The sequence below is a fragment of the Chenopodium album genome, chromosome 25 (genome assembly GCF_948465745.1).
Source record: "Chenopodium album chromosome 25, dcCheAlbu1.1, whole genome shotgun sequence".
NCBI classification, from domain to species: Eukaryota; Viridiplantae; Streptophyta; class Magnoliopsida; order Caryophyllales; family Amaranthaceae; genus Chenopodium; species Chenopodium album.
Genome location: NC_137858.1, coordinates 12,860,551 through 12,982,446, shown reverse-complemented (window position 1 = coordinate 12,982,446; position 121,896 = coordinate 12,860,551). Strand labels below are relative to the sequence as shown.

General features: G+C 33.4%; 7 protein-coding genes across 7 annotated transcripts; 1 reads left to right on the top strand and 6 right to left on the bottom strand.

Moving 5' to 3' along the window:
- Positions 1-3,972: 3,972 nt before the first annotated feature.
- On the bottom strand, positions 3,973-7,954 carry LOC145614988 (protein WHAT'S THIS FACTOR 1 homolog, chloroplastic-like). The gene is made up of 3 exons (XM_081670072.1): positions 6,465-7,954; positions 4,497-4,590; positions 3,973-4,301 (listed from the first exon to the last, which is right to left on the bottom strand). Exon 1 carries the CDS (start codon positions 7,866-7,868, stop codon positions 6,522-6,524), a length of 1,347 nt encoding a protein of 448 aa, XP_081526198.1. The 5' UTR covers positions 7,869-7,954; the 3' UTR covers positions 3,973-4,301; positions 4,497-4,590; positions 6,465-6,521.
- A 1,134-nt stretch (positions 7,955-9,088) lies between these two features.
- LOC145613176 (serine decarboxylase-like) lies at positions 9,089-15,189 on the bottom strand. The gene is made up of 6 exons (XM_081668240.1): positions 15,032-15,189; positions 14,519-14,901; positions 11,758-11,989; positions 11,478-11,671; positions 10,861-10,997; positions 9,089-10,060 (listed from the first exon to the last, which is right to left on the bottom strand). Exons 2-6 carry the CDS (start codon positions 14,838-14,840, stop codon positions 9,494-9,496), a joined length of 1,452 nt encoding a protein of 483 aa, XP_081524366.1. The 5' UTR covers positions 14,841-14,901; positions 15,032-15,189; the 3' UTR covers positions 9,089-9,493.
- An 8,326-nt stretch (positions 15,190-23,515) lies between these two features.
- On the bottom strand, positions 23,516-30,776 carry LOC145613718 (protein FAR1-RELATED SEQUENCE 5-like). Its single transcript, XM_081668792.1, has 8 exons — positions 30,662-30,776; positions 29,788-30,167; positions 28,951-29,669; positions 27,914-28,591; positions 27,352-27,577; positions 26,156-26,234; positions 25,982-26,041; positions 23,516-23,673 (listed from the first exon to the last, which is right to left on the bottom strand). Exons 1-8 carry the CDS (start codon positions 30,774-30,776, stop codon positions 23,516-23,518), a joined length of 2,415 nt encoding a protein of 804 aa, XP_081524918.1.
- A 909-nt stretch (positions 30,777-31,685) lies between these two features.
- LOC145614117 (nuclear pore complex protein NUP96-like) lies at positions 31,686-39,632 on the bottom strand. Its single transcript, XM_081669118.1, has 5 exons — positions 36,782-39,632; positions 36,231-36,354; positions 32,868-33,016; positions 32,563-32,660; positions 31,686-32,304 (listed from the first exon to the last, which is right to left on the bottom strand). The coding sequence occupies exons 1-5, from the start codon at positions 39,362-39,364 to the stop codon at positions 32,109-32,111; spliced, it is 3,150 nt and encodes a 1,049-aa protein (XP_081525244.1). The 5' UTR covers positions 39,365-39,632; the 3' UTR covers positions 31,686-32,108.
- Positions 39,633-43,340: 3,708 nt separating this feature from the next.
- LOC145614180 (serine/threonine-protein kinase STY46-like) lies at positions 43,341-65,324 on the top strand. Its single transcript, XM_081669193.1, has 17 exons — positions 43,341-43,587; positions 43,686-43,929; positions 45,167-45,281; positions 46,446-46,546; positions 46,769-46,855; positions 48,174-48,246; positions 49,181-49,291; positions 52,320-52,370; positions 57,070-57,209; positions 57,285-57,392; positions 58,431-58,504; positions 61,776-61,951; positions 63,191-63,286; positions 63,715-63,795; positions 63,889-63,939; positions 64,738-64,878; positions 64,957-65,324. The coding sequence occupies exons 2-17, from the start codon at positions 43,730-43,732 to the stop codon at positions 64,981-64,983; spliced, it is 1,632 nt and encodes a 543-aa protein (XP_081525319.1). The 5' UTR covers positions 43,341-43,587; positions 43,686-43,729; the 3' UTR covers positions 64,984-65,324.
- Positions 65,325-69,340: 4,016 nt separating this feature from the next.
- Positions 69,341-81,122, bottom strand: LOC145613717 (uncharacterized). Its single transcript, XM_081668790.1, has 3 exons — positions 79,914-81,122; positions 69,867-70,901; positions 69,341-69,622 (listed from the first exon to the last, which is right to left on the bottom strand). Exons 1-2 carry the CDS (start codon positions 81,103-81,105, stop codon positions 69,889-69,891), a joined length of 2,205 nt encoding a protein of 734 aa, XP_081524916.1. The 5' UTR covers positions 81,106-81,122; the 3' UTR covers positions 69,341-69,622; positions 69,867-69,888.
- Positions 81,123-103,220: 22,098 nt separating this feature from the next.
- LOC145614364 (RNA-binding protein 2-like) lies at positions 103,221-111,359 on the bottom strand. The gene is made up of 6 exons (XM_081669413.1): positions 111,088-111,359; positions 106,133-106,269; positions 105,739-106,012; positions 105,583-105,644; positions 104,354-104,435; positions 103,221-103,786 (listed from the first exon to the last, which is right to left on the bottom strand). The coding sequence occupies exons 1-6, from the start codon at positions 111,164-111,166 to the stop codon at positions 103,683-103,685; spliced, it is 738 nt and encodes a 245-aa protein (XP_081525539.1). The 5' UTR covers positions 111,167-111,359; the 3' UTR covers positions 103,221-103,682.
- Between the last annotated feature and the right edge of the window lie 10,537 nt (positions 111,360-121,896).

Sequence of the window (121,896 nt, the reverse complement as noted above, 5' to 3'; positions counted from 1 at the left end):
GCATTTAAAAATCATTAAATTTGGATGATCCAAAGGAAAGAAGATATATGTAGATGATTTCAAAGAAGATTTTGTGTCAAAAGCATGTGCACTTCCCTTGATTTACCACTTGGTGATTTAATTTAGAAAGCAACCCAATTCTATTTTGTCTTGGTCGTACAAGTTAAAGTTAGCAATTTCCAATGAAAAACCCAAATTACCGGAAACTACTCTAATTAACTTTGTTTTTTTTTTTGTTTGCAACTTCTTTAATTATCTCAAATTGCACGGTATCAACCAATTAGGTGTACCAATGAAGTCTTAACATTGGTAATTCAGTATACTTAACATATTAACAAGTATACATTCATGATTTTTTAATTGTTGCTTTCTTTCATTTGGTTTATTTAATTGACACTTTTGACTACTTTTTAGATATAGTCGGTTTATTTTTCAATTTCATTTTCTTACCTTTTATTGTGGGAATTTTTCCAAGCACTACATATATAATCTACAACTTCCAATTCATATTAGTTGACCTACTAGTACTACGATTTATTTAATTAATTAATTTTTCAGGTTATATAATTAAAATATATTATCTTGTGATGAATAATATGGTCGGTGATTTACTTCGTCCAACTTTGAAAGAGGGGAAAAAGTTCAACTAATATCACACAATCAAACCCACACACTTACAAGTTAATAATAGTACTAGTGCTCCCTCCTATCCTTTTGTAAATCATGTTGGTTTGATTGGATTATTTTACCATTTTACGCGATAATTGTAAAAAAAATTAATATTTCCAAATGAGTCAAACATTAAAAAATAATAATAATAAATAAATAAATAAAATAAAATAAAAAAATAATTGTTTTGCTGAAAAGGTAAAAAAAAAAATAATAATTGTAGACGAAACTAATAAGATTTTGTATGAGTTTTTTATTTCTTAAATGTATCTTCAAATGAGACAATAAAAATTGAAAGAGTATATAACATTGCACCTGCCTAAATGTCTAATAATTTTTCTTTTTATATAACTTCTAATTTATTTAAAGTGATGTAAGAAAACTTAAATAAAAATATTTAAAAAAAAATAAAATTGGCAAGCCTTATTATTATTATTATATTTTTTTATTAATAAAATAAAATTCTTAGAATGAGAAAAAGAAGACGAGAGATGTGGGGTAGCCATAAAATAAATAATAAAAAGAAAGAAAGAAAAAGGATAGCCATAAAAAAAATTTAAAAAAAGAAAAAGAAAAGAAATATACAAGGATATTTGATAATTATAGAGTTGTAAAGATGTAATAGGGTTAGTAAATTATTGAAAAATCCAAAAATTTGATTTGATATTTGATTCAAGTTTTCTAGGTACTCGGTTTGAAATCCATTTTATATATTAAAAGGCGTTCCTAAAGAAATTAGGTGTCACGTGGCGCTCTCCTCATTTAATCCGATTTTCACTCCATGGTTCTTACAAGATTTGTACCCACAACCACAAGTTTAAATTCAAACGTGTTAGCCACTAAGCTATTACCACATTACATGTCATTCAATAAAAAATTAGATATTAATAAAGATTTTTGTCATGGAAATAATGCAGTAACTCGAGGCATCGCCCGAACCTAACACTAGTTGAATATTAAAAGCAATAAATTTTATACGGAAACCCGTAAATAAATTTTTTAAAGTGTTACTCCCTCCGTCCCCTTTTGATAGTCCCTTATGGGCATTTTTCACGGGAATTAATAAACACAAATAAGAATAGTAAAAATATATTGAAAAAGTAAATTGACATTGGGTATGCAAAAAAGTAGAGAGAGAAAGTAATAAAAGTACATGGGAAAACAAAATTTACATGGGAAATTTACATTTGCACAAATATTGTTGCAAATTGAAGGGAGTTTTGGTAAAAAATTGATATTAATGGTTGTTGGAAAAAACAAATGGGGTGAACATTTTGGGACTAAAATTTGCCCATAAGGGACTATCAAAAGGGGACGGAGAGAGTATTTGATTTTATTTGGTGTATAAGTAATAAGTGTATTTGAAACAAATTTCGTGTATTCCCTACCTTATAAAAAGTGGAAGAATACTCTTATGAATAGTGCATGGACATTTATATCCCTAAAAATGTTCTTTTACTTATTTACCCCTACTGAATTCAAAAGCCTTAAAATTGTCTCTTGAATCATCAAAAATGATTAATTATTTGTGTTTATTTCAATATTCAAAGCATTTTTTAGACTCTCCATTTTTTAAAAAATATATAATTACATGATGACTTGTTTAATTTATTTAATTCGTCTCATCAACAAGTACTTAAAAATTACTATGCGAATAGATATAATAAAATATCATGCAAATATGCATAAGACATAAAGACCACCGATAATAATTCTCCTTAAAAGACTAGCTATCTGCGCGCATCGCGCGCGTTAGAATCCCTAGTAATATTAAATGTTGGAAAACATTAGAGCGAAAACTATTTACTCCATATGTTCTATGATAAATGCACATATTTTCAACATGTAGTCCAAAGGTATAAGTACGCTCAACTTTGTTCAGATCGGCCCATGCATCTGACCCGCTTATCAAGGGCTATTAAAACTTATTGGTGCCTTTAAAGTTAGCTCAAGTTGGCTTCCTATCCAAAGCTCAATTATATCGATCTCTTTTTCTTGGGTAATAACGCGCGGAGAATTACACAGGTTTTTTTGGTCGGATGTACTCCCTCCGTTTTTAAATACTACCTCCGTTTCACATAATCTGCAACAAACTCCCTTTCACATTCCCCAAGACAAAATTTCTTAAGCAAAGATTAGTAAAATAAAAACATGTGATTAATTGGATGAGAGAGAAAGTAAACACCACCAGCACCCACCCTCTCACCACCACTAAGATCTGAAACCCCACCACACCACCACCCAAAACCCACCTGACCAAATCGCACCACCACCAATTAGTTCACACCACCACCCAAAACCCACCCAACCAATCGCACCACCACCTAGTAACTCGCACCACCGCCCAAAATCCACCCAACCAACCCAACCAGCCACCAATCAACTAGCACGGTCGCACCACAACCCAACAAAACCACCCAACCAACCTGACGAGCCACCAATCAACTCGCACCACAACCCAACAAACCCACCCAACCAACCCGACCAGCCAATGAACCCACCAAACCAACCAACCTGACCACTACTAATTTAGATCTAAAACCACAATTTACCACCATCCAATTTCGATTTTGAAAAGGGGCTAATTTTGAATAGGGGAAAAGAGGCGGCGGCGGCGAACTTGCAAGGTGAAATATTCGGTGGTGCGGTGGAAAAGAGAGAAGATAGATGAGAAAGAACAGAGAGAAGAGATGGTGTGGTGGTGGTGCGGTGGAATGGTCAGTGGTGTGGTGGATCTGGGTGGTGGTGGTGCGTTGGCTGTGCGAGAAGAGAGTGAAGAGAGATAAAGGTTGCTGCTGGTGGTGGTTTACAGGGAGGAGAGAGAAAAAATGGTGATGGTGGTGATGGATATGGTTGTGAGGGAGGAGAGAGAATGTGGGTTAGGGTTTTATTAATGGGTAAATTAATTTGGGTTAAAGAGTTAATATGTTGTTTATTAAAGTTAAGTGCAATTTAGTAAGGGTATGGTGGTAATTTTACACAGAAAAATTTACTAAAAGAGGAAACTTTTTTTTTGTTGCACATAATATGAAGCTTCCCTAAATGGAAATTGTTGCAGATAATGCGAAACGGAGGTAGTACTTGCTCCATTTCTCCATACGCGGAGTTTTAGGAAAAATTGGAGAAAATAATAAAATATTGAGGTAGTGGGATTGGTGGAAGAGTAAAAAATTATAAAAGGCCAAAGTAGTGGAGAAAATTGGAGGAGAGAGAATATATATTGGGACCACTAGGTGAGAGAAATTATTTAAATATTGTTAAAGCTTTCTAAATAAGGAAATGAAGCAAGTATTTAAAAACGGCCGCAAATAAAAAGTGGAGCAAGTATTTAAAAACGGAGGGAGTAATAAATTTCGAGTAAAAACTATTTACAACGATTTATGTTTGACAAGAAAGCAGAGCAAATTGTGACCGTATGGCCTCTGCTGGTGATGGTGAATTCGGAAATTGTGATGCATCAAGGAAAGGGGCAAAGTTTACTCATCTTTCTCTGGTGCTAGGACTGCTGATAGTTGTCTCAGTCCTCAGGAGCAATGTCAAAAGCCTTCAAACTCTGACCTTCTGCTTGAATATTAACTCCAAATCTGGTGATTCAAACATGAACATCAAGGACAACAGCATACACATGGTTCCTGCATAAATGAAGCCTATGAAGGTATGCCACTCAAGCAATTTTCAAAACTTTAACATGCGTCGAAGTTTTAATGCTTGGCTTTTTAAAACAAAAGCATAAGCCAGAACAAGATACAGAAACTCCACGAGTCTCAAGTTAATTCCCTAAAAATCCAATCAGTTTCCAGGTAGATAAATCATAAGTTGATTCATACCTGTGATGCTGCTGGTTTTGCCAGTTTGACAATGGTATGGAATTGAAAACTGCTTAGAAAGCAACTTTTTATAACCAGCCATGCCATCAATTTTCTGTCCGCAGAATTACAAGAGAATGTTACTAGCTGGTTTCAGGTTCATAAGTAAATACATAGCATACAAAAAAGTGAATAAACTAGCAACATAATGAAGTTGACAGAACAAGGAAAGGTGCACTATATGCACAGTTTTTTTAAAAAAAAAATTACCAATGATATTAATCTGTTAATATTTGACATCTGAAGAAGAATAAATAAGATCAATATCAGACATAGATAAGTCAAGAATAATATATGCGAAAGCAGGAATAGCAAGATACGACTATATGAGATGCTTAGCAATTTAACAATTTTAAGGCCAAATTGGCCACCCATTCATCCATTCACCTGATGTGAAGCATCCTAAAACTACTTGTTTAGACATTAGGTAGTGACAGATGACGAGTATAAGCAAACTAAAGTTAAGGAAAGCGATAGACGTTCTCACTTCTTGGGTAAAATGTGGGCTCTAACGTACATAGCAATTCGTACATGATTTATCAAAGCATATTTGCAAACCTATGAGTTAGAGGGGAAATGACAACACACCCAAGTATCAAGATTTAAGAAGGGACATCTATATTAAACTGTAAAATTGTATATCTTCAGAAATCAAGCATCACAGTTCACTCCTCCAGAAAGGCTACATATATGAGGTTTGTTTTCTCCACACCCTATTTCCTCAACAACTATTGCTGGAATTAGGTGCAGTTTGTAAAAGAGGAGAGGAAAAGAGGTGCTTAGATCAAGTATAGCCACATGAATCGCAAACTATTACCAGAACTATACAGCTAACAAGTTCAAAAATTAAGTTTTCTGTAGAGGGTAAAAATTCAAACTTTAAGACAACTGAGCTGGGTTTTCATCAACATATTAATATATTATAATCTCTGGTACTTAAAAACAGATACACGGCAGTTGCAGAAAAGGTTACCACGCATTTAAACCACCCCTATCAAATCAGTGGTATATATATCACCAACTGTGAGTGTATAACCAATTAGTAAGAGGCCACAGTGGAGCAATTGACTTCAAACAAAGTTTCTATTAATATAAACGTTGCAGGTTGATACTAGAGAGAGCAGGAAAAAGACATTGAGGATAGCAGACCACAATCCAGAAATAATAAGATGACAATACAATTATACAAATAGGGAACCAAAATTGCAAAGAAGAGAGACTGAACGCTATGTTTTGGGCATCAGAAAAATCGAGCAGCACAGTGCACAAAAAGTTCTCCAACTGGTATTGTTATCAGTACCAAAGACACATCTGACCTTGAAATTGATCAAATAAGACCAGGTAATAAGAATATCTAAGTAATCCTGTTCTTAAATGTCACAATAAAAAAGAACAGGAAGTATTCATCATCAAGATGAACTGAACAAGATATAATAGGTTGATTATTGAGACTGCTAGAAGCTACTAAATTTACTATGGCTGTTGTCTAGCTCCAAATATTAGTTTATGAGGTAAGACAGATTTTTTTGGACCACTGATTATAAAAAAGAACTTATGAAGAGGAATGCGTAGCAAAGAACTCCTTCAAGCTATAACTATTCCACTGGAAATAGTTTTTGTCCAGTTATATGCTAAGACAGTTAGCTGATGAATCTAGAAAAATACTTATTGGCTCAGGTATAGCATATAAGGTGAAAAGAGAGTATCACATATCATCAGACTTCCCTCAAAAATTATAAGGTTAATAGACTAAATACCGTCACAGAAATATACATATACATATATCTCTCCAATGAGCAACCTAATTTAACTATAAAGCCAATTATAGCACTTGAACACCATTACAGGCCTTACAGCAAATGCAACAAAGCTAAAATAATATAATTTGATGTCAAAAAATTCTATAGTATAAACTTCAAAAAGTCTTACAGTAGTATTAGGCATGCAGCCAAAAAGCATCCATCGCAAATAATGACCGGATGATGGTTAAGCATCCTTATAAGCACTAGAAACTTCCTCAATATCCATCTCAGCGTCATTTGCAAGCACATCATCATCTAAACCATCCAATGTACTCTCTTGCTCTAAGTTCACTTGGAGTCTCTCATCATCAGAATCACTCTTGAACAAGTTTTCATCCTCAATATCAGAAAATTCGTCGAAAGAGGCAGCCTTCTTCTTCTTCCCTCTATAACCAATCAGATTCATAACCTTTTCCTTCCAAAGAACCAAAGGGGATTTCTCAATCAACTCCGGCCCATTATATGCCTCATTCAAAAACACATGAAACCGCTTCCCTCTCTCTGAAACATAAAATATACCAAAATGCTTCAACAACAACCTCATCAACTTCTGTGGCATCACAAGCTCACGTCGAAAATGAGTTAAGTGGTCAGTAACCAACCGCTTCTCAAGTGTAAAACTAAGCAATTCATGCATAACCGCAACTGCTCGTTTATCAAATTCTTGTGATCCGGCTGCAAGCCCTCGAGCATCAGCATAAGGGGATAAATACTCCCTCTTCTGAAAATGCTCCAATGTCCCACCAAACCTAAACAACTTCTTAAAATTCGGCGGAAACTTCATTGGAAATGCCAATGAAAGCTTCCCTGGAGAATGCAAATTCAACTCATCCCCACTAAAATTCTTCCCTCTTTTCTCCAATTCAGTAATTGCCCACTCATTTTTCCAATTCACCAATTCCAAAAACTCATGATCAACACCACCATCATCTGCCTCTACCTTAACTAACCTAAAAAGATCAGGATAATTATGCACCCAATTGTTCCTAAAATCAAATGGCAACCCAAAATCCCTCCTAAAATGGGCAATCTTATCAACCCGAATTCGCTTATCAATCGACATCATCAAAATCCTAGTAACATACTCAGCTAATTTATCACTATGTGCTTCAATTTCTCTCTCTTCTTCCTCAAGCAAATCCTCAGCTTCTGGGGTCATTCCAACCCACAAAGTCCCTTTTCTATCTTTATACAAATCAAACAATTTCGGTGATTTTCGAAGAAAATCAGATAATTTATGGGGTTTAGGGAGGTTAATTTGACGGCGTTCTTGTTCAAGATATCGAATTGAAATTACATGTTCAGGTTCAGATTTGATTACCTCCATTAAATGGTGGATTTTGGAGAAAATTTTCCATCTTTCTGTGACAATTTCAAGGTCGTGAACTCGCTTCTTCTTGCTCCTGTCTTGTACTCTTTTGCTTGTTGTCATTTGACGATTTTGGTGGGTATTTGATGAATTGAGGATATTGTAAGATATTTCATGAAATTTTTTGTTGGGTTTGAGTTTTTGGATTAATTTCATTGACATTTTTTAATGAAAGTATGCAAAAATTTCCCCTTTTTTCTCTCTTTGAGAGGGTTTAAGGGTGCAGGGTTTTACAGTCTGGAGGAGGATGAAGATGTTGAGAACTTGAGAAGAACTGGGAGGAGCATCCAGTGTATAAGCCTAAATTGTAAATTAGGGGTAATTTTGTCATTTTAGCCAATAAAAAGAGTAGTTTGTCATTTTTAGCCGATAAAAAAGGGATAGTTTTGCCATTTCATATAATAAATGGAAAATTTTGTCCTTTGTAATTTTTATTGAGAACTTAATAAATTTGAATTTTTCTTCAATTTAATTACTACCTCCGTTTCATTTTTTGAAACTTTGGAATTTTTATATCTCACAAATTATACCCAAAGTTGCAAAAAATATGAAACAGAGGTAATATAAAAATATTAAAACACAGTAATCGTCAAAAATTGATTTTTTATTTAATTATAAAAAGTTAAAATACGGTAATTGTCAAAGGTTTTTTTAAAAAAAAAATTTGATTAACAAATAATTGCAAAAGTTTTTTACATTTAATTATAAATTATTAAAAAGAAAAACAGTTTTTATTGAATTTGAAGTTTCTTACTATGTATTGAATTTTTAATTGAACTATAGAAAAATGTTTTTTTATGGTTTACATCAAATTATGCTAAGACCCTATTCACTCCACCAGTCCACTCATATGGCCTTATTGAATAAGATCAATAAAATTATTTAATTAAAAAAATAAGTAAAGTTCAGCATAAATAAATTCAATTCAATAAAAATAAGTTAATATAAAAAACAAATCAAAAGTTATTGTTTTAACTTGGAAAAATAATTTAAGTTCGGCAAAATTAAGTTAAAAATAAAATTAAAAAAAAATAGCTTAGATAAATTTCATCCAAAAAACACTAAATTTTTACAAAAATTTATTAAAGGAAAATTTTGAAAAAAAAAAAAAAAAAACGTTTTCAATAAAATTAAGCTCTTTTTTTTTTTTTTTTAAATATTCAACCACCACATAACAGTTTTTGTTTCATACTTGTAGCATGTACCAAGCATTTTTGTTGCTTTTTTTTGGTAATTAAAAATATTAGTGATTGAAGCATAAATAGAAAATTGTTGAAATAAAAAAGTATTAGCGACTGCCAATTGCCAACTTTCATAGACGGCCATCATAAGAGAGGCACCATTGAACCATTGAATATTGAATACATAGCCACTATTTGTGGTTTGATCAAAAGAAATCTACATATATATAATTTAAACTTCTAGCTTCAAGATAGCTCACAAACTCTAGAATACACTGATAGATATCACATTGGATTGTCAATTACAGCACGGCTACATTTACGCGGTGCGTAATTTAAGTACACGAAACAAGCATACAATAGTATTACGTAGATGGGTGGGATTGCGCAAACCCCATCTTTAACAAACATCTCACTTCTTATTTATGCCACATGAAATGCTATCTATCACTATGTAGATTACTTCTCTTCAACCTTGAAATAGAAGGCCCCGAGCATGAAAAGAAATACAGACACCATTAATGGCAACAACAATGATACACTGCTGTAAGAAAATCTGAATGAGATACTTCGGTCCAGTAGAAAACTAGTTAAGCAAGCAAATTCTCACTCATGCATAGGGCAAGCGCAGTTCTCCTTGCCTAACTCAGATGCAAGACATGGAGGTTGGTTGCCACCATCTTTGTACCAAGTTGAACGTTTCTCAACTAGCTCGTCAAGGAAAGTATTGAGCTTATCTATTGTAACACTAGGCATCACAACCACATGAGCTATGCTTCCTTGGCAAGCCAGCTGCCAACGTCGGATAAAATCTTCATCGTGAGGACGCTCAAACACCACCGTGCTGCTTAGCTCATTGAGCATAGCACTAATTCCAGCATCTCTAAGCCGGTCTTTAAGGTAGTGGGCATTGCGAAGGCACTTTTGAACCTCTTTCTGGAAACCGCGATATCCTTTTCTGTTCAAGGTACACCATAGAAATAGAGGAGCATGGCCATTCCTGCTCCCCATGATTGTAGCATCCCTTGAAGCAAGATACTCCACGTTACTAGACAGAGTGTTGATGTGCTCCATCCTTGTTATCTGAACACCACAGGGCATTGGGCACCCTACAAATTTGTGGCCAGATACACTGACACTACCTATGGGCTTCTTGAATGTAACTTGAGGTGCCTGCATAGTGTAATACTGATGAGCAGTAGCACAAATTATGTAATAATAATAGCTCAAAAAATCAATAACTTGCACAATAGCTTGACACAACCTAGCATGTAAGACAATTAGACAGTTCTCCAAAATACTTTGTATTAATGTAGCTGCTTTTGAAAGGAATAAACTTGGGCTACAACTCAAAGTGTGATGGAAAATGAACAGTTCCAAGGACCACAAAGATCAACAATGCAACACCCTGGTACGGACATGAACCTAAAAAGATGGAGCCACCAGCTTTTACCAATTAGGCCAACATCTTTACCAAGCAGCCAGCCATATCATAACGAGAACCCAGACCCATGAGTACATGACTTTGGGTGTGTTATGTTTGCTCAACTGATTTTAGCTTATTTCAGACAAAATAAGTTAAATAAAAATTCAAACAAAATAGCTTCTAAGTTTAGACAAGTTCATATGTTCAGATCAAGTGTAAGGAAAAATGTTCAAATAGAACAAGAATAGAAATATAAGTTTAGAAAAGTAAGGGTGAATAGAATACATCCTACGTGTATATATGTCAAAGTAAGATGAAGAGAACACACCCTTATTTACTAATGCAACCAGTAGTTTCACCAACACTTTGTCAGCAGTAAAAGGGGAGAAAAAAAAACACCAAGACAATACATGGTTGACAGTACCATGTACCAAGTGCCTAAAAACTGAATTCATATGTCACCAGTTTTTTGTGAGGCGGAAAAATGTCTTTAAGATAGCTACTTTATTTTCTTTAACAAATGGTAAAAATAAAGATAACTACTTACTCGAGTAACAAATGGTAACATAAGACCAAACAAGGCTCCATCACAGTGGATATAGAACCGATTGTGGGGGAAGCCACATTCTTCAAGAGTCTGTATCACTAGATCAAGATCATCAACAGCTCCTTTTACAGTAGTTCCTGCAATAAAAGCATTAGATAAGACACAGAAAGGTGTCAAACATGTTAATTTTGTAATTTAAGGAAAAAAAAAATTTACTCAAAAGATATCAAAGTTTGTTTGTTTGTTTTTTTTTTTTTTTGGGTGGGTGTATGTAAAAAGTGTTTGATAAATATTTGATGGCTACGTTATGTATTAAAATGGCTAATACGGACATTGGAAAAATTATTCCTAGGAAAATTATCTAGAAATCTTGTTAAACGTTTACAAAAAGCTCCTACAAACATCTTTTTCAAACTTATCCTTTTGGGCTCAAACCTCTCTCCTAATTTTCTCTCAACCAAACTATCCTATAAAAGATTTGATATAATCAAACCTCTCTTCAATATCTATATTTGGCCCCATAAAATTTAGATAGACAAAAAAATTTATATAAAAAAATAATAATAATTTTCCAAAACTAACATGTTCAAACTTTGAGGAAAAGTAAAAGGATCTACCTATGTTGACATTGATGATGGCTGGTTTATCCTTGTTCTGGAGAAGCTTGGCTCTGAAATCATCACAATCAACTTCTCCGGATGATAACGTCTCAATCTTAACACAATCCATCCTATACATGCGTGCAGCTTTGAAGATTGAGTAGTGTGACTCTTTTGAGGCATATAAAATGCCATCAGGAAACACTTCTCTCCTGAAAATCCATAAACCAGCGGAGAATTAGAAGACCATGTCCACCCTGATGTTCCAAATAGATTAATGGACGTTAAGTATACTTACCCCACCAGGATGCCATGAAGGTTTCCTTCTGTCCCACAGTTTGTAATATATCCCCAGTACTGGTCCTTCTCAATCTCCCAAAGACGTGCAAACCAATCTAACACACCCACTTCAAATTGCCTGGAATGCACACCATAGTTGCTCTCGATAAATGGATCACCGAGGTTGTTTATTGAAAAATGTTGCAATTGACTCAAAGCGCCATAGTCAAAGTCCAAGTTGTAAGGATATCCTGCAACAAGGTGAAGCAGCCACATCACAACAGTGCATGCATACAATCAAAAGAAGCCCAACAATATAAATCAAGTATTTCAATGTCAGTATTGGAAGCAAGGGCAGGCTGGCCTGGGGGGCAAGGACACATACTATCCACCTCCATATAATTTTTTGTACTACAAAGTATTTAATCAGTAAATGCAGCCCAACACATATTAAAGAAAAGCCTTAAGACTTTGTTGTCGAGCCATAACCAGAATTCTCGGTTTCATATATCTCAGACCACAAATTCTTCAGGCACAATCATGCTTTCTCCTTGACAGATGAATAATGATAAGGATATCAAAAACATAATCATCTGGCATAGAATATGCTAAGAAGAAAACTCAGGAGAAAAAAAGTACATAAAAAAGGATAGACTATTAAGAAATGTTTTATTCTTTTGCAGCTAACAATTTACAATTATCTTCTGTTTCATACGAAGTACACAGCTTTTCTTTTATTATAGTTTGTTCATACTTCAGTCACTATTCTGTTTAACTTTTGTTCTCATTTTCAACTTTTTTTGTGGTTAGAATTTATATTGTGATTGTAACAAAAGTTTTAATTGTTTTAAAAGTATTTGCATCAAATCGAAGACTCGTGTTAGCCATCAATAAGGAGCGCAGAACATTGCAGCATATAGAAAAAGTACAACCTCAGTCGGTGTGCATGTAGGCCTGATATACAAAGGTAAAACCATAAGAGGAACAAAGATCCACTTAAAATCTCGGCTTTCTAATACTTCAAACATGTCAGCGTTTCCATCTTCAGAAAAACATGTCTTTCTAGAAAAGAAGATTACAAACAAACACGATTTCTGCCACTCTAAAAGTTAAGATGACATGAAATAGCCCTCCATAAGATTGATCAATTAATATGGTTGGTAGACCCTGATTTCAGGCTACCCAAAAGTTAAGAAAAAAAAAAGACATCCACAAAATACGTATACTCCATTTATGTGATCTCAAATGATACTAATGGCATTTATAGTCCAAGGTTCAACAGGCACGATGTAGAATATTTAGAGGACACAACATCTCCATCGTGATTGAGAAATCTAGCACAAAACAACCATGGAGTTGTGGATCATACTTCATAATTTACAGGAACCATACAATTTGGACAGCTCACTAGTTACTATTTCTCCAAATGTTCAATGATAAAGTGGTGGTCCCTATAAAATTACAAACTCAAACTAAATTTAATTTTTTTTAAAGTAAGAAAATGACTACCACTAATGGACCATACTTTTGCAGTAAATGGCTAAAAAAGAGAAAAGTGCAACAATTCCCCATGATTTCGATGATTTTGATCTTCAGAAGTCTAAAGAATCTTTCATTTTTAATAAGAAAAAGAGCCCTGTTTTGCAGAACTACATCAACATGCTGAACAACTTAGAAGCATGACACCAGAACTGAAATCATATGATCTTTTAGTTAGCAGCTTGGCACCCTCTGGTATCGATCCCTTTGACCTTTCCCAGATCACAAATTGTAAATTTATGTACCAAAGGATGTTTACAAAAGTTATTTCTTCCTATTATCTCATTATAACTTTATCAAGATCTTTTGATCAAAGAGGACAAAGACGGCAATAACCCCCTTCCCCCCCCCCCCCCCCCTCCCCCCTCCTTCCCCTCTTCCCCCAATTATTGAAAAACAAAAAAGAAAGAAAACAAAATATTAAATATTATTAATAAAAAACAAAAAAGAAACCATAAAGAGCAAATATCACCATATTCTACCATATAAGTGATATAACCACCCTTTTCAAGTGTGGCAAAGAATTAATTCTAGACTTTCTAGTATTAAGTCCAAAAGTGTTATTAGCTTTTCATATTGCAAATAGAACTATCAGCTGAAATTTCACCAAAAAAAAAAAAAAAAAAAAAAGGAAAAACAATTTGCTTTCTAAACTCACCATGACTGTGATGGCAGTCACAAAGAGCATTAACAGCAGTATAATTACTATAGTTGTAATTCATATGCTACAGAGAATACAGAAATTCATTACTTGAACAAACCACCTATCTGTCCAAACAATCATCACAAAGCTTTGTTTTTTGCTACAATAAAGACTATCTGATGCAAAAAATTCCCAAATTTCCCCTTAATCTGATGACTTAACTTCATACTCGTAGCTCTTTCAAAAATAAACTAAATTGACACTAATCGACTAATTCCATTAAGGTTCAAAGCTTAATGGGTATATCAAGTGCAAATTCATAATTAAACCGAAATCACTATGCAATGAGATGATTTAATATACAATTTACCTATATAAATAAACAGTAGTCATAATAAAAAATACAATAGTAACATATAAATCAAGAAAATTAACTGTATGGAGCTCAGAAAAACAAAATCTAAGTTACATATAAATAAAAAATCATCATTAATACATACAATAGAAACAAAATAATTAAAAAAAATTAACTAAATGGAGCTTCCAAAATGCTTGAAAAAACCAAATAAAACAAGAAAACAAAGGAAATGATGATTACCCAAATGATGTTTAGTCCTCTCAAGCAAACTTTGCCTGTATCTAGCCAAAACTCCAGCCATATACGCCTCTTTATCGCCAGTAACCCCGTCATTATCCTCGGGTTCGGTAATATCAAAGCAAGACGAGTGAATATTCCGACCCAAAACAATCTCTCTCTCACCATTTTCACCAGTCTTCATCTTCTTCACCGCCCCATTTTCGCCATTACAAACAACGGGCGGAATCGGCTCTAAAACCACCGCCATCGGATCTAAATCCTCTCGGTTCAACAGATCAACATCATTGTTCAATTCTTGGGGCAATGTTGCTAGTCCCGCCATTTTTGGGTCAAAATTTGGGATTTTCAAAACCCTAATTTGTCGATTGAACCTGAAATTAGGTCTGAAAGTTTCAACAAATTGAAGTCAGATTAAGATCATCAAAATCAATCACAATAATTAATTAAAATTAACAAATTGGTGATTTTTAAATTATTAATTGATTGATTAAGATTGTGGGAGTAAATGATGACCTGCGAAAATTGGGGAAAAGTTGATCCGAAATGCCAGGAAAGAGAAAGAAGAGAGAGATTTCTGGAAATGTTTGGATCTAAAGAACGAGGTGAAGATGAAGAATAGCGTGGAGTTGTGTATATATAGTGTGCGAGTACGAGTATCCGAGTATAACTGGTATCCCACTGTCTTATAGGAGTTGCGTAAGTTACTTGTCCTTGTTGCATTTATCAATTGCAATTTGCTGCATAAGTTACTACTCGCTACCCCGATAGGCCATTTAAAAGGGTGCGTATTAAGTAGAGGTGTAAGAAAATGACTCGATTTGATCTAATTTGAAAGTGGTCTGATTTTGATTGGCATAGGTATAATAATTTAGCATGATTTCGGGTAAAGCTAGATCCGACTGAATGACCCAATCACCCAAATTGACACCTCTAGCACTGAGATTATTATATACCCGATGTTTGTAGAGTTTTCAACTGGATCTAGTGTGGGTTTTGGATCGGCTACGAACGGCTTGGGCTGCATCATAATCGGATAATGTCGGGTTGTTTTTTTAGTTGGGCCAATATGGATCTATTCGAGTCACTCTGATATTGGGTCATTCTAATTTTAGACCATTCTAAGTTTCTAACAAGGTATACAGCTATGGATGGAATTCTAAGCAAGGTAATGTTTACTACAATCACTTATACTACCTCCACTAATTATTATCTGCAATTTTAGGGTATTATTTATGAGATATAAAATATTCTAAAATTGCAAATACCCCCTCCATTTTTAAATAGTTGCTCCACTTTTTATTTGCAGCCGTTTTTAAATACTTATTCCATTTCCTTATTTAGAAAGTTATTACACTATTTAATTCATTTCTTTCAACTAGTGGACCCACCATAAATTATATTCTATTAATAAATCTTGCTAACGAACGCCCTAGGGCGTTAAATTATCATTGAAATATTTCCTAAAATGGTATTAATTTGCTGGGAATTTATGCCAAAATCATGCGTCGATTGATATAATTAATGTTCATTTTAATCTAATTTTTCTACTTTAGCTATCTTATCCAACGCCCTTGGGGCATTCATTAGTTTTTGCCTTTATTAATTTCATATTCTCTTTCCTCCAATCTCAACTATTTTTGCTTTTTATATTTTTTTTTATTCTTCCACCTACCCCACTACCTTTATATTTTATTATTTTCTCCAAGTGTTTTTTAAACTCCACGCATAGAGAAATAGAGCAAATATTTAAAAATGAAGGGAGTTATAATTAGCAGAAGTAGTATTTCATTATTACCATGTAGTATTGGGTGTAGCTATTAGGAGTTTCACCTAGGTCATGACTTTGATTCGTAACTGTTCTTGGGGATAAAGATTCTCTTATCCTCTCCACTAGGGATGTCAGTGGGGCGGGTCAAGTAGGAGACTCGCCCCATCCCCGCCCCAATGGGGCGGGGATGGGTCTCGGTTTGGCGGGTGGTGGCGCGGGGATGGGGATAAAAATCATACCCGCCATGGGTGATGGGGCGGGGGTGGATTTTAAGTTATCCCCGCCCCACCCGCCCCACTTCGTACCCGCCCCATCCCCACCTCATACCCACATCTATATATCTTTTAAAGCAAAATTACATACTTTTATTCTATTTATAAAATAATTACATGAAATACAATATTAATTATAATACTTTGTACGACATTTATATTATAACACAAAAATGTGTATATAATGTTTTATTTTATAATTCGTATTAATTATGTAAGATTGTGTATTTGATATACGGATATTAGGTGGATCTTGGGTGAGGATTAGGCGGGTTTTTGGTGGGGATTAGGTGGGGATGGATATCCAAGTGGGGGGTGGGGCGGGGATGGTTTTGGAGTTGTACCCGGTGGGGCGGGGATGGGGATGAAAATTGGACCCGCCGCGGGGATGGGGATGGGGATGGGAATGAAAATATTAGGTGGGGATGGGGATGGGAAGGCCAACATCCGCCCCGCCCCGCCCCATTGACATCCCTACTCTCCACCCCCCCCCCCCCCCCCAAGTCCTCAAGAGTCTAACCTGCGTTATATTAGGGTCGTTTTCCTTACAAAAAAAATTGATTATTTCCTTATTAGTGTCTTTATATAGATCTTTCAATTGAGCCCAAAAAAACCTTGGTTATACAATATGCATAGTATAATGGAAATTGTATAGAAAGCCAACTTATAGCCTATTTTTCTTAACAATAATAATAAGTTAAAAAAATCTAATATGGATTTTTTTTAATTAAATACTATGAACTTATTTTTTGACTTTGATGTAAGCTGGTTTGAAATAGGAGGTGAACTAACTAATCCAAGCTTATATAGTTAAATGTGTGTGTCGACTGTCGAGCGTACTTAAATTCAACAAATATTTGGCAATGAATATGAAACAAAAAAATTTGGGGGATAATTCACAACAAAAACTTCCAATACAGTGTATATGTGTGTGTCAAGCGTGCTTAAATTAAACAAATTAAAGAAGCAATTTATTAATGAACCAACATTCAGTTGTTAAAAAAAATGAACCAACATTCTAAGTGCAATAATTGTGACTAGACTTTGTGCTCATTTAATTGTTTTTGTTAGTGGACCATCTCAACCAAAAGCTTAAACTGATGGTTGAGGCCCAGGAATATGTTTTATACTCTATCACGCCCCCTCACGCGAGAGCCCGTTGGGCTAGAAGTGTGGATGCAGCATGGGCCCTCCTCATACCCTGCGCTTAATATTCCACTTGAAAGTGGGGGGTGGATGAGATTCGAACCCGTGACTTTTGTGTCACGATGGCTCCGATACCATGTTAGTGGACTATCTCAACCAAAAGCTTAAGCTTATGGATGAGATTCGAACCCGTGACCTTTGTGTCACGCTGGCTCTTGATACCATGTTAGTGGACCATCTCAACCAAAAACTTAAACTAATGGTTGAGGCCCAGGAATATGTTTTATACTCTATCAGTTTTCTTACATAAGGTCATATAAGTCCAAATGAACCACAATAACCAATCTACATATAGTATACACTTAGGGTCTGTTCTCATTGATTGAACTGAACTGAACTGAACTGAGCTGAACTGAGCTGAACTGAAATGAATATTTTATAAGAGAAGGAAATTAGGAGCTGAACTGAGCTGAACTAAACTGAATTTCAACGTAAGAGAACAGACCCTTAAGCTAAAACAATAGTCTAGCAAAGTAACAAGTAAATAGGTTGCATGTATCATGTTCGTGTTTGAAATTCAACCCAAACACAATCCATCTAGTAAAGGGGAAGTGTTGGATCAACCCATTTAACACAAGTTGATTACATACTTTGTTGTAAACTCGCTAATTTTGTGTCAGGTTTGAATCGATCTAGTTGTTAACTACTCTATTTATTGGACCATCTTTATTTGATATAATAATCTAGAAAATACCTAGCTTATGTACACTTGGCAAATTTGGTGAATGAATCATGTTCGTGTTTAATTTCTTAACAATTTCAAGTTGTTCGAATTGAGCTCATAATGTGTTTTTTTTTTCTTAACGATTTCATATCGGCTTGACTCGTACTCATGACTTCATGAGTCATGTTGTTTCATGCCATATTCATGTTTTACCAAGTAACTTTAGTTCGTGAGCTCATGCCATATTCAATTTTGTTTGTACAAATTATGTGATGCTTTATGTAATTAAAACTATGGCTATAGCCTGATTATATAATATGTCCAGTTTATGTTAAAAAAGAGTCAGGGATCAACCAAATGCTACCTAGCCATATTAAAAACAAGTTTAATTATCGAAATTGGTTCTTAATTTGGGATTGTGCACAAGCTGCACATGGTGCAGTTGATTCTCTGAAAATTTATACAATTAATACACAACTTACGTTGTAGTTTTTCCATGATACTCTGATTCTATTTTTAATTTATATTAGAGCCTTTATATGGTACTCCCTCCATTCCACAATGATGTTCCTTTTTGGAATCTTTGACTTTTTTAAGAAAGAGAGAATCTTCTAAATTTCTCCTAATCTATAAGAGCAAATATAGTCATGTGGGATCTAGTTTGATTCGTCTTGGAGTAGATTATTAATATCTAACATTTATAATTTTTGCTAGTGTGAGATTAAAAATATTTGCGGTCAAAGATGGGTAAAATTGTGCATCAATTTGCAAAATAGGAACATCATTATGATACGGAGGGAGTAGATATGTGCTTCTGTCTTCCCTAGACGAGTACACCAACAAAACACTTTCTATGAGGGCTTTAATCATAACATGTGAAATCCATACTAATCTATCAATACTATATACTAAAAGACATACCAGGAATGACACATGTCATCTCCTGGTGTGTCCTTAATTATTTTTTTTCTTTTTCTAAAAAAAATAATATTTCAATTAAGGAAACAAATCATTTACAAAAATTGTATTATTTTTTTTTTTTAATTTTTTTTTACATATTCCATATTAACATGTAGTAATTATTATATTTAAAATAAAATATTTATTCACAAATCTTTCTAAAAAAAATGGGCAATTATATACCAAAAATCAAAATTTTAAATAAATCTTACAATAAGAAAAAATATTGCTCAGATTTTTTGCCTACTTTTGTTTTAATTGTGTATTGGAAGCTACAATTAAAATTGCAAATACCAAATTAACATATTTCATACTTTTATTATTTCTCAACTAATTTATGATTATACGGAGTATAGTAATACTTCTCAATCAATACTATATAACTATATATATAACTAAAGATCACCGTCCATGGCACGGGATCTAACCTAGTACTAATATATTTAAATGTGTTTCTAAACATGTTTATGTGTTGTCAAACTATATACGAAGTATATATTACTAGAGATGACTCGAACATCAGTTAATTATAGTTTTATCCTAAAGCTTCTCATCGGTCAATCCTATAACATTTCATAAATCACCTTATGTGGAGTTTTTGTGTATTTTTTCAAGGGAAAGATTCACAGAAAGTATCTCATAACTAACTCTTAGCTTATCAAAATACTTCATATGTAACTCGGAGTAGTATATTAATAATAATAAAAAAAATTATTATTATTACTACCTATGAGACTAATGAAAGGATCAATTGCATTTTGAAGTAATTGAGTGTCTAGCTTTCTGCAAACATGGAAAATTCATTATTCATATGAAATTAGGATTATCTTAAGAAGGTTTTTTGAGCTATAGGATGAACGATTATGGAAGATAAAAGTAATACAAGTAACTATTTATTCATTCTCTGCCATAATTATAGAATCTACTTGACAAGAATATTAGCCATTGATTTGGATATTTTACAAAGTAATTAACGGTGTAGATTGAAAAAGGGTCCAACAAAAAGACAGATATTGAATATTCAATTAAATTGAATGAGGACCATTTGATTCTTTTTTACACGTTTGTTGGTGAAGATATTGGTTTGTATTATTGCCTCTTTGCACGTGTATGGTTGCACATTTTTTGATTGTGATGGCTTGACACATTTCATATGTCTGACAAATTAATCCATCACTGTAGAGGTTTGTAATGGATCGGATAGGCTGTGTCTAGTCCGGTTGTATGCATTTCGGGTTTAAGTCATGCTAAATCATTATCTTATACAGTATGTCCGTACAGATTAGATTTTATAAACAGGTTATTATCATATTAATTTGGTCGGGTTAATTATTGACACTTCTTTACTATTATATAAAATTAATAGTAATAATATACAGATTGAATTCTAATCGGATTATTATCATATTCAATTTGGTCGGGTTAATTTTATTTCTTTCATTGTTGAATTCAAAAAAGAAACGAAAACGCGAATGAGAGGTGTGGAACACGAAAGTAAAAGAAATGTTACAATCATCTATCAATGAATTAGACTAGACAACAAGCACTTAGTGTGATAAATTTGCATGCCAACAAAAAAAATAATAATTGTGTGATGGATTTTCCATAAATATCACTTCGTGTCTCATATAACGATATAAATCATTTATTGCTATTGTCAAAAAAAAAAAAAAAAAAAAGATATAAATCATTTAGAAACATTGTTACCCTATTTAATACAAGTACAATAATTAAAAATAACAATTGTAACTTTGCTTGCATTATGAATTTTTTTAACTACATTTGGTCATTAATCCCCAAATTTAGTGATAAGTGAGTAATACTAAATGAAATAAAATAAGATCGAATTGAATACAATTATAAAATTTAGCTACCACTATATTGTTTACTTCACTGAACTTAAATTATTTTTGTTAAATTGAAATTATTTTTCTTGGAATTAAGCTATGTTTATAAATTTAGTTTTATAGAAAAAATTATTATTATTGAACTTAAGTTATTTAAACAAATTACGACTTATTTTTACCGATTTACAAATCTATTTGTTCTTTATATTTTTAATTTTTATTGATTATACCTTACTTTTATCGAACTTAACTTATTTTTGCTCAATTGAACTTAATTTTTGCTAAAATTAATATATTTATTAATGCAGATTGAGACACATAAAATATTATACTTGTCCTTTATTTTTTCTTCTTTTTCTTTTATTTTTTTTCTTGTCTTGTACGTATTTGATTAGTGAGAGTGAGTAGCTAGAAATCAAAGATATAAAGTAGTAGAACAAAGACACATAACATGGTAGCATTCTCTTTTCTCCCTTTCTTTTTCATAAGCCAACATTAGTATGTAGTAAAATTAGGAAATGCCTTGTAAATAAAGTTTTGGCAAGTCTTCTTATCCACAAACAAATACGTTAACTTGTCAATAATCGGGAAAAGACTTTTTTAAAAAAAGGTTTGATAAAGTAATACCTCCTTCAGTCCTTTGTTCCTATTTTAGGAAAAGTTGAGGTGAGTATTACAGCGTAAGAAATTTATACTGACCATAAAAAACTGATGTCCCATAACTCCATAAGTATAAAAATACTTGTCTTTAAAAGACCGCGCCACCTGTTAATTACAGTAGTATATTTCTCACTTACAATTCCACTTGTTCTTTCTCTTTTCTCATTACTAGGGTGGCTAACGCGCGCAATGCGTGCTATAGCTAGCCATGCTTAAAGAGCTAGGTTTGACTTTATGTCATAACTTTAGTTGTTGACAGCATTGATGCGGAAAAATATGTAAACAAAATGTTTTTATGGGTATAAATATCCGTATACTATTTTTAATATTTTTGACCTTATGTCATAACTTCTTTTTTTTTTTCGTGTCAAAAAAAAAAAAAATTTGTCTTCTCTCAAAATTGTAACATAACGTATCAAAATACTTCTTTCATCCGTCCATCCCATAATAATTGACACATTTGACCTTTTTTCACTAAGTTTGAGTGTTTGACCATAGTTTTTTAGTTTCTTATATGAAAAAACAAATTTTATCATGAAATATGTTGCTAAATAGGTACGGAGTAAAATAGTAAAAAAAATATTATAGTGATCAAATAAAATATACAAGTTATTCTACAAAAAACTGTACACCGCATAGGCTTAAATCTAGTTATAAATTTAAAGTCAAATTAGTGTATTGAAATGTTGTTCAGTTTAAATATGTCAGTTATTCTGAAATAGAAAGGGTACTCTTTTTAAAAGATACTGTGATTTGATATCGGTCTAAAAATGCAAAATATAATCTATTGCATGATTGCCTAATTGGTTTTACAGTAGATATGACGAGAATAACACCAATCTAAATCTTCTAAGGGCACTGGACCTTACCTAATATTAATGGGCCTAGTCATGGATAAACTGGTTATGCAATGTCCAATTTCAGAAAATGGACCATAATAACTCCATGCCACATTGCCACCCCACCACTACCCATATTACATTTCCTTCTAGTCTCTTTCATAAAGCACTATTCCAATTTTCCTTCACAAAAAAAGAAAAAAAAAAGAAAAAAAAAGCACTATTCCAATTTCCAAACACACCCCAAGTGTAAAGTGTTATCTATTAAGCACTATTCATTATTCCAATTTCCACTACAAGCATTATATTCATGGCTAGCAAGTGATAGATTGAGATAATTGAAGAATGGTTTATTTATTAAGTTTGAACTTTTAAACCTTTTAGGCCCTGTTTAATTCGTCATATATTTGCTTATCTGAACTTATCTGATCTATTCTGATATGATTTGATTTGATTTGATCTGGTCTGGTCTGGTCTAATTTGAAATCTGAACTGATTTAATTGTCTAATTTGATCTAACTTTGATCTTAAGTGTACGATAATCTATAAAGAAAAAATATATCAAGTGGGATCTTGTTAGATTTGGAATAATGTGTATTAATGGGTAATTTTCATAATTTTTTCATTACAAAATTAAAGGTATTTAGCGATAAAAAACTGCACATAAAACGATGATTTGTTCAAACTTATTTTTTCTGATCTGATCTGATTTGAACTTATTTTTTCTAAAATAAGCAAAAATAAGGTGAACATTATTAAATTTGCTTGAAAAGCCAATAAACTAGGAGTTATCCCCATTGCGATTGACACCTCCACCTGCAGCTACATTAATGCTTCTCCACGAATCATCAATACTAATTCTCTTATAGCAAGGAGGGGGAGGAATCCAAGCCTCTATCGAAGAAGAGAAGAGGAGGTAGCAACATCCTTTCCTTTTTCCTACAATAATTTGTTAGTAATCTGATAATCATTGGAAAATCACATATAAACTTATATAACAAAGATGTGTTGCTTATAAATTCAATATTCACATTTTTTTTATCATTATTTTCCTTTATTCAATTTGTTTGTACCTAAGTTCTTTTGAATCATAACTAGGCACATGAAATACTGACAAAACAAACATTTTTACAAGTGGTTTCAAATCAATCAAACTTATTTTAATGCTAAACATATGTTGCATGTATACTATACAAATTACACATGTATAAAACAATGTATCTTCAAACAAAACCGTGCAAGAATTATGCATTAATCGCATTTATCTGAAATACAGGCAAGTATTTGTTCATAGTGATAATTTATCATGAAATAAACTAACAAGACGAATACCCAAAGACTTTCCATCTTATTTTTTTTAAGCAAATAATGCTGATATAACATTCCTATAAATGATTAAGCCATAACTTTATCCCAAAATTCACATATTTTGCATTACTATGTAAACACATGACAAGTGATCCTTTTACATCTATAACTAAAAGTGTGGAAGTTCCACAACAAGCAAGTACACAAAGAAATTAAAGTAAACACATTTATTATGTAATATAGATTTGACAATTATCAATAATGAAATCACTTTTCTATTATTAAGGCTATTTATTATGATATATAGTTCAGTTCAAAGGTCTTAAGACACATCAATTTGGCAATTATTAGTCTCCTTTACAATAAGCTATCTCAATGCTACAATAGGAACGACATGATATATATCACCCTTCTAGATCTATTCTATAACTATAACCTTGATATATTTAATAAACTATATCTTTTATATATAAAAAAAACTAGAGAAAGTTAAGATAGATATAGTGATGAAGCTAGCCGATTTTTATAAGGGGATCATATCAATAAATTTTAGCTTTTAAGGTTACCAACATTAATAATTGAGGTTACTTATATTAATAAATAATGATTAATTTATATATAAATGTGGTCACACAGTCATATTATGTGTAATGTGATATTGTAAAATATGTTAAGTATATATTGCAGAAATATTGCACATATACACGTATTATATTATGTGTACTTTAATTTGTAAAATATTTTAAATTTGCATATTGTCAAGCATTTAAATTTAATCCAGAAAATGTAATAGGCATGGTCGCATGGAAGGGTTTTTGGAAAGAATTTCATGCAATCGTTTATATCAAACAATACACAAGAGATTGACGAATATTATACTTTTATAACATAGGACTCTAGTTATCTTTGGTTACCAAGCCACATCATACAAGTATCAACTGCCATATTAGGGCTCTAGGTAATACTCAACATTGAATTTTACAAGCATTCCCATAGGTTAACATGTTTCGACTTTTCGCAATCAATGATGATTACCAGAGGCCTTTACGTTACATTGGATGCAATTTTAAATTTGCCAAATGGTTGGATGGAGGTCTCTACAACTAGGCATATAAAGAATGTTGGGTCCACACTTTCAATGACGTAAGACTACTACAAAGTATCATCACTACAAGCATTTCAACAGTTAGCTTGCAAACTAAACAATTTTGTTTTTTTTTTTATTGTTCAGTTTTTGGGATGTCATAGTAAGTATATTCATTGTCTTTTTGTAACCGAAACATCTAACATCAAAGATTTAGAAGTAGCTAGTAATTAAGGTCAAGATTAGGCATTGGTTGAGCTAGAGACATTGTGGAACCAAGGAGAGGCTAGTGTGGGCCATGGCGACATGGCCTCCCTCTTGGTTTTGGCCGGTTATGTATTAAATATTACAATAGTTTATGTTAGATGTATAATGTTGAGTTGGTATACATTAGAGTATGAGATTGATATTGGAGGTCTCATGTTCAAAGCTTATTCCTTACATTTACATTTTTGTAGATTATTATTACATTTTTAATAATACTTGGTCTCATTATATTTTCACATTTCAACATTATATTTGTGTACAAGATACAAGGACGTATTCCATATATTAAGTTTGGCCTTAATAAAAAAAACTCTTGGTTCCGCCTCTAGCTAGAGACACATATGACTAGATAAGAAAAAAAAAATTAATAAGAACTAAGTTAATCCGCCACCAAATAAAAATAGTTAAATTATCTTGGCATCGTTGCTAAGGACACGGCTAGATTCCATTAGTTTTAATTTGATTATTTGAAATGTTTCCATCATCTCATTGGAACTTTTAGTTCAATTAAGACATTATCATTGCTTCCGATCCTGTTCTTTTTGTTTATGCCCAGGTTAAAACGAATAAGTGATTTTGTCCCTATACGGATCCCAACTTGAGCAAGACCCTTAGGCAACAAACTCAAACAGCAAGGGAAATAGAAAACTGAAAAAGACTCAATAGCAAAATCCACATCAAGGTTCCAAGAAGAGTCCTACGACACATTCTAACGTACAACAAGAGATAACTAACATAGGTCTCTTAATTCTTTTAAGATACCGTCCCAATATGGTATTCCAACAGGGCTCAAAATGCCAAAAATCCTTGCAGGGAACTTTGAGATCAAATCCAAACTACTCTATATGGTTCAACAAAATCAATTAAGCGATCATCCTACTAACGAGTTAATCAATCACTTCCAACGATTTCAACAATTATGCTCCACTGTTCATCATAAAGGAGTTACTAAAGATCAGTCGAAAGTAATGTTGTTCAAATTTTCACTTTGTGATAATGCTCGAAAGTGATTGAATATCGTCGAAGAGATGGAGTGGAGTAAGATTTCTCAAACATTCCTTAAAGAGTACTTTCCTCCCAAAACACTGAAACGATTTGCCAACTTTTGCTCAAAAACAAGGGGAATCTCTTAGGGAAGCTTGGGATAGATTCATGGATCCCAACTTTGAAAAGTGGAATCCTATTCATATCTTCAATAACAGACTAAGACCACATGTATCGTTGACTCGCTATGAATGAAGGAGGGTCCGCTAATCATATTTTTACACATTTCTAATCCAGATAATAAATAAAATTGAAGGAGTAGTGTCCTACACTCCTATGGCCAAGTGTACTGTATTATTCAATTATCTGGTTTAGTTAATTGCAGAGTAAATTATTCAGTGTAGTCAAGTAATCGGAATGTCAAGAGGCCACCTCCGATCCATGAGAATAATATAATTAATCTCATAGCTTATTCTTGGTTGAGCCTATTAGAGCACACCCTAATTTAAGCACAAAATCAAACCATGAGACGGATTGGGCCAAAGGCCCTAAACGTCGAATTAATATAGATTAGATCACAATGTTGGATGTTGGGCTTAGACATGTCAAGTTACGTTCAAGCATACATCGCCAATTAGATCAAATGGGTCGTAAAAGATAAATCAAGCCAAGCAACAACGAAAAAGGCCTAGTGCACTCAGGTGTGGCCATAAGGCCATGTCAATGCTAAGGGAGCTAAGGCTGAGACTCGCTGCTAGGCCACAAGCTCGCAAGGGCAACATCTACGTCAGCAGTGCGTTGGTTTCCCTTTTAAGTCCATTGTAAGTCCTTCAAAACCAAATTAATTATTCAAAACCAATGATCGTTAATAAGTCCAAGACAATAAAATTTAACTCAAATATGTTTTATGTGACTTGTCTAGCTTAATAGAGAAGTAGATTGATAAGAAATGGCGAAAAGGGAAATTTACATACAATTTCAGCACAAATATGTGAACCGGGCAAGATGTAAAGTTGTAAGCCTCTTAGAGCATATCCATTGGTTTCCCTTTTGTAGTGGGCATGAGGAGAGAGAAGATTCATCAATTTTGGAGAGAGAAATGTCATGATCAGGTCATGGCCATGACCTTTGGCAAAAGATGGGCAAAGAATTAGAGTCCGGCAGTCCGCTACTTGTCCTGCTATAATTGGCTGATAGTATCTATTTTTTATATTCTTTTTAGTCACTTAGTAAAAGTAAAATTAAGAATTATTTATGACTATGGCAAGTAGTGGGCAACCAATGAGAGTATATGGGATGAGAATTGGGCATAAATGAGATGGAAGAGAGGGATATGTATTAAATATTTGATGACCATTGACCACCATTGGCTTGGGCAACCAATGGCTTTACTCTTTTTATATATGGCAATAGTGACATGATCATTCCCATATACTAATAGCTTAACCATCCTCGTGTAATCCGTGGTTTATACACACACGGATATGATCATTCCCATATACTAATGGCTTTACTCTTTTTATACGAATATGATACAATCTCCATACACTACAAGGAGTGACACCCATTTCAGCAACATCATTGTCATCAACTCTAGTGCACATAGCAGCTTTTGTCCATCTCTTGCAAATGTATCTCTTCGGTATGTAAGTAATGTTGTTTAAGTGTAAGACACGAAGTGAGTGCTTGCACAACAAACCTACCTCACCAAAATATTTGCAAGTACACTCAACTGTAACTGTTGATTCATCAAATGCAACAGTATGCATGATCAAATCCTTTTTAGGATGCCCAACATGATATTCATAAAGTGGAGGTTGAAATCCTATTAACTTGGCTGTGCAAGGAACACCATTGACAAAATTGTCTTCAAAATGTAAATAGATTTGAATAGTATAAATCTTCCTTGCATGCTCCAACAATCCAATATCTGCCCAAACTAAATGACGATTTCCAGTCATACTATCATAATCATTACTACCTTCTCTACTCCTCCACTCATCAACAACCTCAATAAAAGTAGTGTAGAAATCACATAGACCATGAGTGGCATGTAGTCGACGGGAAACTGATTTGTTAGTAGTTTCACTCCTCTGAGATGACATAACACCGCCACTAAAATAATCTTTGGAATATGCAGGACACCACATCTCTTTGATATTATACAGATTTTGCAGCCATTTATTATCTGTGCATTTGTACGTTTTCTGCATGCTGTAAAATAAAAGAACATCATACTAAGTGAAAAGAATGTCAAATATAATAGAAAAGAACATCTGTCTACTTAATTCCAGCACATTTTCATTTCAGAAGAACATCAAATATATGATAGAAGAACATTAAACGAACAACACAAGGAACATTATTTTAAGTAAAAAGAATGTCACATGTAATAAAAAAGAACATCTCTCTATATTAATCCAGCATATTGGGTGTACTTGAGAAGTACATCAAATAAGGTACAAAAGAACATAAACATGAAAATAAAGAACATCGTCTAGCAATTTAAAGAACATTGAATCAGTAAAATATTTAAATAACATAAATTTAAAATTATTAATTCATAGCGTTACCTTGACCAATAGTGCTCGAATTCTTGAATAGTATCAGTATACTTCAAAACAATATCAAACAAATCATTAAAACCTTCCTTTGCTCTAAGTCCTTTGATATTTTTCTTTGCATTCTCCCCAATATGCCACGTACATAGTCGATGTATGGAATTTGGGAAGACAACCTTAATTGCTTTGGCCATTGCTTGAGCTTGGTCAGTCATTATTGTCACAGGATGTTTGCCACCCATGGATTTCAAAAAAGTATTGAACAGCCACTCAAAAGATTCCCATTTTTCATTGATCAAGAAGCCAATACCAAACATAACATTATTGTTATGATGATTCATACCAACAAAAGGTCCATAAATCATACCATATTTGTTTGTACGGTACGTTGTATCATGGACTAATAAATCACCAAAAGCATCATAATCTACCTTCATTCTATTATCACGAAAGAAGAAAGATTGCAAATGACCTTTTTCATCAACATCAAAGTCATAAAAAAAGTCATACTCACTAGATTTCCTCTCCTTAAAATAGCTAAGCAAGCGCTTTGCATCACAACCATCAAACTTCATTTTCTTATGTTGGGATAAAGCACCATACGCATCCCTACAAAGAAATGAAAGATTTGCCTCTCCACCAGCTTGATGTTTTAAAACACGCACTGCATCAGCAACAGGTATACTACTCTCAGTCAAGCTACTCATCATCACAACTTGTTCATTAGTAACCTGTGTACATACAAAAAAACACATTGTTTCAAAAAAGAGAACATCATGTATTTGTTAAAAAACATATATTGCGCATTTAAGAACATGATATAAAATAATTTTAAAATTGTACCATTACCTTCCTATGAGACCTAATCAAATGTCTCTTTGAAACAGGAACCCTACTATGATTATAAACCATAGTGTGATTGACCACGACATACAAACCAGACACCTTATCAATATCAAACTGTATATGAGCCTTGCAACCTGTGCGAAAATTCCTCTTTTGGTAAACTTTTGGTTGTTCACCATGCTTCTTCTCTTGCTTAAAGCCAGCAAAAGAACACACCAAAAAGCGTTGCCTAGGTGTCCTATCTTTGTCATCTCTACGATTCAACCTATCTTTACGTATACCAAAACCATGTTTAAATGCATAACTATTATACAAATCATAAGCCTCTGCATCAGACTTAACTTTTCTATCAAATAATTCTGATTTAGTTGCCTCGGTAAAACCTGAAATAGGATATCAAAATACATATATATTAAGCTGATGTTCTTACATAATAACATGATGTTCTTTTAAAGGTATAAAATGTTATTTAATATATTTGTAATGTTCTTTATTAAATGCACATTGATAACGGCACATTAATTACAGATAATACAAAACAGAGTACAACAAAAGTACATGACTCTTTCAGAAGAGTACATTCCATTACAATAAAAGTATACAAAGAGTACTACAAAGTACATATATAATTAACAATTGCACATGCACTAATAAATAAAATCAACATTGATTTCACCAAAGATTACATATAATAACAAATAAAAAAAGAACATATGTAAATAATAAAAGAACTTCATCTTCAACCTCATGAAAATCACTGTGAAATTAAAAATATAATGTAATTCGATGATAAAATTAAAATTATTAGCAATAACTAAATCTAATAATCAAAATTAATGATTAACAAATGAAAAATATAATCAATTAAACAATTCACCTTCATTGAGGTTTACGATACCCTCGACTTCACCTTCATCGTTGATATCATAATCATTTGCATCATCGACAAATCTAGCATTAGAATCATGGCGAAATTCAGATTGATAAACCATTATTAACTTCTTCTACAATGAATTCAAATGATTGATCCTCACACAATTTTCTCTGTAATTCTCTCTCTGTAATTTTCTCTCACTAAAAAGTTTGAAATCACTATGATTTTCTCTCTCTAAATCTTTTTTGAAAATATCAGTTAACAAAAATTACCAAAAACTGAAAGCTATAAAATCGGCAACAATTTATCAAAATCCACGTGATATTAAACTGTCTCCTTTTTTTTTTTTTTAAATTCATGTAATTAGAAATTAATGGAATTAATCCTGCCAACTCAGCAGGTGTACCATGAGCATGGTACACCCTTGTGTACTATCAAACTTTCAATCCTCGTGCAGGTAGATTGATCTTTATAACACACATATCTTGATATGAGAGAAGTTCCACGACAGGAATTAAGATTGCCCAAGGAGAACTAGCAAAAGTCAATTATTGGCGAGAATGAGCCATAAACGGCCACCTTAAGAACGAGGGCGATGTGTACTCAGTGTGGTTGTCTAAGGTAGTGATCGTTGTTAGGTAGAGAATAGATGGGGCAAACACATTAATAACTTGACTATCAAATGTCAGACTTGAGTCTGAAGTCTCAACACTACCACCACCACAACAATAACCAACTGTAATATAGGACCAATGGAAGAAAGGTGAAAAGTTAGAAAACTAAAAGCAGACAGAATGCGGAAGCACCTCATCCTGATAAAGGAAGGCAACAATAGTATATCGCCGTGGGCAGGGGGCGAGGTTATTATCTCTCATCATAGAATAGCTATAAACATCCTTCCTTATGAATTCCATCCTACATACGCCTAAGTGTAATTTTACATCCTCTACATCTTTAATATTCTTCCCGTGCGTTTCTCTCCACGTGATCATATATGAAGCATTGTAATATAAAAGGGTGTAATTACAATTGTATGTGACATTGTAAGAGTATGTATATATGTAATTGGACCTGTTAAAAACAATCTGTATACATACATCTCAGATTTAAACATGGCCTCAACCATATACATACATTTTGTACAAATTAAATTATCAAAATTGGCAATTTAATCCATTTTACACACCAATCCACTAAAACATTGTTAAAAAAACCCAACCACAATAAAATTAAAGGAGAAAGACCAAACCAACTAAACTTCAGGAATGCTCTTCAACCAAGGCTTTCAAGACTTGTGATGCATCTCAATTGAACCCCAAATTTCATCAACACTTCCAATGTTTGTTCAATACACAACCCTTTATCTTCCCCAGCCATTCTACATATTGCTTCTTTGCACGTGGAGTGCATTTTGTGTATCAATTAGTAATTTTCAAGCCTGGAAAAAGAGTTACGTAGTTGTTTCTGAAAGAAAAGTGGTGAAAAGTGACACTGCTTCCTGCAGATGACAAGAACGGAGATCTTCAGGGATTGGGGCAACAGCTATGGTGTCAAAGCAGCTCAACTGAGTCTCACGTGTTGAATCTTCTCCACTATCAGACACTAGTAAACTGCATATCTCCTCTGACATCTTTGAATAGGCCACCCTAAAAAAATAAAAAATAAAAAATAAAAAATAAAAAATAAATAATAAAAAAATCATTGAACATTAAATTTTTGTCCTAGCATGATAAAAGGACACTAATGAAAACAAAATACGGAGTATCATTTTTTTTCCCTTGCAGTAGTTCAATGCATGTCATGTAATATTAACAACTAACCAAAGAAGATAAACAATTATTACAACAGTAAAAAATTAAAAGATCCAGAGAATAACAAATCAGCCAACACAAAAAAATGCATACTTTGCATCTGTAGGTAGTTTGCTTTCCAGTACTTCTAGAGACTTGTTCAGGCAATCAAAAAACTCCCTACAAGCTGCTTCTTTACTCTCAAGAGAATCCTATAAGATATAGTACACATTTAAGCACATGCTGCGCAGCAGTCTATATGATATCGTTTCTGATACATAGAAGAAATAGTTTGTGGGAAAGCTGCTAATTATGAAAATGAACTTTTACAGGTTCAAGATACGAAATAACCACAACAAGTTAAGCTGAATACAATCCAAGTTTCCACAAAGAATCATAATGTAGGAGAATATACTTACCAATTTGTTTATATCATCATCAGCACCCTGCAGAGAGCTTCTTAATAGATAAAATGAGATATAAATTCCAGCTCCCAAGTCCCAGTCTTCAATCTCTGACTTGTGATCCTCCATTGAAGTTGCCAATCTCCATATTTCAGAGTTTTTGGCTGCATTTAAGTAAAGCCACTATAACCATTAGCTCTAACAATGCCTAGACAACTATACCAAGTTGTGAATCAGTCCACAAGTTCAGTTTTGGAACAATTAGTAAAAGCGACGCAATACGTAGGAAAGACTTCCAAGAAGTCTATAAAGCAAATTGCACATGGTTATGCAAATTCAAATATTTATAATAAGAGACGCAATGTGATAATGTAATCATGCAACGAAGTGATAAGAATCATAAGATCAATAGAGTCTAACTTCAAATATCAAAAGTTAAAGTGGAGATATAAGGTGGCACACTCGCAGTTACAAGCTGAAACCCGAAAAGCAAAACTTGCATGATCTTATTAGCTTAGGACTTATTATCCTTTCTGCAAATCTAATACTTCCTCCGTTCATAAAGAATTGCACCATATTCCTAAAACAGATACATCAAATAGTAGCACCATTTCCCTATTTAGTAAATATATTTATAAGAAAATTACCATTATACCCCTCAGTTAAAAGTTACTACTCTGCTTTTCACATCTTTACTTTCGCCTACTCTTTCTCCTCACCCTCTCCCCTCATTGTTTATCTGGTAATCTCCATTGTCATAACCAATAACAGTGACCAAGTCCACCTGCACCACCACCACTATTACCATCTTCTCTAATGGGCCACCACCATATTCAAGATCTAAAGGTAATATGTCAGCCGTGTCAGTAGAATATATGATAATTTAATTACCTAAAGTATAGCCAGTACAGAATCAGTTCAAAGCCCAGTCTTTTTTCGGAGGAATCCTACCTCCATGTGTTGTTCCGCACTTTGTAGTTCAAGAAACTTTGACAAAATTACAATTGATAAGGGCGCATTTAGTTCACAAAGTGGTATGGGTTCGAAATTAGGAATGAATTATAGGGTTGGAACGTAATTCTTAATACCTAGTGTTTGGTTGTTATTTGAGAATGGAATTTTCCTTTTTATTTGATACCTAGAGGTGTGGTATGAGCCATACCCACCTCCCCCCTTGGTTTTCTCATACCGTGGGTCGGTCTAAAAGATATTTTAGAGGCTCATAAAGGTCCATTTACAGGCCAGGGGCATTTGAGGTATGGATTTAGAAATTAGATTTATTTTTTTTCTTAAAATCATTCCAAGCCCATACCTCATACTTAAAACCTGCTAACTTAACACCCACTAAGCTCTACTATTACTAATAATCCACCAGGTTGACCAGGTATTCACAATCCCCCACCCACTTATATGTTAAATTTCACACACGGGAAAAGAAAAGAAAAAAAGTAGGGTAAAAAAAATAGAGAAAAGAAAAGAAAAGTGCAAGGTGTAAGTGCAAGGTGTAACCCCATACCATTAACAATAGGTCCAAAAAGACAAGGTATATAAAATAGATTATTTTTGTCACTTTTACCAGGAAGATGACACAAAGAATGAGCATTTAAAATAAATCACAACGTGCCTATATTTCTTTCTTGCTTCATACACATTCTAACCCTATTGCTGCACATATAGTGCCTTCAATATATAGCAAAAATTGGATATATTCAGCATAGTCAAGATATAATAACAGCAATCGATGCATGATTTAGTCATGCAATCCTAAATTAACACCTTCAGAAAAAAAATGTGTTAAATGCTTATTAAAGGGTTTATACATCATTACCCTTTATTAATAGGTATTTACTCCTAGTTGACGTGATTTATCCATAGGATCAACTCAGACCAATTTCTTGGAGAACTTGAGTTAATGGTAGTTTAATCAAATATAACATCTAACTACTTAAGAGGAAAGGACAATAGAGATCCACAAGGTCTTGTTATAAAATGTTGTTTCAATTTATCAGTCCTTTAGAAGAGAGAGCCCAAGTTAAGATGTCAGTTCAGATTTGCTCCAGACATATTACAAGGAGGTGAGGGCAATGAGGCCCTGAAAGACTATAAATTGTATCAGATTTACAGTCAAAACATCTGACTCCCAATCTGGGAGACAGTGCATGAAGGATTTGGAATTTGGTAACACGTGTAGGAACTAGTATAAATTAGGTTATATAAAGGTTAGATATTAAGAGACTATTCAGCACTGACTTGTTGATACAGATGAGATCATGAGACACATTATAAAACCTTTAAACAAAAGATCTGAAAAAGAGGAGGACAAGACGAAAGATAGATAAAATGAGTAAAACTATTATAATGTTCATCATATAGGAATTAAGGAACAAGAGATTACTCGGGGATTGCTGATATACTTCATATATAAAAGGCAGAGAGGAAACTTGGCAAAGATCTATAAACAAAGCAACTGAAGCAGCACAGGACTAGTCAAGGAATGATTTGGAAGACTTGATGTAACTACTAGTAATTTAGTAAATACTGATAGAGAGAAGAAATGTGTCAAATAGCAACTTGAGGTAGTTCTATAAGGCTGTGAATAAAAGGAGACAGTTAACATGATACAGAAATACAGGATTTAATATGAAGATCATCAACTTTGATTTCTCATTCCCTTTCCTCCACTTAAATTTGAATCTACCAAAACACGCAAATGTCAGAACCCAATGTTACAACCTCTTAGACATGCTTTAGTTTCCAAACACCGCATAATGTGAAATGTCCCAATAATACCAGCCAGTGCTTTGAAATTTCATGCTAGGAAAAATTCCCATAGAAGATTGTTTTGAAACCCACGGTAAATCTCAAACGCACTTCTAATAAAAAGGACAAAAAAAATTATGAAAGAATGCAAAGCTAAGCGATAGAGGGGAGGAGCTGTCAAATTACTTCTAGGCCCTAAGCATGGTAAAAAAATCTCACTACTCGGCCAAAATCTCACGAGTGCAAAAGAAACATGACGGAGTATGATTGTAACAGCTATGCAATATGGAGTATAACAGTAAATTTATTTTCATATTATAATCTAGTGAAGTTTCATCTATCAGCCCAATACACTAGCAACAGTGAGAGTGGTGAGCCAGGATACTGATACGACCTTAAGACAGTTATTGCTCATGCAAAAGTTAATGAGATCTAAGTCTCACACAGCTAAAACACAGCAGCTTACCAAGAATATATGAATAACAGCAGCCTCGGTGACTATTACAAACAAAGATGATATTAACACTTTAACAGCAATGCTAACATCATTAGTAAATCAGCAAGAACACATGCATAACTATACCAAGCACACACCTGATTGAGGACTAAATATATTACCTGACAAAAATAAAGAATGGACAACTGATGTAATAAAAATTGAATGAGCTTTCTGCCACTTTGAGCTTTGAATGTAGTGCTCCAGAGCATTTGACATATCACCGTAATATTGAAAATACACAGCCTATAATAGATACAAAACATAAACACTCAGAGAAGGAAAAATAGAGCAACATAGAAAGGAGTTGCTTTTAAAACAATGATTGAAGGTATATAAGGTTGAAAAAAAACACATACGTATTTTAGAATAAGAGGATAGTAATATTAGTCAAACACCTCAAACCATATCATAAAGCATGTAAGGTGCAAGAATACATCTAATCAAATCACCGCTTTTGCAAAAATGCTAATTAAAACCCTTTTCCTTTGTCCAACCAAACAAAATGGGTAATAAAGATGGTGTTCAAAAGTGGCATATAATATTGGCATTAGTACTTTAACTGACAAGTACTAGTATTGTATTGTAGCAAATTAATATTACACGCGATGTGGAATAACAACAGTCAGTTAAATGGACATAAAATGTGGAGTAGAGGAATAAAAAAATGTACCATAGCCTCGTGCAACCACTGTGATGGAATACCCAGCTCCTCAATAAATTTGCGCTGCTCCTCTTGCGAACTCCAGGTATCACAATATTGGAACAAGATTTCCCGAATAACTGTAGAGTGGAGATAGGGAAAATCTTCACAATAAGGCATGTGGAGGACAACATAGATGGCCCAATGGCAATTCCCTAGACAAAGAAGTTGGGAAACATATGCCATGTCAAGAATATGGAGATCACTAGAACTAAAGGCACCAATTGCTTCAAGAATTCCACGCTGATGCCAGATCATATGGTAGTCAAGTGGATCATTGGTTGATGCAAAAGCACTGAACATGGATTTCAGGCCATCAAATTTACCATCTTCACAGGCATGAAGCAGCATCAGATAATAAGCAAGATCATACCGTCCCTCTGGGGCAACGTTAACAGTCTCCTCAACTGGTCCCTCATCAATATAAACTGGAACAGGATATGGAGCCTTTCCTTTAATAAGAAGATGTTGGTAAGTGTGAAAAACAGCAGGTAAGGCAGTGCCTGGTGGTAACTCATACCACATCAACAAACCCAAGAACCTTTTCCAGTCAATGCTTTTTCCAGCCAAAGCATTGTGAATATTACCTGAAAGCAATTCAAAAAGCTGTATCCTGTCCTTCTCAATAAAGTTAAAGTCCATACCATTAATTCTCCACACCTCCAACTGTTGAGCTATATCAGAACGATTCACCATAGACCCACCAGCCTCTCCAAGTAAACAGGCTAGCCTCACATCCCCCCTAGAAGCAGCCAATTCAACAGCTGCATCCAACTGTCGCCCAGTCAGGAAAAGAAATATCTGTTCCAAATCATCCGACTCACTCAAAGAGCCCAAATCTTCTTGCACCCGGTGGTACACACTCTCTTGCAACCAATAACTAAACTCTGCCCTTCGCATCAAAGGGAGTGCTTCAGGGTCAATACCTGAGCGACTGGCTTTTCCATCCAGCATCATCTCTTCCTCAGGGTCATCTACTCCAAACACAGTCTGCTCACTGGTCTCCTTTTCAGAAAAAAGGACCTTAATCAGCTCCCATACAATCACTTGGTGCATCATTGACATACGAACAGATGGCAACGTGCCAGAAACCTCAAGTTGCTTCTCAACTACTTCTATATAGCGCCGACATATGGCTGAGAGAGCTAGACGATCACATACAACCTTTTGGAGGCTTAATTTGAAGGATCCAACTTCAACTTCAAGTATTCTATGATCCAAAGACTTGTGTAGCTCCAATGGAGATTTAAAAAGTGAATCAACAGCATCCTTTTTCACTTCATTAGTTTCATCTCTAGTGACCCTATCTATTGCAACCTTTTCAAGAGTAATTACAGAAGATAATACTCCTTGGCCGCCATTACTGCTGATAGGCACACCACTATGAACAAGGAAACCATTAGGTCCCCATCCAACACGAAATGATCGACCCATAAACAATCCTGCATCAACTATATTTCGTGAATGATAACCAGATACAGGTGTCTCCTTCTTATACTCCAGATTAAAGCCTTCCGGTTTAATTACCCTCATAGGTGATCCTTTATGTTGTTGTGCTAGTACAAGTGTCCCAGGAGCATTCACATCAAAACTGTTTGACTTGTACTCAAGCAAAGGTACTGGAGTCTTCCTAGGAGGGGGAGGACTCGGTTTATAATTAACCTTAAACCCTGAATTATATAAAGGAAACTTTTCTCCATAAGTTGCTTGTTTTTCGCGAGAAGGGATGTCATCATAACTATCATCCTCATCACCTTCACCGGAAAACATCAACATTCTCATCTCCTTCATTCGAGCGGGATCAAGTCCAAGATGAGCTGGAAGTGAGTGAGAAAGTTCAGCACTATTCTCACCCATATCAAACCCATCACTACCAAAACCATCATCCTCACCTACACCAACATCATCATTCATCCTAACAGAATCCTCACCTAAGTCCACATCCGCGTCATCCATCACAATGTCATCCTCATCATCCAAACTCAACCCAAATCGACTAAAATGCCGAACCGAAAACTTCCACTCCCCATTCGTCGGTTCATATGAAATAAACTCCGCTCCCTGCCTATCAGCACTAGCTCTCAACCTATCAACAACCCTACAAAACCTAAAACGATCGAAACCCGGCATTCCAAACTTCAAAAACAATGTAACAACAGCAGGCTTATTCAACCCTTCCCCAACAGGAGGCTTACTACTCTCATCTTCATAAACAACAACTTCATTCCTATTAAACTTAACAATCTCAACTAAATCCAACCCTCTAACATCAGTCTCCCCCAAAAACTTAACACTCCCAAACCCCACCCTCCCAACAACAAAATCCCTAATTTTTCTACAATACCCAGGATTAATCCCCTCAAATTCAGCTAATTCCTTCAATGAAGGTTCAGTATAATAATCCGAAGATCGCAAAATTGGGAGGAAATACCCATCATATTGAACCCAATTTGTCTTTCTTTTCTTACATGGTGATGAAATTTGCAATGAAGAAGAATCATCAAAAGAGAAGATTGTTGGGGGAAAAGGGTCACGAAAAACACTACATTCCATAACTAGAAGAGGAGAGAGAAAAGGAAGTTAACCTTGCTTGCTGTCGCCGTCGTATGCGGAGGTTTCCGGTGTTCAATGGTGGTCGGAGGAGAGAGAAAAGTAGGGCTTTGAGACGAGAGTGCGGTGTGTTGAGCGAAGTAGAGTGAGGTTTTAGGAGAGAGAGTGAGAGGGCTAGGCGGTACTTTTGCTACTCTCGATTCTCGAACTTGATTTTTCGGAGCCCGCCTTCTCTAGTTTATGCTCTTTCAGTCTTTCTAGACTCGTATTCCGTCCGTTTTGTAATAATCTACCTCTACATTGTCAAATTTGGCACACGAAGTTTTTCAACTTTCGAAAAAGTTTAAGAGAAATCTCTAATGTCCATCTCAAATTTCCTCTTTGTTTGGGACAAATCTTAGAAAAGGGTTTCTAGAAATTTGTTAAAGGTTTTATGGGGTTTTAATAATCTAATTTGCCAAAAGAAATAAACACAACCTCCAAATGAATTAGTTAAGAGCAATAAAACAATAGAACTATAATATTAATTATAAATCAAAGAACAAAGATCAAGATAAAAGAGGCATTTCTGAGTAAGGACGAACTGATGTCAGTAAGGACGAACTGGTGTCAGTAAGGACGACATAAATCAGAGATTTAAGTATAAAAGTGTAGTAAATTATATTAGATAATGTATAAATGTGTGAATGAATTATATTACATTGAACTTCCTATTTATAATGATTTATAAGTCTAATAAAGGTAAGGATCCTCGCTATTATGGTAATGTTGACAATATTAATTGACATCTTCATATCTTAGGAAATGTTGACTTGGTGATTGATATCTCCTTGATTCGCTCCTTTAATCATGGGACTTGGTTGTGCTTGTCGCCCAAGCATTCATTTCATGTCTTCAAATGGTTCGAACTTTGAAGGGAAGCTGCCTCACTCAAAAAGGATCAGTAAGGCAATTGACTTACTCAGAAAGGTGCACCTGAGTCCGTACTGTCCGTACTCAGCAGGGACCACTGCGCGGATAATATTCCATCAATCAAGTTATTCATATCCCGATTTAGCTTTATTTGATTGATTCCATAGTCTTCATAAGATCTTTGATTAATTATTGACTTCTTAATTGGACTAATTAAATCCTTGATTATTATTCTTTAATATCTTTGACCATGTATGCTTCCTCGTTTCTTATTGAGTGTAATTGATTCTTTTATTATTATCCTTTTCCTAATTTGTAGCTTGCTTGGAATCCACTCCCAACACTCTTGAAATGGTCGAATTTTTCGAATAATTTCTCAAATAGAGCGTTTTGGGGAATGGGTGTGAATATGAGGGGAGAGAATTCAGCAACAAAGCAAAAGAATAGGAAATGTCATGGTATTGGGTCTGCTTTAGGGAAGACCGCTTGGCATGGTGGGGTTGGGGTGTCGGGGTGGGGGTCTTTGGCGAGGGGCAGTTGGCGCCGGCAAGGAAGCTTGGGGGCGAGGGCCGATGGGGAGGGCACTGGCAATGGGTTGGAGTACTTTTAGATTATTTAATTCTTAAAACAAATAACAATAGTCAAACATTTTATACAAAAAAATGTAAAATCTTATTAATGTCACGAGTAACTTAATATAATAATTTATGATTACCAAAGATAAGAACTTTTTTTTACCAATTTACCAAAGATAACAATAAAAGTTGAGTGTTACTAAAGACAATTTTCTTAAAATTTATTAGTTTAAAAAATCTTTCTCAAAATTTATTAAATTAAAGTAAAGATAAATACTAAACTACTGAAAGACAGACTATTAAAAACACTCAAAACTCACGATATTACACAAACGAATTACGGCTTGTGAATCTAGGTGTATTGTTTTGAAAGTTAGAGAGGAATGTCATGCGAGCACAATAAATTTTTTAAACAAGTAGTTATTGCAGGTTTGTAACAAATCTCCAAACCTGCTTCATGAGGAGTGTCATGTTTATAGTGGAGACAACTAACCCCCAAACCGCCCATTCCTCGAGAAAGAAGCATAGTTTTCCATCAACCCAATGCGTGCATTCCTTTGCTATCAGAATGTGCCCGGAAGAAGCGCATAACTAAGGAGTCTGTTACTAATTCTGGTAGCTCAAAACATGAAATAACCTTATAAGCTAAGGTTACAAGTATAGAGCATTAGACCTAATAAACATTAACTTTTTTCAGACTGTGAAAGTTTGATAGAATTAAAACAATTAATTCCACCGGTATTTTTGTTTATGATAAACTTAAAGTGATCCTTCTCTTTCCATAAGAAGTCAATTGGAGTACCAAGATGGTGGTGAAACACATAACATTATTGCTTCATTCGAAAGATGGATTTGAATTCTTCTTCAAAGCGTGTACTTGTATTCGCCCTAAGCTTAATTAGAGTTTTGGACATGTTAAGCTCCTCTCCATAAATATTAGTAAAACGATGGTTGATATGAACAATCTAAAGTTGATTTTGTTCAAAATAAAATTGAAGCATCATCCACAAAGAAAAGATGTGAAATAGTTGGATTTGTTCTTGAAAGATTGACTCCTATAATATATGTAAATCTTGACCCAGATGTAGCATGTGGGAGAAAATATTCATATGGAAAAGAAAAGGTATAAAGAAAGCGGATAACCTTGTCGCAAAACCGTAGAATGCGTGGTTTAAAGGAATCTGAAGTAGTGCTATTGATGAGTGTGTTATGGGTAATCGTATAGATACATTGTTGAATCATTTCTAACCATTGATCTAGACAGGCGTAAGCTTTTAGACCTTAGTAAGAAATTATAGTAGTGGATCCTATCATAAGCCTTATTCATATTTATTTTGATCGATGATAGCTAGTTATTACCTCTACTTTTGATGGTTTATTTTCACGATCAATTCATGGCTTAATAAAAATGTTGTTAGCCATAACTCTTCCTCGTACAATGGCACATTGTAAGTCTGAGATAAGACAAAAAGATATTGACGGAGTCTGGCTAGCAAGTATTTAGAAGCACATTTGTAAATCGTGTTACAAAGGCTAATAGGACGAAGATGTCCCACCTCATTTTGGAGCAACAATATTTGGAATCATTACTTGTAAAGATAGTTCCATTATTTCAAAATAAAATCTGTTTGAAAGAAACTTTAGATAACCGAAATAACATAATCCCCAACGATGTCCATGTTTATTTTAAAGAATTCCGTTGTAAACCGATATGGACCCGTAACTTAACAATTCGCTAAGTCAAACATAACATTACATATTTCATAACTAGAAAAAGATCGATCCATATTATTAAGCTGAGAGGAAGTTATCTAAGGAAAATGTAGTTTTTCTAATCGTTGTATCAATTGTTGTGTCATAAGGTGAGATTGAATCATTTTTGGAAAGTTTTATTGAGCAAATGAACGATGCTTTGCACTTCTTGTCCACCATGTTGTAGTAGCCCTTGGTCATTTAGTAAGGAACTAATCTCATTTTTCTTTTGCCGACTCTTGACTAATGAGTTTGTAAGGAACATGCATTTAATAAATACCAAGTAGTGTACACAATTAATTAAAGATAATATTAATCACATGTTGGCTTTAAAGGTTTTAAAAATGTAAACATAAGCATTTTATCGAAACGTAGGAATAACATTGAAAATGCCATTATTTTTTTATACTTTGTATAATAGTAAGCCCCAAAGAGATAGACGTCGTGGACAATTTCATAGGAAGGAGGTGATGAGCCAACTTGTACCTAGACACGACATATCAAAGGTAGAAACAATTACCAAATTTAATGATTTTTAAATACACTATTTTCCTTTTTGTTAGTTTAAAACAAAGCAACTCGAGAGCAACTCCAACACAAATCCAAAAAACAAAAGTAGAGAAATACTAATATACTAATAATGGCAAATGGACTAAAATTGGCAATATAAATAAAAATAGACCTGCCAAATTTCCCCTTATCCACTCCAATGTGCCCGGGCCCTATTCTACTGATTCTTTTTCTATTCAAATCAAATAAACCCAAATAAAAACCAGAGTCTTCAAGTCTTCTTCATTCTTCAATGCCCTTTCTCTCTCCTACCAGAATTCTTTCTCTCTCTTCCTTCTTCTCCAAGAATTTCTGCAGATTACACTTTTGTCTTAATAACTCCACAACTTTCTCACTCTACCACTTTCTCTCTCCTCTGAAATTGATCATTTCCTCCAAGTTTCTCCGATTCTTCATTAATGGCGGACTTCATATATCGTCAGTTTTCTCTCTCTTTCTCTCTTCATTTTTCATGTTACCTGTATATTTTACTTATTACTTAGTTTTTTTCTTGAATTTTTTTGATTGTTTTGTAGTTTGATTTTTGGAAGGAATTGCTTTGGTTTGAAATTGGTGAATAATGGAGTTGATTGAAGGAGTAGGAGAGAGTTCGTCACCACCTCGGAGCTTCGGCGGTGGTGGTGGAATAAACGGAGGTGTATTGTGTGATATTCGAAACGATGTGTATAATCGGTTGATTGAAAATGGAAATGATGAAGCTGTTTCTAATCCTGGTTTTCGTGAGATATTGGATGCTCATTTCAATAGATTGCCTCCTAGGTATATTGCTCTCTCATTTTAAAAATTTTGTTACGAATTTTCTTTGTACGAGTGTTTCTTGATGATTTGTGGTTGAATTTGATTTACTACGTTCGGAATAGTGTAATTTGAAGTAGTATTGTGACAATACCTAGTGAGAGTGTAGTTTTTGTGTATGTGGAGTAATTCGAGCGAATTTTCAATTTGATGAATGTTTCTTTGTCATTTGAGCTTGAATTCGAGGTTATCTTTGTTTTTACTCTGTCGGTTTAAGTAGTCATGTCTGTTGTGTATGTTGAACAAAGTAATGTGAATGAAATCTGGACAGGGAGAGTGTGTAGTTTGTTCGCGATTCTTGATATCTAGCTAAACCAAGCGAAAAAGATCTTTACAGTTTGTTTTTGTGTATGTTCTTCAATTGTTGAATGTTATGTTGTGCTATTTCCTATTTTGTCATAGCTTGCTCCATTTTTGTAACTCTTTTACAGTTGTAGCACAGCTAATTTGACTTGATAGTTGATACATTGAATTAGTGCATAATTTGCAGATGCTGTGTTTCAATAAACAAATAAAAAACGGTTGCTATGTTGTTAGTGTCATGATGTGTTGGTAATTTGAGTTGATACATTGAATGAGTGCATAGGTGTTTGGTGTATGTTGAGAAATTTGAGCAAATTTATGTTTGACGAATATTCTTGTTAATATTCTTGCAAATTTATGTGGTGAGATTGAATTGAACGTTGTCTATGTATATACTCCCCAGTTTGGAATTAATAGTTAGGTTTGCTGTGTAAGTTGAACAAAGTAATATGACATTGAAAGTTGGACACAGAGAGAGAGAGTAGTTATTTTGTGTTGCTGAAATTGAGCTATAATCCTATGCAAAACAATCTTCACATTTAGATCTGTGAATGTTCTAATAACTGTAGAAATGTAGAATGTAATGCTGTGTTTTTTTTTCCTTTTCTTGTCATTGTTTACTCCTTTAGTAACTTATTTATTTATTTATTTACAGTTGTAGCACATCTAGTTTGACTTGATAGGTTGACTTAGTGCAATATTGGAGATGCTGTGTTTCAATAAACAAATAAATGGATTGCTAATCTTGCTGTGTTGTTAGTGTCATGACGTGTTGCTATCAGCTGTGTTTTTCTTGCTTTGACTCTCTATATACATTGAATGAGTGTAGAAACTGCAGATGCTAGGATCTCATGTTGATTGTTTAGCTAATTTTTGTTGCAATATCATATTGCTGCAGTTATGGTTTGGATATAAATATCGATAGAGCAGAAGACGTATTGTTACATCGAAAGCTTCTTGCATTGGCCAAGGACCCTGAAAAGAGACCTGTTTTCCATGTCCGTGCTTTGGAGGTACTAAATTTTTGGTCAATGTTGTAATAATCTTCAATTCATGTAAATCAGAAAAAGTTAAAATCAAATAGATTTAGTCCAAAACTTTTAATATTGTCTGTAGACCTTGTTTTATTTCTTTTAGATTGGTATGTATTTTAAGTTATACGTAAGAAATGATTCAGCATATAGGAATGTTGTGCGAAAGGTATGATATGTGTAATTGTGTATTGATCATACTCATCATAGTGACAAGCTCCTTTATCGCTGCGAATTTTTCATTTTTAGTGTTCTGGATGGCTGTTCAGAGACTTCAGACCATACAAGGTCAATGCGAATTATTTACTTCTCATGTGTTGAATATCATCTGGTCATTGCCTCATCGGAGTTGTTATTTGTTTGTTAATCATTAACCTGAGTTGTTATGAGGCATTAATAATAGTTGTAAAATAGATTTATAACATTCATCTGGGAAAAAAGGCTCTGTTTTTGTTTTTCTTGTTGTAAATGATGATCTCCTACACAAATTTCTCTTAACCATCATTTTTAGGTGCGAAACCCTGTTCCTTTGGGAATAAGGCTTTGTGTTTGTTGTTGTAAATAATGATTTCCTATGCCAATTTTTCTTAACAATCATTTTTGGGAGCACAGTCTTGTTCTGTGTCTGATGAAGGTCAAGCAATGGGGAAATTAGCAATGAGAGAATAACTAACACAAACTAAGAGTTGTGTTCTAGATATAGACTATCTAGCTGCCTGTCACAGTGTCACCAAGATCCAAATTATACCTCTCTGATTTTCAATTGTGTCAAGATTTAAAGAACCAATCCCCTACCCCTTCCCCTCATCCTACACGGGAAAAAAAACAAACACGAGGCTTCTGCTTTATAACCTCTGAATATTGGAGCTATCTTTCACTAGAAATGGGTAATGGAACATCATTGATGCATTTGGATATTATGGTAGTAGAATTGAATTGGATTGAGATGTAGGCTTTGACTTAAATGAGTATGCATACGTCGCAAAGGGTTGTCAGTCTTATGGTTGTCATATACTTCCTTCATTCTATAAATATTGCAACACGAGGAAGGGGGGAGGCCTTATTGGGGGGATGTATTGCGGTAAATTTTCTGTTGTTTTGTAATGTTTTGTCCATTCAATAAGTGCTAATTTTTTTTTTTGGTAGAACTTTAAACCAGAGGGTGGTGAAGAGCATCAGGCTGAGGGCTATTTATCTGTTTCAATGCCGCCTTCCGATGCCAATCATGGAGAACCTTTGCAGAACAAGTAATCTGGCTCTTTCAAAGTTTCAATTGTATTCCTTATCTCTTTTTGGTTAATGAGAAGTGCTTACTTACCCAAAAAAATTCCATAATTTTTTTTATTAACTCCTTTTGCTGTTAATACTAACAATTTACAACTTTTTATTTTTTATTTTTATTTTTTATTTATTTATTTTTTTTACTGTTTTCCACTTTTCCAGTGTGATTCTGATCTCTTTTGTTTCAGGGAAGAAGGAAAGGCTTTTGAACCCTGTTCCAAGCTGGAAGACCTTAATTTGGAGGTTAGACAGAACTCTGGATTGATGGAAAAGAGGTATCTACTCCACTCCTACTAATTCAGACCTTAGAAGTTTGCTAAGGGAATTTTGTAATTCAGTGAAAGCTTGAGTCTATTACTTATAACCTTTATGCCTGCTGTCAGCAGCTTATAATTTTATATCTTATGAGTTCCGATCCCACTGTCCCACTGCCGGATTTTAGTTTCTATAGTATCTCCTGGGTTACAAAAGATTTTTTGTGCTTTGTTATTCTAATTCACTCTAGCAGTTAATAACTTTGTACCATTTGTTGCACATATGTATTAACCAATGGTTAGATTTGATATATGAGGTTTGGGACCTTTGGGTGTTATGTATTTTTTCAGGCACAACTAGGATTTATAACGTATGCCATGGTAGGATGGAAGGAACACATAAATATATAGTGATAATTGATAAACATGTCAACTGCTTGAACACAGATCAATTGGGAATTATCGCGGATGACCTAGAGTCATTAGTAGCATGAGAGTTCAAGGAGTTACTAATGTCATGCATAGACAATTCACCATCTATATTATCTTATTTGAAAGGCTTTTTGAGATTCTGGAATTTGATTTTAAGTTTTCAAGCTTTTGCAAGTTTCAGCATGCTGAAAAGCAGGGCTAGGTCAACATTAAAGCTGAGGCATATGGACCTTGCAGTGCTACTTTATGTGGTACTTTTATATGCAACATTTGGGACAAGTTGTATTCTTTTGCTTCTCAATTCTATAATTTTGTCTTCAGTTGTTTTTTTCCTTGAATAGGAGTGAGTTAGATTTTTTGCCCTCCTTCAGAATTATTGCGTTTTAAGGGGTGCTACTTGCTGCTCAATGAACTTTTTTTCCAATACCATAGCTTCCCTAGATCCTTGCGTACCAATTGAATGTCCTAGAAGATTCTGACTAATTATTTTGACGTTCAATTTGGCTTATATGGCTTTAGCTACTTTATTGTTTTACTCTGATATGGCTTTAGGTACTTGATTGGTCTTGGCAATTATCTTACTAACTTGATTAATTAGTATTAGATTATGGTTAATGATTTTTCAATTGGCTGAAAATCTGGAATGGCTTTTTCTCATTGGCTTTGTTTTGCCCAGAATTTGTTGTTTTTGTTACCATACTTCTAGCTGACTAAATAGCCAATACAAACAGCTAATAAACTGGTCTCCAAAAAAAGATCCTTGATGGCTTGATATGAAACTTTGCTTAAAATTGTCATTTATTTTATCTACTCTAGTTGGTAACCTACAGTGTGTATTTTGAGTACTGTACACTGTTCTTTGTGGTATATCTTTCAGCGAGGAGGTAATCTAGAATTAATGTTGCAGGCCAGAGACTTCTCATGCTCCAGTTCATGAAGTAATATGCTCAACACCAGATAAACCCAAACTTCTTAGTCAGGTAAACAAATAAGAGTCTTCGTTGTTCAGTTTCATTCCTTTTTGTTTTTGTTTCTGGAGCTTGTAGGATAGTATTTTATGATAGCAATTCCGGTCCTTGATATCATTTGAAGTAATATGCTGCTAAAAATTCATCACTTAGTTTGTCCTTGGCTGTGTTCTATTAAAATAACTTGCAAACACCCCAACAAAGTTGCAATCAGATTAAGGCTCAACTAACCGTGCTGAGAGTGGGACTTTACAATTCATCTAGAGTAACGATAGGGTATGCTAAAACATGAAGATGTCTTTGGCACAGTAAGAATTTGATTCTTTTTGAACAAGAGTTTAGGTTTCAAATTTCTGATTGCATGCTACAGAGTGTTCTACATCATTTTGTTTCTGATTCTGATTTCTGAACCATAACCATAATGTTATTGCTTGTCACCTCTGACCTGTCGCTGCATGTCTGTAGTATAGTAGCTGTCAGCTATTGCATCAGCATTAGCTAAGTTTAAGTTTTGTCTGCCCTACATGCTAGCAATAGACTAGATCACTTTTTGCATATCTTCACCATAGAGCTGTCAAATTGGGTCTATGGTTGGTTTAATCCCCCACAAACCACAGAAAAAAATAAAATACAACATCTTGGTTTAATCCTCCACCAGTACCACAAACCACTACCTGACCCCTCCTCACGCACTGCCTACACAACAAACCCTACTACTGAGGGTTAGTTGAATGAATGGAATTTTTGTATTTATTTTTATTTTCATATTAAGTGTAAGATTTAAGAAGTTAGCTGGCAATGATTCATTATGATCCATCATTGTGCTCTATATGGTCCTTCAATCCTTCATGTTATTTGAAATATTCATATATTTTTATTTTAGTTTGATTGTTTGACAGTTCCTAGAGTCTATTTTAACTGCCAACGTTGTGTGATCTCTTTGCAGCTATCTGCATTGCTTTCTGACATAGGGCTTAACATTCGCGAAGCACATGTATTCTCAACCACTGATGGCTACTCCTTGGATGTATTTGTAGTGGATGGATGGCCTTTGGAGGTATTCTCTGTTCATTAGCCACTGTTATGAACAGATCTTTACTTTAAAATAAATCTCATTTGTTAAACAAATGGAATATATTTTCAACTATATTGGATGATGTGTGTCTACAAGTAAGATGAGCACTTGCCTCTGAAATTTCAAGCTTATGCTGAGACTTGATTTTTTTTTTTTTATTTTCACCTCGAAAATTTCTTGCATGTCTGTCTTATGCCTCCATGTTCTTTAGAGCTGTTCTGTATATATGCGTGTTTGTGTATGTCCATAGGTGGCTGGGTTTTTGTTGTTGCTTGTTTGTACATAAATGTTTGCATACATTTATGAAATGCAATCTGTTTTCTACTTTAAAGATTATACTCTCAGGGCTACTAGTCCTCAAAGCTCAATCTCTCTATAGTTCTCTATATGTATTGAATGTGGAATAATTGTTTCAAATTTTTGTTATTACCAGGACTCTGTAATGTATTCCTTTTATCTCAAAATAACAAATGATCAACTCAAATATTCACTGGGTTACTATAGCAATTGGAAATATATTAGTTTACATTGCAATAAATGACACTCTCTTCACATACATCTTTCTAAATATTGGATACTTTTTGAGACGGATATAAAATTTCTCTCTTTGGAACATCCTATGAACCCTTTGTGAATTTAGAACTTTGTATTTTGTTTTCTTTTCCACAAACTTTTCTATTTAACAAGCTGTTGGTTGCAAATCATAATGGAATCTTTCTTATTTAATTATTGCACGGTTGCCTTCTTTATTCATTTTTTCTTGTATTAGGCTAATCAGTCATCATACACTAATATTTCTTAAGTAATCCTAATTTCCTATACGTACTTTCCCAAGTTCCAATTGGTATGATTACGTTTTCTTTATTTTTTTGATGCTTATTGATCTCTAGTTTGTTTATTCAGATGCACTTTTTCACCATTAGCTCGTTCATTATTGTTTCTGTTCATATTTTTGTATGCGTCTCCTTTGATCTATTGTTGTAATAAATTTAGAGCCACACATTGATCTGTTATGCTGAAAGTTTAAAATATAATGGGGTTATAGAAGTAAAGTTATCCTAAACCCTTAATATCATCAGTAGTCTTATCATCTTCCACTCCCCCCTCCCCCCTCCCCTTCCGCGACCATCCACTGCTTATGAGTCACAACCAGATCTAAAATCATGTATTTATTTAATGTTGGTAGGCATGGCTGTATAGATTCAGTAATTAATCCCGAAATCCATAGAATTCTTAAATTGTTAAAGCTTAGAAACCAAACAATGGAAGGATATTTATCTTAAAACAAAAGTAGATTGTGGTTAAGTTGTACTCCCTCCGTCCCATAATATAGTTTCTGTTTTCTTATTTTGGATATCTAAAATGTTGTTCCTTTTTCTATTTTTGGACAGTATGTAAAGACCATTATACCCTCACTTTTTTTTTTAACTTTATTCATTGTACTTCCTAATTTACCCTTGAAGTTTGCACATGCCTTGTACTTTTTTCCATTCTCTCTCTAACTTTTGTCTATAATTGTACTTTTCATTTTTATTAATGTACCTCGTCCACTTTTTTCTCCTATTTCTTAAATACCGTGAAAAAAACACAAACAAGAAGTCAAGAACTATATTATGGGACGGAGGGAGTAGATATATATATTTACATGTAACTTTGGGGGTGGAAAATGGGGTTTATCTTGGTGATGACTTGTTGATTTGCTTGAATTAGAAGTGAGTACGTGACATAAGTGAAGAGTTTTTTTTTTTTTTTTTTTTTTTTTTTTTTTTTTTTTTTTTTTTTTTTTGTGGGGTGGGGGGTGGGGTTGGGGAGGGATGGACAAGGTAGGTCAATGAACAGAAAAATATACTTTGTATAAATTTATTTATTACCATTTTTGGGCCAGTGGGAGTAGGGAATAGCATTGGTGGAAAGAGATGGCAGCTGGGAGGGGAGAGTGTAATAAGAGTTATTTTCTTCCTTTTTTTGTTTGTTTGTTTGTTTTACCTTATCGTGGCACTTGTGAGGTAGTTTGGTTTATATCTCTGTATAGCAGGCCGAGTTGGGTTCATTGGGCCAGAATTTTCCAGTGATCATCTTTATTTGATGAACTAATTGTGGATTGCTCCATCTGCACTTATCAATTCTCTACACTGAGATATATTTTAGCCAACCACCATACTCGCTGCAAACTTTATACTTCCTCCGTTCTTTTATTATTGCACCACTTGCCTTTTTGGGAAGTTTCACAAATATTGCACCATTTCCTCTTTAGGAAAAATATTATTTGTGTTCACACTACAAATACCCAACATACCCTTGCTTTTTCACACTTACTTTTTAGTTTATCAATATGTCACATGGCAATTTTGTATTTTTACCTTTCTCTCTCTTACTTTTTTCCACTACCAAAATATTTGTACCCAACCCCTATGGTGCAATAATAAAAAAACGGAGAAGTATAACTTTAAGATACAATATGGAGCCAGAGTAGCATTTTGTACAGCACGGTAGGTTACAAAAGCCTTAATATACACATGTAGCTGATAAGCAATTCTCAGATTACAATGTAACTAATACAAAGAAGCCTTAGCCTCTGTACCACTTGCTATACTAATTGTTTGTCAGATGTTCTCCCTTGTATTGCTTGTTTTTAGATGTCTGTTAAAGTCTCTGCTTTTGGGGCTTGTATTGTTACATGTCTGATAATCGCTACCAGACTATCTTCCCTGGCTAGATTCTACTGCCCTTTTATAAAATGAAAATCATTACTCCGTCAGTGCCTCAAGCAGACATGTTATTTTGCAGATTGATTCTTTCTTAGGATTGTGAATTTGTTGTAAAATGCAAAATATGTCTTCTAGATCAGGTTTAAGCTTTACAGGAATTGAGAACCAGTTGCTTGTCGATAGGGGAAACAGTTTTTCTGCTTTGTGAGCTTGCCTTTAATAGGACATTGTAATTATACTTTTATGAAGCAGGTATCTGTGCTGAGTCAAATTTGTTGCTGACTTTGCGATGTTGTGATCAGGATGCTGATAGCTTGCGCAAAGCTATGGAAGAAGCGATAGATAAGAGTGAGGTAGAGATCCTACTCTAATGATTTTTTGTTCTTTATCATGTTATTTGTGATATGGAAGTGACTATATGGTTCATGCAATATGTTTGTGTTTATTTTGGCATGGATGCTGTTTATTTTAAATTGGTGCCTTGGTACGTAGTTAATATTTCCTCCTTGCAATTCCATTATTTCCTCCTTGCAATTCCATTATTTCCTCCTTGCAATTCCATTATTTTAAGAATCTGTTAGTCCCTGTAAATTTATTTTATAAGTCTCTTTGCTTTTATTTCCTTGGGTTTGATGAATGGCTTGCAAATAGTAGTATTAGCTTTTGGAAAATTCGAGCAGCAGCGTATGCAATAAATTTTCTTTCCTATTTTGAATTTTTGCTGTGTGTCATGATTAGACCTAGTTATTGGACATGGTAGCGGGGTTTAGGGTTTGGGCTAAGGCTAAAGGGTTATTTATTGGACATGGCCAAAATTCTAGCCCAAATTAATAGACAAAGAAAATAGATAACTTTTTTTTTTTTTTTTTTAAAAATTAATTTTTTAATTTTTAGTTTTTTATGTAGCTCTGTATTTACATGTCCTTAATTTGTCTCTCCTCTACTCTTTCTTTGCTCGTTTGTTGGCTCACCCATTATCTACTTGCTATAGATCTTCATATGGTCTTTATTGATTTAGAGAAGGCATATGACAAGGTGCCAAGAGAGATACTTTGGTGGGCAATGTTGAAGAAAGGTATCCCACGAAGGTATGTAGACCTAGTTAAGGATATGTATCGGGATGTGTCAACAAATGTGAGGACATGCGGAGGGTTGACAAAAGATTTCCCTATTACAATCGGATTGCATCAAGGGTCTGCATTAAGCCCTTTTCTTTTTGCAACGGTTCTAGACGAATTAACTAGACCAATTCAAGATGAGGTTCCATGGTGTATGCTGTTCGCAGATGATATCGTTTTGGTGGATGAGACTAAGGATGGGGTTAATGTCAAGTTGGAGCAATGGAGGCAAAGGTTGGAATCTAGAGGGTTTAAGCTAAGTCGGAGTAAGACTGAATATTTGGTATGTCGTTTTGGCACTCAGAGGGGGACAAGCAATGAAGTGGTGAGTTTGGATGGAAAGGATTTGACCATGAGTGAATGTTTTAAGTACCTAGGGTCGATCATCCAGAAGAATGGTGACATTGATCAAGACGTGACCCACAGGATTAAGTCAGGGTGGCTTAAATGGAGAGCGGCCACGGGAGTGCTATGCGACCGCAGCATTCCCTTAAAGTTGAAGGGAAAATTCTACAGGACTGCCATAAGACCAGTGTTGCTCTATGGTACAGAATGTTGGGCTTCTAAGAAAGAGCATATTAAAAAGATGGAGGTTACGGAAATGCGCATGTTAAGGTGGATGTGTGGAAACACTTTAAGAGATAGAATCAGAAATGAGGTTATTCGCAAGAAAGTAGGTGTGGCGGGCATTGTAGATAAATTAAGGGAAAATCGTCTGCGTTGGTTTGGACATGTAAGACGGAGACCCGAGGGTGCACCGGTGCGAAGAGTGGAAGAGTGGGACCATGGAGGGATTAAACGAGGAAGAGGGAGACCAAAGATGACTTGGTTGGAAGGAGTGAGGAAGGATATGAAGTGCATGGATTTACGTGAGGATGAAGTTTTGGATCGTAAGGGATGGAGGAGAAAGATTTATGTTGATGACTACACGGAATAATCAAATTTGGTTCATGTTAGCCGACCCCACTTTTGGGATTAAGGCTTTGATTGATTGATTGATTGATTGATATTGATTTGCAATCCGCATTGGCCCGACCCGCTTTGACCCAATAAGAAGTGACCCATTTTTTACCCAACCTGATATCGACTTGCACCGATTGCTACTAGACCTTTCCAATAACCAGGTCTAGTCATGATGCAAATGCTAGTTCTGAGCATAGATCGAAATACTTTTGGAAATGTCTCATGGCTAATCATGTGGTTTGTCCGAGAATTCAATGTGGAGGTGAGGTGGGACAAATCTTTTGAATCAGGTGAAGGCACCTGATTAGCTGTGGTTACAATGGTGCTTTCTGAAGATTGTTGGATGTGCTTTAAGGAAGACCTCGTAACACTTTTTGGGGAGTTTCCATAAATTGGTGATATTGTGTAGAGCATAATCTTCAAAACTATTCCTCATCCAAAGAAGGTTGATCCATCAAGGCTGTTCAAGATTATTGTACTTGTAGGATTGTCATAGAGATGTGGTTAGCATTGTGCTTCCTAATAGTGCAGTTTTGTGGAGGTAAGATAGTTCGTGGAGGTGGCTTGTGCTGCTTGACCATGGATGAAGTTGTTGGAAAGGATTAAGCTAGTATTACTATGTGGAGTTAGATTTTTGGATGGCTTATGTCCAGATGATTTCAGATTTTTAAGAAACCTTGGTGGTGGAAGGGTTTTGGTGGGTGTTGGTATCATACTATCATATTTGTTTGAATGTGTTGGTAATTGGTGCTTTTAGAGAGTATCTTCATTTGGGTGAATATTGCAGGGATTTTTTTTTGTCACCTTTCCCTTTTAGTGCCGAAATTGATGTGCTTGCTAGATGCTTACAGATGGCTCTAGTTGGGTCTGCTGAAGCAATTCACAACCTGACACATAAGTCATGGCACATGAAAGGCACAGAGCAGGCCTGAGGTATGTTCCATGATGACACTGTGTTTGAAAAGTCACTGTTTTTGGCTGATAAACACGCTTTGGTACAAGGCATTAACTTTGGCATGACAAAGCACAACAATAGCAGGATAATTAAGCTTAGGCATTAGGGCATGGTATGACTCTGTTTGACAGGTATATGGGGCCATGGGTCATAATCTAGACCAACCCTTGAATTTGACATAGCAGCATGAGGCAACAGTACGGTGCTGTTTCTGTGCTTGGCCAATTGTTGGCTTGAAGGTATTCATCGTTAAGGACGCTAGAGAAGGTATGCTAAGGCATGATTGAGCGGTTTGAGGTGGGAGAAAAGAGGCATAGGTGTTCTATTTGTAGTATGTGAATGACAACGCTTACTCTTTGGGTGCTGACCTTGATAATTTGATGCAGGAGTGATGATTAACCTGATTAAAATGTAGCTTACTAGGATTAGTGTTGACCATGATGCCTTTTGGAGTCTGCTGTTCTGGTGGGATGTGAAACTAGATTGTTCTCTTTGTTTATCTTGGTCTGTTATATTGGAGGTAATATGCACCTGGAGACTCTTTGACAGCTGTAGATTATGAGACTTTTGAGGAAATCAGTGGAATGATTTGCTTCCTTGAATGGTAGAATATTTTGTTATAGGGCATTAATTAGCCCAAGAAAATATTGAGGGGTTTTTTAGGCTGCTGAGGAGAAAAAAGGACTATCTTGATTAGGTTAAAAGTGGAAGGAGGCTTGGGGTGTATGAAGTCGGTGTCTATAAGTTTTCCTCCAGTAAGAAAGCTGTTGTGGTGTTTTCCTTTTGAACTTGAGTTAGTATGACATTGTGTTATCAACATTGAGTATAAATTGTGACTATGACATCATGCTATCAACTGTGGATATTGATTGTGCTTAATTTGGTAGAGATGCTTAATATCCACTGAGCTAGTGAGCTGACATTGTGTCACATGCTTGTCTGTAGTATACCTGTTGGTTAGGCATAAGAGAGGATAGGATACACATTAGATTCCATGAAGATGGTTAAAGAGTAGAGTTTCCTTGCAATGTTTGTTTCCCATGTTTATTGATTGTATTGATGCTACGTTATGCTTCTATGGCCATTTTCTAGTAACAGTGCTTGGTTCTTTATTTACATTAAAGGGAGTGAGGGAGATAACTTTGATAGTCAGGAATCTTCAGGGATCTTTTCATTCAGAAGGCTAAGTACCATTTAAGGGAGAGCTTATATGTGGATGTTAGTGTTGGTAAGATACTGCTATAATAGGTTTTAATAGAGAAGTGTTAGAAGGCCAACCTGAAGATCTCTTGGAACTTTACTTGGATCCTTTCTCTACGCTAAGTGAGGCAGTAATAGATTTTTTAGCACAGTGATTTGTAGATTTTAATGTGAAAGGTGAGCTTGATGATGGAGGCTTCAACAACCTGTGATATTAGGATTGAAGACATAAGTGTCTCTCTTTTGGCACAACAGAATAATTATATTTTCTAATTGGCTGGATGCCTTGTGGAGTTGATCGCAGGTCCTTGCTTTTTTGTCCATTGATAGGTGGTGCATTATCATTTAGGATGCTCATTTTCTATCTCTGGGAAGTTTTGAGTTGGCTCTTTGACTGTCTTGGATTATTACAAACATACAAGTAAGCTTTGTGGGGATTGGAGGGTCCAAGGAGAAAAGCTTGTGGCTGCGCAGATGCACAATGTTATGGGAATTATGTTAGACTATACCGTGGGTGTCTTTTAGGATCTACTTCATCAAGCTTTTGTTGGGCTGTCGGGGTAAAGTACGTTGACATTCTTGGCTAATGAAGCTGGGGCATTGATGAGATACCTGGAATAATCTGAAGGGGTTGGGTTAACTTGCAGATATTTGGGGTTGAAGAAATCTTATTGTCTTATCTTTGTCATCACATACGTGCATGCATGTACATATTTATGTACGCAGTCAGGGTTTTTTTTTTTTTTTTTCTAGACCCTGCTTCTTTGTTTATATCCTGTAAGGGAAAACAGTTCAATGAAGTTCTATAAATTATAGGGTTCGTGGTCTGGCTCATCGCATTCAAAATTTTCGGTGAAGAAAGCACTAGCTGCACACGGAGAACCTGGAAATTGGGAAATAGATAGAAGGTTGTTGAAGATTGGGGACAAAGTTGCATCTGGATCGTGCGGTGATCTGTAAGTGGAATCGCTTCTTGTACCAATATTAAATTTCCCTTCTGTTGCTTATCTTTGTTTTGATCTTTTTCCAAGGTATCGAGGTGTGTACCTTGGTCAGGAGGTGGCTGTCAAGATTCTTAGATCTGAGCATCTAACTGAAGCATCAGAGGAAGAGTTTGCTCAAGAAGTTGCTATTTTAAGGTGAGCATTAATGTGTTATCACTGCTATCTTGTCTTTTTGCAATCTAAGGGGAAAATAAGGATTGCAAAAGGATATGTTTTGGTGAAGTTGTTGCAAATGAATTTATTGTGGTCTGTGTGCCATACTTTCAATCTTCCTATAAGTATTGATGATGTTGTACATTGGGAAGCGTGAAATTGTACGAGTGCAATTAGTATGGAGCTGAGGAAGAATTGGGTTTTCTTGTAGAGGCCGTTTTATTTGAATTTGAGGTCCAACTGGTAATTTAATGTAGTGTCAGCTACTAATGTTCATTGATTTTGAATGCTTTGGGACAAGGAAACAAGGTGTTGCTCATACGCAACACATAAATTTGATTTACTTCGGTAATAAGAGCTCCAAATTGGCCTTTTTAGTGTCTCAAGAATGTGGGGAGACTGACTCTTGAATTTCGATGAGGTATCAAGGAACTGAAAGTTGCCAGACAGTCAATAATAGTTATTATGTCTTTTTAACCAGCTAATTCAGCATTACTGGGTGGAAATTTTAGTTTGCCTCATTTTATATTGCTATGGGGCTTTGTGCTACCTGTGGAGTTGAGTTTGTAAGACATTCTTTTATGTATGGATCTGATGTAAAAGTGGGAAAGAGAGAGTTGCTGGATTGTTGGTGTTTCAGAGCTACTATTTTAGCCAGGCGCTTTGGATAAGAAGAGCTGATGCAGTAATGATGAACATGGATTATTCTTTTCCATTCAATCTGCTCGTTCAGGCTTTGCTGGTGTCAATGCTAAATTTGCGAACAGTGTCTTTAATTTCCTTTGTCAATTGAGAGCTGAGTACAAATTCATAGAACACTAATATAGAAATAGTTATAGCAGCATATTTATGATGATTCACTATATGTAATATGCATCATATTAGAAAGACCTTAAAATCCACACAGCCCCTAAAGGAAAAAGAATTTAATATGATTGTGTGAAGTGTTTCTCCTCTTCCCCCCTCTCTCCCATCCTCCCCGTTTATTTGTGTACCGATGTTAGTTGGTTTTCTATGCAGGGAGGTGCAACATGAAAACGTTGTTCGGTTTATTGGTGCATGTACAAAGTCTCCTGATTTATGCATTGTAACAGGTATCATATCTGTTTGTTCAATAGTTCAAAGGAAGTTAATTTATGAGTTTATCTACATTTTAAAGAGTTTCTGCTGGGCTTATGGTTGGTTCAATAATTCCATTCATATAGAATACTATCATGATTATTGAATTAAGTTGTGCTTGTCAGAAGTAATATTTGTAATGCATTATTTTATGCTCTACTAATATCTCACGTCCTGAAATTTTCTTGATTTTTTTGTCTGTTTAAATGTCCTTTACAAGTCTGCAAGGCTTGTGATTGATTTAGTTACCGGTTTTGAAGATTTAAAGTGACTTCATTAATTGGCAATCTTGATATTTTTGTTACACCTTTTTACTATGCTACATGAGTACTTGTTTTATTTATGGGCGGCCGACGTAGTGCTTACTTGGTTGCAAAATAAAAGCTTCAATCAAAAAATTGATTGGATCATTTAAAATTTGGCTTGAGTTAAAAATTTAATGGTAAACATAGAATATATTCCTTCTTAAAAGAAAGTTGACCATTCTGACTTCTCTAGTAGAAGATAGCTGTTTGTTGCTATTAATATTATTACTCGTATTTTTTTTTTTTTGGAAATATTAAAATTGATAATCCCATCTCTAACCGGTCCACTTAACATATTCCCACCATCACGTAAATAATTCTACCTTTCTTCCGAATCTTCTAAAATAAGTTATTTTTACTTACAACTTGGTTTATAGGGTAAATTCATTTTCTCTCTCCTCATGATTGGTGTAATGATCAAATTAGAATGAAATTTGTAAGTTGGTTCGAGACTAGCGTGTTTGGTAAGTACTTGCAAGTTGAAGTGTATCACGATAGGAGCATTTTATTCACTTGATTTCTCTTACTACATATTGTATTTATCTAAACTTTATGGAACTCACTTGAACATACTTTTACATACCTTCTCCATCACCGTAACCACCACCATCTCCACCGCCTCCGTTGAAATCAGCCTCACCTCCTTCAACATTGCCCCAACTGTGAAAGTCTTTTGGTCTTCAAAATTGTTCCTATTAGTTGGTTGAGTATGTTTCTCTTCCTCCACCTTCAGATTGTGAAAGAATTCTTTGTGTTGTTCATGATCGCCATTGATTTACATACCTTGAAATGATGTTGTCGGGGATAACAATGGAAACCCAAGCTCCCTAAAGAAGGTTTAGAAGGGACGAATTTGGAACTCACGACCGCCTACACCATGGAAATGTAATGAAGCCGCCATATTTGTTTGTATTACAAGGATGTTGACTAATATGATAGGAGTTTCACCATTTTACAATTATTTTTTGGGTTGGTGGTTTTTATGGGTGAGTTATTTTCAGGGTGGGGGTTTTCTGAGTGGGTGGGAGGGTTATCCGGTTGGGTGCTGGGGTGGCAGCGGCAAGTTGGTGTGTTAGGATGTTGTGGGGGTGGCTAGCCGATGGGTGTGATGGAGTGGTGGGGTTTTCTGATTGAGTGGGAGGGTGTTCCGGTTGGGTGCTGGGGTGATATGGTGGCAGCGTCGAGTTGGTGGGAGTGTTTGGGTGGTGGTTATGGTGGTGGGTATGGCAAGTTGATGATTATGATGGGGTGGTGGTTATGGTGGTTGTGACGGGGGAGGAGAGGGGATTTTTTCCTTTTCTCGGAAGAGGGAGTATATTGGTTAATTTTAGTTCTAACCTTTGCTGCCATACATGTGGCTTTAGAGTTAAAGTATCTGGTACATATGATAAAATTATGTGCTATGGAAGATGCAATTAGCTCAGTTGGGAAAGTCTTTGAGACTATTATCCATGGATTGAATCTGGTCTATATCTACTGCTCTTGTAGACCCCATGTATAAATCTTATGACTAGATTTGTGGAATCATGTGTTGGATGTGTTTAAGGTTTTTTAGGAAGTAGAGGAGAGTGAAAAAGAATTATCTATAAATGACAGTGAAAAATTTTCAAACTGATGATCCACCAGGCCACTTAGCAAAATCGTACGGGTCCCTAAAACTGTCAAGCTACACTGCACATTAGTGTGAGGGTGTCAATTTTGAAACCACATGGTTTTGATCTAGATCTCTTTGTGTCTACAGTGAGTTTTCTTTTTGGAAGTGGCTTCACATCATTCGGTTGTTTGTAAAGGGGTTTATGTGCCAAAGACTACTCAGATATCAGTGTTAAAAAGCTTTAAGTAAATGAACGTATCATTTTGTGTTTAAATTGGTTAGGGATTCTATTATGTTGTTGGTGAGAGCTACTTGGAAAGGATAGACAATGTTGTCAGTGTTTGAATAATTAGTAAACGATTGTATCATTTTTGTCTTGAATTTGTTTGGGACTATATCATGTCTTACTCAAAGGTGAAACCAAGTTGGAAGGGTATACATTTATCCATCCATTTAGGGTTTATGGGCTGAATCCTAAGCTGTATGAATGAATGATGAAATGGGCAGAATCTATTTAGGGTGTATGAATGATACGCGAAAGTGATAATATGCAAAGGCAAGTCACTGAATTTGTCACATCCAGTATTAGTTGCCCTTCTGAGGTTTTGATCCCTCTGTCTTGATTTTGACCAAATTGGGTTGAAAAATGATGAGTTACTAGGGGAATGAATTTTTTTTACTCCTTTAAGAGGCAATCTAGATGCACTTTCGGAAATTTGAGATTGCTTTAGACTTGGTAACATTGATTATATACAGTCCCTTATGTTGAAAACTAGTTGCCTGTTGTCATTGGGTGTTCTCAGGGACAAAAGTAATTATCTATTAGTAGTATGAAATTTGACATTGCTAGAACATGGAACTTTTATACTTAATCATGGATTAGAACTTGCTACTTTTGTTGATCATGAATTTTGAAGAATTCCCTCTTTTTATTCTGCCATTTTTGCTAGCATTCATTTGAAAATTATAGGATGGTGTGATATTTGGAAAAACAATCAAGAAATATATTGGTTTCCCATTTTGATGACTTGTTTCTTTTACTGTTTTCTATAGTAATTAGACTGAGAAGAATATATAAGTCAATCTTGTGTTAGCGTGGCATTGTTGTTCACTTCCAATCCTTTTTCATATGGATTATGTTTTGAGTTCTCGTTATAAAAATGCATGCCTGCTTTTTTTTTTTTTTTTTTTTTTGGTTGGTAGCAGTACCTGTTGTGCATAGATTTCAAGCTTTGCCATTGCCTTCCAGATTTCCAGCCAACAAGCAATTCTTGGCATCTTATCATTTTGTTACCTTCTTTGGCTGGTTAGACAAATCTGCTGATGTTCCTTCAATAATTTTTGCAGAGTACATGCCTGGTGGAAGTCTGTATAACTACCTGCACAAAAATAGAAGAGCTTTGAAGCTTTCCGAGCTGTTAAAATTTGCGATTGATGTCTCCAAAGGGATGAGATACTTGCATCAGAATGACATAATTCATAGAGATCTGAAATCAGCAAATTTGCTTATGGATACTCTTCAAGTATGTACTACAACCTTTTCTTGCTGCTGCTGTCACTAGTCTCTGTTCCAGTCAGTGCCATACTGTAATTTCGTAGTTGGTTTCTCACTGAATTTTTGGTTTGATTTGGAAGAAGTTTGGAAATCCATGTTAAAAAAATAAAATAAAAAAATTCTTAGCATTTGGGTTTTGGGCTTGTTAATTATTTTTTAATTGTAAGTTCAAACCAATTTTGTTTTCTTTAATGGAAGCCTCCAGAATCAGTAGCCATTTATAATTAATGCACCTGATTAATGATTTTTATAAGGTTTGGTAGCCTTATTGCATCTTCTTATACTCTTATATGATTTGCACCTTTTAAATTTCTCCTCTGGATTAGATTAGATCCTAATTGTCCCTTTTGAAATTTTGGGAAATGAATCCATATATCCTATAGTTTACACCAGTTTAACAGTCACATTACATAATTTGGGAGATGAATCCATGCATCCTATACTGTATATGTGCCTTGCTCCTTTGGTCTGTCCCTAACAAGCTCTAGATGCGGCTACCTAGAATCCAGGATAAGGCTATGAAGGTAATAAGGTATTAACTTGGACCTTGGGCTGAAATCTGGCTTAATTTTGACAAATCTATTGCATCTTGTTAGCTATGAGGCTTTTATTTTCTTTGGTAGTCCAAATTTTTTTTTTTTGATGAAGTTTATGTGTATACATATGTAGTTCATATAAACATACAGCTTCCTCAGTTCTGTTCCAGGTGCCCAAGTATCAGAAATCTTATTTTCCTTGCTCATTCCCCTTCTAAGTTTGGTTCCTTGATGTTTGATGCTTTAGCACAAGGATTTAAAGTTACTGTATTTGGTTCAGTTTCTGTTCTAACACTAATCCTAACCTAATACAATTTAATTTTCAAACCTCTTTTTTTATTTGCCACTCATTGTTCGGAAATTGGATAATTACGGCTTTCTTTGAGTCTCTAATTGGAGGTAGATCCAAGCCTTCTTTTTCTGAGAAAATGCTCTCTAAGCAAGAACTATTTAGCAAGAAAAACAAATTGAACATAGAGTATAGATCCTCTTGAAATTTTCCAAAAGTTGTCTGGCATTTTCGTTCAGAACCTGCGCTTCCAAAGTTTAGGAAGGCTAAGCTCCTCTTTAAAAATTTGCCTAAAGTTGTCTAAATTTTTGTGTCCTAATTTATGAGTTTATGCTGTCTTCATGGACTAGTTTTTAAAATTTGAATTACTTTGTTTCTCTAGGTTGTCAAAGTGGCAGACTTTGGTGTTGCTCGCTTTCTGCATCAGGAAGGTGTTATGACAGCAGAAACAGGAACATACAGATGGATGGCACCTGAGGTTGGTGAAAGCTGATTTCTCCTAGGTTTATTATAGCACAATATTCTTTCTATACACTGAAGAATTTTATGTGCCTTTTTTTTCCTATTATATGAGTTGCCTGTGTGTGCAACACAAAATGGGACTTGTAAATATCAGACAAACCCCCCGGAGAGCCATCTTTTAATGACATATTTTGAGGGTAGCTTTTGTTAAATATGAAAACTGAATTTTAAGCTGTTCTTTTGACATTGCTGAATATTCACCTGCTTTTGCAACATTGCCTAACATGGTAGTTTTTTTTTGGTGCATGCTTACTGCATATTCATGTTTTGGACCTTTCATTTTATTTAACTTTTATCTAAACATGAAATTCTGTTATCATGGCATATAGATTGTGGACTGATAACCTCTTTTCTTCTGCGTTTTTTTTCCACCCTTTTGTCAAGGTGATAAACCATCAGCCCTATGACCAGAATGCTGATATTTTTAGTTTTGCTATTGTACTATGGGAGCTTTTGACAGCCAAGGTATTTTCTAATATGCCTCTTGTTTTTGTGATTCTGTGAAAACTTTCATGGTGTGAAAATCCAGTTGTGTTGAGGGGTTTTTGTGGTCTGCAGATTCCGTATGAGAACAGGACTCCACTGCAAGCTGCATTAGGTGTTAGACAGGTATGTTCCATGATAGTTGAATATAATAATATTTGACCGTGGCATTCTGTTTATGTACTTCGTTTACCTATGAACTAATGTGTAACGTACATAAAAATTTTGTACTGCTAGTGTCTAAAGGTGAATGGAGTTATAATTTGAACAACTGACAATTAAATCCGTACCTTATTAAGCCTGTGGTTGCGTAGCTTCTTGTTCCATCATTTGTCACACTGAATGGAGTTAAAACTGTTTTATGGTTTTGCCTTTGTAGTTTGTTCTGGACAACTGTGTAAACCGAAATACGTGTTTATTAAACTTGTGATTTGATAGCTTGATTTTCCATACAAGTGCCACCCTGAAATGAATTTATGTAATTCTGTCACGGGATCGCCTAAGAATACATTATTTGGTTGGAATGTTTACTATCTCACCATATAAGTTGTGTTGTGAAGAGATGCGCCTGTTTAACTTAATGAATAATAAGCCATTAGTGTAGTTATCTGATTAATGAGGGTTTCAGATAAATTCTATGAATGGAATGAGGGAAATAATGACCTCCAATTTCAAGTGTTAATGGTGTTAACGGCAGTATGGTTGCGTCTAAACACCATCACCAGTACACGTCAGTAGCTCTCTAATTCAGGAGTATATCTAATTTTCTCTCACCACAGCATTCCTTGTTAGTCTAGTAAAGAAGTGCACTATCAACATTAACCTTTTCAACTTCCATGATCTTCATTTGTAGCTTACTACTTTTGATTTAAACAGAATATGAACGTATATTTTCTTTGTTTGAATTCCCCTTCCGAATTTCAGGGACTCCGTCCAGAGATTCCAAAGGACATACACCCTAGACTTGGCGATTTAATGCAGAGATGTTGGGATGAGGCTCCTCTTAAACGGCCACCCTTTTCCATTATAAGAGCAGAGCTTGAAGATATCTTAAAGAATGTTCAGGTAAAATATTTGAGCAAAATCTTTGCATTAGGTACTTGTACGTTTACCAATTTGGTTTTAAATTTAAACTGTTTGTAGGAAACTGCCGCAACAAGTCAACAATAGTAGCTGGTAACGGTACATCGTGGAATATATTGTGAATTATAGAGATGGCTGAATTGGTAAACGACACAAGAGATTTTTTCTTCTTCTACTTTTGTGTTTGTTTTTGGGATGGTTTGGGGGATTGAGAGACAACATATTGACTATGCTAGAAACATATACTTAATGTACAATCACAGAAAGAGTGATAGCGAGGTTATCTTAGAAGATAATACTTTACTAGTTTCATTGTAAAAACTAGAGTAGTCCCACGATTGAAATACAAATATTCTCAAAGAATTATGTATTCTACGTGCCTTGTTGAAGATCATGTATTCTACCTGTGGCTGAGTTAGATTTGCAAATGATAGCACTCTTTATGGCCTTTTTAGTACTATTGCATGATGCGTCTTTAGGATGTGTTGGGTCTTGGGTGTTATTTTTTTATTATTTTTTATAAAAATAAATTCTCCGTATTTTTTTTAAGATAATAATTTATTTAATTATGTATTATTTCTTAGATGTCAGAAAATGAACTATCTCCCATAGTCCTATGTGTCCCTAAAAGATCGTCCCTTGCACCTTTTTTTTTTTCCTTATATTTTATTTTACTTTGCTAACTTTTTGTTGGGTGAAGTTGAGGCAAAAGTGTTTAGGTAAAAGTATTTTATGTGAGATTTTGAGAGTTAATGTGCGGTCTCGTGATCAATAATTGCAATAGAGTAATCTTTTAGGGTCTTCCATTTTTTATACAAGTATATGGAACAAAAATTTAGGGACGGAGGGTTTTTGGTTTACTTGATTTTTATTGAAATCCACCTATGGTTCATTTGTTTTTTTAGTATTTAATTTGAAATGGTACAAATTAAGTGTTTGAATTTTGGTTGATGAAATGCTATCGTGTTTGAAGTTCTCAACATACACTAGCAGCGTCAATGCGTCATATTTGAGCAATTTTTGGTCAACTTTGAAATACAATAACCAATATAGTAAAAAGAAATAAAATAAAAAAATGAATAAAACTTTGATTGAAAATTAAAAAGGGTTCGTTTCTCCAAATTCAAGTCAAGAGGCCAAGAGTCCATTCAAATTGTAACCCCGTACTGATTTTATTGACTAAGAGGCTTTTACACACACGCAACATTCAACAATACTCTGAACTACTAAATAAAATAAAATTTATTCTTGATTGTTCTTGCCATACATTGAAGATATGCTTACACGATAGAAGTGAGGATGATTCGTGAAACCTCACTCTTATTGGAGGAATATCACTTAATTTCATATATAATTGCTTGTACTTTGATTATAATACAGATAAAGTAATTACTTTGTTCATGTACTTGTACCTTACGAGCATGTATGATTTAGGTGAATCATAACTTTAATTGTACGTACTTAAGGCAAAGGATCACCTCTATACTACCCTTCAATTGTCATCTACGAGTATATAAGTAAACTTAACACGATATTAGGAGATGCCCTTCATTATGTGAACGAAATAACAAATGACCAAAACTTAGAGGTTAATAATGATTGTGTAACGCCTAAAGAGAATGAGAAGTCCTAATTATCTGTCTATTGCGCTAAGATTCATCAAATTAACGAATTCTGGCTATATAGTCATCAAATCTAATCATATTTATGATTTTGATGGCAGACAATAATAAACATCAAGTTGGTAAATCACACTTGATTTTCTTCGCGCACAAACATTATTTCCAGACATCAAAATTGATTATATTTAAATGTTTAGTTAAAATGTTAGGCAGATTTTGAATTTTTGCAAGAATTTATTGAATATATAATAATTAATTCGCGTGCGTACCACTAAATCACGATCCTTGTTCGTAATTTTCCAGTGACTTTTGATAGTCTAAATTATCTAACTCCTTTTAGTCCTTCCTAGCTAGTGCACATGTCGATAATTGCTTAAAATAGATGCCAATTTATGAGTTTTGAACAATATGTGATTCGAAAATAAATAATTCATGTTGAACAAAATATTTTATGCTGGGCTGTTCGCTAGGCCATACACTTTTGCTCCCCTAAACAAGCAAAGACTTTTGTTAATTAAATGGTTGTGCATAAACTGCTATGTTATGTCTTCAAAAAAAAAAAAAATAAAATAAAAAATGCTATGTTATATTCGAGTTATTTTGTCACTACTTATCGTATTTGAGCTAAACTTAATTAAATTATTTAAATTTATTTTTGTTTGAAATGATCTTATTTATTTGTCAAATTAAAACTTATTTTAACTTATTGTATGTAATAAGTAAAAATGAGTTGAGCATATATAACAGAAGCCAAATATCTCTCACTTATTCCATTAGCTAAATTGTTTGGTAGGTCAATAGATTTAATCAAAACAAAATGATTAAATTTGATCATACTCTAAGTTTATAGATTTCGTATAATCCATTAGTAGATAGCATTTTACAACCTCTTAGATATGATAATCTCAATCTGTAAACACTTGCTACGTCCATTAACTTCCAGTTGCAACTTTAGAGTATTATTTGTGAGAAATAAAATATTCCAAAGTTGTAACTAAAAGTTAACGGGTGTAGTATGTCCTCAGTGATGTCCTCCACAGTTTGGTGGGAGTACCATATATTATGACAATAAAATATTAATACCGTCTCATGTTCTTATATCAAAAAGTGCATAAAATGGAATTTTGCAAGGAAACATAGAAAGTAAATTATACGAAGTATTTGGCTAAGTTGTTCAAAATCATGTCTAGTTGTTAGGTTGGTTGTCACAATTCTGTATAGGAGTATGAGATAATAGTAAATTACGAGTAACGTATTAAATCCACTAGACGTAGCTTGGCCACATAAATTTATGTGTAGTTTTACGTTTTCCCGTTTGATTTTGGCTAATTAATTAAATGTTTGTTTGGATGCAATGAGATATCAATTTCCATGGAAATTTGCGTTAGTGGTAATCACTTGAAATGTAAAAGGAAATTGACAAATCCTAAATAACTAAAGAGATAAGTAATAATTAGGTTAGAAAAAAAAAAAAAAGTCTGTTATGTGGAAATTTTAGGGCTTGTTTGACATCGTTTTTTGTTTTTAGTTTTCGGTTTTTTTGAAAACAAAAAACCAAAAACAGGAAACAAGAAAAAGGTGTTTCTACTTTTTTGTTGTCAGTTTTCAAGATTACCATGAGTTTAATAAAATTGACTGTTTTTTTATTCATTATATGACATATATCATATCATTTTGAAAAACAAAAAACCAAAAAACAGAAAACCACAGTAATGCCAAACGAACCCTTAAAGTTCCAATTCTTCATTTGGAAAATTTACGTGACAGAATAATAAGTCAAGAATTTTTTAGGAACTTCTATTTAAAGAGTTTGATATTAGGGCACATAAAATGACTAAACAACCTTATTTTCAACGTATTCTTTTAAATCGATTGCTGTGTATATACATTACTCATATATTTTTCAAATTTAAAGTACATTGGGTGAGCATTTACGTCTAGTTTTTATTAGTTAAAGTAGAACTATTTATTAGAGAACAAAGTTGGGATTTCTAGTTGATTTGCACGACATCAAATTAGGTATAGCGAAAGCTTTCTGTTAGATAATATGTTAATATTATCTCGTAAATATTCTGTAAAATATATCTTGTGTATTTTAGTTTATTCTCATGATTAGGTTGTAAACCCTATATATATTGATTTAATGAGAATGCCTCCGTCAAGGAGAATTACACAATTCTACATGGTATCAGATTCCTTTCAATAGGCTAATAGTGAATCATATCATTGATTGTCTAATTAGGTTTATTTTCTATTAAAAGTGGGTAATGAAACCCATAACGTACTTATAGAATTTTCTTTTAAGTCGTTACTAATGAATTCCCTTTGATCCTTAATCCCCGTATTAAATTACTTGTAACTTTGTAAGTTTAGTGTATAAAACAATGTACTTATACCCACTGTTACTTGCATTACATGTATTCATATATTTTGTATTGTTGACACTTTAATATATGGGTGCAATATATTAATTCTTCATTTAGGACCTATTTATTATTTTTCTTCATAAAATTGCAGTTAGATCAGACACTTGAAGACATATTTGTGTCAGATATGAGTTTTAAAGTCCAAACAATAGATCGAGCTTTTGCATTTTTGCATTCGAGGGGTAATCTTTTTATTTTTGACACTTTAATATAAAGCTCAATAGCCATCAAAATTCAAAAGTTGGATCTTGTTAAAAAAAAAAAAGGTTGGATCAGAGAGGGAGAGAAAGAGAGACAATTATTGATTGATTGTATAATTATAAGGAGTAAGTCAATAATATTCTCCAACTTTGTTAAAGGGATACAAAACATTGTCAAAAAGTTAAGAACCTTACGTACCAAAAGGAGAGTAACAATTTATTATGTCAACATGAACTTACAAAATAATATTACAAAATTGTATCCAAGCCATGCAGATCATGCAAAGCACTGGATTACAACTAGATCACATGATATTATTATACAACTTTAATTATCTTTCTTATACTAATTCCTTTATTTATTGTTTCAAATAAAAATTTAAATCTCAAAGCAAAACAACAAACTTTATATATCATCTCAAGAATCTCATATTCTAGCTCTTTCGACAAAGATATGTCCTCCAATTTGTTTCATTACCTGTAAAAGATTAAAAAAAATTAATAAGAGTTAATATTATTCCGATGTGTAGTAGGGAAGTTAAACAACATTTATTTTGATATAATAATACGTACAAATTGTAAAAGCTTGTTAAGGAAAATAGAGAAATCATTGCTTCAAATAAATTCGGATGTCAAAGTTTCAGTCTTTATCCCAAGTTGTAATGTCGGAAAATTAAATATCTTATGCATGTAAAAAACTAGTGAAATTATATGAAACTGACCTCATCAATTAAATTGAAACGTTTAGTAAGGGGGTGGAGGAGAAGCGTATATATAAGGGGAAGGAGTGGGATGCTCATGATGGATTGGTGGAGATTTGTAGACTGGACTAGATGATGGTGGGGACTTGTGAACAGGTGGAGACTTATAAACGGGGGTGGGAGGTGGGTACTTGTGAACTGGTGGGGACTTGTAAACTGGGGTGTGTGGTGGGTACTCATGAACAGGTGGAGACTTGTAAACTGGCGTGGGTGGTGGGTACTTGTGTACAGGTGGAGACTTGTAAACTGGGGTGGGTGGTTGGTATTTGTGCACCGGTGGTGACTTGTAAACTGGGGTGGGTGGTTGGTATTTGTGCACCGGTGGTGACTTGTAAACTGGGGTGGGTGGTTGGTATTTGTGCACCGGTGGTGACTTGTACACTGGGGTGGGTGGTGAGATTGGTGGAGACTTGTAAACTGGGGTGGGTGGTGGATATTTATGAACTGGTGGGGACTTGTAAATTGGAGTTGGTGGTGGATACTTGTGTACAGGTGGAGATTTGTATACTGGTGATGGCGTTGGATACTCGTGAACAGGTGGGGACTTGTATACAGGGGTGGGTGGTGGATATTTGTGAACTGGTGGAGACTTATAAACTGGGGTAGGTGGTGAGACTGGTGGAGACTTGTAGATAGGGGTGGGTGTTGGATATTCATGAACTGGGGGAGACTTGTGAACGGGAGTTGGTGGTGGATACTTGTGTACAGGTGGAGACTTGTACACTGGTGAAGGTGTTGGATACTCATGAACAGGTGGTGGTGACTTGTAAGAAGGTGTGGTCGGTGGAGGTGAATAATGCTCCTTGGGTGGCTTCTCGTGGTGGACCGGAGGTGGTGGGGAGGTGTAATGGTAGGCTGGTGGTGGTGAGGGAGAAGCATAAGTGTAATCAGCATTGGTTAGTGAAGGCACACTCAATGAGACAAATGCCACTAACAGAGTGACTATAAGAGAAGCCATCTTTCCCATGTTGATGTTTGATTGGAGAAATGTTTTATCTTATGATTTTAGCTATACATCTCGACCCCTTTATATAAGCTTGTTTTATACCATTTGACCACCTAATATAGTAATATCATTAGACAATTGGATTAAAAAAACACACTTTATTTTGACAAACATTACATCTCTTTATCAGTGTATTCAAATGGAATAGATTTGCTCACCGCTGTGTGAACGCAATTCTAAAGAAAGAAAAAGGAAGAAACAATAAAGGGTAAAGACTAAAGAAGATGATAGTGGTCAATGATTATTAGTCGGTGAATTAGTGAGCTTGATGGATGGCATAATACTAACATTATTTCTTTGGAATTAGATCCATCTATCTACCATATATAATTTGATGAATCATATAAATATGGAAGATATATTAATGTATTTTCTTGTATATCTAATCATAATAAGTAGTATTTTGTAATTTTGTATACATGAAAATAAATACACTAATATCTAATTGTATCAACTAAACATATAGTCACATACTCTATAATTTTGAAACTTATTAGGTGCATAAGGGATCACTCTTCGCCATACTTTTAGTACTACTCTTGGATTTTTGTAGAAAAAAAATATCACAAAGTTTCATAAAAAATAACTAGCTAGTTGGTCATAGTTTTGAAATTAAAATGAATACGCTTGAAAGTTGAAAATAATAAACTGATGAATAAAAATTAACATTGCATTGATTATTTGAAATTAAACTAACATGACGACGAACAAAAATTTAAATACGAAGCAAATTCATAAAATGTTTATGTATTTCACAAATTTAACATGCATAAGAAATAAAATGTTAGTTAATTTCAATAGAATATGTCATATTTTGTAAATGTTCATGCTATTTTTATATGTATATATATATATATATATATATGTGTGTGTACATATATATATATATGTGTGTATATATATATATATATATATATATATATATATATATATATATATATATATATACTACCCGATTCACCCTTTGGACTAATTCAGATTCGGGGATCAGTTTTGGGTAGTTAGCTTCCAATCCCCTCCCAATTGTTGTTGCGGGGGATCAAACACAGGTCCCCCCTACCAAGTATAGTCCAATCACCACTACACCAACATCCAATTGGTATCTTAAACTATAATTTGGCTCACATATCATTTGTATGTTAAAATTTGTTTTTTGAATATTTTTTTATAATATTGTACTTTGTTTCAATTTTTTTAAAAAAATTTATGGCAAACCTAAGTCACACTTGAGTAAAAAAAAAAGTAAACTATATAACTAACACGACAAATTAAAACCAAGCAACAATTTGTAACTATTAGTCTATTACTACTATTAGAAATTGCGTAGTAATTGAATGTTTGTGTTTTTGATAGAAGATCATTTATTACGTATCATATTGTAGTGAAAGCATATTAATTCAGATTTGGCTTAAGTTAGCTTCAAAGATTTAGCTTAAGTTGATTATACTATTGAAAATAAGTGGTGAAATAAAAATGCCGCATAAATGTTGAAGAATTGGTGGATGTGTCTCGGTCACCAAGAAAGAATGACGACGTTACTTAATCATATTTTTGTCTTATGGGAAAATAGCAGAAGAGTTCAAGATAATAGGAAGTGGTGAACAACATCAAAACATAACTTATATGAACAATATTAAGAGGGTAATTAACATAATTGAATGTTTGTCTCATAACCAAATTATAAGTCATCACCTAATATCTTGTTCCACTCACATTATTTCATTTATTATTGGAGAAAAAATATTCAAATAAGTTTACGGTCGGATCTATTTTGTTCACCTTATTTTCATATTTTTAAATTACTAGGCATGATGAATGTCAAAATTAATGTTGGATGGATTATTAATTTCTCTGATTTTGCAATTTTCATGATTTATTACTTTAAATAATGATATGTGGATATGAATCTACTAGCTTAGCTTAGTAAGAAAACTATGTAAGATTTAAGAACGGTGTATCAATAACTTGAATACTTAGTACCTAATTTTATCAATGTATGTTTAATCGGATTTTTACTAACTCATGGATCATAGAGTCCATCCTAACTTTTATGTGAGTAGGATCATAACTAAGATCCTAAAAACATTAAGATCCTATGTATAAGATATAAATTAGTGATCATATATTGTTAATCGTAAAGTCGTAGTATCATAATAAGATCCAGATCGAGATTTTAACAACTATGTCATCATCATCAATAATATAAGCTAAATTTTGGAAGTTCTTGTTTGATTTATGTGATTGTAATTTAGAGACGCTTGCATTGCAATTGTTTAGTAAAGAAATTAAGTATGATTAATAGTAAGTTTAGTACTTTTTGGTTGGAGCATTTACAATCTAATGAAAATCTAATTTATGCCATGAATTAATAAAATATAATTGCTTAGTTACGGGTCAATTTTCAGTATTATTTAATTTTTTTGTAGGCAGTTTTCAGTACCTACTACGCACTGTCGTTTTGCAACAGTTTATTTATTTATTTATTTTTTAACCATTGACAATAGTGTTGATTGTTGAACATTGGACTTTTAATTTGCGCGTTTTTCTACCTCCTTTGAAACACAAAGCCCCAAAAGAAACAAACAAGAATGAGGTAAATAATAGATATTATTGTTATTATTACTATTATTATTGAGAGGATGATAATGAAATGGAGTAAACAACTTGCAGAAGAGATTAATGAATGCTTGATCCGGAACTAAAGATATATGGATCAAATAAAAGCACGCACAACAAGTGAATTAGGATGCATTTTATTCACTTAATTTTACTTATTAGTACTTATTTTATCTTATGGAGTATTTTAACTTATTAGTACGTTATATTAGTAGTATATTGAACTTGGATAATTCTTTTTATAACTTATTTTTCCTAAACTTATCTTATCTTAATGTATTTTTCTGAAATAAGTGAATACTTCCCCCGTTTCTTTTTAGTTGACATGTTTCTTTAGTCACGTTTGTCAATGCACTTATTCAATCAATAATATCTTTAATTATCGATAAACAAAAATTATGAAAAGTTGATATTTTGAAAGTATATAACGTGACGAATCTAACAAGATCCCACGTGATTACATTTTTCATTACGTATAAAGCACAAAACACGGTCAAAGGGAGGTGTGTGAATAGTGCTAAAGTCAAAACGTATCAACTAAATAAAAACGGAGGTAGTATAATAAGTTAACTCTAACAGAACCTTAAACTCAAGAACGAATATGGTGATTAAAGAGAATTGTGTCAATTGTGTTAAAAATTGAAACATAATTAAGGATATACTTAAAATTCAAGAAGTGGAAAGAATGAAAGAAAACGATCTATAAGTCACATTTCTTGAGTTTCCAGCTGGTAGCTTAGTCACAATATAATTAGTATATGTCGATCTCATAATCTTTAATCTAGAATGCTCTAGCTTAATAATTAACTTAAAATTAATACGAATTTGATACTTTAAAGTCTTATACTAAGGCCTTGCTTTAGTTTGCCGTCATCTAGATACTTCATACATACCTTATTAAAACTGTTTTTTTGTAAATAATTAAGCTTTAGTTAGAGAAAAAGTTTCATTAATATGAAAATATTGGTTAAATCAAAGTCCTAAGAAGAATGTACTGTAAAGTGAAACCTTAACTAAAGATGATTTTATAGACTTCACGAAGGAAACTAAATGCATTATTGAGATTTCATAAGTACGTATATAGTAGTACGCCAAAATGAGAAGGTTCTATGCATCATCTATCGTCAAAGAAAATGATCAATAAAGGTTTATTTTATGTATCAAATTTCGTACTATGTTATTATAAATTGCGTGCTATTTATGCGATTATTATTTGCGAAAATTTTATGGAAAAAAAAAATAGAATTGAAAGGGTATTATAACAAAAATCTTACTAATTTACTACTATAATTATGTGCATAGTTTTTGTGTGGTGCATCATGTATTCATGTGCGAATTATATGCTAAAGTGTTTGATTGCAATAAGAATGTACTACTTTCTCAATATTTTTTGTTATACTCCATATTTGCTATTTGGATTTTTATACTATTTGTGAAATAACACACTACGCTTTGAATCTTAGATGACGATTACTTATATTTTGGCGTTTAGATTAAATAAATAATTAACACAGAATAAATAAATTTAGCTAATTGCTAAATGTGTAGTAAAATAAACATAAAAGAACGAAGAGATTTTAGTTAATATATCAATGTTAGAATAATATCCATACCATGACAACTGATGAAGGTAGCTCTAATCCATAACCCCAAGCTCATGCATGGAGGCTCACACATACTTTCTCTATTTCCTATTTTATATAATATACCCACGCACGTTATTTAAGAATTACTCCCTCTATTTTGTAAGTGACACACTAGCACTTTTACACATGTCATTGTGGTATATGTTTGGCCTTTAATAATTTTAACCGGATGTAAGCCCGTGCAATGGACGGTTCTAGTAAATCATTTTATTTGATTTAAGATTTTGAATATTTATTTACTGATCATTCATTAGATGTTTGGATAAAGTTCCTAATCCCATAAGATAATTTTTTATTTTATTTTATTTTAACACTAAAATTATCTTTCGTAGCTTTATTTATTTTACGTGATGCTTGAATTTAATTTTTTTTTTATTTGCTAGGGAGTAGGGAGAGATTAAAGATATTTGCGATCAAAGATTTGCATCCATATATGTAAAAAAAAAGATAATTATTAGTTTTTTTTAAAAAATAATTTAAATTTTAATTATTCATCATTCATTGTTTTTACCTAGGTGGCAAAATTCTTAAATCTTATTTGTCATTTTTGCTTAGGTGGCGAGTGAATTTTTTAATTCTAAAATAAATTGTTAATCTAATTTTTCATTGGTCAAAATAATACCTTTTCAAATGTGGCGCGCCGAATGCTCCCGAAAATGCCTACTTTATATATATATATATATATATATATATATATATATATATATATATATATATATATATATATATATATATATCAGATTGTGTATTAGTAAAAATTATAAAATGATAAATATACATTTGGTCTAATCTAATACGAAGTAATATTTTATACAACTGTATTAAGTTATTAAATATAAGTAAAAAAAAAATAAAGTCAAACTAGTATATAAATAGTTCATAGAGTCAAAATATGTCACTTAAAAAAATGAAGGGAGTACAGTTTTACGAATTTGTCTAAAAACAAAATAGTATAGAGAGAAAATGATGTTATTAGATGTACAGTCTTAATCAAAACTTATTGATTATGGCCTTGTCATCATCATCTAATCTTTGTTATGATTGACAATAACGAACATCAAGTTGGTGAATCACACTCGATTTTCTTCAAGCAGGAACATTATTTTCAGACATCAAATTAAAATTGATTAGTTTGTTAAATTGTTAGGCAGATTTTGAATTATGCATGCCGGAAATTATTGGATATAATAGCCATCGTCGGCATACCCCACAATTCTAATTAAGCTTAGATTTAATTTATGTGTAAAGTTTTACTAAAATCACGTGGGAACCACAAAAATCATGATCCTTGTTCTTTATTTTCTTGCAATTGTGATAATTTTTAGTCCACATGTCGAAAATTGATTCGATTGAATATTACCTTAAATCAATGATAGAAAAAATGGGTGGTCTAGAAAAAGGTTTTAGAATTATTTAATCACTTCTTTAAAACACTCATAAATTTGAAGATATTGCAACACATCTTACTAACATAGTAACATACATGCTCTAAATTTTGGAAAAAATATTACGAAAGGTAAACAGATAAATGAATTAAAATGATGTTAACATTGAAAGAAGAAAAGATATAAATCATTAACGTTTAACTTATATTTAATTATTTAATTAATTCGTGTACAATTTTTAATCACTTCTTTAAAAAAATTGGTAGAAAAGATGTATCTTTGTCTTTGTTTTGCAATTTTTAAAAAACATAATCAATAAATCACGTTGTCCGTCGTTTTAAAGTGGTCTTATATAGTCATATTACCTAAGTAAGTTGCCTAGTCTGTAAGTCGAATATACTGGCTGGATTGTTGATTATCTTGTATTCATGTCAAGTCATATTTTTTTTTGACAATAATAAAAAAAAAAAACAAGAAAAAAAGAAAAAAAAAAGATTTACGTGTAGTACATTAGCTTGTATAATCGGTCATAAATAATGGTGATGGGAATAGATTTGTATGTGAATTTAGAAAGAAAACCAATATTTATATCCATGGTCAATCAAGATTTCAAAATGCATGATGAGATTTCAAAATACAATAGATTTGTATGTGAATTTTCATCTAACGGAATACATTTTAAGGGGTAATGGATGTTAATAATGAAAAAATAATATGAAAAACACATGCTTGGGTGATGAGATTGTGTTGTTTTTATGGAGATTATAAATTGTTTAATAACAAAATTATATTAACTTAAACTTCATTTTCATTACCACAATTTACTACAACCGGCTACCTAACTTGGCTTAGATTATTTCGCTCTAACATTGCGATTGGTCCTACGAAATAAATAAGCCTGAAGTTCATCATTATTATGTACTTCATTCTACATATAACAAAGTAAAAACTCTGTAGAAGAACACTTTTGGTACTTCAGGTTAGATTATCATCAATTTAGATACACGAAAAACATACAATACTTTAAACGGGATTTATTATATCATTACAATTGTCCAAAATTAGGTTTCTTCCAAAAGTGGGTTAGCTACTTAACTGTATAAGTTAATGTTTTAATATGGTTTCATTTTGAGTCCTAAATAATTTGTTGCCCTAGTAAACAATTCTTTCCATCTTGAGGAATTAGATAATTCAGGAGATCCTTTAACCCTTTCTCCATTTTATCCTTATTTGTTTAGCTCATTGAGGTGTATGTTTAATTTAAAGGCCGTACTTCTAATATTGAGACATTGAGTGTAGTGTTAATTTTATGCTAAAATGCTAAATTATTACTCTATCTCCATTTCTCTAACTATAGCAGAATATATTGATGTTAAAAACTGACCTGACCGACCTAATTTGTAAATGATCCGAAAAAATCAATTCAGGTTTTAACTTGCAACTTGACTCAACTTTATAATATGCTTAATTTGACCTGATCAATGAACCCGACCTAAATATCAAATTGACACCCGAATAAGAGTTATTCTAATTAAGAATATAAACGAAGATTCATCATCTCATGGTCTGTATGATAAATGTCCGTTTATAAATGATGATAGTAAAAGTAAATTAAATATGTATGATATATTTGTAACAAAAGTGAAAGTAAAAGTGAAACTAACAGTAAAAGTATAATATATTTGTAACAAAAGTGAAAGTAATCTATCTCTGGCTTTTCGATCTTCTCAAATTTCATTTTCATCGATTGCCTTTGGGGATGGTATTGGGTTGTCGGTGGTAGATTGAAAATGGACATTTATGAAGAAAAACACAAGTTTAGAGATGAGATCATATGACTAATGATCATTAGCATGCTACTTGGCTAGCTAAGTACACACTAAATTAGGCTGATACGATTTTTGCATTCTTGTAGAATTATTAATCCCTTTGTCCCATTTTACTTGCAACATTTTGACTAGACATGCTTGTTAATGCACATGTTTGACCGTCGATATCTTTTATTGTATATTTATAAAATCTATAAAAAGTTTATATTAAGAAACTATATACATTAAAATAGACCCAACAACATCTTACATGATTACATTGACTTCCATATATAGTTATAAAAGATGGTCAAAGTAAGATGCCTGAATAATGTAAAAAGTCAAAACGTTGCGAGTAATTTGAGACGGAGGAAAACTCTCCTTATTGTTAACTCAATTTTCTCTTTTAGTCAATTAAATTTTAACAATTTTGATAACGAATTTCCATTGCTTCATAAGAAAAAAATATTTAATATATAGTCATCAGAAGTCATAATAGATTCATTATAACATGTATATATAGAAGTATTTAAAAAAAAAAAAAAAAAAAACCCATGACTTTTTATAATCTTATTTTTACTCAATAAGATGTTCATGGATCATGGTTAAAATTATTTAATTACTTCTTCCGTTCTTTTTTACTTGACCTGTTTCTTTAATCGCACTTGCCAATGCAAAACTTTAACGACAAATATGAGACGAAGGGAGTACTTTTTTGAGACAATTATTTTTATTTTACGAGTGTTTTATGTCATGATATTCTCTCCTCTCTTTGTAAAAAAAGCAAAACTTTGTTAGAAAACTAGGAAACCACGTACCAAAAGGAAGAAAACGTACACTTTTATGTCAAAACAATAATTGTTTGGCCATTATTCTATATGATTCTTGAAATTAAACATCAACTTGAGTACTATAATTGAACTTTGTAATTTATTTTATTAATACAAATCTTTGATGATAAAAATACAAAATTATATTATCTAAGCCATCTCAATTATGCCCCATGCCATGCAAAGCATTGAGCTACAAGTAGAGCACATGATCCAAATAATTTTACAAACTTTTTCCTGGTAATATTTATTTATTTTTATTTAAAGTAAAGGTTCCAAAATCTCTAAGAAAAACGACAAGCTTTATATATTATCTCAAGGATTACAAATTCTAGCTCTTTCGACAAAGATAGGTCCTCTACTTTGACTTTCTCTTGTTGGTTGTCACGAAACTTTTCACCTGTAAATTTTTGAAACAGTAAAAATTAGTATATTTTCATAATTAATGCTTAAAAAAGAAATTTGATTTGCATATTTTGTTTTGGTTATTATTGGAAAGGATTTAATGACAAACTTTTCAACCTAGTAATAGTAATAAAGATGATTGAACGTCCAAATGTAATATGCATGATATCTTATGCACTTTATGTCATTGTCTTACGTCGTAACATAGGAACATTAAATTTCTTATGCATGTAAATACTAGTGAATGAAGTTTTATGAAACTGACCTTGGCAGAAATATATAACACTATTTAAAGTGACACTTTTGTTTAGTAGTGATATGGGGGTGGAGGAGAAGTGTAGACATAGGGAGGAGTAGGATGCATTGGTGGAGATTTGTGGACTGGAGTAGGAGATGGATACCCATGAGCAGGTGATGGTGGAGACTTGTAAACCGGGGTAGGAGGTGGGTACTTGTGCACTGGTGGAGATTTGTAAACAGGAGTGGGTGGTGGGTATTCATGAACTGGGGGAGACTTGTAAACGGGGGTGGGTGGAGGGTACTTGTGAACAGGTGGCGACTTGTATGTTGGAGTTGGAGGTGGGTATTCATGAACAGGTGGAGACTTGTAAACAGGGGTGGGTGGTGGGTACTTGTGAACTGGTGGAGACTTGTAAACTGGGGTGGGTGGTGGGTACTCATGCACGGGTGGTGACTTGTACACTGGGGTGGGTGGTGAGACTGGTGGTGACTTGTAAACTGGGGTGGGTGGTGGGTACTCATGGACTGGTGGAGACTTGTAAACCGGAGTGGGTGGTGGGTACTTGTGCACTGGTGGTGACTTGTAGATTGGGGTAGGGGATGGATACTCATGCACTGGTGGAGATTTGTACACCGGGGTGGGTGGTGGATATTTGTGCACTGGTGGTGACTTGTACACTGGGGTGGGTGGTGGGTACTCGTGAACTGGGGGTGATTTGTACACCGGGGTGGGTGGTGGGTATTTGTGCACTGGTGGTGACTTGTACACCGGGGTGGGTGGTGGGTACTCATGAACTGGGGGTGATTTGTACACCGGGGTGGGTGGTGGGTACTTGTGAACTGGCGGAGACTTGTACACTGGGGTAGGTGGTGACACTGGTGGGGACTTGTAAACAGGGGTGGGTGGAGGGTATTTATGAACTGGGGGAGACTTGTAAACAGGAGTTGGTGGTGGATACTTGTGTACAGGTGGTGACTTGTACACTGGTGACGGTGTTGGATACTCATGCACAGGAGGTGGTGGAGATTTGTAAACTGGGGAAGGTGGTGGTGACTTGTAAGTAGGTGTGGTCGGTGGAGGTGAATAATGCTCCTTGGGTGGCTTCTCGTGGTGGACTGGAGGTGGTGGGGAGGAGTAATGATAGGCTGGTGGTGGTGGTGGCGAGGAATATGTGTAGTCAGCTGTGGTTAGTGAAGGCACACTCAATGAGACAAACACTACTAGAGTGGCTACAATAGAAGCCATTCCTCCAAACTTTCCCATGTTTATGATTGATTAGAGAAAGGATTTTTGTTATGCTTCTTGCTCTAGATCTCAACCCCTTTATATAAGCTTGTTTTTTTTACCATATGACCCACCTACCATCTATAGTAAACCGGGAAAAAACAAACGAAAAAGTTACCCAAAAAAATAACAACTTTAGAATAGTCTCTTTATCAGGAAATAGAATAAGGTAGATTTGCTCACCGTTGTGTGAACACAATATCTAACGATAGAAAATACTCATTTACTCGGTGGTATACGTACGTAGTCAATGATTAGTCGGTGAATATTGTTATACACTTATATTGATGAGAAAGCATATAAATACTACACATCGTATAAATTAGACCCTTCTACCATATCTCAATTACACTAAAAAAAAATTGAAGCAATATCTATTATAATTATAAATTACTTGATATATTAACCAAACTCATTTACTATACCTTGATTGCGTACACATAAGTAATAGTAATAATTGTCTCCTTTGTGAGCTAAAACTAAAGATGTTAGAATATTTTCAAGAATTTTGTATTTTTCTTCTTGTTTTTACATTACCTAGAGCAAAATCGACAAAGGATAGATACATTATTATGTTTTATGTTTTTTATAACTAGGGGTTGCGTAATGTTCGAAACGTTTGTGTTTTGACAGAAAATGATCAATCGTTTAACTTGTTATAGAAGTACATTAGATGTACTTCGTCGGTATAGAAATTTGTATGGTTAAAATAACGACGCATATGTGAAAGAAATTATGGATGCGTCTAGGGCACCACCAAGTTACGGTGAAGGGGATGGGATAGGTTTGATAAGAAACTAGTGTATGTTACGGCAATACTGATCAGGTTATTAATTTTGTAAATATCGAAAATGCATGTATTAATAGAATTACAAACATACTAAGGGCATGTTCTCTTCAGCTTAATTTCAGTTCAGTTCGGTTCAGTTCAAATCTTAATTTCCTTCTCTCATAAACAATTCATTTTATGCTCGATCTATTTAGTTCAGTTCAGTTCAGTTCAGTTTAATTCAGCTCAGTTCAGTAAATATGAACAGACTCTTAAAGGAAATTATGTAATGAGAATTAGCAAATTATATAAGAAATTATGGAAATAAAAACCCACGAGAACAAGAACTCCCCTAATAAAACTAAGTTAAACATACTCTCTCCTTGTCCATTTTTCTAATTGAAATGTCCTAATTTTCTTGCATTATTTCCTATTTTAGAGTTCTTTTTCTTCAACTGGCCGTCCCACACATACTCGACTATACTTTTAATTTCTCTCTACTTTTTCACTTGCATAAAATACTAAGAAATACTTCCTCCGTTCTTTATTACTTGACCCGCTTTGACTTTTACACTATTCACCACCGCTCCTTTGACCGTCTTTTGTGAATAATATGTAACAAAAAACATATTCATGTGAGATCTTTTTGAATTCGTCTCGATAAGTACTATCATAATATTTAACTTTTATAATTTTTACTTACGAAAAATTAAAGTTATTAATCGTTAAAGTTTTGCATTGGCAAGCGTGATAAAAGAAACAGGTCAAGTAAAAAAGAACAGAGGAAGTATGTGATAAGCAATAGGGCACTTAATTTGAGTTGGATATGAAAGAAAAATTAAGATGTCATTATCTTTTCATTTTTTTTTTTTTTTTTTTTTTTGACAACAGCACAAAGAAACTAAACTAAGTAGTAAAGCTAGTTAAATTAGTTCTACATCCATTAGCAATCAGGTGAGCTCCGTGAACTTGGTCTCTACTCACCTTCCACACCACACAGCGCTGAAAGCTAGCAGCCTCTTTTTGTATATCCCTTATGGTCCACAGTATATTGATGTCCGGATGTTGAATATTGCCCAGGATACTGACCAGGTTTGCCGAGTCTGAGTACATAACAATTTCCAGCCAGTTTTTCCTCTTAGCCCACCTAATAGCCAATAGGCAAGCAAGAGCTTCCGCATGGATAGCCGAAATTGCTTTACAGTAGTGCCCTCCACCTGCTTGAAACTTCCCATTCTCGCTGAGAAGCCCCCACCCTAATCCTGCATTCCCCGTGCTTTTCTGCCAAGAACCATCGATGAGAATTTTAATTCCTTGAGTACTAACCCCAACTGTCTGGAGCTGGTAGACCTCTTTCCCTAAGGATGTGAAGCTAAATCCCGGTGGGGTTGAAACAGGGGCAGTAGCTCCTTGATTCCCCGCCCTATCCCTGAAAATACCAAGATCTTCCCTTGCCTTGTCAATATCTGCAACTCCATCTAACCCTTTTTCCTTTGTATTCATTTTTTTTGTACATTGTAAAACTCAAAGTGAGAAACAAAGGATTATAATGATTCGAGTATTATTTAGGCTCCATTCTCTTCACCTTAATTTTGCTGAACTGAAATTATTTTTACTGAACTAAAATTATTTTTGCTAAACTTAAATGATTTTTACTGAACTTAAATTAATTTTACTGAACTGAAATTATTTTTGCTAAACTAAAATTATTTTTTTTACTGATTTTCTATTATAATTCTTCTTTAAGAAAACTTAATTTTACTGAAATGAACTTATTTTTACTGAACTGAAACTATTTTTACTGAACTGAAATTAATTTTACTGCACTGAACTTATTTTTACTAAACTGAAATTAATTTTACTTAATATTATTTTTTTAAAGTGAAGAGAACAGGGCCTTAGTTGTGAAACAAATTTTCAAAATTGATGAATATTGCAAAAGTCAAATGCATTGATAAAAGAATACAATAATTAAGGAGTATGTTGATAGATTTTAGAATTTCTTGTCTGATTCTGTTAGTAACATTGGAAAATTGCAAAGCTACAATTGATTTCTTAAGATATAGTATTAAGCAAGATGAAATCAATTAATAGTAATTTTAGTACTTGTTATGTTGAAGGATATGCTTAATGCCAAGAAATAATTGTATAGTACTATTAGATTAGTTATGGGTCGATTTTCCATATTATTATTAAATTTGTTATTCTTTTAGGTAGTCCCTAGTAAAGAAGTACCTACTGCCGTCGTCGTCGTGTTGCAATAATTTTATTATTTGTTAATATATTTACCATTGACAATAATATTGATAATTGGACTTTAATTGACGCGTTTAACTGCCTCCATTGAACACAAAATCCCAAAATAATTCTACGTATTATAAAGCTACGATATAATGAAATGATTGAGAACATGGCTATGTTTATTTTTTTCTTCTTTTATTTTAATCCTTAAAGGCTTCTATTATTCATAATTTTAAGTATGAGTCGAGGATAAAAATGGCTTACCTAGTGCAATTGCAATTTACGTGACCGCATAGGGCCTAAAAACTAATAGCGACCTTAAATCATTTGTAACATATCATAATGTTTGAGTTTATGGTATAGAGCTCCTAAGATAATTGATACAAGAGTGGCCTCGCAAAGTCACAATGTTTAAGATGCGCTTATCGAGAGGTACAGACGGACTCACGTGAGTCCACTATCATGTTTTTAGTGTTGCGGGTCTCGCGATCGGGTTTAGTTAGCCCGCGCCTTTTTATTGGACTTTTGTTATTGAGCCCGGTCTCACGTGAGTCCGGTCTCACACAAAACCTTTTGTTTTTTTTTTTGCTTTTCATTACATATTTTCATCTTAGGATCTTACTCATAACTCGAATCATTTTATGCAGATGTTTAGTAATACAAAGTTCATGCTAATTGAAAAAAGCCAACTAGTAAAGAAAATTAGAAAATTGAATTTGACAATTTATCAACAAAAATAAACAAAAATCAACAAAACAATTTAAAAATTTAACTCAAAATCTAAGAAGAGGAAGACAATAAAGAGAAAACACAAACTTTTAAATAAAACGGATGTTCAGTAAATTACTGAACATCCGTTATAAAGTGACAATAAAATGTGCAAAAGTTACACTAAAACGCACAAAAGTTACCCTGACATATATAAGAGTTATTTATGCTTTATTGATAAATTTGACAAAAGTAACACTAAATTTGACAAAAGTGACACTAAATCTGACAAAAGTGTACCCGATCTACAGTATATTACTGAAAACCGGATGTATACAAAAGTTTTCCAAGAGAAAAAGATAAAGGTAAGACGTCAATATCTTGAGTTTCCGGTTGTCATCACAAATCTCATTACATTGGTCTCGTACTATACAGTACCTTTGCTCAATGATACTCCCTCTGTCCCTAAATTACATTCCTACTTCTAGCATTTATTCTTCACATAATAGAGAGAAGTATAAATGTAATTTAAGGACGACGAAGTGAGTACTTTAAATTTTTTGACACTCATAAAATCTTATATACTAAAGCGTTGCCTTCCCTTCATGCATCTAGATACTTCATAATTTAATAACTTTATTTTTTCTCTATTTTCCAATAATTTGAAAATTATTGACAATATTTACGATGACATTAGTATGAAAATAATGGTTAAAGTCATAAAAAGTATCAAGTATGTACTGTAAAGTGGAATTATGAGACATAATAAAAAGATGGGTTTATAGACTTCACGAAGAAAACTAGAGGAATCAGGAATCATTGAAAATTAAGATCATAGGTATTTTTCTACGCTATATTGAGAAAGTTGTATTCATCATCTTCAAAGAAATAATAATTGATCAATGATCATAAAAGGTGTTAATGTGTTATTTGTCATGAACTCTGGAAAGTGTATTACGTGAACGTGTTTTAGTTTCGACTTTCAATTTATTCCTTTTATATTGACAATTTGGAAGAGGAATAGAGAATGCATTAGGTAGTACGAAGTTAATAACACATCATGATCGATGTGTATGTTTTAGCCCATGACCTATGTTAATGGGTCTTTCCATATACATACATAGCCCTTGCATCTATTGTCGGTTCGCACCACCAGACCATACACTAGTTTCGTAAGGGTTCAACATGGACTCTATTTTACACGGCTAGTTATTTTGACCTTAAATGTTAGTTTTACTAATGCTCTTAAAAGCTAGTCAAAGACTAGTCTAACCACTAAGCATCACAAAATATGTATACTTGTTCTTTGTTAAACACTTCTATATTACTCCCTCCGTCCCCTTTTATTTGTATTATGAGCCCACTTTATATGAGTACTTTATGAGTCATACGGTGCAAACAAAAAGGGACACAAGGATTAGTAACTGGTGTTACATTGATTTGGTCAAACAACAAAAAGCTATAATAAAGGCTATTATCGAATTGGACCTTTATAGTGGTCCATGAGTCGAGTTAATGGAGAAAAGTTGTTTGTTAGTGACAAATGCTAAAACCCTAGTCATTGAATTGAATTGAAACTCATTAATTGCATTCTTAGCATGTGGATTGCAGATTGAGAAGAATTGTCCATATAGGGATGTCAGTGGGGCGGGTCAAGTAGGAGACCCGCCCCACTATAAAAACCATACCCGCCATGGGTGATGGGGCGGGGGTGGATTTTAAGTTGTACCCGCCCTATCCCCGCCCCGCCCCACTTCGTACCCGCCCCATCCCCACCTCATACCCAAATCTATATATCTTTTAAAACAAAATTACATACTTTTATTCTATTTATGAAATAATTACGTTAAATACAATATTAATTATAATACTTTGTACGACACTTATATTATGACACAAAAATGTGTGTAGAATGTTTTATTTTATAATTCGTATTAATTATGTAGGATTGTGTATTTAAAATACGGAGATTAGGTGGATCTTTGGTGGGGATTAGGTGGGGATGGATATCCAAGTGGGGGGTGGGGCGGGGATGGTTTTGGAGTTGTATCCGGTGGGGCGGGGATGGGGATGAAAATTGGACCCGCCGTGGGGATGGGAATGGGGATGGGGATGGGGATGAAAATATTCGGTGGGGATGGGGATGGGAAGGCCAACACCCGCCCCGCCCCGCCCCATTGACATCCCTATATATATATATATATATATATATATATATATATATATATATATATATTAAATACATATTTTTTGTGAAACGATATATATTAAATATTTGAATTTACTATAATAAATATTATTATATGCTTAAGGGAGTGTAACAGTTAAATAAAAATGAAAAACAAAAGAATAGTGTAAGAATTAGTGTAACACCCTTATTACATAAAACTTTATAATCTCAATTACATAAACCTAATTCATTAAAACACTAATCTAATGGATAACAGATCTAGAAGAATAACTATAAAAAAATAATTAGTTTCCTACAAATTAGAGACAAGTATAAGATAATAATACTCACTCTAAAATTTGCTATGATACTTCCTTTATCATACATATAAAACTTTCCTTAGCATAAAACAATAAAATTATAGTTTTTTAAGCATATTAAAATTTAAATTTCATTTTTCTTACGTTTTTTCTTTCATAGATATAACATTATCTTTTATTTCATTTTTCCAACTTTTTTCTCTCTATTGCTTTTTTAACTTGTCCTATCTCATTTACATCATTTTATCAAATCGGCTACGTTATTAAAATTTCACTAAAATTTTCATTCAAATCATTTTATTATATATAATTATTACTTTTACCAGTTGTTACTATATAACAAACTTGAGAATTCAACATGTACATGACATATGTACTATTCCACATAATTACAAAAATTTTACCTAAAGCAATGACGAGAATCCTCTTAAGTCAATAAAAGGGAAAAGACAGATCAAAGGAACAAGATGAAAAATTTAGGGTTTTGAATGCGTAGCAAAAGAAAAAACGAGAAGTATTAATAGGAAGATAAATAAAGGCAAAAAATGTAATTAAGATGGACACAACATCAAATAAAGGGAATACCTAATTAGTAGTAGAGAGGGTAAATATTATATGAGGTTAGTATATACTGTGTACGCATGTAGGAACTTGTGTCTGAGTGTGACTTGTGTATATACTTTGGTTGAATCAACAAACTATATTTATAGATGAGAATGAAGGCTGAAAGATATGGCTAGAAGATTCTAGAACTTTATTCATAATTTGATACATAATGTTTAGAATTTCCACGAACTATTTAATTTATTTAAATTGTTTCCAATTTCAAGATTTTTCTACAACGTTCATGGAACTTGCACTAACTATGCTACACTTATTTGGAAGCTTATAAACATGTACAAACAGCGCAAATTACCTTGGTGCATCTTAAACTGTGTGCTCCACCACTAGTTTGACACTACGTGTTTAATAGTTTGCCAGCTACTTTCTATTATTTAATCTCAATGTTCTTCCCCTTTCTATTTCACGCTTCTTTCATTTTTCTATTATTTCCTTATTTCTCAATTTCTTCTCTTCAATCCTCTCCTTCTTAAACTTTTCCGATTTTTGAAATATCATACTTAATTTCTCACTTCTCAATTTTCTCTCTCCTCTATTTTTCTCTCTTCTTTTCCATTGTTGATTCCTCAATTTTGCTTGAATTTGTTCATTATTGCTGTTTATTTCCATGGATTTAGTTTCTAGATATAAAGTTCTCAACAATGCAGGTTTGATTTCTTATTTCAATTGCTAATTTTCGTTGATTAGGTTTTTATTGTGAATGCTATTTGTTGATTTTACATTTGCTATTGATTCTATTAATGTTTTTGAGCAATTTTTGATTCGAACTCATTGTATAATTATTAGCTTTAATTATTTGTAATTTCATATAATGCAATTGATTAATTGATGAACTAGTTAAACGATTGATTAGTTTTAATTAAGTTGCTGAAATTTGAGATTGGATTTTGATTTTTCATTGTATTATTATTAATTTGTGATTAATTTGATCACTTGTTGATTAAACTATTGATGCATTCTGTTTGAGTTTAATATGATTTTGAACATGGTGTAATTGTAAGGTTTAATTAGTTCTAATTTCATATAATTCAATTGATTGATTGATGAACTAATCAAAGGATTAGCAATTTTAAATAAGCTGTTGGAATTTATGATGAGATTTTGATTTCTCTATTTTTATTAATTTGTGATGAATTTGATCACTTGTTGATTAAACTATTCATGAATTTTGTTTTATATGATTCTGAACATTCGGTTCATATGATTTCTAAAGTTAATTTTGATATTTGATTATAATTGCTTATTTTTTCCCGTATTTGAACTTTTAATGTTTTATTTTTGAACTCCAGTAACGGTTATTATGAACTGTGTTTGTTTATTGCAGTTAGACCGTATGAAGTTGTTTATAAGGAAAGTTTGAAGGCTGAGCAGCATTCTAAGAAGTGTCTTCAGGTACAGAAGTTTTTGAACGGTGTTCAGTGGTTTATAGTTGGGGTTCAGAAGATATTGTAGGGGGTTCATAGGTTTTTGTAGTGTGTTTAGTGGTTTGTGGTTGGGATTCAGAAGCTTTTATAGGGGATTCAGAGGTTTTTGTAGGATGTTTAGTGGTTTGTGGTTGGGGTTCAATGTTTTTTGTAGGGTATTCAGTGGTTTGTGATTAAGGTTCAGAAGTTTATGTAGGGTGTTTAGTGGTTTGTGGTTGGGGTTTAGAAGTTTTTGTAGGGCGTTTAGTGGTTTGTAGTTGGGGTTCAAAAGTTTTTATAGGGGGTTTAGAGGTTTTAGTAGGGTGTTCAATGGTTTGTGGTTGGGGTTCAGAAGTTTTTGTAGGGGGTTCACAGATTTTTATAGGGTGTTCAGTGGTTTGCGGTTGGGCTTCAGAAGTTTTTATAGGGGGTTCAGAGGTTTTTGTGGGGTGTTTAGTGTTTCGTGGTTGGGGTTCATAAGTTTTTATAAGGGGTTCAAAGGTTAATGTAGGGTGTTCAGTGGTTCATGGTTGGGTTCAAAAATATTTTTAGAGTGTTCGGTGGTTTGTTGTTGGGGTTCAAAAATTTTTGTAGGGGGTTCAGGGGTTTTGGTAACGTGGACTACACTTTGGGGGTCAAAGGGTTACACTAAAGCCCCGCTTGGGGGCGAGGTCTCTCAGGAGATACACGATAAGTATGGTCCTTTTGCAATTGGGGAGCTTTGAATGCTTGTATCGGAGTTTGGAGGGTTTGTTCGTTGTGATTACGTTACTATTGGGTTCTTTTGCTCAGCTATGATTAAGTATGTTCCTTTTGCTATGGTCTCATCTCTTGTTGTAGCAATACTATTCAAATATTTGATTTATATAACATAGGATAATACTTCATGAATAAATTGTTAGCTGCTACCACTTGTGAATTTTGATGTAACCTTGAGGAATAATTAAGTTGAAGTTAATTGTGTTGATTTTAAATAATAGTAATAAAATCCATGTTTAGTTTTTCCTTAATAGCTAAGGGTTTTAATGATGAAATTGAAAGAGAGAGAAAATGAGATATGAAGTGATAGACTATCAAATGAAGTGGCACGACTAGGGGTTTTAATAATGAAATTGAAAGTGAGAGAAATAGAGATATGAAGTGATAGACTCTCAATGTAGCATTTTTGTTGCAGTTTGGATTGAATTCCAGACCAATCCGAATTTGAATTGGAGGTATAAAAAATAACCTGACTAATTTGATTTGAAATCACTCCGAAAAAAAAATCAAATTTAAATTTCGATTTGTATGGATACATTAATTGAGAATGATTTAAATATAAAATAATTCCTACCCAACTTAATTATTTTCCAAGGACATAACTCTTATGTGACGTAAGGATGCTACTTATAACTCAGATGATTGTTCAGAAGTCTGTGAACTATTAATTTATTTTCCTATTACTCAATTGAATTAACAAATTATGTAAGTGTACTCTATAATTTATTAACAAAAAAACTCCTCTCCTCTCTTCGATCAAAACCCTAGCCTCTATTTTTGAATTTTGAAGGGGCTTCCATCGGTTTTAACCGGTGAAAAGCCCTAATCTTTGTTTCTTTAAAAGTTTCTTTTTAAGTTTATAATAATGCTTACTCCTTTGGGAGAAACTTTTCTCCCTCGAAATAAAGGGTTTCCGATCTCCTTCGAAATACAAGGGTTTTTTTACCGCCTTCGAAAGACAAGGTTTATCTCATCTTTTTGGGAGAGAAATTTCTTAGTTTTGAATCCATGATATTAGATCTAATGGATTGTCGTGAAATTATCTTGTTGCTGAAAAATTTATCAAGTTTTCGAATACAGACAGATGAATCAGAAGGAAAACATGGCTACAAAGGATCGTTAGATTGTCTCTCCAACAAGGCTGTATTTTCCAGCGATATAAGCGGGAGATGTACCACAGTGCAACATCTACTCGACGATCATAGTTTTTATGAAGGAAATTTTTATTTACATAATATCTTATGTATTTGTTAACGTCGAATCTTTATTGTAGATGTCGTATGACTTTAAATTAATAAAATATTTTTGCTATTAAAAAAAATAATAATAAATCCTTCCCGACTTCATTGAATTCGACCTGCACACTTGAATTGACACCTCTATTGATAAAGTATGATACTTTTAAGTCCAAAACATATAGCTATAGTATAAATAGGGGTGAATAAAAAAGTAGGGTACCTTGAAATCTTAAATTAGAATCGGAATTTGTTTGGCATAAAATTTAAAAACTTTGACCACAAAATTCCATTAATCAAGAAACAAGAGATAATATAGTCATATGGGGTACGGTCTTGTTAGCTTTGTCTCACTGCATAATTAATTAGCGCCTGTTCACTTCAACTTAATTTTATTTCAGTTCAGTTCAGCTCCAATCAGTTTAGTTCAGTTCAGCTCCTAATTTGTTTTTCTCATAAAATATTCACTTAAGCTCTATTCAGTTCAGTTCATTTTAGTTCAGCTCCAATCAGTTCAGTTTAGTAAACGTGAACAGGTCCTTACTCTTTCAGTTTTTAAATACTTGCTTCATTTCTCCATGCGCAGAGTTTTAGTAGAAATTGGATAAAGTCATAAAATATAGAGGTAGTAGGGTAGGTAAAAGAATAAAAAATTGTCAAAAAGCAAAAGTAGTGGAGAGAATTGGAGGAGAGAGAATATGAAATTAATAAAATATGATTCATGATGAGTCTATTAGGTGAGAGAAATGAATTAAATATTGTAAATGCTTTCCAAATAAGAAAGTGGAGCAAATATTTTAAAACGACCATAAATGGAAAGTGAAGCAAGTATTTACAAATGGAGGGAATAATATGGTGTCAGGTTTTTATAATTTATACGCTTATAAAAATGGAGTTATATTCGTTTTAAAACACATCTTGTAGACCATGAAGTTTTAATTTGTGCAATTCCATGCTTCCTAATTTAAAATTTTCGCCATTTCATCTCACTTTCTACGGGTTTCCATATTCCATTGTCCTCAACTTTCTACTAACGCAGTAACGCCAATGTTACAAATATGGACCTTGTTTGCTATAAGGCCATGTAGTCAACTGGCCCCTTTTACATTTTGGGCCAGATTTATGGAAAGAGTCATCAAACCCAAATTTTGTAAAATACTTACTCTCCTTCGTTTCCGAAAGATGTGCCCATTTATTATAGTCTCGAGAAAAAAAAAGTCTTATATTTGTTCACGAATTTACACCAATATGGGAAAGAAAATACAATGTCATTCGGAGTGTTTTTTTTTTTTTTTTTTTTTTGAGGAAAATACGGAGTTTTATTAGAATAGTCTCTACATGCATATAGTTTCCAAAAAGTAAATTTTATTTTATTTTTATTAAAGATATTGATGATCAAAAAGGCATCGAAAATATAAAAAATAGGTAGCACTGAGAAAAACAAAGGAAATATAATCTAATCTAATATATATATATAAAGGGGAGTTTTTTCCCGAGTTTTTAGAGAGCCACGTATGATTTAATTTTCTTAGCGCGCCACGTAGGATTATAAAGTTTAGTTGTAGCCAATTAAATAAGTGATTATTAAAATCTTTCATAATTAAATAATTCAAATGCCACGTAAGCAAAATTGACAAATGATATTTTTAAGTTTAAATTAATTAAATATAAAATATTATCTTTTGATATTAAGAATTTTATCAAAATGTATAACCAATTTTAGCACATAAATTAAAAAAATATATATTTAAAAAAAATTCAAACAAACCGTGCATTGCACGGGATTCATCTAGTACTAATTAAATAGATGTTAAGGAGTACGATGGATGCACACCCCTTGATAAACTAGGGAAAATATTGGAGAAAACGGCTTAACCTTTGTATTGATAATACTCACATATATCTACACAATACATAACTTGCCTAAAACTCCTAACAAGATAAACTTAACATAAATACAATATTAACAAATATAACCAAACCGACTCTAATACCCCTACCAATGAGTATGTTTGGAGGAGAGATCTAATAAAAAAAAAAATTAATTTTTTTTTAAAAAAAAAACACTATAATTCTTCCTCAGATCCATTTTGCTCTTTACACTTTGACTTGTTTTATCTCATAAAAAAAATTTAAAAAAAAAAAAAGGAAGAATTAAAATGATCAGAGGAAAAAATAAATTAAATTGTTAATAATTGGTGGAGAGCCATGGGATTGAAGCCTTAAAGGCTTCTAATGTCAGCTATGGTCTCTTAATTTCATTAGTTTGAAGGCACCCAGCCTTAATTAATCTGATATAAGAAGGACGATTATAGTGAATCTGATTAGGGTTTGAATAAAAAACAATGATTAAATAATCCGAGCAAATTATTACTAGTTCAACAATGAAATTATTACAAGATAACATTAATCATGTACTCCGTATTAGGTATATTGATATAAATTTAACACATTAAAATATTATAAGCTTTTGAGCATATACTTCGATATTATAGTGTTAGATTGAACAATAATTTATCTTCAAGGTCAGATCTATAAACCTCAATTTAAATTATAAATTTGTGAATGTAGCTATGTCTAGATCAAAGCACACATCATAGTTGCACTAGCACTAGATATCAAAAATTGTACACATTCATTCTAATGTTTACTTGTCATATTCTTCTTGGCAGATTCTATACAACTCAGTATACATTTGTAAAGAAGTGACATATATACGATAGAAGCAAAAAAATTGCTGAATTTGGCGATAAAATTTTGGACCACTCAAATTATGAAGGATATAAAATTGACAATTTGACATATCCAATTAAAGTGGTAAATCTCGATACGTATAGCACGTTAGCTAGGCTACTCAAACTCCATTATTTTAGTAACGAATATGAACTTTTACCATGTTTTGTGTTTATTTGCTTAGTCTTTTACTCAATAAAAGAAGGTGCTTCCTAAACTCATTGATGCTAAAGAGGTTGCATGACAACTACACCTTTTTCTCTCATTATTTTTCCGTTCACAAATTATCTTCTTGTTAAAGTATAGCATGCACGCACATTCACAGTTTTAGTAGGGATGCGTATATATGTGTGCTCTATGGACTTATGGAGGATAAAATACGATTTGTTAAGATTTTACAAATCGATATGATGAGAATGTATTCAAAACTTGAGTGAAAAATGATTGACGTAATATATAGTTTGAATGATATTTATTAACTCGGATGCTTTTGTTGGTCCATATGATAGGTTGAGTGAAACAATTCATGAATCTAAGAATAATTCGATTACCGATTAAGATGCTTTTATTAATTTGATTTTTTTTAAGGCAAATGGATAATTTTTGGATAAATGAGATGGCAAATCTTAGCATTTCTATTTGTTTGGATTAGAAGGACAGAATTGCAACAATTTTTATTTTATTTTTTTTTTCCAAATAATAGGAAACTCATAGCATGAAGGGTATAATGAACTCTAAAATGCATCTTCTTAGAATGAATTAGGTTCTGATTTATTTTTTTATTTTTTTATTTTTTTATTTTTTAAGTGACGATTTTATCAAGTTGCATTCTCATGTATCAAGTTTGAAGTTGGAATATAAAAATCCACTCTCACGCAAAGAATATATTTTTTAGCTCCAAGCCAATAGCTAGCATTCAGTAATTTGCACTAATGTGTGCATGGCACAAAGATCAAACCAAAAGACCTATATAAAGTTAACTAGTGTTATGTATCGAGTAACTGAGAACAAAGGAGAAGAAATACAAAATATATGGAAAGGATCAAAGGATATGTTAACAAAAAAGGAAGTTGTTGAGATTGTCATTACACATACTGAATATGTCTTATTTTACTTGTCTCATTTTTAACCTTACGAACATAGAGCAAATGGGACAAGTATCATGAAACGACTAGATCAAACTCGTCCATACGCATTGTAATAGGATCCATGTGCATGTCCAAGGTGTACCTACACATATACTAGTAATATATTTACGGACGTGCGAAGTGAGTGGTTGATTTGTGTGATTGTATGTGTGTAATAACAATGTTTAGTTGTTGTTTAGAAGGGATAAGAAATTAAGATCTTTGGAGTATGTACTGCCAACAGTCCGACACCTTCATGGATTCATTTTGTTTCCTTTTTGTAGCGAAAAGATGTATGTAGTATGTACTGTGTCTTACGCTACATTTCTAATACAAGTGTAAGATAATAATGCTATCTGCATTAATTAGGGTAAATAAGAAAAAAGATGCAATTGTCATACTAAGCCAGAAAAGGGGGGACAAGATCATCATGATTTATGATACTCTAATACAGTTGTCTAAACACCAATACGAAAAAAATAATACTCCCTCCGTCCCTAAATAAAAGCCTCTTTCTCTTTATTATGTGAGTAATAAATGCTAGAAAGATGCTTTGTATTAAGGGACGGAGGGAGTATAACTAAATAAATACTGGTAGTAATTATGCTTACAATTTCACTTAGCTTTTCAAAATTGGATATCATATAATATTGAGTAACCATTTCAAATTTGGATATCATATATACTGAGTAACCTAAATCCAATTTGAACATTTATGTTATTGAATTTCATGGAATTCAATCTTTTATCAGTTTAAATCAAATTTACTATTTGTGTACGAATTATAGTGTTACTAGTTAGTGATAACCAATCCAACAACGATATTGATTTGATTACCCAATTCGATCAAAACCGTCATTTAGGGCTTGTTCTCATCAGCTTATTTTCAGTTGAATTCGGTTCAGTTCAGATTCAATAAGTTCATTTCAGTTCAGTTCTTATCTTAATTTCCTTCTCTAATAAAAATATAAAATATTTAGTTCACTTCAGTTCAGTTCAGTCAATCAGAACAGACCCTACAGACCCTTAGTAATAATCTTTTGTGAGTTTGTCTATAACGTAAAAATTATCATCGATTACTAATTATCCGGTTATTCCTACCTCTCTTGATTTGCGCATAGAACCCAAGATGGTGGATGGCCGATTAATGATGAGCTTGGTCTATACCTAACACTTTGCATCTTACGCATTTTATGGCAATAGTTGTTTCAAACCACGTGATCATGCAACTTTGGCTATAGTAGCACTGTAGGTGCATCAACATTAGTTGACAATAAGGGTTTTTTTCTTCTTTTTTTTTATTTTATTTTTTTTAAGGGTGATGAATTTAGAGATAATGGGGCTATTTAATTTATTAATTTAAGATAACATGCAACTTTAATACTTCAGAAAGATTTTTTTTTTTTTTTTTTTACAACGTACATATACGATATACTACGTAATTACAATACGGAGTATCATGTTATATCATTTTGTTACAATGTGCTCTAAAGATTAACTTTAACTTTTCTTTTCTTAATGAGTCTGGTTTGTCAATTACTGTAGTACTTTTTATTTTTACTTTCAACTATTTTTAATTCAATTTATATTCACCTATATACATGGTATATATATTTTTTGCATACTTAATATCATTTGGGTTGAGTTCCAAGTAATTGAGTTTACATTATGCTTCAATTGTTAGCAAATATTTTGAAAATTGCTAACAAAGTTGCTCAGCACACATACCATGCAAAATACAAAGTTTTTTAAATAAAATAAAATAAAGGGATGGGGATGAATAATCTAATAATGAAATAAATCTTAGAACAAAATCACATAATAAATTCATTAGTCATTAATCGCCATTTATTCGAACTAATAATGAATTGAATTTCTGGTTGGTGTGAGTCGTGTGAATTTACAAAACAAAAACACAACTAACCTAAGTTCATATTAGACGTTTAGACCCTACAAAAAATATTTTCAAAAAATCCTAAGTGTAGACCACGAAAGCTGGAATACTCTTCTATGCATTGTAAGATATGATGAATACTCTTTTGTTTTAGTATATGTAAATATCTAAAGCTTTTCTCTGAAATACAGAACTGCTAATGCACCTTGAGACTGTATTATTAATAGTTGCTTATATTAAATTGTGACTCGAAATCTAATGGGTCTGACTTTGGATGCAAACCCCTTGGTGTAACTATCATCCCCAAGAGGAGGGTAACAGTTTCCCTTTCTTCACCTATTATGACACCACCATACATAAAACTCCATACAATCATTCCATCACTATCTGTTTATCTTCCCATTCCTTATATTTACTTTTATTTTGTTTTTTTTTTTTGACTTTTACTACCTAGTAATACATTACTCTCAATCCAAACATGTCGTTAGCTTTATAACTAAACGAGTAATTCATTATTCATACGATAAACAATTTTTTACACTATAACAAAGAGTGATGTACACTAGGTGCACCTGAAATTTTGTATGTATATAATAGCTGATTAACTATATATACAAGGAACTTGTATTGTTTTGAGGGAGGTAGGGAGGAGAGGAGCTAAAGGACATGTAAGTAGATAGATAGACCTAACCTAATCATAAATTAAGATTTTTCATTAATTGGGCTAAACTCGAATTATCTTGAGCTTAAAGTTTTAATCATCTCATTAACATTTTTAGAAGGAACGGTTACTCAATTAAACAACTAAGATGTATTGAATTTTTGTAAGGGACAATGCAACAATATAAATGTTTACGTATGACACATAACTGTTGTAATCTTTCATGACTTGTTAGTGAAGTTATGCAAGCTAGTTCTTTTAATTATTTACTTTTATTAATTAACATGGAGTATAATTTTTGGGTCCATAGAAGGTTTGATTACAAATTATTAGTTGTTCCCAGATACACATAGAGCTAGGTGTGCCCGGCCCATGAGTACGTGTTTTTAGAGATGTTCATTTTATCAGTTTCACTCTTTCAAAATTCCCTAAATGATGAGGAAAAAATAAAATTAGCTCATGAGTTAACTCTAGATGTACCCGGAAATACGATAGAGGTGCTTAGGTTTGGTGACATATTCATTTATCAAAGGAGTACTGTAATAACAACAAACTTAGCTTGTAAATAGTCGATTGATTTCTAGGTTAATATATTTCTTTTCTGATCATTTATTTCCATTTGTAAGAAAGTTGACTAACTAATCATGCTGGAGGAAAGTTTAGATGTTTAAGCTACTACAAGTATGAAGTTTTAAAATTTTGGAACTCAAATCTCTAAGCTAATTGAAGTTTTAATTGAATGAGGCTTTTAATTGATTTCGTAGCAGTAAAAGTTACTTCAAAAAGATTTATATTCTGAATGCCATTGGAATATTAGTTTAGAGCTAAACAAATTTTTTTTCTTCGTACATCATCATAACTTACACTAATAAAACATGTCCATATAATATATAAAAATAAAAAAATAATAAAAATAAAAATAAAAATAAAGAAAAACATTTCAATGTTACCCTCTCACATTTGCTTAAAGTAAAAATAAAAAAAATAAATAAAAATAAATAAATAAAAAAAAGCTAGGTAACAAGATTAATAACAACACATCAATACAATTGTACAAAGTTCCAATAAACTTATAATTGAACGTTTGAAAGAAATGTTAACATAATTTTGGTACAATAATAATTTGTAAATATCTAACAAAAATTATATTAAAAAATACCGATCAAATAAGTTATATAGGGACCCACTTCTTCAAGGGTAGTAGGTAATTTGTATTTATTATATTTTCAGAGTATTTATTAGTTTTATAGATGATCACTACATATGCATCAATGCATGATATGAAGTGAGCTTATACAATAATATTCCTGTGATAACCTAAGTCAACAAAAATCCAGAAAACTGGGCGAATTAATTAAATAAAATTGTCATAGAAGAGGAAGGCTACAGTGCTACACCAAATTATTTATGCCTTTTGCAGAGCTTGCAGCCTCAAACCAAGCAAGTGCTAATTATTGTAATACAGAAAGAATATTATTACCCTAAAGTCTTAACTCAATTAATATGTTTCATACTTATACCACAATAATTACTGAGGTTAATTATATGGTACAAGTATTATACAAGTACAAGATTTGTAGTAAGTAGTTAAGTACGTAGAAAGTGACAAGGTTAAATTTGTAGCTATATAAAGGGTAGTGTGCATTGGCTTAAAACATAACCAAATCCTTCACATTTTAGTGGGGTAAAAAAAAACATGGGAAAGTTAGGAGGAATAGCCCCTCTCATGGCCACTCTAGTAGTGGCTTTCGTCGCCCTTACCATGCCATTGTTGATCTCGGCTGATTACAAGTACGCCTCACCACCACCACCCCCCTACCAATACACCTTTCCGCCACCGGCTCATCATGAGATGCCTAAGGAACACTACCCACATCCACACCATGATAAGCCTAAAAAACATTATCCACCTTATCATCATTATGATAAGCCCCCGCACCATAAAAAGCCTAAGGAACATTATCCGTGGCCAAAACCTTCCCCGGGTTACAAGTCACCACCTTATTATTATTCACCACCAACTCCGGTGTACAAGTCTCCACCACCAACTCCGGTGTACAAGTCTCCACCACCAACTCCGGTGTACAAGTCCCCTCCTACTTACTACCCCCCTCCCACCCCTGTGTACAAGTCTCCACCTACGTACTACCCCCCTCCAACCCCAGTGTACAAGTCTCCACCACCATCTCCAGTGTACAAGTCTCCTCCTAAGACGTACTATCCCCCTCCAACCTACAAGTCACCACCAACTCCGGTATACAAATCACCTCCTAAATACTATCCACCTCCAACCCCAGTTTACAAGTCTCCACCAGTGTACAAGTCTCCTCCTACATACTACCCACCAACTCCAGTGTACAAGTCCCCTCCAATATACAAGTCTCCTCCTACATACTACCCTCCAACTCCTATCTATAAGTCCCCTCCGATATACAAGTCTCCACCAGTTCACAAATACCCACCTCCAACCCCCGTGTATAAGTCTCCTCCAGTATACAAGTCTCCACCAGTTCACAAATACCCTCCAACCCCCGTGTATAAGTCTCCTCCAGTATACAAGTCTCCACCAGTTTACACGTATCCACCCCCAAGTCCGGTGTACAAGTCCCCTCCACACTACTACTACCCACCTCACCCTATCTACAAATCTCCCCCGTTTCACAAATACCCACCGCACCACCACCACCACCACCCAATTTACACATCTCCACCAAAGTCGCACTATCACCCGTACCCTCACCCCCACCCCCACCCCCACCCTAAGCCTGGCTACCATTCACCTTCTCCTCCTTATGCCTACACTTCTCCCCCACCTCCGTACCACTATTAGCTTGAGTTGACTCTTGTTTTAAATTGTTGACAAGGTAATGCTACATACTATTATTAGATCAATTGTTGTGTATTATTACTAAACCTTATATAATACTACGTATTTGGATTGCGACATGCATGTATCTTATGAAAAAAACCACGTTTATTATTTCATCCCTAGACAATAATATATGTATATATTCGCGGCATAAGATTTTGCGTGTTTACATCATAATACACATTGATAATCATCATTTATCTTGTTTTGTTTATATTCATGTATTTAAGATGTGAAATGAGATAATAACAAGGAAATATATGATTTATTTTGCAGGTAAATGGCAGCTATTTGATTATTACAAGTTCAGAAAAACGGCACGCAAGTAGTCTAAGGGAAAGAAGTTGAAAAAAAAAAAAAAAAAAAAAAAACAAGACTGTTTGTCACAATAAATCAAGTTAGGGAATGAATTATTTTCTTGTATTCCTAGCTAGAGTTGTATTCAGTTTCCAACTTATGCAACTCAAGCATCGTGTAATAATATGTTTGTCATAAATTATTATAATTAAGTGTTTTTTATTGTTTAAACTACAACATAATTCCTTCTATGTCTTGAATCAACAACATTTGAAGTATGTTTATCACCGTTTTAAAAATAATTCAACACGAAAATAATTTTACTTTACGAGTTAAATTAATTTGTGATGGAGAAAAGAAAACGCGGTCATTTTTATAATGTCTTTATCTGGATGATTCTTATACAAATTTAGCTAAAGGTATATAATCATGTCACATGGCATAAAGAATCTAGTTTCCAAGTTCATAAACAAATTTGATAGTAGTATAGGAATAAAGTTGATCAAATTTCTGGTATAGTAGTACTAGCTAGTAGATAATGACAATTAATTGAATGAAGAGAATTGAAATAAATGTATCTCAAATTGACTTTTCACAGAGAAGGCAATTGTCATCATTAAGTGCTCTTTGAAGCATTTTTTACCATTTGTGTTCACTCTTTCAAGCACTTGCAAGTTACTACCAACAATTTAAAACGGTATGCTTGAGGAAATTAACTCTCTTTTATGCTAATTGATGTTAATTTACACATTCAAAAGTTAAAGTTTCTTAGAAATCATAATATCGTGTAGTTAAATGGTACTAATCGACTTACAACTAGCACAGAAGCTAGAAAATATACTGTATTTACTTTTTTCTTATTTACAAAGACTCCTAAGACATCTAGATTTAATTTGTACATGTAATCATAATTTTTTTTGCCTAACAGAATAGATGTACTTCTTCCGTTTTTTTTTTTTTTTTTTTTGATTGCTCCATTTTTATTTTCACGGTCTCCTAGATAGTTTATTAAGAGGAGAGAGAGAGAGAAAAAAAATAAGATAGATTCATGTGGGTAGGAGAGAGATAGAGAGAAAAAAATGTCAAAAATAGAATGTGTTGCAACTAATTAATAATTCCAAAATAAGAAAGTGTAGCAACTAAAAAGAAATGGATAGGAGGAAGTATTAAACAAGTCATGTGCTATTGGTCATTATTTACACAATTTCGACATACATTCAAGCTTTGAGGTTACATCTTGTGCCACTATTTATACGATATAAAACATCTCAAGTGAAGCTTCAAGCCTCAAAATAGCTTTTCTATTCTTACTTATAAACACTATTTACTCAATATAAAGTTATTTAAAGGTTGATTACCCTCTTAAATTCCTTTTCACCCCATAAATAATAAGTTAAAAGGGAGCTCCAAGACCAAAGTACATCAAACAAAATGCAACCAACATTTCTTCTGCCATCATCCCACAAAGTACAGGGAGCAGCAAGGATTACAAACAAATTATTAAACATAGAAACTAAGGTGTTGTTTGGTTACACTAATTTTTCATGGGCACTCAAAATTCCTAGGAAATGCAAAAGTGGTGAGTTGTTTGGTTAACCAAAAAAGTGCAAAATGGTGGAAGTTGGAATTCCATAGGAATTTGAAGTTCCCACATAATGTAGGAATTAAATTACCTAGGTCCCCCTAAGTCACTCAAAAATTCCCATGAATTCTAATTTTCCTATTATCTACCAAACAAGTTGAATTAACTTCCTAGGAATTGCATGAGTGAAATAACTTCCCATGAACTGTAAATTACCATGGAAGTTATTTACTTATTTCCCATTGCAACCAAACAAGGCCTAAAGCTAGAACGGAAAGCAAATAGCAGTGTCTAACACGATCGAGGGTAGCAGTGCTTGACATCTTCCTCGTACGCAATCCTAGCACAGCAGGGAGCAGTGTCATGGTGCTTCTCTCCCTCGGCCCTCCTTCATATTTATGGCCAACTTAGCCGAGTAGTGAGCAACAAAGTTTCCTTCTCTACGAATATAACTGAAGCTGAAATTTTGAGCAATTCCCCAACATCAGTTTTATTGGAAATTAAAGTTCTTTAGGCTCGAAAACCATACTAGTTCTCTTCAATACGGCCCGGTTAGTCCATTTCTCCGTGTACCGGTTTTTGTAAAGCCAAAGGTATTATTATCAATGGTCTTTTCTGTTTTGCAAAGCACTCGTCTTGCATTCGATGCTACAATTGCTAACATCAATAACAGGTGTACCAAAATCAGTTTACTAATAAATTAAATTTAGAACTCAAAACTATGCAAGCAAAGCAGATCATAGCATATCATCAAATTTTGCTTCTTTTGAAAACCATGTTTGGAGCATAAGAATTAGCTATCTCTGACCAAGTAGCTAGCCCTGAAATAGTGCCCCTAATACCCTCGATTAGAAAACAGTTGAGCTAATGCATTCATTGGATTTATAGCTATTAATTTATGGTAAATAACTAAGATAAGTAGCACTCAGGTTCAAACAAAAACCTGCCGAAAACTACACATCACACAGCTGATGCCAGAAATTAAAATACAGGCTAACAGATCTACGCCACTTCAATCCAGTTGCCAATATATATTTTCTTTTCGTCATCTCTTCCAGCATGCTCTATAACCTTTAAGGCAGGCATATAACCATAATACATTAGGGCAAAATAAACCACCAAATAGGAGCATGATTAATAAAAACCGCACTTGCCCCATCTCATTCACTAATGCCTCCCACGAGATCCAGCACCGGATCGAGGACCAGGGTGCCGAGAGAACTGTATGCGCAGATAAGCAGAATCTCGATCATCTTCATCCATTTTGTAACCTGTAAGCATTGACAGGAACTAATTACGATTACAAGTCATTAACTAAATAAATGCAATGCTTGAAGACTAGCCTCAAAATACTTTCTTTATCCTATTTGTCACAATGACACACTCTTCATAAGCGTAACTTCACCAAGACACTCTAAAATAATAATTCGACTATTCTCCTAACCAACCCCGAAAGAGAAAAAAAAAAAAAAAAAAAAAAAAAAAAAAAACTCTCGAATAACAAGAAATAAATTCCTCCAGCGATGCTCCTTTTAAAAATTTAATCATAAATTTATATATTAGGAAGGGTAACCCTCTTTAGAGCATGTAAAACTAGTTATATGAAATTAATTTCCTAACAGGCGAGATTATAACCTTCAGTCTAATTCATGTATAAACACAAAATGTCACAGAAAATGGAACATTTCAGTCCAATTCAGATATTAATTGAAAAACTGTAACATTCCTTTATGCTTCAGAAAGCATTCTCACTGTATAACTGGCTAGACTACTTCAACACACGAGGAAAGCTAGTGTACCAGCCTAGCACGGCTAGCAGGGACTAAATGATACATTACCTTGCAAGGCGCTTAAAGCTGTAGCAGCACAGGCTGCATCAACAAAATCCACAAAACAGAGGATAAGAGGATCTCCTCCACGCTGCATAAAACTAAACATAATTAAATTGCATTTTGGATACAGAAATACAAACATAATCAGATCTAGCAATAATGATGTTACCAGAAATACATATAAAGAATATATGTAGAGTTTGGGTCGAATTTATCAGGTTTCAGGTTGGTTTTTGGCAACAACTTTTAGCAGACTTCCAAGACATTCACTTTAGTAGTTTAATTCAGGTAATATCAGCTTGTCAGGTACTAGGGTTAATTGCACCTTTGTGCTGTTTTCTGCAACTAGGTTGGGTTCAGACAGTTCAGCTTAATTTATGTTATGAAAAAAAAAATCAACGGATCAAGATTCAAGTCTGTTTTTGACGGATTAGACTCGGATTGGGTTGGGGTTTTTCAAACCATGTCAATTTTGAGATTTCCTAAGTGCAGTATACAAACATAGAGTTATAAATAGAGCCGGCAAAACCTGACATGACACGACACAAAAACACGAAAAAATCAGGTTGGTGTCAAAGGTTTACGACATGTTTAACTAAACAGGTCAACACGATACGACACATTTAATTACACAGGTCGGGTTAGTGATGAGAATTCCAACACGAGACTAACACGAATCAACTCGCTTATGAAAAATAATCAATAATTTATGAATTTAATGATAAATATTTTGAATGGAGCTAACTTATAACACGATAACAACCGGACACGAAAAAAGCGAGTTAGTATCAAGGGTTTCCAACACGATTAGTTAAACGGGTCAAGATGACATGACACGTTTATTAAACGGGTCAAGTTAGTGTTGAGGTCCTCCAGCCTGTTTAACTTCGAACACGGAACACAAGAATAACACGACCCAACACATTTGCTAGCTCTAGTTATAAAGCCAAATCAATAAGTAAATTTTTCACACCCAATAATATCACATTTCATTTTCCTTGTATATTTAATAATCTATACGCCAATACTTTGATCCTCATGACTCTGGCATTTCTAGTCAATGAATTAGTCAAATCGCAAAAATTTTAATAAATTGTAAATATTACTTTTTTTTTTAAACGGTACCTTTTTTTTTTTATCAATCACAAGTGAAACTACAATCAAAGTAATTGAGGTCAAATTAAAAAAAAAAAGTAGCAACCAGTGTATGACGAAATAATTGATTGCTCACTTACATGTTTGGACTCCTTGGTCACAAGTCGTACTTCTTTATACCCCACAAAGGGGCGAAAAATATCTAGACTAGTTAAGAAACTTATCAAAAGAAGTTATTGATTCAGTCATAATGCAGTTTGATTAAGTGTCGTCAACACGTTATGAAAAAAGGATACGAGCTACTTCTCTTTTACTGCTATTTGGAGGAAGCCCCTCCACATATAGAGTGTTTGAAGCGTCGGAAGGAAGAGGTACAGTTTCACGTACAGATCTGGCCAACGTATCAACTCGCAGCTGACCCCCAAAACCAACATCTCGTCCATTTGATGCTGCATCTGGGACCATAGATCCAGGGCGGCCCAATAGAGATGGTTCTCCCACTGAGATACCCCTTGCCAATGAAGCTCCTGAAAATGTACTAGCTTCTCCAGCAGCGTAGGATGGAATTTCCTTCGGAAGAGAAAAAGGAAAAGAAAAAAAAAAAAAAACAAAGAAGTGTGTACTTCAGCAATAAGATGGATAGGCCAAACAGAAAATGATAAAGTGTCTCAATAGGATCAAAGAGACTACCGTTCTTTGGAGATAACGGTCATACGCAGACCCTAGTGTTTGTGAGTCCTTTGCAACCCTGGGTCCTCCTCGTTCATCGTCTCGTATTAAATAGTCACGCATATCAAGAGCAGGTGTTACCCGTGAAGGAGGCAGCTCTGTGGGATCGTGATTAAAAAGTTCAACAGGATTAAGGAGATTTACTGAATAGCCCTAGCCATGGGTAGCAGAAATAAATTTCATCCACGTATATGTCCATTTGATATTTTAAGCAACCCTAAAAGGTACAAGCCTATTGGAAGAAAATGGCCACTTGTACAAAATAAGAGTAGGGTTTATATGAGTCAACTTTGACCAATAAATTGTCGGTAAATTATAATATTTCATCACTAGATTGTCTTAGATATACATTCATAAGATTAAAATTAGGAAAAATTGCAAAAAACCACCTTTTATAACACCTTTTTTTGTAAAAAAACACCTTATAAAAATTTTCTTGTAAAAACACACCTAAAACCACTTTTTTTTTTTTTGCGAAGTAACACCTTAACCCGGTTTCCGGTGCTTGACTCGGTTTTCCGGCGTTGACTTTGCATGTGTGGGTCACGTGATCTTCTTCCTCTATTTTTTTTTCTCTTTTCCCTCGCCGCCCCCACCTCATCGCCCCCACCACCTCTACCACCCCCACTAACACCACCTCACCACCACCACTAATTCACTACTACTCTCACCAACATCATTTCACCCAAAAAATTTGCTCTTTCACCCCTGTTCATTCAGCCCCATCCACCCAAAACCCTACTTCACCTCTTCATCCCCTTCCTCCATTGAAGCCCAATAGAGAAAGCACATACAAAACAAAAAAAAAAAATTGAATTAAAGACCATATTGGTGTTCATTAATTGGCCTCTTGAAATTACTCCTAATTTCATCATTTGTGGGAAAAAACGAGAACCCTAATTTTCAATTACAAACCCTAACTTATGAAAATACGAAAAACCCAACATAATTTACAAGAAATTCAGTAATTACAACAACTTACCCTACTAGAAATTAGGTTAATTGCAACAATTCATGCTTAAAAATGGAGATTTCTTCATCAATGGTGAATAGTTGGGACTTTGTTGGAGAAAAGGGAGGAGAGAGAAAGTTAAATTGGAGAAATGGAGGGTAAATTGGGAAAAAAAAAAGGGGAAAGTCACCGGAACACGTGCTTCTCACGTGCAAGTCAATGCCTGAAAACCGAATCAAAGGACGGAAACCGGGTTAAGGTGTTACTTCGCAAAAAAAAAGTGGTTTTAGGTGTGTTTTTACAAGAAAATTTTTATAAGGTGTTTTTTTACAAAAAAGTTGTTATAAAAGGTGGTTTTTTGCAATTTTTCCTAATTTAATATGCAAACTTAATTCTCACTCAATTTAATAATTTCCTGACGATATCAACCAAGTTACCATCAGCCTCATAGACACTAAATTAAGAGAGCTTATGTAATGCTCTAGCATATCAAATATATAACCATCACCTTCATAGCGCATTCAAGTTTTCTGTTTTCCAAAATTGGTTTTTAATACTCCCTCCGTTTTTAAATACTTGCTCCATTTCCTTATTTGTAAAGCTTTTACTTCCTCCGTTCTTTTATTATTGCACCACTTGCCTTTTTAGGAAGTTTCACAAATATTGCACCATTTCCTCTTTAGGAAAAAAATTATTTGTGTTCACACTACAAATACCCAACATACCCTTGCTTTTTCACACTTACTTTTTAGTATATCAATACATCACATGGTCAACTTTGTATTTTTACCTTTCTCTCTCTTACTTTATTCCACTACCAAAATATTTGTACCCAACCCCTATGGTGCAATAATAAAAAAAACGGAGGAAGTATAATATTTAATTTATTTTTCTCAGACCCAATTTTATTACTTTTAGATTCTCTCTCCTCCAATTTACCTTCCACCAACCCCCACTATCTCCATATTTTAATACATTCTCTTAAAACTCCGCGCATGGAGAAATGGAGCAATTATTTAAAAACGAAGGGAGTACTACAAATGATTAAACATAATATATCAAAAGCCAAATAACACTTTGCACAGAGCAAAAAATACTCATGCTATGAAACAACACAGTTACCAACCAACTAAATTCATACAACTCAATAGGATTAGTCTTACCCTTAAAAATTATATAGTACCTACTCCCTCCATCACAAAATAACTGGGATGTTGGACTTATAACTGGGACATTGGACTTTTTTCACTATTCATCATTAGCTTTGACCATAATTTTTTACTAACATAAAAAACATCTTATATTTTATCACAAAATATGTTTTTCAATACGTATTAATATAAAGTTTCATAATATAATCTTTAAAATAATTTTAATAATTATTTAATTATATAAAAATATAGTCAAAATAGTGCATCAGCATGTATGCAATGTTGCCTGTGTCAATTATTGTGGAAGAGGGAGTAAAATGCAATGAATATTTATGTTGTAAGTTTAAAAAATTAAGTCACAATTCACAAACCCCATAAGAGGGTAAGCCTACTTTACTCATCCTCATTATTTTCATAATTTATACACACTCATATGTATCAATATACAGAGTAAGTCAATCTATAATGCAACACGTCAAGCAAAGCAACAAGAACACAGAAATATAAAACATATGCTGATTCTATTCACAAGTCTTCAGAATACCATAATCAATACTTGACAATTGGACTACAGGAATTAATGTATATAGTGTTGGACTTGCTTTTATTCTTAGCACAACACTCTCCAAGTCTCCATAATAAACATATATATTTCATATGACTTACATATACTAGAGCTGGAGATGGGAAACCTTATGAAAAACTTGACATCAAACTCTAGAAACTCATCCCAGCACTCATCATCCACTAAAGGCCCTTTAGAGAAAAATTCACTCTCCAATTACAGTCTAAACCCAGAACCAGAGTATAAGTTAGCAACCTCAATATTACTATCTCAATAAAGGGTGTAATGTACAGAACCTCACATAATTGTCAGAAGAAACCTTCTGATTCACTGCAAAAGTCCAAAATAACATCAAAGATGGATTATTATCAAATTTGGCTTATAATAAATTGTTTCGAGACAGGAGAACATTTACAAATGTCAAGCACAATTTAGCCCTACAATAAACACCAATTAAGAGGGGCACACACAGCTTGCTCCATCTGTTAATTGTCCACAACAAACCCACACTGAAGGATTTTTTGGGAACCAGTAGAAGTTATGAAAATAAAGGCCCTCTAAACCTCAATCCAATAATCCATTTCTCAATCTACAAATAAACATTACCAAAATCAAATAGCTCTTTGATTAGTCTTGCATATAGTAATGTCCTCCTCCAACACAAAAAGTTATGATGATCATAGTCATATCTGAATCATAATCTTCTTTCTAAAAGAATTCTATCAAAATTAGTGTTGCTAAGAACCAAAAAAGATGCAAAATTTGGGTACGGGCCTAAGATTTCAGCTTATTTCACCTGCAAAAGTGGGTAAATTTTCTTTCATATGCCATGAATACTTTAAAGATTACATCCATCTCTTTTTTCCAGGTCATAGACTATGTGGCATTCTAGTAGGACTACACAATCTTTCATGAGCTAAATAGAAAATCATCGACCCTAACTAAAGATTTTCATTTCCCAAGCTACACGACAAAGTGCAAAGCTCAAAAATAAATTTTCCAAAAAGTGGAATTAGTGTTATTGACCTCCCACTAGCCTATCACATAACCTTTGTACTTAGCCCCTCATTCAACTAACTGAAAGTCAATAGGACACCAACTTGTTGCGATCTCAATACTAAGAAGAAGCTTTACACTAATCACTCTTTTGCCAACTAGATGCACTAAATGAGCTCTTGTTGTTTGTTCTTTAACAAGGCAGAATAGAGCTACGTGATCCAAAAACTAGCAACAAAAAGCAGCTAACATTGTTCTATATTGCTTTTTAATTAAAATGACCTTGGGTGCCCACTTGGTTAAACTTAAGAGTTTCAGTATAAAGATTTTCCCATCGATAACCATACCAGAATAAGCCTTCTTTTTATTCAGATCCTATGCATGGATATTGAATCAAAATGATGCTTTGGAAAATTGTCCCACAGATCATATCATACACACACATTAATCTTTATCCCACTATAGAAATTACTTCAACGTTGATGCATATCATAAAGCCATTACCTAATGCTGGCTTTTCAACAAACTTCCAAACACGAAGATAAAATACTTAGAGGCAGTGCATCATTTCTCTTCTCTATTTACAACCCATATATTTACTTTTCTCTTTTCTACTTTCCTATCTTTCCAACACACACCTGCCTTCCACCCCCTTCCATTCCCACCCCACTAAAATAGCTCGAGAAAGTCACAATTCACATGAAGTTATTGTCATCCAGACTCTTGTAGAAAAGACCACATTCATTCAAAAAAAAAAAAAATGCATCTTTAATATTGTAAATTCATTTCAAGCTCAAAATAATAACAACGAAAACCAGGAGTATCACTTTTGTTATACTCCGACAATCTCCCGCCACTAGGGAAATAAAGTTCTCTTCTTTAGCATCAAATGCTTCTTTGTTTAAGAACAGGTTTGGTATTTAACATGAAACAAACATCATAATCAAACACGACGAAGAAACCGAAACGCAAAACAACCCAATTACAGTCAATTTTAAACTTTTCAGGCAATGAACAAATCACAATTGCACAAAAAGTTCATTGATTAACGATGATAGTGTTTTTTTCCTAAATCAAATGTCAATTCCTACCGCAAAATCAGCTTTACGGTGTGATTTGCATTCGCAACAAATCAATCAACCAAATTTAGAAGAATCAACCAAATTTAGATGAATCAACCCTAGATTAAAATTAATCGCCAAATTCAAATTCATACAGCTACAGAAAATTCTGAGGAGAGAGAGAGAGTTACCGTAATCGTTGCGAGGGCGTTTAAGCATGCCAGAAGACGTATACAAAGGTCCCTGTCGACCCCAAACTCCATCCGCCATTGTTAATTTTTCCAGAAGCTTGTAGATTTACAGAGTTTCGAAACTTGGTTTGAGTGAATTTGAAGTTTTGGAAACCCTAATTAAAATTGGGGAAGAAGATTGAAATCGATCAAGAGGTTGTGTTGTGAGCTTCAGGCATCCAATAGTGATGGCAACAGTACAAATGTACAATAGATCTCAAATGCTAGGAGGATATCAGCCCCTTAATCGCGCAAAAAATGTAATCAGTATTTATGGGGCATTTTTGGTGTTTTACTACGTACTTTATTTTCACTTATTTTTAAAGTTAATAAATTTATATACGAGTAATAAAAACACAAATTCTTATATGTGGCCGGTCATCCATGGAATTATTTCGTTAGTGTTATAGGGGATACCCGGTCAGTGTTTAGAGGTTACTTTGTTAGTGTTATAGGGGTTACTTCTTAAGTAATACATGGGTTATTCCATCAATGCTACAGGGGTTACTCAATTAGAGTTAAGGGGGTTAGGCCCTGTTCACTTCACCTAACAAAAATAATCAAGTAAAAATAATTTAAGTTCAGTAAAAATAAGTTCGATTAAGTAAAAATAATTTCAGTTCAGTAAAAATAAGTTCAATTCAATAAAATTCAGTTTTCTTAAAGAGGAATTATAATTGAAAATCAGCAAAAATAATTTCGGTTCAGCAAAAATAATTTAAGTTCAGTCTAATTAATTTAATTTTAGTAAAATAATTTAAGTTCAGCAAATACACTTATGTTTCAGTAAAAATAATTTCAATTCAGTAAAAATAAGGTGAAATGAACGGAGCCTTACTTTGTTCTTTTACAAACGGTCACATGGTGTGGCCAACTGCTTACAAGACGTGCTGAAGTAAAAATTATATGAATATATACTCCGTAGAATAAACTATAAGATTTGCCTTACTTTTTACTTAAATGTTAGATCATACTAGAAAAAATAAGTTCACATCAAATTTTATCATTTTATGTGCGACTTTTTATCGCTAAATATCTTTAATTTTGTAATGCAAATTTTATGAAAATTACTTCATATCTAAATAGACATTTATACAAATCTAATAAGCTAGTTTTGTGCCCCGGATAATGTCCGGATTATTTAATGTAATTTAAAGATAACTTTTCATACATATTATACACAAAATTTTAAGATAAATTTTATGATGTAAATAAACAGTTTATAATGGGAAATTCCTAACTCCTAACACTGAAAAACTTATCAAGTGGCAAATATGAAAATAAAAAGAACTTTTATATTATAAATTAATAATAAAACAAAAAAGGCAAATTTACCCCTTGAGCTATTAAGTGAGCAATGTAGGTGTTACTATACAATTACAAATATGCCCCTTAATAAGTTTTATAAAATTATCAAGGTTAGGAGTTGGGAAGCCCTCATTTATAACATATTAATGCATGTTTTAAAGTTATACATATTTAAGCATATGAAAGATTTTCGTTAACTAAGGGCCTGTTCACATTTACTTAATTTCAGTTCAGTTCAGTTCAGTTCAGTTCAACTTCAATCAATTCAATTCAGTTCAGCTCCTAATTTCCCTCTCTCATAAAATATATCCATTTCAGCTCAGTTTAGTCCAGTTTAGTTCAGCTTCAATCAGTTCAGTTCCGTAAATTTTAATAGACCCTAAGTATCATACGTGTCATACAAATTCTTATGTATTGTCTATATGACGTGACATTTGGCGAAAAACCGATATGCCAAATTTCTTGTTTTAGTTAATTAAAATATATCTTAAAATTGAATCTTATTTTGTACTGTATAACTTTTTAAAATGAATTTTACGATATATGCATAACATATTTATAAGATTTTTTTGGAGTTACAATCTATTTTGTTCACATGGAAAATTAGAAGTCTTATAGAAATATAACTCTAAATAACTTTTTTTTAATCCTAATAATCTATCTTAAATTCACTTATCTTGCGCAAAGGTGTCGTATTAGATCTTATATGTCGCCTACATGGCGCGACACTTGGCAAAAAGTTAAAACGCCAAGTGTCGTTGTCTCGTGACCTAGCTAAAAGTTTAGCTTTATATATTAGTTATATGATGATTAACATGCATATTAATTTAAAGTTTGGTCAAAAGATTTGTCAATCCGATCAGATTAGCCAAAATAAGGTGAAATAAGCAAAGTCTACAAAAGTTCAATTAAGATAAGATCATGGTTGTTAATATAGTGAAAAATTTAATTTTCTAAATGCAACCATTTAAATTACTCACTTTGCTAATTGTAGCCTTTTAAAATAAAAATTGCAAATCACAGCCTAAAAGTTTTCATATTTTGTTAATTGACACCCATTTTCAATTATCGGGCATAATTCCTTGAAAATGACATCATACATTTTGCTGTCGTTCATGTGTTTTGTTGGGGTGTAGAAAACTGCTTGCAATTGGGCAATTAAAAACCAAAAAGAGTTTTGTTGTTGAAAAACACAAAATTTAGAAAAGATATATTAAAAATGGTAAAAGGGTGACTTGTTCACCATTTATTTTTTTAACACAACACAAAGTATGGATTACTTGGGCCTAGCCCTGAAAATATTACATCCTAATGTCCATTGGTTAGTATAACCCAAAATGCAAACCAAGGACTATGTTCAAAATATTAAAACAGGAAACATAAAGATTGTTCTGACATCGAAGAGGATGATGATAATTAACAAAGCTAAATCTCCACATGAAGTTATACAATTCCCTGTAAGACAGCAAGATCAGACTCATAAGCAGCAAGGACACTAGTAGGAACAGTGTAATGTGGTACATGACCTTTGTGCATGCGCATAGCCAACTGGCTCAGATAGTGAGCAACTGAATTTCTCTCCCTAGGGATGTGACTGAGAGTGATAGTCATGTCATGGTTCCTCAGGCATCTGCTGATGTCAATCACAATAGCAGCTAATTCATGGTGCATATTGTCAGGCTCCTTGTTTATCATTACACGAACTACCTCAGCATCAGTTTCCACTTCAAGATATTTAACTGGAAAGGCTCTAGCAAAGTTAAGCCTCTCCCTTAATGCATAAAGCTCGCCCTGGAGTGGGGTTTTGGCATTGTATTTGCTGGAATATCCAAAGTACCATTCCCCTTTATCTGAAAATGCCTCCTCCACCAGCACCTTCATCCTCAACATTTTTCCAAGCTCCATCTGTATTGAGCTTGATGTATCCAAGTCTTGGGGGTCTCCAAAGAATAGATCTGTCGGCAAGAAGACCTTTGGCACAATACAACTTTTCCCTAGAAGAACCTGCAGATTGTCCCTGTAAACACAAATGTGTTGATTTGATAATCAATTATAAATCTTTTTAAAACAGAGTTACAATTGTAATCTTCTTTGTTAAAAATGACTCCATTTTGAAGTTTCCAAATCTGCCACATTCCCATTAGGAAAATGCATTTCCATTTAGGAGTCTGTGAAAAATTGAACTTAAGCCAAGCAGTCCAATTATTACAATTCATAAAAGTGGAGTAGCTGAAAGTTGAAGGAGGTTTGAGTTTATGAAGGATCATTTTCCAAAGGATAATGGAAGAGTGACAGTCCCTAAAAAGATGGATATATTCTTCTGCTTGTTGATGACATCTGCAACGGGTGCTATCAAAACAAGGAATTTTAATGGCAAGAGCACTGGCAGTGGGGGGGGGGGATAGACAATATACAGTTCCACATGAACATTTTGTACTTAAAGGGAACTCTAATCTTCCAAAATATCTTCCAATTGAAATAGAAAGGCAGAAGAACAGGAGAGGGGTTGGTGATTGAGAAGTAAGTTGATTTAATTGTAAAAACTCCTGAAACATGATGTATCCATCTAAGCTGATCAGGAGAGGAATGTTGAGAATAAGGGGAATGATATGGTGTGTGTGTCACTTAAAAAGTTTGAAGTACTTTTTAGGCTATAATTTGCAATTATTACTTTAAAAGGCCACAATTGACAAATTTGATATTTTAAATGGCTGCATTTGGCAAATTTGGTATTAGGCGGGGTTCTTTCATTTCACTTTAATTAAGCAAATATAAGGAGAATGTCAACCCCAAAGAGTCTGTTCTACTCTTCAGCTTAATTTCAGTTCAGTTCAGTTCTGCTCCAATCAGTTCAGTTCATCAATTTCTAATTTCCTTCTCTTATAAACAATTCAATTTCAGCTCTATTCATTTTAGTTCATTTCGGTTCAGTTCAATTCAGTTCAACTTAGTTCAGTAAATCAAAATAGCCCTTAATCGCGCTTGGTTGGTTTCTTTTAAAAAGTGTAATAATGAATCCTTTTTATCAGGCATGTTCCATGTTCAATTTTTTCCACTTATTTTTAGAGTTAATAAGTTTAGATAAGTAAAAATTATATGAATAACCCGTAGAATAAACTATTAGATTAAAAGGGAATATAAACCGGTCGTCTTCCAAATTATCTCATTAGACGTGATTTTCAATTATATAATTCCAACCAAATTAAACATGCAAAAGGCCGGGTGATCAATATAATAAATTGTACGACAAAAATATTGAAAACAACATAATAATAAAATTAGGAATCAAAACATCCAAACCATTTAAATAACATTCAATAGATTTTAAAAAGTAAATGATTAAAAAGAAATTAAATAATCGCTGAATCAAATCCCTTTTAATTTGCTACTCATGAAAAAAAAATATTAGCAAAACTTCAAAATAATATTAATTAAATGAAAAGAATTAAAATTAAAATTAAAATTAAGTTTGGATTAGTCAAACACTTCTTAATTTAACCCATCACGCCTTGGTTTAATAACGATACCTTGAGTATTATAACGTCTCTTTGAATTGTTTGAAGGAAAAACGGTTATAAGTATTAAAAGCGTAGAAATAGACTGTTTTTGCATCTGATTTCGTGTTCAAAACCCTACGTAAGAGTTTGGTATTTGTAGACTAGGTGACAGAAGGAAAATAAAGGAAGAAATTTACCACGACACAGCAGAAGATTGCCGCAACACGACAGAAAATTACCACAACACGGCAAAATTCCGGTAAAAGGTTACTCATCATCGAGTTAGAGTTAGGGAGACACGATTAAGTGTCTTTACAAAGGCAAGATGATTTACCCGATATGGAGATATTATATATCAATAATGGACATGATCCAAACAGAAGGAGTTTGGCCCATTAATCTGAACCAAATCGGTAGTCGGTAACATCGTGTACGATAACCAAAAGAATAAAATAGATGCTAGATGATACATTAAGAATTTTATTAAGGCTTTGATTGAGTTTATTATTTAGTTAATTGAACAAGCATTGATCATTTTTATTAGGCAAAATTGGCCTCAACACCCTGAACTATGGCTTAGGTGCACCCAGCACTCTATATTTTCCTTAGTAGCCAAAACACCACAAACTAATGACTTGGGTGCAAAGCGCACCTTTAATGAGTTTTTCGACCACCATTCTCGCCAGAGCCGGTGAATTAAATTTTTATTTTTCGATTTGTGTGTCGAAAAATGTCTCATAAAGGTTTTGGAGGTCATTTTGGTTAAGGGACTAAATTGAGCTCGAAACAAGCAAAAAAAAAATACTCCGTAGCTTTTATTTGGTTCAATTAGTTTAATCATTAGTGCTTACACAACTACTTTCCCCACATAAGTTTCACTTTCATAATTATTATGGGTCTCGTTAGATTCATCTCAATATATAATTTTAAAATATGTAATTTATATCTATCACAGTTGTATATTGGTAAATATGTCAACTCAAAATTAAATAGCGAAATAATAAATAAACAGAGTAAATAAATTGGACTTTCTCTATTTTTACACAAATAACTATCACAACTAGCTAACTAAATCAATATATACAATAATCAATGTTTTCAAGTGTAACGTTGTCTCTCTCCTCTAGCAGCAAAACTATATGCAATGAATGATGGTCTTGCTTTGGCTGAAGACTTAAAGTTGAAGAAAGTTGAGATTGAAACAGATGCTGAATCCTTGTTGCAGCAACACACAACTAGTTGCTCTGCGTTTCTTCTCTTTGTTTGGCAGGTTCTTTTGGGTTATCATTGTAGGGGTTTAAGGTAGTTTGGTTGTTTAGTAATGATGGTATTATAGACCAGGTGTTGGTCTTATTTTGGACAGCATCAAGTAAGTTTCATTTGTTAACAGGATGCTTGTTGTAATTAAACTTAGGCTTCTAATTAACCTTTTAATCTAATTCATTACTTTGTTTCCTAAAATTGTTTTCAAACTTACTACTCCTCCCCCTCAAATTTTATGCCATACTTTAACCTTTTCACTATTCACATACACCACTTTGACCAATATATATACACACGAAGTATGTTTTATCCATCCTCTAGCTTTTCTTTTTTAGTTGTCAATCTTGACATGTTTTGATTTTTTGTCACTACTAAAAAAATCAACGTATTTTGAATTTTTTTTTGTAATTTATGGTTATTATAAAACATAGTCATATGAAATCTTATTAAAATCATCTCAATGTATATATATATTCATACTATCAACATTTTATAATTTTTACTTATTGATAATTAGAGATATCAATTGTTGGGTTTTTGTGCACTGACAAATGTGATAAAACTTGTCAAACTAAAAATTGATGGAGGAAAGTACATAATTTTGTAGCAAACATGATCATGTGGATACTTGTTAGAATCGTCGCGCTCTCAATATATAGTTTCTGAGTATCAACTTCATTAAAACTTACTATTAATTAAAAGATTATTGGTCAAAGCTAAGTATTGCATTGATAAATACAGGCCAAATTGGGGCATTTATTTTGGATTAGAGAAAGTAATGTTTAACTAATTTGAACTGAAATTTGCTAAGTACACCTTATTTTGTTTATCTAATCTGATTTGAACTTACTTTTTCGAATATAATCTGGTCTAATTTGAACTTATTGTCTATTATCTAATTGTCTGATTGAAAAGACAATTATCTAGTTTATATGTACGCTAATATATATGAAAAAGTGGGGTTTTGTTAGATTCTTTACCAATACAATTTTCATATTTTTTTTCATAACAAATTTAAGTACATTTAACAATAAAAAAACACATATAAAACGATATAATATGTCCAAACTTATTTTTCTAATCTGATTTCAAAAATAAAAATATCATCAAGTGAACATAGCCTAATTATCAAATAGGGCCCATATAATTGTAGAGGACAGGAGTGAAAGTGATGTTGTATGCCCAATAAGATGCCTAAAAAAGGGACCAAAGATGGCACTTATAGCACCATATATGGATGATGGCCTTCTAAGAACACAGGGCCGACCAAAATAAGGGGAATGTTAGGGTCAAAGTAGGACAAGTCTACCTTCATTGGCCGCACATTATTCACTTTTGCTTTTCTCAATTAGTTGATGATTGATTATTACTATGCATGAACACTACATTTTGCCTTAATTTTGTTTGTTTGCTAATGGAAAATCTACTTTAAGGGCTTTTTAAACACATTTATAGATACTTGTAAGGCGGCTTTCATACTTATCATTGCTTAATTTCATGATTGTTGGTTGTTATTAAAGTAATTTGTACATGGTTAGCTTTTCTATCTATCAATTTTTGCTGTTGGAGGTTGAAATTGATCGTTTTAGATAGTGAATCATGTGACCCCAATTGCTAAGATGAACTACTTGAATGGTTGATAACTTGATATAGATTTTTCTTTTGGTCGTTGGAGGGTAGGAGTGATGACGCAAACTCTTTCTGTCTCAGTTTAGGGTGTGTTCGGAGGGTGTGTTCGGCGCTAGCTTTTGAGTAGCTTTTACGTACTCCACTTTTAGTAGTGGAGATAGCTTTTATGAAAAGTTACAAATATTAGCTTTTAAAATTAAAGGTAGCTTTTGAAGTAACTGTTGAAAATTTAATCTATATTTTTAAAAATAAAATATTGATTTTTATATATAACATCTAGTTAACCGTTATTCACCGAACACTTATACCTAAATTATCTATCTTCAGTTCTTCACAGCTAACAGCTTGTTGACAACTAACAACTACCTATACAGCTAACAACTACCTTCACAGCTAACAGCTACCTATACAACTAACAACTACATTCTCATCTATATTTTGCCGAACATGTCTAGTTGTCATGTACTGCAAATAATGAGAAAAAAAAAATTTGAACATTATTTTATTGTAATGTTTCTCACCTTTTACATTTCTTCCTACCAATAATAAAAATTGAGTTTACTATTTTTGTTGTTTTTTTTAAACAAATTTTCACAATTTGTAATAAACAACAAGATCTAGATATAACAATTTTTCACAATTTGAGAGTGATCTATCATTTCTGATCTTTTCTCTAATTTGCTAATATAACTAAGATCCGAAAACCCATATACCAAAACATCAAAATAAGTTATTACATACACCAAAAATCATAATTACAAAGTGGAAAATAAATTTACCTTTAAGAATGTTCATCAAATCGTGCAACCATAAACTCAATTCAATATATATAGTGAGTAGGTGATCTTTCATTTATGAAGGCATCACCAAACTTGCTAACAAGTGGGACCATAATAACATCAAAGTAAGGAAATTGCATCAACCATTAAGGAAACAAAGTTGCTAACCTACCACCGTATCTAGGGCATTGTACACTTCGATAAAAAGATTTCAGATTCTAGGAAAGATAGTTTACAATTACATTATAAGCTAAGAAAGATACGAGTATATTTTAATTTAATTAAATATTTAGCTAATAGTGACAAATTTAATATGTTTAGGGTAAAATGTTTCTTTTGCTTAGATTTTTGGTTCCATACGTGTATTATTCATGAGACCAATAACAAAATTCCTATATTTACTGCGTAAATAACAGATTACCTAGCTCACAATTATTTTGGGGAAAGCAGATATTGAATGTAGTGCCAACACTATATGGGAATGATCTTACTTATAGAGAAATTGTCCCATTCTCTAAAGGTTTTTCGATAAGATAGATTTAAAAAAGTTAAGTTCGTATCGAGATAAAATAAATTGTATAGAACAAACCTTGAGAGTTACTAGAGTTTATGAAGGTGTAAACCGATACATACGTTATCACTAGTTCTTAATCTCCCTATTGCATCCGTCTAAGTCTTTTTTGTCTTGATGATTGCCCATGTGTTAAGTGTATATATAGACGTTTTGTTATAACTTATCACTAACACAAAGAAATCGATACCTCTAATCAATGAAGACAATGACAATCCAATAATGTAGACATAGATTATAATTTCCCTAGTTTTTTCAATTTCATTTATAGCAACCTAAGAGTCCATTTGATGGGTTGACTCTAAAATTAATAATGTTTTATTTCTATCTGATTCTATCACACTTAACTCATCTCTCATGCACATAATTAAAAATGATATGAGATAAACCCGTACAATACGATAATATCTAACCCATTTAGTCAAATAAAATCAACTTGATTTTGTCTCAAGTTACATTTTAAGCTAGGTGTATTTTTTTTTTTCCATTCAATCTTGTTCATATAAAGATTTTTGATTGAGAAAAGTTGATACATTTGTAAAAAGACACTCATAGGTTTACCCGAGAGCATATAGTAATTTGTAAAAATATTGTGACTAAAATAGCGTTAGATTTGATTTTTTTGGACTTTTTTATAGCAAAAGGTGTGAAGAGCAAAGCATCATTTAGTTCATACTCTACAATAAAATGTCATGCCATTTTTAAATTAAAAAAAACCATCATTATTTTTATTTGTCTCAATTTGCTTACCATGTAACCATGTTTTTTTTTTCTATTTTTTTTAACCGATATAACCATGGCATTTACACGAGGTAGAGGGGGAAAAGTGAGTGAATAAAAGACCAAGGGCCTGTTCATATTTACTTAATTTTAGTTCAGCTTCAATCAGTTCAGTTCAGCTCCTAATTTTCCTCTCTTATAAAATATTCATTTCAGTTTAGTTCAGTTCAGCTCCAATCAGTTCAGTTCAGCTCAATTCAGTAAATGTGAACAAGCCCCAAATTCAAATGAACAAAATGTAGAGAACATATTGTTTGGTAATAATATGTACCAAAATCACATTAAAAGTTCTCCTCGTAAGAAGAACCTCATAACTCATGAGAAATCTACATATACTCTATATTAAGTAATCACAAGAGGGGGGGGGGGGGGGGGAGGGGTTTGGTAAATGGGAATTGAGGGTGGGAATGGGAATTTTAATCCCAAATAAAATAAAATCTCTTGTTTGTTAAGTGGGAATGGGATTAAAGTAGGGAATGGGAGTGGGAATAAATGGGGTGAATTCCCACCATTTTATTACCTAGGGAGGGTAGGTAATAAATGGGTGGGAATGGGAATAAGTAGAATATGACATTTTTGCCATTAATGAAAAAAATGGAAGAGAAAGATTAGTAAGGGTAATATTGTATTTTTGTTGTTTATTCCCCATTTATTCCCATCCACTACCCAAACAAAGTATTGTCATGTTTTTCTATATTCCCAACAATCAATTCCCAATCCCACTCCCACATTTTAATCCCCAAACTCCCATTCCCACATTCCAAACACCCCGTAAAATACATGTGTCGGATTCAGAATAAAAAAATTTCCGCCAAAATTTTTATTTTTTCTCTCCTTACAAATAACTTTATAAAAAATTTAATGAATAAAAATTTACAATAATTTATAAAAATATTTTAAATAATCAATAACATAATACTAAAACAGACACCTGGAATGACAC

Coding starts and splice junctions, on each gene's coding strand:
- LOC145614988 (XM_081670072.1), bottom strand. CDS start 7,868: ATGTCAATGAAATTAATCCAAAAACTCAAACCCAACAAAAAATTTCAT.
- LOC145613176 (XM_081668240.1), bottom strand. CDS start 14,840: ATGGCGGGACTAGCAACATTGCCCCAAGAATTGAACAATGATGTTGAT. Junction 11,990..14,518: donor GAGGACTAAACATCATTTGG/GTAATCATCATT, acceptor ACCTTGTTGCAG/GATATCCTTACAACTTGGAC. Junction 11,672..11,757: donor CTTCATGGCATCCTGGTGGG/GTAAGTATACTT, acceptor ATGGATTTTCAG/GAGAGAAGTGTTTCCTGATG.
- LOC145613718 (XM_081668792.1), bottom strand. CDS start 30,776: ATGGTTTATCAATCTGAATTTCGCCATGATTCTAATGCTAGATTTGTC. Junction 29,670..29,787: donor TGATTAGGTCTCATAGGAAG/GTAATGGTACAA, acceptor GTATGTACACAG/GTTACTAATGAACAAGTTGT. Junction 26,042..26,155: donor TGGAATACCATATTGGGACG/GTATCTTAAAAG, acceptor AGTCTTTTTCAG/TTTTCTATTTCCCTTGCTGT.
- LOC145614117 (XM_081669118.1), bottom strand. CDS start 39,364: ATGGAATGTAGTGTTTTTCGTGACCCTTTTCCCCCAACAATCTTCTCT. Junction 32,661..32,867: donor ATGATGATATAAACAAATTG/GTAAGTATATTC, acceptor TATATCTTATAG/GATTCTCTTGAGAGTAAAGA. Junction 32,305..32,562: donor AAACTACCTACAGATGCAAA/GTATGCATTTTT, acceptor TTATTTTTTTAG/GGTGGCCTATTCAAAGATGT.
- LOC145614180 (XM_081669193.1), top strand. CDS start 43,730: ATGGAGTTGATTGAAGGAGTAGGAGAGAGTTCGTCACCACCTCGGAGC. Junction 45,282..46,445: donor TCCATGTCCGTGCTTTGGAG/GTACTAAATTTT, acceptor TTTTTTTGGTAG/AACTTTAAACCAGAGGGTGG. Junction 46,856..48,173: donor TCTGGATTGATGGAAAAGAG/GTATCTACTCCA, acceptor TTAATGTTGCAG/GCCAGAGACTTCTCATGCTC.
- LOC145613717 (XM_081668790.1), bottom strand. CDS start 81,105: ATGGGAAAGTTTGGAGGAATGGCTTCTATTGTAGCCACTCTAGTAGTG. Junction 70,902..79,913: donor TCCTCCACCCCCATATCACT/ACTAAACAAAAG, acceptor TAAAATCATAAG/ATAAAACATTTCTCCAATCA.
- LOC145614364 (XM_081669413.1), bottom strand. CDS start 111,166: ATGGCGGATGGAGTTTGGGGTCGACAGGGACCTTTGTATACGTCTTCT. Junction 106,013..106,132: donor ACCGTTATCTCCAAAGAACG/GTAGTCTCTTTG, acceptor TCTCTTCCGAAG/GAAATTCCATCCTACGCTGC. Junction 103,787..104,353: donor AGCTTTAAGCGCCTTGCAAG/GTAATGTATCAT, acceptor CAATGCTTACAG/GTTACAAAATGGATGAAGAT.